Raw genomic sequence first — 127,758 nt, forward strand, 5'->3', positions numbered from 1 at the left:
GACTTCTACCCGACCGGGTGGATTTTATGTGCAATAATTCCACCCGGCCGGGTCCGTCTGACTGACGATTTTTAGCCCAGAATCGATTTTTCTGAGGAAAATAAAAAAGAGAAAGGCTAGGGCAACGAAAATTCATTTTCTCCAAGCCGCAAAAACACACACTCTCTCTCTAGGAAGCACTCTTGGAAGAAGATTGGAGATTCAAGCTTCAATTCCTCCACCAATTGTAATCCGTATCATGGTTTCCCTTGTTTTTCTTAGTTTCTTTTTGTTATCTACCTTGAACATGAGTAACTAAACCTTTTATGTAGAATTCTTGGTGAAGATGCATTGATTCATAGTTTTAATCCAATTAATTTCGTTTTTATCTTGCTCTTGTAATTGTTTGAATTATTCTTGTGCTTTTTCCTATCAATTGCTTGATCACCAATTGGGAGTGTTAGGATTTCTTAGAGTAATCGGGAGATGAAATATTTAATCTTGAAAGAAGAATAATTCACACCTTAATTCAATAAAACTCGGGAGAGTTGAGATTATGAGTGGGATCTTTAATCTAATCAAACCTTTGGGAGTTAGGTCTAAGATTTAGAAGGGGACTTCACTTATTACACCTAATCTACAGATTTCTCACCTCGGGAGGGGGTTTAATCTACAATTGTGATTGATTCAACAATTCTAGAGACTTTAAATGGTAAATTGGTTTTAATTGCGTTAAGCTATGAGTTGTGCATCGGATCCTTGAATTCTGCATATTTCTCCATCATCTACACAACGTGCTTTATCACTCTCTTGTTTATTTGTTCTATTTTATTCTCTGAATTTACATGCTTTTAGTAGTTGTTAGTTTCAAAACCAAATTTCCTGATTGTCTGGATAGTAGTTGAAATTTGTTCGTGGTACTTAGGTTTACACTTTATTGTCTCTGTGGGATACGATATACTCTTGCTTGCTATTTGCTACGATAACCCCGTACACTTGCGGGTATTAATTGGGTAAAATAAAGTTGAGTCAAGTTTTTGGCGCCGTTGCCGGGGACAATTTTGTGTTATATAGCTTGATATCGTGATAATAATCAAGATTACTACTTCAGACTTTACTGCTTTATTTTTAATTTTATTTTTTTTGTTGAGTTCTCACATTTGTGTTTCTTGTTCAGGTGTATGCACACACGTTCTAAAGGCTTGCCTCTAGAACCTTTCGATCCGGAGATCGAAGCAACAAACTGGAAGAGGAACGCCTATAGGAGGCTCACACAGAAAATTCAAGCTTCTTCGCCTAACCGCATAGGAGCATCTTCAGTTCAAAGGGACCTTTCACCCATCCGATCACCAGTTCAGGGCCATATTCTGTTTGCCCCCGTCTCTCCTAGTCTGATGGAGTACGAAGGGGGTAACAACGGTCCACCACCTCCTCCTCCCAATTATGATGAGCTTCTACGACAGCTGGAGGAGTTGCGTCAACAGGTCAATCGTGGACCACCTGTGCCTGTACAGAATCAATATGTATACCAAGGCCAGGCAAATCCAACCGTCCATAGCAACATCGGGGCCAATACTTTTGAGCTAAAAAGAGGACTGATTCAGATGGCGGAGAACATTGCTTTTAGGGGCAAATCCACAGATGACCCTAACAAGCATATCACCAAGTTCATTCAGATTTGCAACACAACAAAGATGAATGGAGTGACAGATGAGCAGGTTCGACTAAGGCTGTTTCCTTTCTCTTTAGAGGATTCAGCAAAGGATTGGTTGGAGAGTTTGGAGGCAGGATCAATTAGAACATGGGATGCTATGGTGGAAAAATTCTTGGAGAAATTCTATCCCCCTAGTGAAGCTATAAAGAGGCAACACGAGATCATTGCCTTTCAGATGACTCCTGCAGAGAACATAAGAGACGCATGGGGGAGGTTTAAAGCTTTGATGAAACGGTGTCCCAACCATGGGTTAACCCCAACAGTTCAAGTCATTACATTTTTCAAGGGATGCGTGCCTGAAGCACAACGGGAGTTGAACTTGAGCTCAGGCGGTAATTTTCTCAAGAAAGGAGTGAATGAAGCCATGGAAGTGATTGAGGAGCTCGCATCTAATGACGAAGGATGGAGCAACGAAAGGAGTAAGGTGCATAGGGTGGCTTCTACTACAAATCATGATCCTATGAGTGCCCTGTCCGACAAGTTGGATGCGTTGACCATGAAATTTGATTGCATGATAATGGGGAAACCGTCTCAAGATCCCCAAGGAAGTATGGAGGACGTGAACTATGTGAATCAAGGGGGCAACAACGGGTACTACAATAATTCACGGCCCAACTTTCATGGCGGAGGATATAATCAGTACGGGAACAAGGGGCATCCCAATCTCTCGTATGGGAACCCCAATAATGCTCTGCAACCACCCCCAGGGTTCACAGTCACTGATGGAGTGATTAATGATCCAAAGAAGATGACCACAGAAGACATACTCAAGTCTTTCATGCTACAGACCAACAAGCTCATGGAGCATAACAATCAAAGGATGGAGAAGGTTGAGACAGATGTGCAAAGTATGGCCACTCATCTGAAGAACATCGACACACAGATCAGCCAGATTTCCCAGACTGTGAGTACTATTACTCAACCGGGAAAATTCCCTTCGAACACCATCATAAATCCCAAAGGATGTATGGCCATCCATCTGAGGAATGGCAAGACGTATGAAGGTCCATCTCTGCCTGAGACCACGAAGGACACTATTCTTGAGCCTAAGGCTGCCGTGGCAGAGAAGGAAAATGAGGCTGAAAAGGAGAATACTGGCACCACTTCTGGAGTAAAGGTGCCATTCCCGCAGGTACTGAATCAGAAGAAGAAGAAAGATGAGCAGTTCACTCGATTTCTGGACATCTTCAGAAAGGTGCATGTGAACATTCCTTTGATCGAGGCACTGCTGCAGATGCCTAAGTACGCTAAGTTTCTGAAGGAGGTGATAGCCCAGAAGACCAGTTGGGGGCAGGTTGACACTATTAACCTAACTGAAAATTGTAGTGCTCTGCTGCAAAGGAAATTGCCTGCCAAGCTGAAGGACCCTGGAAGTTTCACTGTCGACTGCCTCATTGGGGGCTATAAAGTGGAGAATGCTCTCTGCGATCTAGGCGCGAGCATCAATCTAATGCCACTATCGGTGTTCAAGCAACTGAACATCGGTACTTTGAAGCCCACCTCAGCCACACTACAGATGGCAGACAGATCTGTCGCGTATCCAGAGGGCATCGTGGAAGACCTACTGATTAAGGTTGGGGAATTTATTTTTCCTGTCGACTTTATGGTCTTGGACATGGAAGAAGACAAGAGAGTCCCCCTACTGCTAGGACGTCCCTTTCTTGCCACTGCTGAGGCAAATATAAACGTGAAAAGGAGAGAGTTGACAATCTTCATGGGAGAAGAAAGTCAAACGTTTTCCCACAAACCGAGAACTATGGATGGAAGAACTGAGGTGTGCAAGGTGGTGCGTCTGAAGCACCAAGTGACTACTAAAGAAGGAGGATCGAGTGCAGTCAGAAAAGTGAAGCAGAAGGACTTTTATGAGCCTCACATGGAGATGATGGCTTCCACTGACTCGGAGCCATTAGCATGGATCGATGCAGACCATAGTCGCTCTTTACCGGTGCACGCGGTGATCACTACTGAACCCCCTAGGATGGGGGGTAAAATACTAACTACTGTCAAGGGAAGAAAGATAACTGCTCCAACACTGAAGGAGCCTATCCCGAGAGAGCCTGAAAAGTGGTGGCTCACCAAGACTTGGAACGATCTATTTCCTCATGGAGGAGGAGCCAAGCGATCACCTGGAGGCAACTCTGGGATGAAAGGGGATCTCGGTTGATATTTGAAGACGTCGGGCACACGACGATAAAAAGGTGCGCTGCATGGGAGGCAACCCATGAAAGGTATCTTTTATTGTTTTATGTATTTCTCTTAGTGTGTTTGCTCAGTAGGCATCACCTCTCCACCAACGTTTCAAACTTATTTCTTTGCGTAGCTTTGAATAAGTTTGGGGGGGTGATATGGTGGATGGTGAACCTATGAGCATGCTTATTGTTTTCATGTTATTTTTGGGTAGTTTTAAAATTTTTGCTTAGGATTTTAATTGACTTGGATGAAACTGAATGGGGTCGGAGCAATTTGAATTGAATTCAAGCATGTTTGTTGGATGAGTTGCTAATGATGCTTTATGTTAAAATGTTTGTGAAAACTTGTTGATATGACCAAGCATGCTTGTATGTCCTTATTGTGATTTGCCTAAAGTGAATTGCTCGTTGCATTGTCCTTTGCCATAACCCTGTGAGACTTGAGCCTATATATTTCTAAATGTGTGATTATCGCATTGTGTTATATGTTTCTAGAACTTGCTCGCGATCTTCCTTGAGTCTACATAGTGAGTATAGATTTAGGAAGTGACGTTAGGCCATCCGTTCTAGCCTTGTTTTTACTTTCACCCTAAAATAAAAATCATAATCCTTTGTTAGCCATATTTGAGCCTAATAGCCTTTTTCTTTGATAACTTGGGGTTGTATATATGCTTGAAAATAATTTTGGGGGAAAAGAACACTTTTGGATGATAAGAAGAATTTAAAGATGAAGTATTGACTTGAATATCGTTGGAAAAGTGGATGTATGCTTTTAGTTGTGAAAAAAAAAGAGTTGTAAAAAAAGAAGAATAATTTGGTAGTATAAGCTAGGCGAAGCCTAGAGGGGGTATAAGCTAGACGAAGTCTAGAAATGCGTAAGAAACCAAGTTTGGGGGAGAATTGGTAGATGAGAAGAGTCTATAAAGACTACTGAGGAGTTGAGTTGTTTAAAGAACGAAGTTATTATAGTTTCGAAAGGGATTATAAGTCACTTTGGCCAAATTTTCCTCACCTAACCAAAAAGCCTACATTACAACCTACAAATAAGACCTGTCAGATCCTTGATTTATAGTCACAAAATAGTAGAGGAGAGGTTAGATTTCGAGCAAGCCTATGGTAAACTATGCATGATTGATTGATTTGAGAGCTTGTATTTTACCTATACACTTTGAGAGTGGGAGAATTACACTACATATCTATCTTGTGAGGGCAAATTGACAAGGTTGCGTACGTGTTAGTAACTTGAAGCAATGATCAGTTGGTTTACATGCGTGTGAAGTTATTGATGCATGCTATTGTTTATTAACTGAGGCAATGATGAGATCCAACTTATGTGTACGAGTTTATATTTGATTGTTGTCTGCTTCTTGTTTGAGGACAAACAAGTGATTAAGTTTGGGGGAGTTGATAAACTCGTATTTTAACTGTTTTATTGGGCATTAAACGTGATGATAATTGGTGTTTAAATGCATATTACTTGAGTTTACGTCCATATTTCACTATAAAGGTGCTTTGATGAGTTTATCCAGTGTTTGAAGTTCAAATAGGTAAAAAGGAGTCAAAATGAGCCAAGCCGTGACTGGGGTCTGCTTCAAACGTTAATCTGCCTATCAATATGGGGTCCAAATCCTATTTTGAGAGTACCATTGTCTTCATCATCGAAAGAGCTTCGCGTGGGTACCTCACACGCCCCAATCGGAGTTCGGATGAGAGAGATATGACCGATCTACGAAAGCCGCGCGGACTGCCGGGAGCTACCCGGCCGGGTGGATTTTATGTGCAATAATTCCACCCGGCCGGGTGGCCAATTTTGTTCATAAAGAGTCCAGAGACTTCTACCCGACCGGGTGGATTTTATGTGCAATAATTCCACCCGGCCGGGTCCGTCTGACTGACGATTTTTAGCCCAGAATCGATTTTTCTGAGGAAAATAAAAAAGAGAAAGGCTAGGGCAACGAAAATTCATTTTCTCCAAGCCGCAAAAACACACACTCTCTCTCTAGGAAGCACTCTTGGAAGAAGATTGGAGATTCAAGCTTCAATTCCTCCACCAATTGTAATCCGTATCATGGTTTCCCTTGTTTTTCTTAGTTTCTTTTTGTTATCTACCTTGAACATGAGTAACTAAACCTTTTATGTAGAATTCTTGGTGAAGATGCATTGATTCATAGTTTTAATCCAATTAATTTCGTTTTTATCTTGCTCTTGTAATTGTTTGAATTATTCTTGTGCTTTTTCCTATCAATTGCTTGATCACCAATTGGGAGTGTTAGGATTTCTTAGAGTAATCGGGAGATGAAATATTTAATCTTGAAAGAAGAATAATTCACACCTTAATTCAATAAAACTCGGGAGAGTTGAGATTATGAGTGGGATCTTTAATCTAATCAAACCTTTGGGAGTTAGGTCTAAGATTTAGAAGGGGACTTCACTTATTACACCTAATCTACAGATTTCTCACCTCGGGAGGGGGTTTAATCTACAATTGTGATTGATTCAACAATTCTAGAGACTTTAAATGGTAAATTGGTTTTAATTGCGTTAAGCTATGAGTTGTGCATCGGATCCTTGAATTCTGCATATTTCTCCATCATCTACACAACGTGCTTTATCACTCTCTTGTTTATTTGTTCTATTTTATTCTCTGAATTTACATGCTTTTAGTAGTTGTTAGTTTCAAAACCAAATTTCCTGATTGTCTGGATAGTAGTTGAAATTTGTTCGTGGTACTTAGGTTTACACTTTATTGTCTCTGTGGGATACGATATACTCTTGCTTGCTATTTGCTACGATAACCCCGTACACTTGCGGGTATTAATTGGGTAAAATAAAGTTGAGTCAAGTTTTTGGCGCCGTTGCCGGGGACAATTTTGTGTTATATAGCTTGATATCGTGATAATAATCAAGATTACTACTTCAGACTTTACTGCTTTATTTTTAATTTTATTTTTTTTGTTGAGTTCTCACATTTGTGTTTCTTGTTCAGGTGTATGCACACACGTTCTAAAGGCTTGCCTCTAGAACCTTTCGATCCGGAGATCGAAGCAACAAACTGGAAGAGGAACGCCTATAGGAGACTCACACAGAAAATTCAAGCTTCTTCGCCTAACCGCATAGGAGCATCTTCAGTTCAAAGGGACCTTTCACCCATCCGATCACCAGTTCAGGGCCATATTCTGTTTGCCCCCGTCTCTCCTAGTCTGATGGAGTACGAAGGGGGTAACAACGGTCCACCACCTCCTCCTCCCAATTATGATGAGCTTCTACGACAGCTGGAGGAGTTGCGTCAACAGGTCAATCGTGGACCACCTGTGCCTGTACAGAATCAATATGTATACCAAGGCCAGGCAAATCCAACCGTCCATAGCAACATCGGGGCCAATACTTTTGAGCTAAAAAGAGGACTGATTCAGATGGCGGAGAACATTGCTTTTAGGGGCAAATCCACAGATGACCCTAACAAGCATATCACCAAGTTCATTCAGATTTGCAACACAACAAAGATGAATGGAGTGACAGATGAGCAGGTTCGACTAAGGCTGTTTCCTTTCTCTTTAGAGGATTCAGCAAAGGATTGGTTGGAGAGTTTGGAGGCAGGATCAATTAGAACATGGGATGCTATGGTGGAAAAATTCTTGGAGAAATTCTATCCCCCTAGTGAAGCTATAAAGAGGCAACACGAGATCATTGCCTTTCAGATGACTCCTGCAGAGAACATAAGAGACGCATGGGGGAGGTTTAAAGCTTTGATGAAACGGTGTCCCAACCATGGGTTAACCCCAACAGTTCAAGTCATTACATTTTTCAAGGGATGCGTGCCTGAAGCACAACGGGAGTTGAACTTGAGCTCAGGCGGTAATTTTCTCAAGAAAGGAGTGAATGAAGCCATGGAAGTGATTGAGGAGCTCGCATCTAATGACGAAGGATGGAGCAACGAAAGGAGTAAGGTGCATAGGGTGGCTTCTACTACAAATCATGATCCTATGAGTGCCCTGTCCGACAAGTTGGATGCGTTGACCATGAAATTTGATTGCATGATAATGGGGAAACCGTCTCAAGATCCCCAAGGAAGTATGGAGGACGTGAACTATGTGAATCAAGGGGGCAACAACGGGTACTACAATAATTCACGGCCCAACTTTCATGGCGGAGGATATAATCAGTACGGGAACAAGGGGCATCCCAATCTCTCGTATGGGAACCCCAATAATGCTCTGCAACCACCCCCAGGGTTCACAGTCACTGATGGAGTGATTAATGATCCAAAGAAGATGACCACAGAAGACATACTCAAGTCTTTCATGCTACAGACCAACAAGCTCATGGAGCATAACAATCAAAGGATGGAGAAGGTTGAGACAGATGTGCAAAGTATGGCCACTCATCTGAAGAACATCGACACACAGATCAGCCAGATTTCCCAGACTGTGAGTACTATTACTCAACCGGGAAAATTCCCTTCGAACACCATCATAAATCCCAAAGGATGTATGGCCATCCATCTGAGGAATGGCAAGACGTATGAAGGTCCATCTCTGCCTGAGACCACGAAGGACACTATTCTTGAGCCTAAGGCTGCCGTGGCAGAGAAGGAAAATGAGGCTGAAAAGGAGAATACTGGCACCACTTCTGGAGTAAAGGTGCCATTCCCGCAGGTACTGAATCAGAAGAAGAAGAAAGATGAGCAGTTCACTCGATTTCTGGACATCTTCAGAAAGGTGCATGTGAACATTCCTTTGATCGAGGCACTGCTGCAGATGCCTAAGTACGCTAAGTTTCTGAAGGAGGTGATAGCCCAGAAGACCAGTTGGGGGCAGGTTGACACTATTAACCTAACTGAAAATTGTAGTGCTCTGCTGCAAAGGAAATTGCCTGCCAAGCTGAAGGACCCTGGAAGTTTCACTGTCGACTGCCTCATTGGGGGCTATAAAGTGGAGAATGCTCTCTGCGATCTAGGCGCGAGCATCAATCTAATGCCACTATCGGTGTTCAAGCAACTGAACATCGGTACTTTGAAGCCCACCTCAGCCACACTACAGATGGCAGACAGATCTGTCGCGTATCCAGAGGGCATCGTGGAAGACCTACTGATTAAGGTTGGGGAATTTATTTTTCCTGTCGACTTTATGGTCTTGGACATGGAAGAAGACAAGAGAGTCCCCCTACTGCTAGGACGTCCCTTTCTTGCCACTGCTGAGGCAAATATAAACGTGAAAAGGAGAGAGTTGACAATCTTCATGGGAGAAGAAAGTCAAACGTTTTCCCACAAACCGAGAACTATGGATGGAAGAACTGAGGTGTGCAAGGTGGTGCGTCTGAAGCACCAAGTGACTACTAAAGAAGGAGGATCGAGTGCAGTCAGAAAAGTGAAGCAGAAGGACTTTTATGAGCCTCACATGGAGATGATGGCTTCCACTGACTCGGAGCCATTAGCATGGATCGATGCAGACCATAGTCGCTCTTTACCGGTGCACGCGGTGATCACTACTGAACCCCCTAGGATGGGGGGTAAAATACTAACTACTGTCAAGGGAAGAAAGATAACTGCTCCAACACTGAAGGAGCCTATCCCGAGAGAGCCTGAAAAGTGGTGGCTCACCAAGACTTGGAACGATCTATTTCCTCATGGAGGAGGAGCCAAGCGATCACCTGGAGGCAACTCTGGGATGAAAGGGGATCTCGGTTGATATTTGAAGACGTCGGGCACACGACGATAAAAAGGTGCGCTGCATGGGAGGCAACCCATGAAAGGTATCTTTTATTGTTTTATGTATTTCTCTTAGTGTGTTTGCTCAGTAGGCATCACCTCTCCACCAACGTTTCAAACTTATTTCTTTGCGTAGCTTTGAATAAGTTTGGGGGGGTGATATGGTGGATGGTGAACCTATGAGCATGCTTATTGTTTTCATGTTATTTTTGGGTAGTTTTAAAATTTTTGCTTAGGATTTTAATTGACTTGGATGAAACTGAATGGGGTCGGAGCAATTTGAATTGAATTCAAGCATGTTTGTTGGATGAGTTGCTAATGATGCTTTATGTTAAAATGTTTGTGAAAACTTGTTGATATGACCAAGCATGCTTGTATGTCCTTATTGTGATTTGCCTAAAGTGAATTGCTCGTTGCATTGTCCTTTGCCATAACCCTGTGAGACTTGAGCCTATATATTTCTAAATGTGTGATTATCGCATTGTGTTATATGTTTCTAGAACTTGCTCGCGATCTTCCTTGAGTCTACATAGTGAGTATAGATTTAGGAAGTGACGTTAGGCCATCCGTTCTAGCCTTGTTTTTACTTTCACCCTAAAATAAAAATCATAATCCTTTGTTAGCCATATTTGAGCCTAATAGCCTTTTTCTTTGATAACTTGGGGTTGTATATATGCTTGAAAATAATTTTGGGGGAAAAGAACACTTTTGGATGATAAGAAGAATTTAAAGATGAAGTATTGACTTGAATATCGTTGGAAAAGTGGATGTATGCTTTTAGTTGTGAAAAAAAAAGAGTTGTAAAAAAAGAAGAATAATTTGGTGGTATAAGCTAGGCGAAGCCTAGAGGGGGTATAAGCTAGACGAAGTCTAGAAATGCGTAAGAAACCAAGTTTGGGGGAGAATTGGTAGATGAGAAGAGTCTATAAAGACTACTGAGGAGTTGAGTTGTTTAAAGAACGAAGTTATTATAGTTTCGAAAGGGATTATAAGTCACTTTGGCCAAATTTTCCTCACCTAACCAAAAAGCCTACATTACAACCTACAAATAAGACCTGTCAGATCCTTGATTTATAGTCACAAAATAGTAGAGGAGAGGTTAGATTTCGAGCAAGCCTATGGTAAACTATGCATGATTGATTGATTTGAGAGCTTGTATTTTACCTATACACTTTGAGAGTGGGAGAATTACACTACATATCTATCTTGTGAGGGCAAATTGACAAGGTTGCGTACGTGTTAGTAACTTGAAGCAATGATCAGTTGGTTTACATGCGTGTGAAGTTATTGATGCATGCTATTGTTTATTAACTGAGGCAATGATGAGATCCAACTTATGTGTACGAGTTTATATTTGATTGTTGTCTGCTTCTTGTTTGAGGACAAACAAGTGATTAAGTTTGGGGGAGTTGATAAACTCGTATTTTAACTGTTTTATTGGGCATTAAACGTGATGATAATTGGTGTTTAAATGCATATTACTTGAGTTTACGTCCATATTTCACTATAAAGGTGCTTTGATGAGTTTATCCAGTGTTTGAAGTTCAAATAGGTAAAAAGGAGTCAAAATGAGCCAAGCCGTGACTGGGGTCTGCTTCAAACGTTAATCTGCCTATCAATATGGGGTCCAAATCCTATTTTGAGAGTACCATTGTCTTCATCATCGAAAGAGCTTCGCGTGGGTACCTCACACGCCCCAATCGGAGTTCGGATGAGAGAGATATGACCGATCTACGAAAGCCGCGCGGACTGCCGGGAGCTACCCGGCCGGGTGGATTTTATGTGCAATAATTCCACCCGGCCGGGTGGCCAATTTTGTTCATAAAGAGTCCAGAGACTTCTACCCGACCGGGTGGATTTTATGTGCAATAATTCCACCCGGCCGGGTCCGTCTGACTGACGATTTTTAGCCCAGAATCGATTTTTCTGAGGAAAATAAAAAGAGAAAGGCTAGGGCAACGAAAATTCATTTTCTCCAAGCCGCAAAAACACACACTCTCTCTCTAGGAATCACTCTTGGAAGAAGATTGGAGATTCAAGCTTCAATTCCTCCACCAATTGTAATCCGTATCATGGTTTCCCTTGTTTTTCTTAGTTTCTTTTTGTTATCTACCTTGAACATGAGTAACTAAACCTTTTATGTAGAATTCTTGGTGAAGATGCATTGATTCATAGTTTTAATCCAATTAATTTCGTTTTTATCTTGCTCTTGTAATTGTTTGAATTATTCTTGTGCTTTTTCCTATCAATTGCTTGATCACCAATTGGGAGTGTTAGGATTTCTTAGAGTAATCGGGAGATGAAATATTTAATCTTGAAAGAAGAATAATTCACACCTTAATTCAATAAAACTCGGGAGAGTTGAGATTATGAGTGGGATCTTTAATCTAATCAAACCTTTGGGAGTTAGGTCTAAGATTTAGAAGGGGACTTCACTTATTACACCTAATCTACAGATTTCTCACCTCGGGAGGGGGTTTAATCTACAATTGTGATTGATTCAACAATTCTAGAGACTTTAAATGGTAAATTGGTTTTAATTGCGTTAAGCTATGAGTTGTGCATCGGATCCTTGAATTCTGCATATTTCTCCATCATCTACACAACGTGCTTTATCACTCTCTTGTTTATTTGTTCTATTTTATTCTCTGAATTTACATGCTTTTAGTAGTTGTTAGTTTCAAAACCAAATTTCCTGATTGTCTGGATAGTAGTTGAAATTTGTTCGTGGTACTTAGGTTTACACTTTACTGTCTCTGTGGGATACGATATACTCTTGCTTGCTATTTGCTACGATAACCCCGTACACTTGCGGGTATTAATTGGGTAAAATAAAGTTGAGTCATCCGGCGTCCGGGCTACCCATGTTAGCTTCGGCGAGTTGGCTAGCCACTTCTTCGCCGGCGTCGGATAGGGATGCCGACCGTGACCGTTTGGAGGAGCCGCTAGAGGATGATGTTACGCCTCCCAGATACTTCAGGTGCGTCCTCGTTTCCTGCCAAACATTTAGGTACTTGAACGACTTACCGTTCATGGATTGGTAGGTGCTCAGCGCCGCAGTGATGATGTCGAACTCGCTCCGGCCGCTCCCGGCATTCCGCGACTCCTGGAGGAAATAGCCATTGAACTTGCCAATTTCGTCGTTGGCTCGGCCGATGCAGTTGCGCACCATACTCTCGTTGCGCTCGATCGTTCTCGGCGGCCGGTTTGCATTGTACCGCCGAGAGACGCGCCACCAAAAGTGATCGCCGGATTGGTTCGTGCCAACCACCGCATCTTCGGATATTTCCAAGTACGCCTTGAACAATCTATCCATCTCCGCCGGTGAGTACGGTGTGCGGACACCGACGCGAGATGGAGGAGTCAGAGTTTGGGAAGGGACGGGACGCCTAGGCTCCGGTGTCCACCCGTATCGCCCATCGGAGCCACCTTGGTCGTCGACCGGGTATGGCCGGTAGCCACCCGGAACGCACGAATCTTGGGTGAGATGAGGGGCCGAATAGTCCGTTTCCGGACTAGGAAACGGTTGTGAACCGAACCATTCGGGGTTCCAACCGTGGGAGCCGCTTGGGTTATCGTCGTGACCGGACATAGTGGTGTTGTAGGGTGTGAGAGAATGAAGATGAAAATGGATATGAGAGATTGGAGATGAGAATGGAGATGAGAGAATGATGATGAGAATTGTGTAGTTTGATGTGAATTTTTGGGAGTGAAATTAGGGGTATTTATAGATGAAAGTGTGTATTTTTGGGGTAAAAAAAATTAAAAAGTGGGAAAAAACGGTTATAAACGGATATAATTTTTTTGGGAAGTGAAATTTTTTTTTATCGGTTTTTTTAATTAAAAACCGATTTTTTTTAAAAAAATAATGTAAACACAACGGCTATGACGTTGACGAATGAGGGCGCGCCACGTCAGCTGCTCGCTGGCACGGCGCTGCTCGATGCATCGAGCAGCGTCGTGCCAGCGGCGCGGATCGCCGTGGCGACGGACGCCACCGTTGTGGATGCTCTTACACTAATGCAAAAGTATCTTGGAGAAAGCCAACAAAAAAACAAAACAGCCCAAAAGGAAAAAAAACCTTGTACTAAGGCCTTCAAGAAAAGGATCAACCGTCACCTAAGTTCTCTGTTGGAAAGGAAGAATTTGGGTGCCAACATCTTATCCACAATCTTAATCGCCAAATCAAATTTTCTTCTCAAGCTCCCAATCCGGCACAAAACCTTGGAAAATCATTTTATTCCCAATATCTCATATCGAACATGAAAAAAAAAAAGAACAGAGAAATCCACACCTTTTTATTGGCTTTGTGAAGAGGAGTGCCCAGCCAAGAGAGGAAGCATGTCATCGGATCCTTAGGCAAGCACATGGATAAATTCCATTGAGCACAACAGTAATACCATATACCACCCGGGATTCTACAGCTAAAAAAGACGTGCCCCAAAGTCTCCGGCTCTTCCTTGCAGAAAATACATCTATCATCCTCAATTCCTGTTATGCCCCATCTGATCAGTTTATCTTTAGTGTTGAAAAGAAATTCCGAGTCCTAGAATTGACATGTTTTAAATCTCATAAACCAAACACACTACTAATTTAATCTCGAGATACAATATTGCAAACTAAACACCCCCATAAGAGAGTTCAGCTTTTGACGAAAGATAAATTCCACCGCACGCTATTTTTATGGTGTTACATTTAAATTTATTATAAGGGTAAAATGAATTTACATTTAAGCTACAAAATAATCTAACTCACCAAAGTATTTATATCTATGTACTAGTATAATTTATCTTCTAAATCCTTTACTTCAATCTCATCTTTAATCTTATCTTAAACCCTGTTTAAATTGACTATCATGTCATGTTCATACTAATATCCCTGCAAAATGACTCGTTAATGCTTTTGCCAATTTGCGATTAAATTCACACCATTTAAGCTACAAAATAATCGAACTTACCAAAAATATGCATATTGTTATCTTCTAATTAACTTAACTTAACTTAACTTAACTTAACTTAACTCTCTTCCGTTTGACAATGACTATGATATTTATCCTAATATATATCCGTACAAAATGGCAATGCTATGATATTTATTCTAACTAATATATATCCGTAGAAAATGACAATGACTATCATATTTATCCGATTATCCGTATAAAAGGACATGAATTTATGGACATAGATTGCACAGCACACTTATATAGTGAATACTCCCTCCGTCCCCAATTAGAAGTCACTATTTGACCGGGTACAGGTTTTAGGGAAGTGTTTGAATATATGGTGTAATAAATAGAGTTAGGTAGTGGAATGTGAGACCTCTTAGACTTTTAGGATATTCATGTCTAAATATAATAAGTAGGAAAAATGACCCATCGGGCTGAAATGGAAATAGAGACTCTTAATCGTGGGAGGAGTTAATGTTCTCTTCGTCAAAAAGCAATGATAAAAAGCACACTTACGTGTTTTCTTTGTCTTCCTCACACAACTGTGAGAAGAGAAGCATGAGGATGACATTGAAGAAATCGACGCTTGTAAAGCCAATCGAGGAAACGCCGCGTGGCAGTTTGTGGCTGTCGAGTTTGGACTTAGTTATGCCCGACAACTTCCACACTCGCTACGTCTTATTTTACCGCTGCGACGGCTTCTTCGATGCGGCCGTGATGAAGGCCGCGCTGAGCCGGGTCCTGGTTGAGTTCTACCCCTTCGCTGGGAGGCTGAGGAGGGACGATCATCGCGGCCGCATCGAGATCAACTGCAACGGTAAAGGGGTCATGTTTACGGAGGCGGAGTGCGACGGCGCCGTCGATGATTTTTTCGGCGGTATCGCCCCCAGGCCTGACGTCAGCCTTGTCCCCAACGTCGATTACTCCGGGGGAATTTCGACGTTCCCCCTCCTTCTCGTGCAGGTGTGTCCCTAAAAAAGTCTCACACGTTTTACTACTCCATATTAGTAGTATTAAACGCTACAACTCTGATACAGCTAACTCGCTTTAAATGCGGTGGAGTGAGCATAGGTTTCGCAAACGAGCACCATCTAGCCGACGGGATCTCCGCCCAACATTTCAACAAGTCATGGGGTGAGATCGCTCGCGGCCTAACCCCCTCCCTCCCTCCCTTCTTCGACCGCCGCCTCCTCGCCTCCCGCGACCCCCCGCGGCGCCCACACTTCCCTCACATCGAGCACCACCCTCCTCCCTCTCTCAACACACCCCTCTCCCTCTCCGACACCACTTTCTCAATTTTCAACCTCACCCTCCACCAAATCAACTCCCTCAAACAAAAATGCAACCACAAGTCAAAGTTTACCACTTACGAAATTGTCACAGGACATGTGTGGCGCTGCGTGACCGCGGCTCGCGGGCTACCGGGGGACCAGGAGACCAAGCTGCAGCTCCCGGTGGACGCGCGCACGAGGCTGCGGCCGAACCTCCCACCGGGATACCTAGGCAACGCGATCTTCTACACCAGCGCATTCGCCCTTTGCGGCCAGCTGGTGTCGGAGCCCTTAGCGTTCGCGGTGGGGAGAGTGCACGACGCGATCGCGCGGATGGACGATGAGTATTTGAGGTCGGCCGTCGACTACATGGAGCTGCATCGCTCTGCCATCGTGCGCGATGCCGCCACTCTCAACTGCCCCAACGTCGGGATCACGAGCTGGCTGCGCCTTCCCTTCTACGAAGTGGATTTCGGATGGGGGAAGCCCGCGTTCGCCGGAGCCGGCGCAGCCACGTTTGAAGGGAAGTGCAATTTGTTTTCTGGTCCGGAAAATGAAGGAGGCATCTATGTTGCGATAACTTTAAGTGAAAAACATATCAAGAGCTTTGCAAAGCTTCTCTATGATGAGTGTGGCATCATTAGTAAAATTTGAGCACTAGGATTGGTTATGTAATAGGAGTAACACTCTTTTTTATTACTACTACAATAATATGGTGTGTGATGCATTTAGTTTATGCAATTTATGCTCCCTCTAATGAATAGATCGTTTGTTTTTTTGTCTGTTCGTTGATTTCATTACTTTTTGTCGTTGTTTCAGAAAACATAAGCAAAATATGGATGATTCAAAATGCATACTCAATCATCAATTTTTTTTATCAGCTTAAGCAATATACAATCCATAAACGTGTAAAGAGACCAGCCACAACCACCAAAAAATGATATGACAAACACACAGCCGATTCTTTTACTTTCTGCTTTCTTTTCTTTTAAAAATGTGTAGGAAATCACCAAATGTCATTCACGAGCTGCAAAGGGGGCACCGCATGAGGCCATTCTCATTGCAAACTGTGCACCGATTCGTCTGCTCCTTCTTCTCATCGTAAACTTTCCGGCTGCCTCCACAATTCACGCAGGCGATGAACCTCATATCACCGCAGACGTCGCACGGCTTGAGTGACCGGAACGGAAGCCCCTTGATCATCCTGACAAGCTCCCCGGCTTCGACGAGGTTCAAAGCCACCTCTGCCCCACCGATGTGTTTCCCTTTTATGAACACCTGCAGCAAAAGACAACGAAGCTGAGTTAATTGCTAAGACGTTTCATCTCCAATCAATAGGCCGATAGAGCAAGTTACTTTTGAATCACTAACTTTCCCAATTTTCCAACTATTGTAAACTAACTTCCAAATATGTATTTAAATTACTCAATCAACTATTGATTTTGCTAATGTTCTGTTTTGATCATACCTATATACTCATATAAGCATTAACATGAGGAGTAATACTAGAGACTTAAGCCGCTATTATTATTACTCCATATCAGGGTAGTGATAAAATGAAAACTCATATATTGTACAAACTTCAAATTATGATCTGAACGGTTAAAAAATATCAACATATAAATTAGTAGCAACAGAAAATGACAACACAATATCCACACAGCATCAACCGTTGACACTATGTTGACATTTTATATTGTTAACAGTCCAGATCATAGTTTGTATTTGATTATATATATTTTTCGAATTTATGGAGATAGTAGAGCCCTGTACCTGCGGCAAAGTAACGAGCTCGTCCTCTCCAAACAATTCCTGGAGCTCGTTCTTGTAGGCGACGTCCATGGAGACGTCGCGTTCGTCGAGATTGATGCGGAATCCGCGGAAGACCATCCGCACGCTCTGGCAGTCGTGGAAGGTCCGGCGGATTCCGCGCAGGCTGGTGAAGTAGATGACGACGCGGTCCTCAGTCCCGGGGAGGCGGATTGGGGAAAAGTCCCATAAATTAGGGGAATCCGGCGGGGAGGTCGGGGATTGCGAGGGCGAGAGCGTGGGCGATTCGAGGCTGGAGGAGGGGTGGCGTTTGGGGGATTCGAAGAAGGAGCACATTTTGCGGACTTTGCCCTTCAATTTGGAGGCGCTGAAGAAATTAATGGAGGTGTTGCGCTGGTAGGACCGGGGGTTGCGGTGCTTGTCCTCCGCGGCGGACGACGACGGCGTCAGGGTCGTCATGGAGCGATTGAAAACCAAGGAAGGGTTGGTTTTGATAGTCAGGTGGGAATGGGATGTCTTCCTCCCCCCATTTCCCTGATTTTTTAGATCAGACATGAAATTCTGCTTTTGGTGGTGGGGAATTGGGGGGTTTCAATCGGCGGGAGACGGCGGCGGAGGGGTGGGCGAAGGGAGGCGCGTGCGTGGTATAGGAAAAAGAAGGGGAAGGAAGGGAGGAATGGAATGGAATGGAATGGAATGGTATGGAATGGAAATATTGGTATGGATTTAAGGAGAGAGAGAAAAGAGGAGAATTGTCGTTGCAACCATAACGAATCTATTTATATGACACCGGAGATGGCGCCTAAATTTGAAGCTTTGAATTTTTATGTATACATTTTGACTAATTTTGCGGTGGTGAAGAGCTGTGTCTATAAATTGCATTGTGGAAATAATGCTATTTTATTTTGTAAAAAATGGTTAATTGATATATAGTATGTGCATAATATGTATGGTCTAATTATAATGTACAAACAGCCTCATTCTTGACTTCATTTTAGTTTATTGAATTTATTAGTTCTAACTCAATGCAGAAATCAAAGCCCAACAACAATCGTTAAAAATCGAAATCCATTTTCCTTTGCAATAAACAGACGGGGTGACAAGCCCAATTAGCTTGTTCGAAAAAATATGGATGTAATTAGGATATAGCCACAACAATAGTCTCATTTAATTTTCATTTACGGTGTCAATGTGTCATTATATTCCTTATTCTACACTCAAAATATATGATACATCCATTCATATTATCAAAATAATAGCTATGAAAAATATATACTTTGAAAAAGGGTGTCAATATCAAAATTTAAATAGTACTTGAGGAAGCTCGCGTCAATGTGATTGTACTAAACTAAGATCATTAAAAATGAATTAAGCTTTAGCTTGAAGTTACTAGACTTAATTTGACTTCATTGCACCCTAATGCTATGCTAATCTACATAGAAACATATTATACTCCCATAAAATTATTTTTTTATTTATTTTCAACTGAAATAATTTATAGAAGTTGAGAAATAATACCAGGAATTAACACTTAAAATAGCGATTTAGAAAATAATAATAAAATAAGATGAAATTATAAATAACTAATCTTCAACTTTTTCATGCTACATTTAGCTCTTTCAAATAAAATTGGACTACAGGTCCAAGTCATTATATCTTGCTCTAGTCCTATCTTGGGATACACATTCTACAACACTCTTCCTCTTGTTGATTCCTTCAAAATTTCCCAATAAATCCTCATGTTTTCCCCTTAATAAACGTGGCTTGAGTTTATTCACATCGGATTGTCGAACTGGTTTGAGGAAGAACTCTTCAGCTCCTTGCTCTAAGCAGCTGTTTATCCTTGCCGGAACATTCTCCGACGACATGATCACTACGGGGATATCCCTCAACGATGTCGATCCCTGAAAAAAAAAATTGGTCTGATTAATTCAGAATTAAGAAATTACTGAGATATTTTGTGTGAATTATTATAGACTAGCTAGTGATAAGATTGTCTTTTTTTAAACTCAAACTCAAAATTTAGCCCTTATTCGAGTTTTCTTAAATCATTTTATTATATTAATAAATTTTATCTTTTCCTATAATACAAGGACATATACCTTAATTTTCCTAAGAAGATCGTAGCCGGTCATTTCGGGCATGCAGTAATCAGTGATGATCAAATTTACTTCTACTTCCTGCACGTGATTAAAATAATAATGTAAGATCGAATTAAATGGTTTTAGTTAGTACTACTACAATATTATTTAAATAAAAATATTTGAATATATGCTGAAACATAAAATTTTAAAAATGTATAGTTACATGACTATTTGTGTCTGTGCTTGTATTGTCATCATCTAGCAATCCCAAATATTTCAAAGCTTTGATCCCAGAATCCACAGCAGTAACTGCATAACACCATAAGCAGAATATTTTTTAAAAATTTGAGAATATACTTACATTTATATATGAAAAACAATAAGTACTCCTACTACATTAAAATAAATTACCTTGATAAGATGAAGTCTTGAGAAGTCTCTCAATCAATTTCCTGTCAATGATGCTATCATCAACAGCTAATACATGGAACTGCGTCTCTGTATTCATCATCTCGTTTTGCTATGAATTTTGAATAAGAATAGAGAAATAAATTAAGATATATGAGTGTAGTGGATATGAATGTGATGAGGTTTCAATTTTCATTGTGTGTGTATATATATGAATGCGTAAATGTGAATTGGGATTTTGAAGATAGAAAAGGGAGATACCAAAAGATTTGGACAGTTTGGAAAGATCAGAAATCGTAGCAGATATTATTGAGAATCTCCAGGATTTTCTTGATTTTTGAATTGAAGAAGAAGCAAAGAACTTTCTCATTTTTATATTTTTATTGCTTTACTTGGAAGAATCAATCATTTTATTTTGAATTGTGTATTAAATAAACCAAGAAATTGGATAGCTGAGCCCTTTGAGAACAGTGGAGCCACTGTGGTCATGTGGTGATTGCCTCTTTTCTTAAGTAGACTCCTTATTAGTCCATTGGATACACACCTCTTGCCTTTCCTACAAATTATTTAACTATAATTAATAACTTATAAATTATTATGAGTGCTGTTAATTTTATAAATTACATAAAATTCAATTTGTCATTTTAACTTTTATTTAAAATTACAGGGGAAAAAAAATCAAAGTTTGAGTTCTAGTAATTTGTAAATGTACAACTGGAACAAACATATTAACATAGATTAATTAAATGAAAAATGTGCTTTAATATAAGGGAAAAACAGGAAATTGCTAGTAAAGAATATGACAACTAATTGTAACATGCAGATTTTGATTATATTATTTAGTTCAGACGTGACAATATAAAAATATGTGTCTAGCGAAATCTTTTCATGCTACATATAGTAGTATATGGAATGCTTTACAATAGGAACGTAACACGAATAAAATATTCTTTGAAAATAACCGACTCATACAGAAATAAGTCATAATGGAATATAACATTTTAAATATCTATCTATATATCGACAAATGTTATATACTACTACTATCCTAGTTGACAAACAATATTAATCTAGATATCTCAAAGTCATACTCCAACAATGCAACAATAATTTATACGGACTACGGAGTAGTACTACTTCATTGCAATATTGTAAAGATCAATCTAATTATTCACAAAAAAATCCTAATTCGAGGAAATATCTTTATACAGTAGTTAAAGAGAATATGATAATTGACAACAAATTAATGTGTGGTAACATGCATATTTGATTGTTTTATTTTGTTCAGACATAACAGTATAAAATATACTATGTCAAAGCGCAATCTTTTCATGCAAGAATCGAGAACATAATAATTTGAAAATATACAAAGTATCGCAACACGAATAAAATATTATGGGAAAATCTTCTCAGAGAATAAAATAAATAACTATACCATTAGGCTTTATTTATAGGGAATTGATTTCTAAAATTATAAGATTTGGTAGTATTTTTTACGGACTTAAATATGATTGAAAAAATTATGACCTAAGATCTGATGATAGTATGATTGAATAACCCATACACCATAGAAATTAGAATTGATCCGAAAGTGAGTTGGCCGTATGACTAGCCAAAACTTATCTAATTATTCTTCAAAGTGTTTAATACGGAGTGTAATTATTTCCAGATGTAAATGTAATACTCATCACGATTCCATGTTTGAAAATTAGTACTAATAAATATTTCTAATTAGTACTAATATTTTACTCTAATACATTAACATAAAACGTTCAGATGCAAAAATCTTTAAAATCGATAATCATCAATGAAATTTTTTGTTATTATTTCTTACTTGAGTCATATAAAAGTCAACTTTCAAAAGACACTCATTTAAGGGTATGATTCATATGTAGTAATAAATAAAAAATAAAAAATAGTGGAGTATTATTTAGATTATAAAGTTTGATTCATTAAATTTACAATATAAAGTATTCAATCCTATGAACATTCACAATAAGGCATCGTCGGCTGCCTAATCAATCGGCGGTCTAATCGGCGCCTATTGCGCGAACACCGCCAATCGGTAGCTCGCGATCGGCTCCTATTGCACGCGCGATTTTCCATTTTTAAAAATTTTATTTAACCTTTATATATTCTCCAATTTTACCCCTTTTTTTATTTCACCCTTCTCCATTCTCATTAAAATATTTTTCTCTCTAGCAGTGAATCCCGATGGAAGTCCCCCGCCCCCCATACCCCAGCTTCCCTTCGTACGCCGGCGGTCCCCTATACGTCGTCTTCCCTTTACTCCGGCGATCCCTACGTCGGTGGTAGTAGACCTTTCAACCCCGAGGTAGCAAATGCCTACTACTAGTTTTGCTACGAACGAGGGTATGGCCCGCACTTTGGGCGACGAACTTTATCGGCCAAGCATGGTTGGTACCACGCAAGATGAAGAGAGAAATGGAAACGAGTGAAGGCATTTGAACGAGGATGTGCGTCTGAGTTGCTTTTGTCTGTGTTTTTTTTACTTAATCGTAGCATGTTTTTTTACTTACTTAAATTAAGTATGTTTTGTTTTCTTTTATATTTGTTCCTTCAATTTTATTTTGTTATTTTAACTGATAAAAACCAATAATTAAAATGAATTATAGAAATACTCGTGGTGAATGGGGAAGGACCGCTATTATTGTATAAATTTAGGCCGAATAATAAAATGATGATGTGACAAAAGAAAATTGAAAATACATAAATGAGTGGAGTATCAAATTCTAGTTGGCGCAGAGCTGTGGTGATCTTGAGGTCACGGATTCAGAGCTGTGGTGATCTTGAGGTCACGGATTCAAATTCCGCCACTCGCTGAAGACTTTCGGTCTTAATTTGTAGATCAGATCAATATGATTAGTCGGATTCTATTAAATGTAGATTAAATACACTTATGGTTAAAAAATGAAAAAAAAGAGAGAGTAAAGTGTATAAAATTTTAAAGTTGAAAGTTTTAGGTTTTCAAAATAGTCGTGCAAAAAATTCATAAACGATAAAACAAAGAAAATTACTACTCCCTCTCTCCTCTCCCTCTCCCTCTCCCTCTCCCTCTCCCAGCCTCAAAGAATTGCGCGAATGGCGACCTCATTTCTCCCGCTCCTCCTCAGCCTCTCCTTCCTGATCGCCACCTCCTCCGCCCGCCCCTGCAAAACCCTCTTCTATTTCTCCGCCACTACCACAACCACCTATTACCCCTCCAATTCCCTAAATCTAAACCCTAACGACCCCAATTCCGCCCAAATCGCAAATTCCCAATACATAACCCTAATCTTCACCACCGCCTCTCCCCGCTTCCGAAGCCGTCACTTCGACCGATTCAATGAACTCTCCAGATCATTGCGGTCCGAATCCCCCGTCGAGCTATACTCCTCCGTCTCCAGCTCCGTCCGCGATCGCACCATGGACGTCCTGAGCGTCGTCGGGGCGCTGCTCTTCGGCGTCGGTTGCGGAGCCGTCACCGCCGCCGTCATGTTCTCACTGTGGAGCCTCTTCAATCCCCGCCACGCTGACATCGACGAGCTATCCTCGTCCTCCGACGATGATGACGACTACGATGACGTCGCCAAGATCGGTTACGTTGCAATTCCGGCGCAGGGTAAATTGATTGATGATGATCTGGCGAAGGAGGTGGTTTGATTGCTAGAATTCAGGTGTAGTGATTGTAACTGTTGTGAATTTGGGGAAACTTGTTTTTTTTTTCAATTTGGTAATTGTGAATTAAATCTTTGAGTTTGTTTCTACCATTGCCAATTAGTACTATATCTTTCTTTTTTCTAAATTATACTTCTAATGGGTTATTGGTTGAATGATGCTTGCTTTCGAACTGAATGATTGCAGAGCTTCTTGAGTTCATATGTTTTTTCTTGAAAAAAAATCAAATTATTTGTTGTAATTATTAGATTAATTAACTGTATCCATAAACTATCAGCGAATTCGACTGTTTCCCTATTCTTGCTATGTTCATTTTCGGAATTTACTGCAATTTAATTATTTAAGATTGTTATTGTTATTTTGAGAAACCCATTTGTGGTTGAAGACTCGAAATCAGAATTTTCGATGAATCTAAAAAATCATGAAATTTTGTGTGTTTATTTATTAATTAAATTTTAGAGTTACGGCAAAAAATTTTTTTACGCATATAGTAATTAGTAGGAGTACAAATTTGAAGTTCGAGTTCATTTTGAAATACTCCTTTTGGATTTGTATAAAAGAAAAACTGTCTCCCCAACCTTATTATAAGTATGATATTTTTCAATATTTATATTAAAGTCATTTTTTTTGTTTTTTTACTGTAAAATTAACAATTGGCTGTATATATGGATTATACATTTAATTTTCTCATTTGTTGTTATTGTTTTTAAAATTTGACAATTAGCCATATGAAATTTTTATCATGCATTTAATAAGATTATACATTTAATTTTCTATTCCTCGGTATGTGTAATATGATGGTTTATAAACTTTAATATAAAAAAAATATTGGATTGAGTCATTATCAAACAGATATAACCAAACACAAGTACAAATTCTAAAAATTTGCTCAGCATGAAACTCGATAGAATGTCTATAAGCACGTACATGATTATAACAATACGATGCAATTCAATTCTCGTCGGTAACTAATAAAAGTTTAATATTAATGATAATGGGTTATGCAAAATACTGGAGTACTGTACGAAAAACATGATAAAGGTGTGAAGATAGAAAGGTTCGATTAATTCATCAAGTTAGACCATCTTTAATGGTACACTAAAACCTAAAATGGGATATGTATTTAGCTCCAATAATACTAAAAAACTAATCCTATTTTTGGTTTTTGAGAAAAAAATACCTATTTTTAGATTTACACTAAACTATAACCTAAATTTTTTTCAAATTTTGTGAGTAACAAAAGACATAATATAGAGAATATTTTTTTTAATTTGAATTTAGTGTAAATGGTTGTAGATGCTATTAGACGGGGTGTTCGTATCGTATTTTTCGTGTGCACTTATAAATTATGTGACCTTTTATTATTAAAACGGCCTTTCGTAACGCCAGAAATGCGTCTAGGTTCAGTGAACGACAAAAAATTCACTTTTGTTGTGTGGTTTTGGTGATACTAACAAATCGCAATTAGGAGTCTTGTGGTAGGCACGTGACACACACTCTCTTCATCGCCACCACCACCACCACCACCAACCCCTAATTTCCTACGCACCATTCTTTTTTTGTTTCGCTTTCATATTCATCACCATCCACTCTCAATTCTCTATCTTCATTTCTGCTCTTTTCCTCAAAAAAAGTAGAAATTCTTTTGTCTCTGCTCTCTGCGTCACCGTGTTTCTAGTCGCTAGATGACGACCTCGTTTGCGGCTGCCGCTGCTGCCGTAGCCAAGGATTCCTCGATCCTGACTGTTCCGTCGAGCTTCAGCGGCTTGAAGAGCGCTTCCACCTCTCTTCTGCTCTGTAAACGCCCGCAGCTTTTCCGTTCCTCCGCCGCCGCTCAGCATCCCTCCTTAATCAGAGCTGTCTCCACGGTATTTTTTATTTTTAAATGTGTATTTGGTTATATATCTGTAATTTTTAATTCCTTCAATTCACTGATAGTAGAAAACTGGCTGCTAAATTCAAAGGCAAATACACGGCTATATGAGATGGAAAAAAAAATAATTAAAAACCGATTTCCAGTTTGTTCACGCTAAAGCTTGAGGATCTATCGAGTTTTAAGCTTCATGTTGTGTTGTTGACGTAATCGATTTCCAGTTTGTTCACATTTTTCTGTTGATTGTTGACTTAATCAAGAACCCTACCATGCCATGCCATCCCATCTTCACTGGCACAATCCAGGTCTCTGATGTACTCATATGTTCCAATAATTAGGATACATCATGCTGCACATATACCCAATTCCATGCTACTACCATAATTTTTCATTAGTATAGTAAGTTGTATTTAAAGCGAGTTAGCTTTTCATTAATAAGTTGTATTTCAAGTGAGTTGTTAAAAATCTGAGTACCCAACGGCAAAATTTTGGTTGAGCATAAAGTGCTATAATACGATTCTTTTTCAGCTAATTCATTCTTTTGATGATATTGCATTCTTTGCAGCCTGTAAAGCCAGATGCACCTGTCGAGCAGAAACGCAGTAAGGTCGAAATAATCAAAGAGCACAGTAACTTTATAAGATATCCTCTCAACGAGGAGTTGCTAACTGATGCTCCCAACATTAATGAGTCTGCCATTCAATTGATCAAGTTCCATGGAAGCTATCAACAGTACAATAGAGATGAACGTGGTGGGAGGTCTTACTCCTTCATGCTTCGTACTAAGAACCCTTGTGGAAAGGTTTCAAACCAACTTTACCTGGCCATGGATGATCTAGCCGATCAGTTTGGGATTGGAACACTTCGTTTGACCACTAGGCAAACCTTTCAACTTCATGGTGTTTTGAAGAAAGACCTGAAGACAGTAATGAGTACGATCATTAAAAGCATGGGTTCTACACTTGGTGCATGTGGTGATCTCAACCGAAACGTTCTTGCTCCAGCTGCCCCCATCCACCGAAAAGATTATTTGTTTGCCCAGGAAACTGCAGAAAATATTGCTGCACTCTTAACTCCTCAATCAGGTTTCTACTATGATATGTGGGTGGATGGAGAAAAAGTTATGTCTGCAGAACCTCCTGAAGTAGTGAAAGCTCGAAATGATAATTCCCATGGTACAAATTTTACTGATTCACCTGAGCCCATCTATGGAACTCAATTCCTACCGAGGAAGTTCAAAATTGCAGTAACTATACCAGGAGACAATTCTGTTGATCTATTTACAAATGATATTGGTGTGGTAGTTGTGTCTGATGCTAACGGCGAACCCCAGGGCTTTAACTTATATGTAAGTGAATTTCTATTTCATATTGCAATTGTTTAGTGGCATGCTATCTTTGAAACTTAACAGTGCTAATTCTGATACAATGATCATTGAAGGTTGGTGGTGGTATGGGGAGAACCCATAGAATGGAGAACACCTTCCCTAGGCTTGCAGAACCATTGGGTTATGTGCCAAAGGAGGATATATTATATGCTGTAAAGGCTATTGTGGTCACTCAAAGAGAAAATGGAAGAAGAGATGATCGTAGATATAGCAGAATGAAATATCTAATTAGCTCGTGGGGAATTGAGAAATTCAGGACTGTTGTTGAGGGGTACTATGGAAAGAAGTTTCAACCTTGCCATGAGTTGCCTAAATGGGAATTCGAAAGCTACTTGGGTTGGCATGAGCAGGTTAGTTTTATAGATAAAACTATGCTTGATACATTTTGTATTTTCCTAAGTTTTTCATTGATTTCTTTACGTCATAAGCTTATCTTTATCTTTGGTTTATTGTACAAATGCTTGTTTTTATAGGGAGATGGTGGATTATTTTGCGGCCTCCATGTTGATAGTGGTCGAATCAAAGGGGCAATGAAGACAACACTACGAGAAGTAATTGAGAAGTATAATTTGAATGTCCGCATCACCCCAAATCAGAACATCATTTTGTGCGACATTCGTCAAGCATGGAAGCGCCCAATCACTACTGTTCTAGCTCAGGGTGGTTTACTGGTGAGATGTTAGCTAAGAATATAGATATAATCTAGGCAGGAAGAGATTAAGAATGCTGCTTCTGAATGCAATATATCCTAGAGTTGATTGCATTTGATTAAAGAAATACATCTTGGTCATTTAATTATGTCAAGTCCTTTTGAATAAATCCTGTTCTTTATATTTCAAGACGCTAATTTGATCCATATCTTTGAATAGCAACCAAGGTATGTGGATCCTCTCAATGTGACAGCAATGGCATGCCCAGCTATGCCACTTTGTCCGTTGGCAATCGCAGAAGCTGAGCGTGGAATACCCGACATCCTTAAGCGAGTTCGAGCTGTGTTTGAGAAGGTATAACTTTTTATTTCTTGAAACATAAATACTAGAAAGATTTCATTTTCTGTTTTTGAGATGCTCCGTGATACTTGCTGATGGCAACTCTTGTCGTATTTTTGAAGGTTGGCCTGAAGTATAAGGAGTCTGTGGTTATAAGGATAACTGGCTGCCCCAATGGTTGTGCAAGACCTTACATGGCTGAACTCGGCTTGGTTGGTGATGGTCCAAATAGTTATCAGGTAAGGTCGAATGCCTGCTTTGAAATTTTACGATGCTAGTGATCTTTATTGTTGATTTAGTGCTTATACACGACGTCACAGTTTTGGCTTGGAGGGACACCCAACCAAACCACACTTGCCACAGTTTTCAAGGAGAAGGTTAAGATCCATGATCTTGAGAAAGTTCTAGAACCCTTGTTTTATCACTGGAAGCGAAAGCGGCTTGCCAAAGAATCATTTGGAGAATTCACAAACCGCATGGTACGAAATTGATTCGGATAAAGCTATGTATACAGCAATAAGCACAAAACTAAAAGGCATCTGTGAATTCTTGCACAGGGCAAAGAGAAGATGCTGGAGCTGGTGGACAAATGGGAAGGAATACCACAAGGGCCATCGCAGTATAACTTGAAGCTTTTCGCTGACAAGGAGACGTATGAAAAAGTGGATGCGATAGCGAAACTTCAAGACAAGAGTGCTCAGCAGTTGGCGATGGAGATAATCCGCAACTTTGTGGCCTCGAACCAAAACGGTAAGATCGAGTGAGATGCCAAGGAATCAATCAAGTTCATTTTTCTTCTGCGCATTGCGAGTGTTGTTGCAACTTTCTTTCTTTTATTGTGTCCAACATTAGAGGCTGTTGTTCTAGAGTTGAGGTTGGGATTAGTTTGTGGTTGTGTATTGGGAGAAATAATCCATGGTGGATCACGCAACTTCCAAATTCTGTTCAGATGAGAAGTTGTGAGATCACTTTCAATGAAAGTTGAACTTGCTTCCTTCCTTTCTCTAGCAGGCTTTTTGTGGGCCGTAGACTGTTGTTTAGGGTCGGCCATTTGGATTTTGGCATAATACTAGTACAACTTATCCGAAATTCGAATTTTAAATCATTTGGAAATTTAAAATCTGGGTCCACAAACACAAATTTCAGAAAGTCAGAAAACCCGAAATGTTATTTTTAATTAAATATAATACTATCATTGAAAATAATTATATGTATTCTTCTCCTGTTCTTCTCCTGTCCGTGATATAATATTTCGTTTTGACTCTGTGCGTGTTTTTTGAAATATGAAGGAATATGAGATTGCAAACTTGAGACATTATATCACAGACAAAGAAATTATTAAAAATAATTCAAAATTTTATGTTTTTAGGAATCAATTTGAGCCGAAAATAAGAATTTTGAAAAAAAAAATTGTGATCGAATACTATATAACCTAGGGTCCTAATGCTTATAACACCATAATCCAAAACTAAGACTAAATCTACACCCTTAGATTTTGAAATGAGTGGATGAGATTAAAGCACAAATTTCAATAAATAGTAGACAAAATATCAACAAAAGGATAATATCGTCATTATGTTATCATATAATAATTTTCGTGGGTGTTTTTATATATCAACATAGTGTATTACAAATATCAACAATAACATGAGAATATCAACACAAGTACAAGAAAATATCAACACAGTTTTATTGATATTTTATCTACACTATATTGAGATTTTGCATACACTATATTGAGATTTTTTGCATTTGTTGATAAAATTTGCTTATCAACATTTACGAAAATTGAAATATAATTTATCAAATTTCATCCTAACATCGACGGAACATATGCAATTGAGATCTCGTTGGAATCCTTATAAAATTATCTTTAATTTGATATATTTTTTGCTAAAAAATAATTTAAATCAAGAAAGTTACATAAATTTAAAGTTTTAAGATGATTTTGATCAGGGAGAATTGATATTAATACTCTTTAAATTTATTTAATAATTTTTTTAATTTAAAATATAATGTCACGACAAAATAAAACAATACAGTACCTAGTACATAATCAAGGCTATCAATATTCGTAGCGGTTTTTAATCTCTACAACCCAACAACAACATTATGCTCAACCCCCAAATTCAAATTATTACATTATATTACAAGTAGAAATTTGAAGGTTTTTTGTTGCTTAGTACACACATAGGATACTCACATAAAGTAAGAAATATAGCGTTGAGCACAAGAGGAAGAGGGGATTTAGACACCTGATGGAGGTTTAAACAGATTTTTCTCCTTCAAGCTTTCAACGGTTTCTTTGATTCCTTCTTTGAACGGAGTGAACTCGACGCCTAGAGATTTCGCTTTTTCATTGGAGACCTGGTACGTTGGTGCAAACGGCTTGTCGTCCGCACACCTGCAAGAGGCCCCACCCGAAAACAATCAAAAATCAAGAAATTCACACTGGAAATTTTGTTGAGCTAAGAATCACTGAAGGTACATATTTTGAACAAATTTATTAAAACTATGCAAGTTTAGAAGTAGTATGTATATACCAACCAAAAGAAGGCCGATCCAGAACTTCATTTTACAAGGGCATTTGGTCATATATAAACAATCAGTTGCAAGCCTCATCAAGGCTGGGACAGGAACTTCCAAATTCCAATGATCATTTTAGTTGTTTCTACATCACACTTAAGTGGAGTACAATCTCAATAAGAATTAAACAAGTTAATCACATTAGAAATTTGACATTTTTACGAGGAAGTTTCACATAAAATGTACTCCACTCCAATAGAGATAATAACCAAAAGGACTTACTTTTCAGGAAGTTTATAAGTAGGGTAGAGTTCGCGTAGTATTTTGACAATTTCTGAGAAGTGTGCAACATTCTCCACTAAACAATATCTTCCACTTGCTGAAGGATTCTCAAACGCCAAAATATGTGCATGAGCAACATCTTTGACATTTACCCATGCAAGAGTAGAATTTGGGTATGTTTCTGCACCTGCATATTGCACGACAGAGCATTACTGTGCCAAGGTGAAATTCTAAAGCTACCGACTCACGAAAGCCAACACCATGTCAAGAGGCTAAGCTTGTGAATTATTGTTGCAAGTGCACTCTCAGCATCGATGCTCGCATAAAGATATATGAAAAATATACGAAATGTGGAAGATATCTATAACAAACCCAAGAAATGTTGCAAGATTGAAAAAGCAAACATAGTTTTACATCGGTGCTTGTCTAGAAAGCAGTTGCAGAAATTTGCAGGAGCTTACCGTTTATCAAGTTCAATATATTTGCAGAGCTTTCGTTTAGTGTTGGCTGCAATAACGGACCAATCACCATTCCTGGGTTTATGGCAACCATTTCAATACCTTTCTCTTTGACGAACTTCCAAGCAGCATCCTCAGCCAATGTCTTTGAAAGAACATACCACAGCTAGCAGAAGCAAAGTTGATGAACACAGGAAAAAAGTGACATTTAGCATGCTTTGTAAATGAAAGGAAAAGGGCGGATAATGGCTATTACATAGTATCTCTCAAGTAGAACAACTGGAACATTACCTGCATCTGTTCACAATACTCTGGTGAAGACCACCACGTCTCATCAACTACCGCTTCAGGTATGAGAGGCTTCCCATTGTATGCAACTGCAGCTATAGAGGATGTCAAAACAATCCTTTTCACAGACGGCACTTTGGCACATGACCCAAGAACATTCAGTGTTCCCTTCACTGCAGGATCAATCAATTCCGCCTGATGGAAATCAAAGCTGATGTGATCAACAAGATATTTCTAAACTTCATAAAGATCAACGAATGAACCATCAGCAGCCTACAAATTCTCGTATCCAATAATATGCCTACAAAAAATCTAGGTAGAATGTTTAACTCATAAAATTTCTTCAGGGGGGAGAAACCTGTGGATCGGTGACGTCATTGAAGAAAGGAGATGCAGTATGGAAAACACCTTCACAGCCATCAACTACAGAGTCGAAGGACCCTTCTTCCAGTAGATCTGCTTTCACCAAGTGAAGTCTCTCCTTGGCTCCATCAAGTGCAAGCAAGTGCTGAGTCTTCTTTGCATTATCTGTTCCATTTCTTGAATGTCAGATGGCATTGATACAAATCATAGCTTATCAGTGAGGAACAGAAAATGTTATCTTATCTCCATCCTCAAATTTAAAATCACAATATGGAAGTGAGCTAACTATATTAATATGTAAAGAAGATTAGAAGAATGTGGTCGTACACATGCAATTTCTCTTTTAGTTACTCTAGTAATATTTTATCGCAATCCTAATCTTTTTTAATTATGTAGCAAAAGTGGAAAAGATCAGCAGATGAAGTCGATGCCACCACAGCATAAGACTAAAAGCAATCCATCAAAGTGAAAAAATGATACAGGTTTAGACTTTAGATGATGAAAAGGAACTCATAATTTAGAGCTAGTAAAATTATTTTAAACCAATAAATATTTTACAATTACTATAAATAGGACCAGTAAATAACTAGTCATAATTCACTTTGCTTTTCTGGTATACCTTAATATTCACAATTAAAATAACTAAATGCAATTTTATACTACACTTTAATAGGAGTACAGTAAAGTGTTACTTCATTAAACCTAACCAAAGTAAAATCATTTCAATTCAATAGTAAACGGTAGTTTGATCAATGCTATGTATTGCCAATTAAGTTAAGAGTTATGCTTTATTTTTTCGATTTTTACTTTCAAGATTTATTTTATATTTTTAAAAACAAAAATATATTTTATAAGTTAAGATAACACTTTTTAATTACTGCTAATGTAATTAAATTTATTGCGATTTTAATAATTTAATTTGATTAAAATGGAGTTATAAATATAAAAAGTAAGACACGAAATAAATTCTATGCATGTATGTGTGCGTGGATATAATAAAAAAATATTATACTAGTAGTAGACAGTAGTTATAACAAGGGGTCAACAAAGAGTCGAGTTATTTCTATAACACAGATGGAGTATAGTGCAGCCCAGTGATGAGGCAAGCTAGAAAGTGCCGATTTATTATTTCCACTACGATGGATGCCCCAAATATGGTGCGCAATGCTCTACAAAGATCAGTGCACTGCACGTTTTTAGGTTTAGCCATAAAACGATGGAAAACTCAACAATCAGCTTCAAATGGAGACTCAACTGAATGCGATAGAGAAATAAACATCACATAACATCAATTCAAATCGGTAGGAAATCAAATAGAGCCCTAAATTCATCGATCAAACGGCATAATGCGGCAGATCAAAAACAAAATTAAAACAAAAAAAAAACAGCTCAAAATCGTGAGAGAGGGAAAGGAAACTGACTGGGGTTACGAACGGATGCCTTGACGGTATAGCCTTTCTGGAGCAGGAATTTGACGAGCCATGTGGCGACGTAGCCCGATGCTCCGGTTACTGCAACGCTGCTCATTTCTCCCAATTAAACTCTGTCAAACTCTACTTGCTTATATAGGTGTTGTTTCACTTTAGCTTAATTTAAATGGAATAATTTTAAATTATATGGTGATTATTAATGTGGTGGCTAATTGAAACGACAAAATAATAGTACTATTGTGATTGTGACTTAGTAATTAATTGGACTACTCCATTTGTTCGTATATCTAAACATAATAAAGTTATGTTTAATTTTTAGGCATGAAATGAAAAAGGAACCTAATCCAGAAAAATGAGGTGTCTTTTTTCAAGAGGTGGAGTGGATACTCACGCAAATAAAGAGAGGTAGCTTAGCCACAGATATTATAAAATGTGTCGGTAATCAACTTCTCAATTTCGAAAGTTGTTGGCTTTTATTATGTGGGGCAAATATCATTTAGGCGCATTTAAATTTATTAATAAAAGTTATTAGCTGCACATAATAATCAATTGTTTTTGTCTGGCTAATTCAACCGACAAAATAATTTTCATCGATGGACCACATTTATGTCACATTGAAATTGCTACCACAAAGCATAATCTAGTACTTATATCAAATATCGATTCTCTTCACTTTGCTGTTTGCTCTAAGTCAACTTAAAAATCTAGACTTGCCGCAAATAAATGGTAAGAGTGTCATTGATTCACAGTGGATTTATAAGTAGATGTAAGAACTGAATAGTAATAGATCCATCATTGTCGATAATTCGATATCTTCAATTAAAAAAGGCTATTATCCGCAATGATGTGGATGTCCCCGCGAACTTCCAAAAAACGCTTCATGTCACGTCATAAGAACCTCCCACTGCACTGTCACGTCGTAAGGACATCCCACTGCATAATGACGGGCATCCCCAAGGACATTCCGACGGACCTCCACAATAAAAAAAATCACAAATTCACCAAATTAAACAATTTACGGAATTATAATTTCAACACGAATACAGACGGAGAAAGTGCAATGATAATTTCAATAAATAAAAAAAAATAAAAAAAGTACATTTCAACAAAAAAAATTAAACAAATTGCATTATAAATATCAACATGCACCCCTCCGCGTCCATAGCTCTTCAATTATATCGTTCTGGAGTCGAATATGGGCTTATTGTTGGCGCATGTCGGCAAATGCACGGACCTGATCGGCCTCTCCATGGGGTATCCTCATACGTACATTGGCGGTGGCCACGCCGTGGCTTGAGCTGGCAGCATCAACATCATCATTGGCACAATCAGTCAGTGTTGGACCTTCATCTTCGACAATCATGTTGTGCATGATAATACATGCGTACATGACATCAGCCATGCTGTCAATATACCACATCGGTGATGGACCCTTCACTGCCGCCCATCGAGCCTGGAGCACACCAAATGCCCGCTCCACGTCCTAGCGCACTGCCTCCTGACGTCCCGCAAAATAGACCTTCTTTTCGTCTGATGGACATCTGATCGTCTTCACAAAGACGAGCCACATAGGGTATATCTCATCCGCCAAATAATAGTCCATATTGTGCTGGTTGCCGTTGGCGACGAAACTGACGGTCGGACCAACGCCCATGCACTGCTCGTTGAAAAGGGGCGACGACTGGAGGACGTTGATGTCGTTGTTCGACCCGACTACTCCAAAATATGCATGCCAAATCCACAGCCGGTAGTCAGCTACCGCTTCAAGGATCATCATAGGATTCTTGCCTTTGAAGCCGATAGTGTACACCCCTTTTCAGGCGGCGGGGCAGTTCTTCCACTCCCAATGCATACAATCTATGCTGCCCAACATTCCCAGAAACCCGTGCTGACTCCCGTGCATATCCATCAGAGCCTGACAGTCTTCGGGGGTAGGCTTCCGAAGGTACATATCCCCGAATATCTCCCTAACACCCTCACAAAAATACTTCAGACAATCGCGGGCAGTCGACTCGCCGATGTGGAGGTACTCGTCGAACATGTCGGTCGCGCCTCCGTACGCCAGCTGCCTGATTGCGGCAATGCACTTCTGTATCGGCGTGTGACCGGGTTTAACAACCGCATCCTCCCTGAACCTGAAATACTCGTATCGACGCTCTAAAGCGCTCATGATACGCATAAACAGAGGACGATGCATCCTAAAACGTCGCCGGAATATGTTATCCCCAAACCGCGGCTCCCGAGTGAAGTAGTCCTCATATAACCGACGGTGTGCAACAATGTGGTCCCAGGGTACTATAGCTCGACGATGGATGTGGCGAGGTACCGCCGGCTGCTGCAAGACTGCTTGTATCAGGCGATTTATCTCCCTAAACGTAACGGCCCGCACCTCTTCGTTAATTCGTCGGCGTATGTCATTAGCACCCCCACCACTACCACTACCACCACCACTAGCCATTTTGGATAGAAACGTAGAGAGAGAGAGACTCGTTAAAACAAGTGGCGCGAATGAAATGAAGTTCAACGAGCCGTATCTATAGAGTTTTATAAAAAATAAAATAAAAATAAAAAGCGGGACGTCCGCCGGGGCACCGCAATGACAGACGTCACGACGGACGTCGCCGGAAAGCCGCGGATGTGAGGTGTCCGCAGCTGACGTCCGCATCCGCCCCTCCCACGCCTAATGGCGGACGTCCCGCGCGAATATCCGACACGCCTGTAGGACGTCCGCCGGGAAATCCGCCATTGCGGATGCTCAATATAGAGAGGCATTTAAAGAAAGACAAAAAACATACTCCACAAAATGTCAACCAACCTAGTCATAGGTTTTACATGATCATTTCACTCATGTTGTAAATTTGTAATCACTTTGAAATAAAGCACATTCATAATGTGGTGCATGACTGAATAGTCTAAATTTCATGTAAAATTTTCAATAATTAGTTTTAGCTAATCTCATAAAAATTTAATAACTTTAGTTTATATATATAGTCATTTGGTTATTACCTTATGTATATCTAAATATTATTTGCATAGATTTAGGTGAAGCACACGTCTAATTACTGTTAATAGTATAATTCAATTGTGTATGTTGCAAACTTGGAAACATATCACAGTTGTATTTTATTTTCTTCTTTGAATGACATAACTACTAGTATTATTTTAATTATGAGGCAAGACCAATGCTTATTAGTACAAAATAGTACTACACAGAAATATAATTCATTATATTCTTTAATATTGGTCACACTTAAGCATTCGGTATACTGAAAATAAAGTAAACATATAAAGTTTTTGTACCATAATCATTTTCGAGATCATTAAGTAGATATTATCAGCTTACTTTTCACAAACTAATTACTAACGTGTTAAATTGTTAAATTACGAAATACTTAAGTAATGCATAAAAATTGTACTAACATATATGCTCGATTCGACAAATTTATGTTATTACAAATCTACCACAAAATCTACAATATAAAATATCATTTTATTTACTACTAATATATACTCATCAACTGCATATAAAAAGCATATAAGTGACAAAACAACTTTATTCTTAAATAAAAGAAATTGAGATCTTACAATACTTAAAGAACTTTAAAAAGAAGCTTTAAAGATTCTTTTGCAATATAAGGTCTCTTATTAACTGTTTGATATTCCTTTAGGGATGCTTCACTCTAATTGAATCATAGTAGTATTCTTTTTTTTATAAACATGAATATTTTTAATTTCATATTTTATTTTTACAGCATTGTTTTTTATTTTTTCTCCATTTAATTAACTAAATATAGGAGTAATTTTTTTTTAAAATCATGTGCTGAAAAAGTGCCTCACTTGACACGGGAAATATGGATCATGTAGTACAAACTACAGTATTGTCATTCTAATTTCTAAATCCAATTCGAGTTAATTTAATAGTAGTAATATAAATATTCAAGTGGGTGTAAAATATTGTTCTAGTCCAAATTTGTAATATGGAGTATATACATAGGTTGAATATATCAATTAATTAAGAAGTACTACTTCTTTGTCTCTCATTATTCAGTGCACGTATTATGATAGTTGAATATCTGGTTATAATTTAAATACTAGTACTATCGTAACAAGTTTGTCGCATTACTCATTGCACGTATTACAATTGTACAATTTAATTCATTCTATACAAAATGACACGTTTTTATCACGTAAAGAATAAACATTTGGATTGAACACAGTTCACTAGATAACTATGTCTATATACAGAGAAAAGTCTTCCCTGCCATCTGCAAGTAAAACATTTTAATGTAGAATTTTTTAATACTACTCCCTCTGTCCCGAAAAAATACGAATATTTAGCCTAATACGAGTTTTAATGTATAATTGAAAAAATAAGAAAAAGATAGAGAACAAAGTTTTTGAAGTATTGTTAGTGAAGAATGAATCATATCTCATTAGACAGAGGAGTTTCTAAAATTAGAAAATTCAGAGACAAACTTAAAAGAAAATAGTTCATAGTGAAAGAGTATTAATTTTATAAATTGTACTCAATAAATTAAATATAAACATACTTAATAGGAGTAGTAATTTACAGACTCATAAATTCAAATTTAGGTAATTTAAGAGAAAATAAAAATATTCCCAATAGTAGTATTTAGAAGGGCTATTTGTATGTAAATACATGAACTTTCAACCTTTTCTAGTTTTCTCATAAATTTTAATTTTTGAATATAAATGCATGAACTTTAGTTTTTTCTGATTTTTTCCCAAAATAAAAAATCAAAACTGATATGGTAATGTTTAAAATTTTTTTTAAACTCCTATATAATGGATGAAATTACAAATAAACTCCTATACTATAGACATGAGGAAATTACAACTGATGTCAAGAAATTACAAATAAACTCCTATACTATAGACATGAGGAAATTACAACTGATGTCAAGAGGGCTCGAACTCGACACCTCATACAATAATGTCTAAGTTCCTTGCCGCTAGGTCAAAGGCTTTGGACAGACTCATGTAGCAATGTGGCAATCAAAACTATGTCGTTTTGATTTAATAAGTTTTACAAAATAAAAATAAATTTCATACCATCATCTTCCCCAGTTATTTCTATTCCTTTCTTTTTCCCTTTGACTGTTCATTCTTTCTTCCTTTCTCACCCAGCAGTCATAAACTCATCGGCGGAGATGAAGCCGCCTCCGTTCCTGTCCAGTTGGCAGAACCTCTGGTATAGTGAAACTATCTCCTGCTGGGAAACTACACTTACACATAATTATCAATACTTGGTAACTTAAATAACACAAGAACAATGCACATTCACAATTCTGGTCAATTCTGGTCAATTCTTTTTCTTTTTCTTGATCGTAACCACGGTCAACCTTTCCCGACTTAATATAAAAACCAACGGAAAATCGAACAAGCTAAATAGGGAATTGAGAAAGGCAGCAACTTTAGGGAATCAAAGTGAAGTAAAATTTTGAGGAATTTTGAAAGAGAAAGGTGAAAAAATGGAATTGAGCGGACGAAGGAGAATTGCAGGTGTTGCTGCAGTGCTCTTGGACCTCTTCAATGTCGTACTGGGTGAGCATGGATGAGCTGTTGCCCATGATAAATAAGTGAGGAAGATGATGACATGTAATTTATTTTTATTTTGTAAAACTTATTAAATCAAAACGACGTAGTTTTGATTGCTACACTGCCACCTCAGTTTTGATTTTTTATTTTGGAGAAAAATAAAATAAAAAAAACTAAAATTCATGCCTTTGTATTCAAAAATTAAAATTTAGAGAAAAAATGAAAAAAAATTAAAGTTGAAGTATTTACAGGCAAATAATCCTATTTTGAAACACAAAACCTGACACTGTTCTCAACAAGAACTGCGCCACCACCTTCCACTTCCACTTCACTCTCTCTCACTCCAAATCCAAACTGTAGAGAGAGAAACAGAGTTTCAGTTTCCACCGCCGCAATGCCAATCTCCACCACTCTCACCCTCACCCCACCCCTCCCGCGCCTCCTCTCCCTGCACCACCCCACCCCCTTTCTCTCCCCTCCCTCTCTCTCCTTCACTCCCCAAACCCCCATCCTCCTCTCCCTATCCCTAACCCACCGCCCCCTATCCACCAATGCCTCCGCCGCCAACACCGAAATCACCTCCAAATTCTCTGGCGGCGGAGGCCACGGCAACAATAACAACAACAACAACGGCGGCGGCGGCGGAGGAGGCGGCGGCGGCGGAAATGAAGGGGGCGACGATAGGAACAAGAGGAGCAACAAAGAGGAAGCTCTAATGGCGCTAGCGGAGGCCGGGAGGAGTTTGGAGAGCTTGCCCAAGGATTTGAAAGCTGCCGTGGAAGAAGGCAGGATTCCGGCGTCGATTTTGCTGAGGTATTTCGATCTCGAAAAGTCTAGCTTCCTTTCTTGGCTTATGAAGTTCGGAGGGTTTAAGGAGAGGTTGTTGGCTGACGATCTCTTCATGGCTAAACTCGCCATGGAATGCGGCGTTGGAGTTTTCACCAAGGTTGTTTAATCCACCAATTCGTTTCACCATTACCTTAATTTAATTTGATTTTTTGTAGCTTCTTTTTATTTATAGGGTTAATTGAACGTAAATACACGAATTATAGCGAAAGTTTGTTGTTTTAACTAACTAGATAATGTTGGCAGAAAAATACAAGAATTTTGTAAGTTTTGAAAGTCGACATGAGTCTATGTTTTGCTGGTCAATAACTCAAATTCTTAGAGTATGATGGGCAATCCGAAGGTGCTATTGGAAAGTTCTCGATGGTAGCCTTCGAATGGTAGCCATAAAGTTGGGATTTGGCCACTGAAAGTGGTTTGAAAATGACCAGAGAGTTACTTTCATGAAACTCTACAATACATCTTTGCTACTTATTAGTATGAAATTTGGATTCTTGTTCCTGTGTCAATAGAAAGCTGTCGGTGAGAGTCTTCACAATTTGACAACAGAAAATGAAGTTATCGGCCAGCTAAAATTGGACTCATGCTGAATTCCAAAACTTACTAACTTGTGTTTTTTCCACCAAGATTATGTACTTGGTTAAATACTGGAATTTGGCTATAGTATGATAAACCCCTGTTTCTGTTGTGTGCCCTTTTCAATCATAAAAATTTAGTGCAAGAGAATATAGGAGTAAAATTTATGATTTTCTAAACTATCTCATGGTGATGGCTTTGCTTATGTCAGCTTAATGCTTTGTTTCTGATTGTTTATACCCATCATTTTGTAATTCCTCATTTTCTGTTGTTCATTTTCCTTTCCGTATTCTGGTTGTTGAAGTGCCAATACCATATTAATGAAACTGGCAATTAGCAATGGTTTGTGGTTTGCATATCCCTTTGAGCTTACATGATTTTAAATGGTTTGAAAATTTTGAAAATGATATTCTTCTTCATTGTAAGTGTGGTCTTTCGAAGACCTGTCTTGGTTTCTTTGCTGCTCGTGGACCTTTTCTGGAGAATCTATTGTTTGATGATATAATTACATGTGCATGGAGGTTTTCTGATGACAAGGTTGTATTAGCTCAAGAATTTTTTCTTAGCTCTGTTTGACATTTTCATTTGTTTCTGTTTTCCAGACTGCTGCGGAATACGAGCGTCGTAGAGAGAACTTTTTCAATGAGATAGAGATTGTTGTTGCTGATGTGGTATGGAAGCTTCTTCTATGAGTACACTTTCCCTTCGAGTTTCACATGCTATTTGTGATGTGTATTCTCTACTGATTTCTTTCTAAGATTTAACATGATCTTCATATATTCCTTTACCCGTGACTTGCCTGAGTTACTTGAATGTTGGACGGGTCATTAGGTGTGATTGGGAGGAGTTTCTTAGGAATGATTTCTTTACAAACTTCCTAAACTCATAAATGGTTCACTTGATCTTCTATCTGCAGTGATATACTACCTCTTCAAATGGTGCCTCACTGGAGAAACATCTGTCTTTTTAGTATAACATTGTTCTTGTTTTGCAATCTTACATGTATAGTTTTAAATGGTACATATATAGTTTTAAATGGGGTAGTGATATTAGACATGTTTAAATACTTGTATGTTTGACCTTACCTATACATCAGTAAATATGCAAATGGAATCAAAACTGACTTCTAGTTTATATCAAATGCACCCAAATGGGGTCAATTCCTAGAACTAAAACAAATTGTGTGTTATAACTTTTATCGACATTTCTTAGTCTCAATCTTTGTACAGCTCTTGTGTGACATTTTTGTTTCTGGCTCAGATGATGGCAATAATAGCTGATTTTATGCTCGTCTACCTTCCGGCTCCTACTATTTCTCTTCGACCTCCTATTTCGCTCAATGCTGGTCGCCTTGCTAAGTTCCTTCATGGTTGTCCAGACAATGCCTTTCAGGTGAGTTTGATGAATTGCTTATTACTTCACTATGACATGAGATATATAAACTTTAGTGTCGAAATCATGGTTTTTTAACATCTTATGCAGCTTGCTTTACCTGGAAGCTCATTTTCATTGCTGCAAAGAATAGGTGCAATAGCGGTATGATATCTATCTTAGGTTCCTTTTATTAGGAAAAAGAAAAGAGAACTGAAGTTGCTCGACTTGAAACCTAATATCTTTTGATTCTCTTCTCACAGCGTAATGGAGCGAAGCTGTTTGCTGTGGGCACCACTTCATCTCTGGTAATTTTCATTGTAGAGATCTTCGTTGTAGATACCTTGATGAACAAAACCCTGAACCTATGCTCATTTGTTCGGTGCTTAGCCCAAAAACCGTATATATACTGGGACTCAATATCGATTTTGCTATTGTTTTGTCCTTCATTCACGACTAAGAAGCTTCGTGGTTGTGAATTGTAGAGTTACTCGTATTTGTTGACTCTACGATGTGTGTATGTCTGCAATGTATGAAACAGAACTTGATTATTTCTTGATGACTAGGTTGGTACGGTTGTGACTAATGCGTTCATAAACGCCCGTAAGGCTGTTGATCAGTCAGCCGGAGATGAGCTGGAAAATGTTCCCATACTATCAACTAGCGTCGCCTATGGTGTCTATATGGCTGTATCTAGCAATCTCCGGTACGTAGCTCATCATAATCTGTTTCTAGTGGTCTCTCTATTTTTTATTTCAACCTTCCTCGCGTCTTCAACAGATATCAAGTTTTGGCGGGTGTAGTCGAACAACGGGTACTGGAGCCCTTGCTTCATCAACACAAGTTATTACTCAGTGCCCTTTGCTTTGCTGTGAGAACCGGAAACACGTATCTGGGTTCATTACTGTAAGTTTTTTCCTAAACCGTAAACCCCAAACCATCCTCTCGGCTCTCAACTTATTCGCAATCTCTTGAATCGATCTGCAGGTGGGTCGATTATGCTCGTCTTATAGGCATCCAAAAGGCTCAAGATTTAGAATGATAAGATTGCGGATGAAAAGTGGTCAATGTGAGACATCTTTGTTAACACTTGGTAAGAGTATGTAGTTTGATTGAGAGTAGGTTTAATGCCCTTTTTATTTGATAATTTGTTTGAGATATGAATTGCTTTTAAATTTTAATTTTCTATTCATTTTGGGCTGAGTTAGCCTTGCAATGGGTTATGCAAAATGTAAATGTGTGAGATCATACATATGTGATAGTATGAGTTTAATTGCATTTTTAATCTAATATGAGTTTAATTACATTTTTAATCTGATATGAGTTTAATACTTAGTAATAGTTGAACAACAAAATATATTTCGGAAAGGTTGACTTAATTAGGAAAATGAGATGGAATGTTCAAAGCATGCCTCCCGTTGACTGCACTACACATATACTAATACAACTACAAGTGTAGTAATATTAAAACCCAAAATTTTAAATGATTTACGCAGTCGAATTAGTCAGGATTGGTATACCTAATTACTGATCAATTTTAGGTGACATGTCACAATAAATCGAAATAAATTAAACATTTTTCTAGAGTTTGCAATGACCGAATCATATGATGTTTCCACAATAGAATTAATTCTCAGGTAGTACACAAATTTTTATACTCATGCCTCCAACCTTATTTTAGTTTCTAGTATATGCTTTTATTTAGATTTTTAGTTTATATAGTTTTGTTCATTTTGTTATAATAGGAATTTATTTATATGTAATCATCTCTAAAATCCTGACAAAATCCTTTAGTTTGACATATATTACTATATTGGATTTCATAATTTGTACATAGAAATTACTAATTAGAATGCACGTCTCATTTGACTAAGTATATACTTATATAATTGCAAATCTTTAATTTCTTTATCAGAAATTTTAAAAAAAAAAGTCAAAATCATCTCACTGACATGTTCCATTCAACCAAGAAATATAGAACATGAAAATTGTAAGATTCCATGGATCCAAAGTCTAATTAAAAAATCTCCTGTCAATTTACACTGTATTGGACCCCATTTTCTTTTCCTGTCAATAATAACTTGGAATCATATTTTACAAGAAATTTGATTGTGAAATATTCTATTTCATGTCCTTAAATACTTATATATTAAGTTAAAGAAATCCCTACAACGTGCCTAATTCTTGCACTTTAAATGAAGTGGGATTGGACAATATTGTTTATTTTTATTTATAATTTTCTTCTACTTTATCATGTTATGTGGATTTAGGGCATCCGCAATGGGCGGACGATGGCACGCCCGATGGCGCGCATCGTCCGCACCCATTGCGGGTGCTCGCCATAGGGCGCGGACGATAGTCGCGCCCTATACTTCGGTCGCGGATGATAGCGCGGACGATGACCATCGTCCGCCCAATTGCGGCTGTCGCGGACGATGGCCATCGTCCGCCCCATTGTAGAGGTCGCGGACGATCAACCTCGGACTATGGCACGCGGTTTCGTTTTTTTATAAATACCGTTCATTTGTAACATTTCATTTCACTCGATTTCATTTTCGAAACTTACATTTACATAATTACTACGAAATGGATTCAAGCCCCAATAGTCCTACGTTTAGCGCAGGGGCGCATTGGCCGGGTACAGAACTCGGCGATTATCGTTCGTTCGACACCAACACCCATTACGATCCCGATTTCAGTACGGAATCGTATGGGTTGTCTGACATGGAGCCGTCTCCGCACCACCCGATCCTGACCCCCGCCGCTTCCGCTTCCGCCCCAGCCAGAAAGAAGCGGAACCGGCAGCGGGCGCAGAAGTTGCCGTCTCCCGGTGATTGCGATGAGTACGCCCCCGGCCGTACGAACTACAACGACGACGAAACTCTCACTTTGGTCCGGTGTTGGGTAGATATATCGTAAGATCCGATATTCGCGAACAACCAGCGACAGATCGCGTACTGGGAACGCATCGCGGACCTCTATAATTCGGTCAAGCCGCCGACCGCGTACAAGCGCAAGCGTGAGCAACTCCGCAAGCACTGGGATCAAGTCAAGAAGCAAGTGAACTTGTACGCGGCGGAGTTCGAGAAGTTCACGCGGTCACAGGGGAGCGGCGGGAGCTTGAGCGACGTGTGCGCTAAAGCGCTGTTGTCGTACCGGTCGATGTACGACGACTTCAAGCATGAGGCCATCTGGGCGCTCTTGAGGGACAAGCAGAAGTTCCAAGGTGGAATTCTGCACACTGGTGCGCCGAAGAGGACGAAGACCACTGAAGCTGGTGATTACACGAGCAGCGGCAGCGACAATCATCCGGTTGACCTCAACCGGACGTACGTGGATGAAGGGAGTTCCGGCACACCGGTGTCCGTCCGGCGTCCTCCCGGCGTCAAGGCTGCGAAGGCCAAGGGGAAGGCGACCGCGACCTCATCGTCGACCGCTGCAACCCAAGCTCCGGTCCCGGTAGAGCTCCCGACCCAGACGGCCACCGCGTTCGAGTCGTTAGCAACAACGTCGATGGCAAGGACAATGTTGCAGACGCACAAGGCCCTCAAGAAGTGTACCGACCCCGACGAAGCCGAATATCTCCGGGCGTTACTCGATGAACTGCGTCGGAAGTTGGGAATTGGTCCGACTTAGTTTTTTTTTATTAGTTCAATGATGTAACTTTTTTTATTAAAATTTCGCCGTTTGTTATTTAGACCGTTTTTTATTTACTCGTTACTTGTTATTTGAAAACAGTTAAATTAATTAAACAAAACAATAAAATGATGATGTGGAGCGCCATAGGGCGCCCCACTGCAGGTGGGGAGGTAGGAGGATAAAACTACTGACGTGACGCGCCATATGGCGCGCCTTAGGGCGCCCCATTGCTAACAAATTACTTAATATCGACGAAATGATGTGGAGTAGTGATGTGATGTGTATAATTTTAGTTACTTTTATAATGACAAATTCAAAAAGATGTGCCTCACCAAGTAGATTACTTTTATTTTACTCCATTTAAGTATTTATCATTACATTTGAGTATATATGTGTGACATCATATCATAAACAAATATAACAAGAGATAGTAGTAGCATTTTTTTAACAATAGCCTAGTTGTGGATTGATAAGTTATAAATAATCCACAATCTAGTATTTGAGTGGGTGTTCTATATCAAAAGTCTCGCATTCGAATTCTACCTATATCTCTATAGAAGTACGAGTTCCCACGGAATCATAAAAGTGGAAAAACAAAATGGTCAAATACATCCCATGAGTGGTCCATGACCATGACGATCAAGTAGTAGTCCCCAAGTATTTTTAGGAATGATCAAATAATACACTGGAATGGATAATATTGTTATGATACACAATAATACAAGGACAAAATGAGCCATCCATACTAATGATATTTGGAAATATATAGACCACAAATAATGGAATCACAGTCACAGGTTGATTTGTAGGAATATATATCATCATATCGACTGTGGGTTGGTTGGGTCATGCAAAAGTTGATTCTAATTGTGATATACACCTCTTCCATTTTCTACCAAACAAAACACTTTTATAAGTAAAGTAAAAAAGATTAATGGTGGGCATTAAAAGTCATCGGTATTAGGTGAGAAACTACTCCTCAATTAAAATCATATCAAGAAATTCAATGGCCATATTGATTCCCATTCTTGACTGCAACGTTATCGGCCATATGTTACCATGTGATAGTCGAGTTGAAAAAACACCACATTAGATATTTGTGTTATTTTAAATTAAAATCTTAACTTTGATCTCATGATATAATCAATATTACAGAAAATACATGAATCAATTTTCTTTAAAAATACATAATTTCTTTTATTATTTCTTGAAATATTCTGAATTCAAATTTCGTTCGAATCAAAGCTGACTTTATACTGTGATATACACGACTTTAAGCATTTAGTTACACAGTGAAATTATTAAAACCCAAATAAATGTAAAACAAGTAAATATATGATGCTCAAAATCATTTAGTTACTTCATCCGTCTGCCATTAAATGTTCTATTTTTCATTTTTTCTTCATTCGTCAATAAATGTCTTATTTTACCATTTTTAGCAAACAAGCTCATATTTCACTAACTCATCTTACTCATAGTTTATTAAAATCAATATATTCAAATAATTTTTTAAAATCTTAGCCAATAAAAATGAGACATTTATTATCGGATAGATGGAGTATAACTAATGCATATCATGGTCTAACACTTGAGCATCCACATTTGACTTTGTAGCATTAAATTTACAACACTCTGAAGTCTAAACTAAAAAATCAGCATACAATTAAATTTCATGTTAATTAATACCAGACCTAAGTATTTACCAAATTGCTGTACCATACTAATTACTAACCCTATATATATATATATAGATAGATAGATAGGGATGTATTCATTTCCTTTTTGTATCTTTTGTTCTTTGTTCTTTTTAATCTCAGCCCCACAATTTTTGTCATCCGACGGTTAGATTGGTGTCACGTGTCATTTAATAATGCAGATTTTCAGTTGAATAATTCTCACCGACTAATAATGCATCATTATAGTGTAGTAATGCAGATCATCTGGACCATTGATGAATGAGATCTAACGGCCCATATTAAAAAAAATAAATGATCTAAGGGATGAATAGGAGAATAACGCTATATATTAATATGGCCCACTCTCCCCGTTGTCTGATTTTCCTTCCCCAAGCAGATTGAACATATTTGCCCAATCTCAGCTATGTACTTTCCTTTGTCCTTTTTTCTTTCATCAATTCTTTCCAAAAACACAACAAACTCAACACCAAATCAATCCATGATCTGCCCTCATGCTAGCTGATCATCACACTCACGCACATGTTGTCCACACTCCTCCTCTACGCAATCCTATCCTCATCATGCCACGCCGCCTGCGATTCTTGCAGCCATATGCATCAATACATAGCACAGCCAGACCAAATCTTCGAGCAGAGGAGCACCAGATTCTGGCACTTCAACGAGCAGTCCGCCTCTTGGGGGGAGCTGCGGCTCCCCTACGACCTGGTTTCTTGTATCGATGGCGACTGCAGAGTCGTCGCCTCAATTCAAGAAGCCGGTGATGGAAGCCAGAGGACTCCTCTTCGCCATCAGTCTCTCCCTCTGAGGAGGAGAGTCTCGTTGACTAGGATGTCCGAGGCGTCCGTGTGGGTGACAGGAGAGAGCGGCTCGATATACGAGAGGTTTTGGAACGGCCTCCGTTGGGTGATCGCGCCGCATGACCTGCCCGTCCCCGCGGTTTCCGTGTTTTTGGTTAACCAGAGTATCCTTGCCCTGTCTGAGGCTGGCTCCTTGTATCAAGTAAAACATGCCCGTCTGTCTATCTATCTATCTATCTATCCATCTGGTTCGTTCACTTTGATTATAATGAAAAATAAAAGAATAAGAAAATTCTCACTATCCGTATCTATAAAAAAGAATTTCATATTCCTCGTTTTATGTGAAATTCTTTTTTATACATACAGAGGTGGGAATTTTCTTATTCCTCGTTTTTCATTACAACCAGAGTGAACGGACACATATGGTCAAGAATTACTTGACCGAGTGCATGTTTTGGTTTGGTTGATCGACACAGATGCAGCTGAGTGAAGACGTACAACCATTCTGGGTCGAGTTTGATCACTCCGTGCACGGTGGGGTTGCCTCGGGGGTGGTCACAGATGACAAAGAGTGAGTCATATGGGGCCATGTTTAGAATTGGTTTTAGTCCAATATTTTGGAATTTGTATTGATTATGTTCTTTTCTTTTGCTCAGGAGGGTGTACTTGTGCACGAGAAGTGGACTGCTTCTCGAGCTTGTTGGGGTTGATCCCCCGAGGTGAGGAGCTAGATAGCTCGACTCCGAGGGATTATGGTTACCAGACATGTTATATTTGTATCATTGTGTGATTAGGTGGGAGAGCCACGGGCGGCCTCCAGGGGCAAATGTGTCAGCAGTGAGCGATGGCGCTAGGGTTAGACCCAGGCTTCTCCTGATCGTGAGTGCTGCAGGGGATCTGTACGAGTACGATAGTGTATCAAAGCCTCCGTGGAGGAAGCACGTGCACAGGCAGGGTGCCACCGGGGATGCTCATACTTCCCTGGTGTCGTCGTCCCCTGCCTGTGTTGTGCCTGGGCTAGTTGGAGCCCGCTCCGTGTCTCTCTTCTTGTTGAGTAAGGTAAAATCTTGAGTAATATACTGTACTACTAGTGATGTTTGTGATGATGGTTCAAACACGGGATAACGTTTCGGGTGGATACAGAAGGAGGGGTTGATCGAGCGGAGGCTGCACCAGAGGAAGTGGAAATGGGTGGTTCATGGCAATCCCAACGGCCATCTACTGACCTCCATCACCTGCACCACTCAAGATGACTCGAACCCGTTGCTGCTTCTCACAACTGCAGACGGCTTCATGTTCCAATATCAAATCCACAAGAACGAAGGTAGGTCGGGGAGTTTCATCGCATCAATTGTTACCAACATTATGCTAAGAAACTTGAAAATTTTGCAGAAAATGAAGAGAAATGGATAAACCATAAGCATCCCCCCAATGCAAGAGTTGCCAGAGGCATCTCAGGGGTGGAGCTGCAAGCCGGGAGGACTATCTTCCCGTTGGATGATGGAAGGCTTGCAGAGCTCCATCTCTCAGGCTTCGGAGGCGAGGATTTAGGCCCCAACGCTCAAATCAGTAGCCGGAAAAAATCCCTAGTCAAGTATGTATGGTCACTGCTTGATGCCCCCGAGAGTGAAGGATGGAACGGGGAATACTGCACTGAACAACGCGGACCATCCAACTGCATCATAGGCACCAAGGAGGAGACGAGCGAGTCATCAATCTCACGGTGGCGAAAGGACTTTAGGACACAAGAGAGTTACCTAACACCAGATGGTGATGCATCAGACAAAGACTACGGTGTCGTTAGTGAGAGATTGGACAAGAAGTTGTTTCGTCTCCGGTTAATGCAGGGAGGGAAGTCATTTTTCCTGATAACAGAGAGCTACATGACATTTGAGTATCTGGACACTGAGAGTGGCTGGTTCTGGCTGAGGCATGAGTATGCGACAGGGATCCACAGCGCGGTTGGGAACTACAACGGGAGCTTGTTTGTGGTGGATGAGCAGGGGAGCTTGCTGATTAGAGAGAGAAGCAGCAGTGATTTAGCTTGGATCAACTGCACTGCCATGAGGAAAGGTAGGCAGGTGGTTGGTGGCCCACCGTGGGATGGGATCCCAGGCCAGCCGGTTAGGGCTAAGATCGAAGATGCAGTCTTCTTTGTCAGCACGACCGGGAGGCTCTTGCAGTTCACTGTAAGTCAGTAGTCCTAAACATGTAGTAAAACTTATCCTCTCCATCCCAAGTGGCTTGTTTCAGAAAAGAAACATTCTTTATTTTACGTGTCCAAAAGTAACGAGCCACTTACAATGGAACGGATAGAGTACTACATCTGACATACGTTTGAACTGTTTCAAATTATGTGTGTAGATAGCACTGAGAAAGTTCAAATGGAGAGACTGCAAGAATCCACCGGGCGTCAAGATTGCGAACATAGTCGATCAAGAGGGTTTCAGAGAGAATGTGGTGTTCGTCGTGGGCAGGAACGGGCGGCTATATCAATACAACAAGGTGACACAAGTGTGGCACCAGCACTACCAGTCACAGCACTTGGTTCTCTCAACGTCACCAGGGACTGCAGCGAGGCCCTCATCGGGGTCACTTAGGGGGTCGCTCTTCATGTTGTCGGAGGGTGGTGGGCTGGTGGAGTATCAGTGGAGTCCCACGGACGGATGGAACTGGATCGAGCATGGGACTCCACATACTAGTGTCACACTCGTAGGGGCGCCCGGGCCTTGCTTCGGTGGGACTCAGCTTTTCTTGATAGGATCAAATGGGAATGTGTATCTGAGGTATTTCAACCAACAAGAGTGGAAATGGAGGCACTGTGGTTTCCCTTTTCTGCCAAACAAAGGCGATCAAAACAAAGGGGAAGGTGAAATCGTTGAATGTGTGGAAAATGATTTTGCAGATAGCTTTCACAAGAACGAAGATAAATTACATGGCCTGGACAAATTTTGTGACCCTAGGGTTAGATGCTATACACATTATATTTGTATGATCTTCGAATTTATTTTTTTCTTTTCCCTATGTTTTCTTGACCATCACCATTTATGTGGGCAGCTATCATCGACAAGACCAATTCCATTTTCTGAAGATTCAGTCATTTTCGAGTTGCAGGATGGCCAAGTGAGTTGTTTAATTCATACTCTTGTTATCTATCTGTCTATCTAATTCGTACATTCCGTGGCAGTTGGGAGAAATGAGACAGACAGATAACAAAAACTGGATTTGGTCACGCACAATAGGAACTCCAACAAGCTTATGCATACAACCACACACACAAAGATTCACAGATGTACATTACCAATACAAAGTTCATCAACTGAGAGATTTGCAGTTTTATATGCAACAGATGAAAATTACTACGCTCCATAACGAATTGGTGTTGTATTATTGCCTTGTGTAAGAGGGCTATTATGGTTGAATTTCGATTCATGATTTAATTTTAGTGACATGATGGTGTTACAAGACAGGCAACAAATACCAACAAAAAAAAGTAAACTGAATACACTGATAGGAACCAATAAGAACACAACATTGGAACATTCTTCAAATAGAGTACCACCAACTTATAAAAATAGCAAGCCAGGATGAGCAATCTGAAGAAGCCTAACGTCATAAAAAAGAAGTGTCAATGAACAAAAAACTGCCAGCAGAAACAGCAATCGTACACAATTGTGAGTTAAACAAAGATTCACATTGGTATCTTCACTCTAGAGCAAAGCCCCAAAAGCTCTCACATGCCGCCATGATCAGAATCTCCTCCTTGGACTCCTGGACCGATGGCCCCGAGGTGATCTTTACATGATTCCAATAAAGAGATTAATCAAAATACAGTAACAGTTAGATAGACAATTCAGGTCATTTTGATAATGTGGTTATTCCCACTTCGGTTAAACAAGCAATTCAAAATTATTGGAGCCAATAATAGTAGGTCACTCAAAAATAGACATGAAGAGAGGTATCTAACTGATTAAAAGTGGAGAAAGATTTTTCAATGAACGAGTTATTACAAACCCCAGATGATAACTAGAATATTTAGCATGCTCCATCTTACCTTCATCAAAATTACAATGATTTATTTTGTCCGTTAATGTAAAAAGTGAAACATCCACATTACCAATATTAGTTTTTCCCAAGCGCTACACATTATCTCAGGCTCCTAAAGTATATGGAAGAATTATAATGTTCAATACTGATATTTCCTTTCCTAGTCCTATATCCTGATGAGCAACAGTTATAAGAGGGAACAGAGGAACTAATATTGTCATTTGAGAATTTGAGAACACATACCTCCTCCTGATGTTCCTTCTTCTGAATGGACCTTTGCTGAACGCCCAGTCAACATTCATGATCTGGGTTAGGAGTTCAGCTCCATCCATCTCGCTTATGGCTCTCTGTGCCTCCTCAAACTTCTCAAATTCAATTAGAGCATAGCCCTAAAAAACACCATATAAAAGCATTTAGTTGACAATGGATATACGAGCAAATAGTGCAGGGACAGATGAATGGATTAGTGTCGAAGAAATGCGAGGGTGCCATGCAGAAAAAGAAACATGCTCACTAATCCTTTCTCAAAGAAACAAATATGCTGTTTAGGAAACTCAGATTGAACAATAATCTTTCTTTGAGCCCTTCTATACAGTATGTCAGTTAGAAGGATCAAAATGCTCAGCTAATTTTGGGTTCAACAACAACAAAATGTAAAAAGTGGATGAACAAGATTTTCAGACAAACACTGTTACATAAAATATGCCATAGGATTTCTCTATAACGTGTCAACATAATTAAAATGTAACCGGGACCTATCACAATAAATTGTAATCCAATTTGTAAGAGAAAACAAGATTTATATACCTTGACAAAACCCGTACGACGATCAAGATTCAAGTGTAAATTCTTTATCTCTCCAAAATCACCAAACGCATTTTGTAGATCGTCCTCTTGAGCCTCTTCATGAACTCCAGTAACCAGAATAATCCATCCTTCAATAGCTACAAAAGTGCAACCATAACTGAAACTCAACATGTATTCCAATATCCACTTGAAGTTTGTACAACAAAGGAAAAATGGTGCCATTTTAATCAAATGCCTCCACTTTGAAATTGTAACAGAAAACAGTTTAAAACACTTGAGCAAACTATGTCCTACTTCTAAAGCTGACTTCTTCAACACTATGAGTGCAAGGGAAAATGTAAACACTACCTGTACCACAACACACGGGAGATTATCTAGCTCATTTTTACCAAACCTTCAGTAAGAACTACTCCCGACTCTCATATTTCCGTAAACAGCATCCCATAACTTGAGTACAGAAATGGGTCCAAAATAACCTAACAGGTCTTTCATTTTTTTTCGCTTTCTTGGTAATTAGGTATTTCAAATGTTTATTACTATAACAACAATTCAACAATATCCGCACAAAGATATGACCACAACGGTTCGAGTCAGGTAAATTCAAACAAAGAGAAAGGCAAAAAACGAATTAATTCAAATAGAATTAGGGTTTAGGACACTCACATCGTTCGGGGCCAGGGCCGCCTTCTGAATCGAGCGAATCGAAGGGGGCAGACATGCGAGCATTGCGGTCAGCTTCAGCAGCGGCCTCGTCGCGAAACCCGCGGCCCTTGGTCTTCTTCGGAGCGGAGCCGCCGCCGGTGATGGCGGACTTCAGGCGAGGAGCGGTGGCTCGGTTGGGGGAGCCGTCGCCTACGTCCTCGTCCATAAGATCGTCCTCCTCCGGCTCGAAATCGAGGGCCTCCGCTTCCGCATTCGCCATTGACGAGGATATTTTTGCTAGGTTTAGATTTGGGGGATTTTGCAGAAAAAACGAGAGTTGTGCAAATGAGTAGGGAAAGTGGGCTGCCATTGCATATGTAAACCACTTATTAAATGTACTCACTTATAAAATCTTTTTTAGTAAAAGATCTTTTTCTAATCTCACACACTTTTAATAATAACTCATCCACAGAAATTAGTTTTACTTTTAATACAAAATTAATAAAATAAATAAAAGTAGATAGAATATTATTATTGAAAATGTGTTCTATATCATTAAAGAAAAATAATTGGGCAAAAATTATACTCCTAGTATTCAAAGAATAAGATTTTATAAAAGTTATTTTGCGACGTTTATTTTAAAATGCTCCGCCATTTTTGTAATTACTGCATACTCCATGTACTCTATCATTTTTTATTACTCATTTATACGATGTCCTACAATTCTTTTATGATTACATTTATCTATCTGATATACTACATCCGTCCTCAAAGAATATGCACTTTGAGTTTGACACGAGTTTTAATATAAAATTAGTAAAAAGAAAGGTAGAGAGATGTAGAGAGAAAAAGTAATTAAAATATTGTTAATGGGAAATGCATCCCACCTCAATAGAAAGAAAAAAGTTTCCAAAATTGGAATATGCATATTCGTGTGAGACGGACTAAAAAGAAAAGAATGCATATTCTTGTGGGACGGATAGAGTATAATTTATAAAATGTCAACTAACTTGATTTTGTCCCATTATTTATAGCGTTTATTAAAAAATGCAGGTAATTATAATTTCTTAAGTATGTTAGTGAAATTTTGTCCAAGTATATGATTATTTGAATAGTAGTGATAAAATGCAAACTCATATATTGTACAAACTTCAAACTTTTCAACACAATGTAAAATTTCAAGACTTTGATGTCAGCACAATATCAACACAATGTCAACACAATGTCCACACGGTGTTAACCGTTGACACTGTGTTGATATTTTCTGTTGCAGTTCAGATCATAGTTTGGAGTTTGTACAATATTTAGAGTTTGTATTTGATCACATACCTATTTGAATATTTGCGATTTTGCAACTACTAATTAACTTTTGAATACACCATTGGAACAACCTTATAATCTTGTCCATTATTTTTTGGCTAACAATCAATAACATTACATCAATATTTTATCGCTCATGTAAGAGCTTAACTCAATTATAAATAGACGAAGAAACACAACTTAATTTAATCCTAGGTTATATTTAGGAGTCTTATCATGCCTAAAAAGGCCAAAATGCTGCTCAGTCTTTGCCCCAGTCTTGTCATTCTCATCAAACATCGCAAACAAGTAAGTCTCCAACGACCCCCTCTTCTTCGGCGTCCCCCCGCCGACATGTCCGATCAAATTCCGGTAGTACGTCTCCGCATTCGCCACCGTCTCCACGCTTCCTCCGCCCCCCGACGGCCACCCACTCTCCGACACCACCACCCCGACGCCGTTCCCCCCGGCCTTCTCGATCGCGTAGTAAACGCCATCAACCATCGCGTCGAAGAGGTTCCGATACTCGAAGCCATTATCGAAAACCTCAACTCGTTGAGCAGTAAACAAAGCGAAGTCGAGCTTCACAGTGGAGGGGTTTTCGAAGTGGGCAAAGTAAGGGTATATATTCACTAGAAGCGGAGATCCGATCGACGCCAGGAACTTCACCACCGGAGGCATGAAATTGTCGTCGATGAAGGCGGATTTCGACGGCGGGGAGGTGTCCTTCAACACGGCGGAATACGTCGCCGTGGAGACCTTGATTTGGTTTTCTAGTTGGAATCTTGTGAGGGCTCTGTGGATGTTCTCCATGGCGCGGAGGAGTTGAGGGACGAATTCTCGGGTTTCGGATTTGGCGGGATCTATTTCGTTGCCCACGGCGATGTAGCGGATTTTGGTGGCCGGAAAGTAGGGGCGGACGTGGGTTTCGACCCATTGGGTGGCGTCGGATTGGAGGGAGGGGAGGTCGACGTTAGGGACGTCGAGGATGAGCTCGATGTCGGACTCGCTGAGGGCGGCGAGGGTGTCCGCGTTGGGGTCGTAGATTCGCATTCTCTTGATTCCGTTGGCCTTGTAGAGCTCGACGACGTCTCGCTCCGATGGTAGGTTGTTGCCGAGTCGCCCGTTGCATACTCCGACATGACCTATACGTTTTTAGTTAGATTTCAAAAAGTAGTAGTAATATTTAATTTATAATAACCCCAAGTCTCAACCTATTAAATGGAAAACAAAGTCTTGCTAATTAACTAAGTCGTCTTTATTGATACAAGGGAGAGTTGCATGCAACTTTAATTTTGTTTGAAAATGCAATAAATACTTATTAGTGAAAAAATTGTATGAATATAAACCTGGGAGCTGACACATCACTGCAGACATAGCTCCAATCAAGATGAACAAACAAATAAATATTCGAGACATTATTGAGTGTAGCTAATTCAAGAAACTAAGAAACCTGATATTTGAGCTGAGTAATGCTTGTGATTTGCTAGTATATATAGTTTTAAACATGATATGAATTTGTGGAATGTGATTGAATGAGTACAATAGACTAAGTCATTTTTCCACAATACAGACAATGTCATTTACTGCAAAATAAAATTGTGGAATGTGATTGAATGGGTACAAAAGTCTAATTCGTTTTTCCACAATATAGACAACGTTATTTATTGCAACATGTATTATCGACGTATAGGTTGGGGCTATATTAATATTAATTTGAAAAGGATAGATATCTAAACACAAAAACTAGAATACACTACAAAATCCAAGTCCTGTACGATTTAGTCAGGATTTTAGTAAATTAATTAATTTTATTTATCATCCATTGCGATGGAATTTTCGTTAAGTTAAATTGGTTATGCACATTTTTCCAAAATTTTGTAAGTTATTCCATTTTCTCAATTTGATTCCGAGATAGGTGCATGCATATCATTATCAAAGAAAAGCCATCGTTTTTCATTTAATTTTTATATTTTATATTATAGGATTTTTAGTCGGCTAGATTAATGTTCATCATAAATAACAATTCTCAATCAATATTATAATGGTTATGTATACTAGATTTTCTTTTTTCCTAAATGTTGATACTTTTTCTACGAACTAGCTAGTAATTAATTATAGGTACGTTTTATTATAAATATCTCAAATTATTGTTAATATCATTAAAATCTTGAACTAAGCCCTAAGACCATTTCGGACACCAGAATGTTGATTTGGCGCTAAATACCACCGAACCTTTCGTTAATCTAGAAATTATACATAAATAAATGTTATACAGTTAATTTGATTTTACTCTATATCTTAAATTTTTATTACCATCATTATTTATAATAAAGAGAATCAAAAGCTTCCTTTATTTTTCATTTGAGATTATAAAGAAAATGAACAAATCGGCCATTGGATATAATTTACAAAATTAATTATAATGACAGTAAGAACTTTAATGCTATAAAAATCAAAATAAAATGTACAGTATAAACAAATCAAATCAATGACGGTGCTCAGAGATGGCGTTTATGCAATTGCAACGTATAAGAGGGTTCTATAAATGAAAATTTGCAATTAATCCTTTATTACAAAAACATATTCTCCTCAATAAGTCAATATCAACTTCATAATTCACATGTAGATTCATATTGCAACGTATAAGAGGGTTCTATAAATGAAAATTTGCAATTAATCCTTTATTACCAAAACATATTAATTCTCCTCAATAAGTCAATATCAACTTCATAATTCACATGTAGATTCATATGCATTTGTCAAGTGTAAACAAAATAGACTTAATTGATACTTTTATCTATGACAAAATAATAGGACCCAAATTCTTGACTTATTATGACCGTGGCGGTCTTAACCTAACGTGTTTGGACTTTTTGATGCCGGTGATTTAACTCCATTCGTTGACCTCACTGACTTATTGAGTCAATACTTTTATTCCAATTCTCATAAATAACTATGGTTATATTTCATATCAATGTCTCGTGATAATAATATTATAAGGTGAAGCAAATGAAGGGAGAATAAGATGCTAGGATTTTATTCCCAATCACATCAAAGGAAAGTTACACAGCCATGCAATACAGGTAAAAAGAGTAATATAAATATATATTTTTCATCAAATTAGAGAACAAAACATACTTGGAGGTGAATTTTTTCCACAAGATTATTTAAAAAGACACATCATATGAACAAATATCTTATTAGAGGATGGTGTCCGGACTTTCATTTTCTACCAGGAAAACTGTGTAACGAGTTAGTCAAAGTTAGAAAGTTGTCTAGGAATTATCAAAGAATCAATACCACCTCCAGAACCATACAAAGGTGAACTTCATCTCGCTTCTTTTACCCTCTTTTGCATGTGGGTGGGATAGTTCTCGCCTTTTGGTGGTTGTGTTGCTAGTTGCCTCTTCTCGTTGCTTTGCTAGTGGAAGGTGTATTGGTCTTAGTTTTGCCAGGCGCTTCTCTTTTGTCTTGATTCTTGGCTAGATATTTGTCTTGTTGTTTAGATATCATTGTGTTGGTAATCTTGTAGCTCGTTTTTAGTTGTGTTAAACTTTGTACTACTTTTAATGCTCACCATCCTTTGTGGTTTGAAACTTTTATCCAACAAAAACAATACAAACAAATATCTTTGCCATACTATTGCACAAAAATGTACTCCGTGGCTCTAAGATTCTCTTTCCAGTGAAAAAAATTTCAACAAGGCATAATCTAAAAAAACAAAAAAAAACAGAGCTTATGCACATGGAGCTTTTGAATATGACAAAGACATACACTCAAGCAGAATGAAACACAAATTATTAGCTACACTCAACCTTGTTCCTGTGCTACCAACGATCTACCCTCTTTCCTTTCACGAATTCCTGAGTCAAGCAACACACTGTTAGCATGCTGGTTCGAACCAAAGGTTGAACACGGTGAATAAACAAGAACATGGACTCGTTCTTTCTCCATCCAGAAACATCCATTTCCTCGTATCCGGTTTATACATTGTAGAGCCTCACTTGGACTAGCCATCAAAATTTCAGATCCAGTCCATCAGCCATCACTGTTGAGTGAATCAAGTTATGTCAAAAGCATTCTGGGACTTTGGTAAGAACCCAGCACGAGATTGTATGCCCTTCCGGTGATCCTTAATCCGAACATTTTGATTCCATCTGGAGGAGTCCCTTTATGATTGCCAATGGTAGTGGCTTCTCTCGGCCCCTCTAGCTGAGTTTCCGTATGATCTTCCAGCCTCTTGCCATTGTCTCCTAGAATTACTCCTCTCGAATGTGTGGCTTTGGAAATCTGAGAAATTTTTCGAGCTGTTATTTCCATTGCGGGCATTTCGCATCTCCTCTCCCAGATCATAATGTGAGCGCTGCAAGTGGAATGCGTTAAGCCATGGCAATGAATTCAAGATAATAGTGGGAACCCAAAACAAGTTCAGTACTGAGAGCCAACAGGGTTTCGATATACAGGGTGGTGACTGCCCATTTAGAACAACTATACTAGTGCTTAACAGATAGCTATGCCAGTAAATTTAACACCTAACTACTTCTTTTGAAGACCTTAGCATTCAAATAAATCGTGGAAACTGATAAAATATGCGGGCAGCGGTCAGTTGAGATATTAAAAATCAATACCTTTGTAGGGTCTGAAAGTACCGCATATGCCTCTCCAATTATTTTGAAGAGTCTGTCTGCATCTTTATGAACCTCCTCTGCTATTTCCTTCCATATGGGGTCATCTGAATTGTCATTTCTTGCCAAAGAGTGGCCAGCCTACACCAGTAGACAATATAATTAATCATCTTCCCAGAAAACAGTAAAGAAAACAAAAAGAAGGGATATTGAAACCTTGTCGGGGTGATATTTTAACGCAGCTTTGCGATAAGCCTTCTTAATTTCGGATGCAGGAGCAGAAGGGTCAACCCCGCTGGAATTGAAGAAGAGATCAGTCAATTTATTGAATAAGATGCTTATATTCATTTGTACAAAAGATGCAAGTATAAAGTTGCGCTTCTCAGCACCTCAATTGTACATTATAATACCAGAAATCTGATATGATTTCATTCCACAAAAGCGCAGGTGCATAAAAAAGTTTAATGGAAGTTAGAGAGTACAAAGTGACAAGGGTTCCCAAACAAAACAAAAATGAGCTAAAGAACCCCACTACAGAGCCTAAGGGTAAAGAAACTCTTGACATTTCTATGGTTCGAAACCAACCAAGCAAAACTCAGTTTTGGTCAGTAATAACTAATAACAAGAATCAATAAGCACCACAGGCAGAGTTAAATTGTCACTGCAAGAAAGTAGAATATATGCTGCTAAACAATGAATATATATCTTCTATAATCTAAAACCACAAAACAAATACTCCCTCCATCCCCAAAGAATATGCACTTTGGGTTCGGCCCGGGTTTTAATACGAAATTGGTAAAGTAAGAGAGAGGTAGAGAGGAAAAGTAATTAAAGTGTTGTTAGTGGAGAATGGGTCCCACCTCTTAGAGAGAAAAGAATTTCTAAAATTGAAAAGTGCATATTCTTGTGGGACGGACTAAAAAGGAAAGAGTGCATATTCTTCTGGGACGGAGGGAGTAAATAAGTACTAGATAAGAATGAGAACTTACAGAATGAGGTACATATTGAGTGGAGTCTCATTCCTCGTGAACTCTTCCATTTCTAAAAGTTTCAGTCTAGCTTGTCTAAGCTCATTCGCAAGATCAGCTTTATCAGATTTAACAGATGGATTCATCTTCTTGTCTACTTCTTCAGATAGTAGATGTATAAGATTTTGCAGATCAGCAACTGCTTGCCCATAATCTCTAATCATTTCATATATTGCAGCTCGCCTAGAGATGGCCTACTCATTTTACAAAAATATTATCATAAGGTAACTAACAAAATTTAGAAACATTCATAATGGTTAATCAAAATTGAAACTCGAAACTCTTCGAAATGCTGTGTCAATAAGCAGTAGCAAAATGTTATACTACAAGTTACTTCTCCTGAAGTAATGAGTTCACTGGTACCAAATTATGCATTAACACTTTGATATAACATAAAAGCACTGCCAGAATGCTTATCAATATAGATACAGTTGCATAATATGGAAGTGCTTTATTACATCAGTTTTTTCAGCTAAAAGGACTATTCTGATGTAAAAACTTGTACGGATTGTAATTTACCTAATTAGGCATGTGACTCAAACCAAAATAGATGTGCCTTCCCTAGTAGATTTTACAATTGGGACCACAAAATATTTATGAATGAATATAATTCCTACATTACACAGGGGCAATCAAATGGACAATATTAATGACAGACAAATTTGAACTCATCATCAATAATTTAAATGCGAACCTTGTAATAATTTCTATCTAGGGCAATGGCTAGACAGCAGTCTGCAATGGCATCTAAAGGTTGGCCCATTGATCGATATGCAGCAGCACGGTTACAAAAACATATAGCCGTGAAAGGACGTGATTCAACGGAGCATGATATTGCAGCAGTGTAATGCTCAACCGCTTCTGAATGCTTTCCTGATTTGTATGCATCATTTCCTGCAGCCTAAACAGAAAAAAATTAATCTAATGGATAGAAACGAATTTCATATACATGCAGAGAGGACAAGGAAATAGAAAAAGGTTCAGGGTCCAGCAAGACACATGGCAGAGGCAGACTTGACTAATTATCTTATTCGTATCATAGTGAGTTTAACATCAGGTTTATATAAAAGACAAAAAATCTATAGTTTCTGGGAGACAAAAGAACATGACACCATAAAGTTCATAGCAGGAATGCTATCACCCAGATCCTAGTAAAATGTGGTCAACATGCACTTAACCTGTTAAAGTGCTGGAGATGTAACATTTTTTAATTCTATGGTAAGCAATAACTAAGCAACCTCATGAGATTCTGACTTGTGATTTTTGTAGTAAGTTAATCTAATAATATTATGGAGTAATAGTTTCTTTCTTATATCAATTTGCTCTTTTTTGACAAAAACCCTTGTGGTTCCAGTTAATAGATCCATTAACATGAACAAGAAACTGATACAGTTTTAGTGTAAATCTAGAAAAATTCACAATAGTTCAAGTTTGGCAGCTTATAGAAGGTAGTGGTTTCTCTTTTATTTTTTCTTATTATGCTTTCTTTACAGAAAGGGAATAAACAAGATTCCGTAGTATGGTGAGATAGAAACAAATCACACTCATATCATATACATAAATTGCGCGTCTTGTCGAAAATTGTTTACGGAAAAAATCAAGAACTACTCACCTTATGGTGTACCAGCTCACGTATAGTTCCAGCCAGTGGAATCATGGACTCCAAGGTTCTACTGCCACTTCAAAGAGTAAAGTTGGTAGAATAGTTATAATCAAACATAGTCATGTGCATAAGCAATCCTATAGCATATTGTACAAATTAAAAGAATACCGTTCGATAAGAGACAATTGTTCATCTTGCTTCTTCAGGAATGTGAGGGCTTCCTCCAATCTCCCTAAGTAGAAATAAGATTTCACAATAAGAGACGAGCACCAGGCCCTGAAAGGAGCCCTCTTCGAGTCAAAACCATGCGTGTTCACGAAGTGGCTTTCGAAAGCAGGTACCAGAAAGTTGGACTCCACAGAACCAAGAAGTTGCTCACAAAACCGTATCAACTCTTCATAATTCTTCAGCTGTTGGAATATGAGAAAAGCAATTTAGAGATATGACAAACAAAGGTCTTTTAGGTATATGTACCAGTTTCTTTTAAACATGGATACATACCATAAGAAGAACATCCACTTTCATTTGAAGCAATTTCTCAGAATAAGAGCTTATCATCAAACCATCAGAAATAATGTTAACAGCACAGGCTATGTCACTATTACTTCTTCGTCCCAGAAGTTCTGCAGCCTTGACCATGCAGTCTGTAACTTTCTGAAAGTGAATTGCACAAACAAACTTAGATCCTTGTGCATAATATGATCTGCACAATCAATAGTACACACTGGAGCTAAATTATGCTACCACAAGTAATGTGGGATCCGGTGAGAACTGGATATGACTTGATAAATGAGAGTTGTAATAAAAAAAACTAAACAAAATATTGCCACAACATTGGTCAAGAAGTTCCAACACAATTTATCCAATCATTCTAGACTGTGGAAATCAAGATAGTAAGTTGTGAGTCGCAATATATTCACAAATGAACATAAAGAGATTGCTAGAAGCTCCTAAAACACTATAAGTCTTATCAAATATTTGAACACCCTCAGATATTCAAGTTCAACCCTGCACTTTATGAAAAACAAAATCAGCAAAACACACAAACACCTTCCTGTTACAGATTTATATTAGCTTAATAGTCAACGACTTCAGCACAAATGAAGAATATATCTAGCTTAATAGTGAAGCCAGGAGAACAAAAAACTTGGTTCTGAAATTAAGCCAGCAAATGGCTGAAAAGGTTCCAATATCAAAAGATGGTCGCAACACTGCCTCACACAATCATAATTACTCCCACAGTCCACAAAACTTGTCACTTTCCACTTATAGTAGTAGGGCCCACACAATTCACCACCTATTTAAAGTGGGACCCTTATTCCACTCAGACATGACAAACCATAAACCATATTACTAAAACCCCTGCCGTCCACAATGAAGCAAATATTTTGTGGAAGGAGGGAGAATAATTTTAAGTTTAAATACCTTTGCCTTCTCAAGACCCTCAGAAGCTTCCACTAAAAGCTTTCTGTCTGCACAGACATCAGGTCCTGCTTGCAAACACTTTGTAAAATGCACAGTTGCATTTTCAACATCCCCCAGGGTAAGGTAACAGCTGAATAGTCAAAAACACAAGTCACGCAAAGAGAAATATTGGTCATTGTGATTGAAGCATAGAAATAGTGCATGCCTCCTCAACAAATTAACAGTTCCTTAAGAAACTATAAGGCATTGAATTTTTATTATCATGTTTGCCCTTATTTGTGAAATAACTTGTACAGAACATATATTTAACAAGGACTTTGAAACATTGATGATGAAAGTACATTTAGATACTGTTATAACAAAACCTATGATCCAACGAGAAATGTAGAGAAAACTTAAATGAACACGGTATATTACAACTCTAGGGAATCACTTTTCAGCTATAACTTATAAGTAACTCAAATAAACTATGCTTCAAGATCTATGAATGAGATAAAACAAGATTTCTATGTTGCTGGGATTTACTGTCTTGTTGACATAACCTAAGTTAGCCAAAAGAATGAATAAGAAAAGAGTATAAAATCTTTCATCAATGTTTTATACTAAATCTCTTGTTTTTAGTAATTTTTTTGGGGGGGAGGGGGTTTATGGGTTCAACTGAATACTGGTTTAGCCCATAGATGCATATATTTACTTTTGCTCCCTTAGTGGCAGACTAAACATTCTGAAATAAAAACAGAACATGATACACATTGCATATTTAAGATGGTACAATCACACAGACAGTGCCTCAAAGGAAAGAAGGGACAAAGAAGAATTAAGAGTACTTTATTACCTTGCAGCTCGAGCCTGCACCTTCAGGAAACTTGGATCTAATTCAGTAGCTCTCCTACAATCTTCTAGTGCGTCTCTCAGTCTTCCAAGTGACATACGTGTCGCTGCACGATTGCTGTAGCACAGCATTAGAGCCCTAAGACAGCTCCTAGATGTTTCATTTTGGGAAATACAATTAACTCCTTGAGTGTAATAGTCCTCAGCTTTTGAGAAGTCCCCTTTTGCATAGGCTTGATTACCCCTAGCACAAAAAAAAACAGAAGGAAGAACATGGATCAATAATTTTAGATAACTCTTGAAGGTAAAAAAAATGTCATCATGTGAATTGAGATGAAAGGATGGCTGTCACACGCCATCAAATTGCAATACCATAGAAATTTCAGCAAATGGGAATAACTATCCGTACCTTAGCCGCCACTTTTCACAGGATTCTTGTGCTGCAATGGTAGCAGCTGTAGAATTGTCTTGTTTTGTTGCCAGTTCCAGAACTTGCTCAAACTTATTGCTTTTCTGTTTCAACAGAGTAGAGAAACTATCTTTCTGGCCTTGCTCGTGTAATGAGAATGAAGACCCAGGTACTTGAAATGGGGGTAGGTGGGATGTCCCGTGCAAAACTTTGGCACTTGGTGTGGAGCTAAATGAATCAAGAGAATGTTTGCTTCGGGTCTTCTTCTTTGGGATACGCATTGACTGTGAAGAATCCTTGAAAGAAGCAGAAGATGCAGCAAAAGTGAAACCACCTGAGAAGATATCCGGTGAACGTTTGCTATGTTCAAACTGAGTCCCTCCATCACTGTCTTGTCTCTCAATTTTATAACTGGAGCTCACTTCAGTGTCTGCTGTAGAGTAAAAGGAGTCAGTGCTATAATCTAACTCATCAGCAGCAGACTTAAAACTTTCAGTCTCTGCCCCTGAAATAGCATCTTCATGACTGTCAACACTAATAGCATCATTCCCACGAGACGCAGATTGTCTATCTTGCCCTTCATTGTCTTTTATATAACATTCATTTATATGCATTCTTTCTGTTGCCGAAACCAGTACTTCATCAGCAATATCACACGAAACATTTGGATATGAATCTACCGAAGAATTGTTTTCACCATGACAAGAGGACTCCTCTGATGCCACAGAAGTCTCTCTTGAATATGTGTTACTAGCCAATGTTTCTTCATATGGAGAGAAGTCCATAGGCGAATATTGCTCAGAAGATTCAGTACTCTGATGCATTGTTTCTTGAAAGACAAAATCACTAGGGAACTTCAGTGGAACCTGTGCAGGAGTCTTGGATTTGCCCTCCTTTTTTCTTAATGCAGTGTCCTTAACCGGTTCTCTCTTTGCATCTAATTTCCTACTCATACCAAATAATGAGTGCGCTCTAGGATCCGGTGTCTTGAACTCCACATTTTGTGCCTGCATATTATCCAGTTTGCTAGAAGAACCAAAACCAAGTGGCATGTTACCTCCGTCCACAGGTGGCATCTCTGGGACACCGCCAAGTGGTGTGTGATGAATGCCACTGGATGAGAACATCGGCAACGATGTTGTACTCCTTTCATTCTTAAACTTCAGATTAGTACCACTATTCTCGCTCTTCGGTTCAGCCTGAAAACTGAATCTTGAACCAAACAACCCCGAACTGTTGTTTGAACCTACATTGCCTAAATTCCAAGCAGGCACATCATCCATATTTTCCACATCACTTGTTTTAGTCTTAAGATGATTTGAACTATCTCTACCTGCATTAGTCATATTCAAGCCCACCAGATGATCGGCATTTCCACTGAACTCAAACACGAACGCATTCTCGCCTCTAGAGCTACCATCGTCAGCCTTCACATTCATAGAATCTGACAAAGGATCTTCAATTTTAAAGCTTTTCATCTTCTCCATGAGCAACACATCCGCACTGCCACCTAAAGACGTCCTATCACTTCTGTCGTAGGTACTATTCGTGGATCCATCTTCCACATTCAGTTTCTTCATCTTAGTGGGAAGCTCCTCCATAATTCCACCGCTTAATTTACTAAAACGTTCGCTTTCAATACACAGCCTTCTCATATCCTCAGGCAATTCAGAAACCACACTCTCATCAATGCCACGGAAGCTCTGATCCCTGCAACTCGAATGCACATTACCACTTTCCTCATTCGTACTATTTGAATACCCCATTTCACTATCAATTCTCATCCTCCTCATTTCCTCCAAATTATTATTCACAAAACCATCATTCGACCTAAAAACATGTCCGTGACCCGCATTTTGCTGATTATGTTCAAAATTGGGTTTAGCTCCGCTAAAGCCAGGATCTTCCTGGCCCACGCCCAACTGCGATACGGATCGGAACAAATTGGGGCGGTTACCGGTCATAGGTTTCCGGAGCTTGGTCATTCGCGGAGGCCGCAAAGGACCGCCGGCGGGCTTCGGCGAAGAGCTAAACCCGAAACCGGGATCCATTTCAATCCAAAATCCCGGTAGAATCTAAACCTATTATCGCCGACGATACAATTGGATAACTCGAAATGCGGATAGAAAAATCTGACCGTTGGAACAGGGCGGCGGTGGCGCTTCGGCGTCAACGGTGGCTGGTGTCATAGGTCATCTAATCGGACGGCTATAGATGATCGGCGAATAGCGGTCGTCCGATTGAGGAAGAAACTGGAGGAATTTGGGGGAAAATCAAATAGTGAGAGGCTAACTTGATGATTATTTAGGGATCAAAGAAGAGTTGATAAGAAAAGCAATTTTTCTGTATAATCATTTGTTTTTGTTAATCTTCCACTGTTTAATTTGAGGAAATGGAGATATGTGGTAATTAAAATCACGTAATGTGCTTATTATTATAATTGTACTCATTTTTTTTATTATTCTAAACTCAATTTTAAATTTGAAAATCTAAAAAATTGTTACTAGTACTACAATTTAGAATAATTGTACGAGCACGTAATGTTCTTGATCTTTGAGGATATGACCTTTATTTAACTGCGGTAAATATACGGCCAACATATTAAAACAAGGTAATTGTCATTTAAATTAAGAAATCAAATTAACTTCTAACCAAATTCACACGGATGGTATGTTAATGCAGTGAGGTAGCTTTCTTTCCTGTTGAATTTTTAAAAGATTTTGAAAATCAACATGACAATATTTTGTAAATTGTAATTTAAATTTTGTTGTATCCACAATATCAATATCTAAATGGTAGTAATAGTAGTAGTAGTAGTAAACTGGAGTAGTAATTAGTAAATCAGTCATTGATTAGTGACCAATTGTTTTTCAATTAACTCAATGGGTGTGATTGGGCTATAAATAGTTGGGCCTCGACTATACTTTCGGCCCAAAGCCCTCAAAACAACGTTTTATACACCGACTTCATTTTAATTTGGTCCATATATTCATATTAATACTCAATCGATTCTAACTAAATGAGAAATATTAGTATGGTATACACTTGCATATGAAGTTGCGAGATTAATTAATTCTAATTCTAATCTCACATTGATAAATGAGTCTATGTCAATCTAACAATTATGAAGTTGTGAGATACTCCCTCTGTCCACGAATAGGAGTCCCGTTTTTCCAGTTTAGTTCGTCTGCAAATAGGAGCTCCGGTTCACTTTTACCATAAATAGTAATAGGGTCTCACCTTCCACTAACTCATTCCACTCACATTTCATTTAAAACTAATATATACAAGTGGGACCCCTATTCCACTAACTTTTTTCCACCCACTTTTCTTAATATTTCTTAAAACCCGTGCCGCCCATAGATGGGACTCCTAATGGCGGATAGAGGGAGTACTTCACAGTTACATTTAATAATTATATGCACTGTGCACACACGGTGAATGGTAAAGTCCACACGTGCGTGCTGCCGCCTTCTGTCACTTGCCTTACCTCTTTTCGCCAGCTTGGATCTTGGTAATTTGTCTTTCGAGCCTTATTGTTGGGCTTGGGCTTGATTTGGGCCAAGTTGTATTAATTTTTGTTTGACAAATGCACATATGATTGTATAGGTACGTTTCATGACTAATTATCGACATGAACACATATACAGGTGCATCCCTATTTCAAACGTCAATCGATATTGCCAGCAAGTTCCCACAACTATACCAGCCATGATAATCTGACATGAATGTGTTGACCATTCATGCTCCTCACTTAATGGACTACACCTATAAATAGGGTTGTCATTTCATTGCACCAATATACACATTTTTGTACAACACGACATATAAAAAGATTTATTCATCCTTATAGTGGAAACAACAACAATATTATATCAAGTTCAATTCAAACTCATTGTTTGTTTGTCATCCCATATTTTGCCTAAAAAAATATGTGCCAATTATAATAAACTAATTTACTTCGAATCAAGAAGTTCAAAAGTTTATTAAATGAGAAAACTTTTGGATTATATTGGTGATTTCTAAGCAATTAAAAAATGATGAATAAAATGCGCATCCAGGGAATCGAACCCTGGTCAGTACCGTGGGAGGGTACTATGATACCACTACACCAGATGCGCTTGTTGGCTTTTGTTGATATGGTAACATATTATAGGGATGGTATTATATTCGAACAATGTTTTGAATAATTGTTGGTAATGGTGATTATGCTTGTTTATAAAAAGAATAATATGTTGTGATTTATTAGATGAATGACTCGTTAAAAACAACTTGGAGGAATTACAGATTACAAAGCACGTAATTTGAATTTCTTTTCAGCCTTATAGGTACGATGAAATAAAAGAACTAAAAGAGTAAAGTACTATTTCATCTCATGATCTCATCCAACAATACAATTAGCTTCATTTTATTTACCTTTTTCACATTTTCTTTTCTTTACGAGTCTAAAATAGTAATTGGCTGCATTTAATAAAAAATCGGGTTCTTGTTAAAAGGACAAATGATAGATGGAGAGTTAATGAAATAAATGAAATCGAGCTATAGTAACTATCACGCATAGGCTTCAATAATTGTTTAATAAATACTAGTACTATATACTTTTCAACTGATAGCTACCCTTCTTTCAATTTGATAAATTCATCATCATATTCTACAATATATATCTAAATATTTGTTGGCATCCAAATCTTTTGCTGATGTACAAAGTTTAGGCAAATCAATATATACACTACTATAAAGTACTAATATATACATGAGTTTCGGGCTTCTAATTGATTAGGTTATAACCGAATTAGTAAGTGGACCCATAAAAACCAACCGAAACTAATCATATTTCCAAATTTGAAACCGATTTCTTGAAATAAACTTGACAAAACCATCATCCGATTTGGACATATGCCATGATTTATTTATTTTTGGAATTAATTCCATGAAATAAAACAAAAAATAGTGCCGCTCCCGAGCCGGAAGGGACTAGCTTATAGGAATGGACAACTTAGAGTGGTTGGAATATTTTTACAGAAAATGTACTCCTATATTTTTAAAAAATTACGAATTGTTTGAAAAGTTTAATAGTACTGTATTGCATGTTTCATATGGAGATGCAGCGATGATCCAATGATTTACTTTTAGCATCTGTTGTTGGAATCTAATTGCTTTTTAGTTTTTATTCATGCATGTAGATGTATATAGGTTTCTTACACATATTCTCTAGGTTTTCACATTTTTTCTTCAAATAAAATACGCCCTTAAAATATACGAAGAACTATATACAGATTGAAAATCTTTTAGAAAAATTAGGTCATTGTGACAAGTTTCAATAAAATTATATATATTTGGTGAGAAGCTAGGCCATTAAAGATTGAATTTAGCATTAATCATACTATGATTTATATCGTACACATTATTATTATTATTATTATCATCAAGTAAGATGAGATATTGATTTATATATATGTCGGAAATTGTTTAGTCGTAGCCATGATATTGATTTGGTACTAAAAAAATTGTGGTCAAAACTATAGAAATGGCTAGTGAAGTCAAGACTGAACTTTCAACTTAATTTTGTGACATTTTATTTTATAGTTAATTATTCGAGCTACTTATTTGCATACGTATAATATGACAAAGCTCTCTGTCAAGGCATATAACATTTGATGCATAGTCCCAACTAATTAATCATTATGAAAAGTAACTGATTCTGGTCTTACTTGATTCTTTTTCACTTTCTTGGTGCTACGAATGAGTGACATTTTTGGTTTTATGTTTGTCCCTTATTAATATGGCAGAGATTTTGTTTGTCATGGCAGCATGTGTAAAGTGGCAAATACATGACAGAGTGTCAACTAATTTATGTTTAGAATGAATAGAATATGTGTGATCGAAGTAAATGATTATAGCTAATTGTGATTTAAGAAAGGAAAAAAATTTAATTTTGATCAATCAAAGATAATCAAGTAAGAAAGGAGTATTATTCATTTCCTTGAAGTTTATATAGAGAGTTGGATGTAATAGAATTGATTACCCAGACACAATAGTATACACTTTTTCAAGTCTTTTATTTTATGCATTACTATTTTCATTTTTGCATTCTACTATCATGGTATCAAAGCCATTAACGATCTACAAATAATGACTAGTTCATTCATTATAATACCTAAATTATGAACCTATACAATTTCAAATTGAAGTGACCCATGGATATAAGCAAAACTATCAGCAAACTGAAATTCTCTTTGATGTGAGTCAAATTCGTCAATAAAAAATCGATGAGTTCCTTGATAGAAGGTTAAACTATCTATGAAATTGCAAAAGCTCATTGAAAAGAGCTAAAATTTCAATGAAAAATGAAGAAGCTCCATTACACAATCATAAACTATCAATAAAAATTGATTACCTAATATATTTGGCAATTCATTAACTGCAAAGTACTTATAATTATTTATAGAGGGCTGAAGTTCAACTATTTGATCCGTTTAACTAACCAAAAAACTATTCGATCTGTTTTATTTCACTAATTAAAACAAATTTCATTATATATCAAATCCTTTTCTTCCCTCGTAAATTCCCACTATGGTGACATGAATATTTGTACTCCCTTATATAAGCTATACCTTCATAGTTTTTCAATGCGCACAACTCTTGTCGAAGAAAATCGATCAAGTGAAGATTCAAAATCAAGAATCTAATTCATTCTTATTATTCAATTTTAATGATCAACCTCTTTCTTTTTTCTTTATTATTTCGTTATACATTTTCAGGTCAGAAATGGGGTGTTGGTCTCAAAATTAAGACAAACTCGATGGCCGAAGTTAGCCCTTCCGACGAGCAACAATCGCCAGCAGCCGGAGAGAAATCTCCGAGAAAAAGAGCAAAGCCGTCGAAAATGTTGCATACTACAAACTCTTTTCCTTTGCAGACGCCACCGATTGGGCATTGATGGTGATCGGAGTAATAACATCCGTGGCGAGCGGTTTGGCTTTGCCGGTCATGACTTTCCTCTACGGAGAATTAGCCAACGCGTTCGACCACAACGTTGGTAACCAAGCCGTTGTCCATGAAGTCTCCAAGGTACTATAAAATCTCTTTGGTTGCAAATTTATCACAAGAAAATGAGAAACAAATTTATCATGCCATAGTGTTTTCGGCCGACCCTAAGGGAAAATTAGGCCCCGATGCTCGAAACATTGTTAAGTGATATGATATGATTGAATTTGTGTAGGTGGCCTTAAGGTTCTTTTATCTTGCCTTGGGGTCAGGAGTAGCTGCTTTTTCACGTAAGTATTGAAAACAATTAGCTCATATAGTATATATTTGAAATATAACACAATATAAGCAATTAATATATTTCTACATTTATTTTTGTTTTGTCAAATATTGGCAGAGGTGTCTTGCTGGATGATCACAGGAGAAAGGCAGGCTGCTCGGATTCCAAACTTATACTGAGGTATAAGTTTTATTTAATCAATTACACATCATTAATATATGTCGGAGAAATTTGATTTATGTTCCGCTTGACATGATTCAATTAGGGCTAAATTGTTAGATGGATTACTATATTTTAATTTGATTTATGTTCCATCGGAACAAATGACGTGGCAAGTTCAATCTCGTTGTTTTTTATTATTGAACTCGCCACTTCACTTTTTGGTCTCACTTTGTCAATAGTCATTGTCACGCCAGTTTTGATTTGGTCGGAGTTTGAATTAATGAGAACATCTTACGTGCATTGGTGTTTATGTAGATATTTCAATTCTCAATTATGGGGGGAAATCTCATAGTACTATAAATTAAAACTGGTTGATTTACATATAATTAATCTTGTTTGGTTAAACATTCTTTTATGTGGACAACTTTTAGCATTTAGTATGACATAAAGCATGTTTTTCCTTGAGAATTTCTTAAAGCTAAACAAAGAAATTGCGCTACACAAAACATGATAGTAGTAGTTTAATTGAATTGAATCCGATCCAAATTGAAGGATTTGGTCTGAATCGATGTGATGCAGAAGTTGTACGAGGAAGCGACTCAAGTTGCGAGTGATGGTGTAGGAAATATTAGAACCGTAGCTTCATTTTGCGCGGAGGAGAAGGTGATGGAGCTTCACGGGCAAAAATGCAAGCAGCCGGTGAAACTAGGGACGAAGCACGGGAGCTTTCCATGTGGCGAGACAAGGGGGACGAGACGGGATGCAGGTGGTCTAATGTTTCAAGAGTCGGGGTACAGATTATCAGCTCCGAAACCACATATACATTCGAACTAGTAGATTGGATACTTAGGTTTCTATCTTTGTCAATTGACAACATTTGGTTAATCACATTTGCATAGGTCGGTCCCCATACTAATAATCTTTAAACACTTGTAGGGATGATGATGAGTAGAGGCACGGTCACGGTCATGGATAACATCAAAACCAGGACTATATATCTGTTATACAACTGCACAACCTACCATGTAAATCTAATTCTTCAACTCTGCCCAAAATTCACCCACAAATCAACATCATTAAAACTCACCTCCTGCGAGATGCAACTATACCACAGTATGGGCGTCATGCGTCGTTCTCAATTGCAAAATTTGTCCATCATCATATGTAAATGTTCCCACAATTCTAATTCACTACTACTACTACTACTACTTTAATTGTATTTAAATTAAAATCACAATTCTTCTTTAATAAACTAATGTACTATACGGCATTATAAATCTTTAAACTACATAATCATGAATCAAACTAGGAGATAACTTAAATAAAGATCACACTAATCGGATGCTATATTATTGTAATCTCTTTTTTTTGGCAATTATTCACATCATATATATATAGACTTAGAGAAAGCTATACAAGGTAAAATATAATCACCGTAATTATCTCAATCAAATCTCCCTAAAATCTCGGCCTATAATCTCCTCCTAATACCTGTAAGATACTCCATATCTTCTTTCAACACTATAAACCTAAGTTTTTATTAAGAAATAAACTTAGGAGCAGATGGATACCCAAACTCTCTATCTTCCTAAAGAAATGATCGAAGAAATACTATCAAATCTTCCCGTTAAACCACTCTTGAGATTCAGGTGCGTTTCGAAATCATGGTGCTGTTTAATCGGCAGCAACCAATTCATCAAAACCCATCTCCAGAAATCAAAACCAAGTCATGAGCGTTGGCAAAGCATCTTCATGTCCGATTCCAAAAACCCTAACCATCGGTTAAACCGATGCCCTCGTGATGATCTGATTCCCATAGATGATCCGATTAACCATCATCTCATCCCCGGCAGTAAATTTGTGGGTCATATCAATGGGTTGGTGTGTATTCGCAATTTACCAGCTTTATTCTTTTTGTGGAACCCAACCACTAGAATCTCCATCCAATTAACCAAACCAGACTGTGAGCTTGAATGTATCGTGAAATCAGGGTTTGGTTGGGATCCCCAAAGTGATGCATACAAGGTGTTCGCTGTTTTGTCTAAAAAGAAAACAAGGATGAGTAAGATTTACAGCAGCAAAACAAATTCATGGAAAACAGTAGAGCAGCACGGGAGTCTTGATTTGGTTGATGTGGATGGGGAGTTTTCTTGTGGGAGGATCTGCTGGCTTGAGAGAAATGGATGGATTGAAACATTCGACTTGAGGAGTGAGGTGTTTGGGAGGATAGAGCTTCACTGGAAACAAATGGCTGGCGATCACCTCTGGTTGAAGTCGTGGATTCAATACGACCTTTGTGTGGTGTACTATGATTCAGACAAGAAAATGAAGAAAGTTTGGCTGCTATTGCCTCTACATGGAGAGAAGCAGGCTTGGTTTGAATTGGATACGCGCGGTGCTTGCATTCCTTATTCTAATTCGAAGACTTGTTACTGTGTTGAGAGTTTAGTGCCACCAGTTTCTCAGAAGAGTGCTTGAAGAATATGGTTATGGTATTAGTTAGTTTTATGCTTTCTACGTTTTGTTTTGTTTTTTGGTTAATTATAAATTTTACGAACTAAGTTTGTTGATTTAAGTTTGTTTACATGAACAAACTTATCTTGATGATTTAAGTTTGTTTACCTTGGTGGTTTATTTCCATAATTTACTTGATTAGTTAGGGTTTTGGTGATTTAAGTTTGTTTACATGAACAAACTTATCTTGGTGATTTATTTCCATATTTTATCTGATTAGTTGGTGTTTTATTTTGATGTTAATTACTTGTTTATGTCATCTTGTTACTATTAATTTTGTGATTGGGGACCATTACTCGATTTATTTCCATATTTAATACTCTAATGATCTGATTTGTTTATGATATGCTGCTTGATAAATGATAGACTCATTGTGGTTCTTAACTGATTTTATGATTTTGGTCCAAAACATTATCTTTTGAATTATTCGGTTCGGTCTTTCACAAATAAAAACGGGTCACATTTGTCCAAATTTGACGGAACCGGTGAATATGGACTTACCTGATTTTGACCATATGAATTAAAAATGACAAGGGGCAATGGGCTGAGGAGTTGCTGGGGAAGTCCTGAAAGGGACAGCAGACGGTTGGAGGGGCGATGAAAACATAGGAGGGCCAGGGGGAGTGCTCAAATGAGGAGGGGGCATCCCATTAACCGGAGACGGCAAATTAGGGGTCTTGATCGACGGAGGAGGTATCTGATTCGGCTGTATCAGCACCGGGGGAGGTGGACCACCGAATCCTCCTCGATGCATCTAAATTAGAGGGTGAAACAGTAGACGAGTAACCGCCGCCGCCGCTAGAAGAAGAAGACTGCTGCTGTCTATTGGCCATTAGGAATTAGGATTCACTGTTTTCCCATCCGATTCTGAAAAATGAATTATAGATCTAGGTAACCTTCAATTAAGCCTATGAATTATGGATCAGATCGACCGAGTGGCGGAGAGAATCGGTGTGTGGAAGTTTCTCCGGTGAAATAAATCGTCGAATTTGACGGCAAAACCCAGCCGATCTTCCTTCAGCTCGACGGCAACGGATTAAGCCTGATTTCACTGTAACATAGAGCAAAGGAGGTGGATCGGACGAAAATGAATGATCGCAATTACATTTACATTTGCATTATTATCATTTTTAAATTAATTAAAAATGATTAATTAGGTTAAATCGAGTAAATAATTTAAAAGATAATGTTTAAGATCAAAATCGTAAAATCGCGGATCAAAATGGGCCTTTAGTCTAAATGATAATGTCATCCTTATCTCCATAATTTAATTGAAGAGTTTATAATTTGATTTTGAGAGATATATTTTATTTAAATAATATATGATTTGGTTTTATTTTGATTTATTTCGGGACATCTTTATGATTAAATTTATTTCTATTAGTACGAGATATCCTCCAAATCTTAGTAGAAATGTACCGGCATGCAATTCATAAGAAATCAGGCAATAATTTGAACGCATTTGCGAGAATGTTTGCGCTTTATGCATAGCGAATATATTCACTATATAATTTTAGAGCAAGTTATTTGGTATTTTTGTTTAGTTAGTGTGAATATTTTCTAAAAAAGTGAAATGACTTAATTTTAATGGAATGATTAAAAATGAAGCATGATTCAACACTAGTGTCACGATGGGAGTGTAAAATATTTTCATTATTGCTTTTATCAAATAATATATTTATAATTATAATAGGACTGAAAAATTGTGTTATTATTAAGTTGTCTTGACAACCCATTAAGATTTAAGAACACTAAATATTAAGAAAACCATCAATCCAAACACGATACCAACTTGCTACATTGAAATACGAAAATAATCCACATTCAACATACCCTGACATCACGTGATAGCCATACGACACGGCATGAAAGGATATGAAGTAGCGACATATTGACAAGATGGTTATTAGTGGCGGATTCAGTATTTTCTATTTGGGATTTGATAAATAATTATAATGATTCGAAACTTCAAATTCTAATCTATCCTTTTTCCCAATCCCTTATATTGTACTCCCTCCGTCTCATGTTACTCGCACTTTTCATTTTTAAATTTGGGATTAATTTTTTAGTATAATTAAATTAGAATTTTAAATGTAATAAGACATCACTTAATAAATGAACTCTTAACTTAAACTAACATATTAATTAAATACATTAATTCTAACTTAAACTATAAATAGTGTAAGTAGTTTGAGATAAGTTGAAATGAAACAGTGCAAGTAACATGAGACGGAGGGATTAGTATAATTTGTTTCTCAATTAAATTTATGATTTTATTTTTATTGGAGTATTAAAAACATCATGAAAATATGTATTCGAAGAAAATCGATTAGATAAAAAATAATATGGCACATGCACCAAAAGATAATTGCATTATTATCTGTACATATATAAAGGGGAATTTTGGGAAAAATAACCGAAATGCTATTATGAATATTATAATAAATTAGAATAAAAAAATTTATAAATAAATACTTTCGGTTACTCATCCATTTGGTTGTACAATTAATGAATTAATTGAGGAATGATAAGAGTCAATAGAATCAAAGGGAATTTACAGAGAATTTTAAGAAAGATAACGGAAATGAAGAGTCTTAATCAAATCTCTATAAAAGGAACAAAAAAATGATGAAGTAATGAGAGAGAGAATCAATTAGAACATGTGTTTTAGTATGCAGGTAGAGATGCTGAGAATTGTGGATATCTAGCTCAGAAAATTGTGTGATATTTGTGGGGAAGAAGTGAGAACACAAGCAGAGCCGTGAAGACTTTCCTTTTACAATATTTCTTAAGGAATTATTCTCAAGGTACTAGGAATTCACACCAACATTACCAAGGCAGACGAACGTCCAAGCTACCCGCGCCCGCCCCCGTGCCTGCGCCTGTGCCCGCGCCCCCCGCTCGTGCTAGTGCTTGCGCTTGTCGATGCCTCAGCAGTATCATCAACATCACTGGACACAGCTGGTCTATCTGGCGTCCTGAGCATTTCTCTGAATAAGGGCACAGCTGGTGTATTTGGCGTCCTGAGCATTTCTCTGAAAAAGGACTCCAGAGGAATAGCTACGTCACCCTTTTCCATAGTGATTTCGTGTCCCAGCATATCTCGGAGCACCGACCCCTGGCTAGGTAAAGGCAAGGCTTCTGCATGCATTTCACCACGGACAGCAACTGGAGCAGAAGAACTAGAACCCGCAACAATAGACGACGCTTTCTGGGGTACTGCAATAGGATACACACACATAAATATATTAAAGTGCCGATATTCACAACCATCACTGCTATGAGCAAGCTATTTGACAAGTCTGTGATCCATTTTTATTATAGTGGTGTCAAGAATGTGGTATTTCCTAAATACTAAAGACCAGGCAACATAAACTATTAAAATAAAAAACCAAGTATCTACCAGCATGGGTTGGGGTGCAGCTTATGATTGCCAAATAAATAAGGATAGAAAAGAGACACGCTTATACCAATTAGCAGCTGCATCATTGTCTGACTGAAATTAATTTGCAGGAAACAGAAACTATTAGTGGAGTATCATTTATAATACAGGTAGAACCTGAATCCTACAGCCTACAACAATCATTTTACCTCATCCTAAACTACAGGCTCTTCCTAAATTCCTAATACCAAAAGCACTTATTAGTTCATAACTTATCAAAAGAAACAGACCCAATACAACTAAAATGCTAGAAGACAACCCACAAAAAAAGAGAAAAGTCTGCACATATGATACCTTGGATATTCTGTTTCATCCTTATCTTTAGTAAAACTGAGTTTAATACTGTGCGAGCATAAACAAGCTGGATTGTTGCAAGACTGAAACGAAATAACAACAAACCAGAATAATTATGTATTCGCATGTTCAATATGAAATGAAATAAATATATCTTGATACCTTGTGACCTTATCCCAAAGAGAGGGTAAAGTGTACTCATTGGGCTCCCCAGAGGCAACCCCATAGAAAAGCTTTAGGCTCTCGTACGAGTGGAAATTCCTGTTCCTGATGGTGTCAACTTCCTCTGATAGCCAGGAAGCTACGTTCTCGATTATGGCCTCAGCGATGTAAGATGCCTGCACCTCCCCAGGGGCAAGCATGGCGGATTTGCTCGAATGGTTTGTTTTGCATATCTTGAAATCGAAAGATAGAGCTCCCCAGTTGTACTTCTTTAATACGCCTATCATTTTGTTCGGCAAAATGGGGCTTATGTTTGCACCTATCCCTGCATTCACCAATACGTCGAGATGCAAGGCCGTGATCTTCCCGTCTGATTTGAACCCCACACTGTATGTTATTTTCATAGGATGCCTTCCTCCAGCTATTATCATGTCAGTCTTTCGACCTACATACATCCGTACAGGACGCTGTAGTTTGTAAGCTGCAAGGGCACATGCTGTCGAAATCTGAAAATTCACACACAAAAAGTGGACAGTGAGTTAAGATATAAACCACAGATTGAAGATCAAAATAATGAACCAATCATATACTCACAGGCATTGCTTTAATTGACTTTCCACCAAGGCCGCCACCAACTCTTCTTGTGTGAACTCGGACATTATGCCCGGGAACACCGAGGCATTGTGCAATGACTCTGAGCAAACTCGGGGGACTGGCTCGAAGTGTAAACAGCCATACAGTTGTCCTCATCTGGAACTGCCAGAGTCGTTTGTGTCTCCATGTAAAAATAATACTGTGAACCGAGTCTTATATGAAAATGTCAATTCAAATGTCAAAAACCAATAAGAAAACAACATTATCGAACTTAACAGCCAGATTTACAAAGTGTGTGCAACGGACCAGAGTGAAAGGACGTTCAAATCATTTTTTCAATACATTTCTGTCTACAATAAGACGAAGAGACTATTTTCTTCCTTATTTACTACAGAAATAAACAATCATATTATCACTAGATTTATTCCTTTTTCTACTTTGCAAAAATAGGCGATCAACGTATCTCAGTGGAGAGAATCTTTGTGATCAGCTTCAGCCATTCCTTTTGCAAAATCATCAACCATTTGTGGATAGAGAAAAGGAGGAACGTAGTAGAAACTTGAACGTTCCACAGCCTCTTCAACAGTCAAAATTGGTGGATCTAAGCCTTCTGTATCATAATCAACTACAGCATTTTTTGCAGCCAAATTGGCATTCTTCTGCGTGTCTGCAACATGAGACATCATTGTTTTTAGTTGTAACGAAAAGAGAAGTTTATCACAGTTAGTTGATTCAAGGAAGAGAGGAATAACCACATGAGCTATGATATCACCGCAACACTTAGCGATATCTTCTGAAAACAAAGGTTCACTGAATATGCTCAGACATCCTACATTCTCGCCTTCTTTTAGGGATATCTTTTGCAGTAATAACATTGGGTGCTTGAGCTAGTCGCGGATGATTCTTGAATGAAATGCCTTTGACTCGAGCTAGTGGCTTGGTGCTACAAATAAGTGCTCCATACAAACAGTTAGTGGGTGAAAGGATGTCATCCACGAAAACGGCCTCACCTACACATTGTATTAACAGTAAGGCAGAGTTTCTCAAATATTTTGGAGGAAACAGGGGGTCAAGTTTAAGATAAAGCAATATAAACAAAAGCGGTAAGAACACAACGAACCAGAAGCTTGGATTGCAGCACCCAATTTAGGCATCGGTTCACCCACTGGATGATACTCTGTACTAGATCCCACAACCTGTTTTGCAGATGATAGCAATGGCTGGTTTCCTGTATCAGCCCCTTCCAGCAACGAATCGTTCTGTTTCTCGTTAGATAAACCACCAGATATTGCAGAACCGACACTTGAGAAACTGTTAAGAAACTCGAAAAGGAAACCAACAGCTAAGCTTGACCTGTATGCAGCATGAGAAGTGCCTTCTTCAGATACAACATCACCTTTCAGCAGTTTGGTTGCTTCATCCAAAACTTCAAGGCTGAGATACTCCTCGACTTTCCTTGCCCTCGTTGCGTGTTTTGTTCCATAAGCACCGAAAGCCAGTTGGATATTATTCACTAGACTTCCATTTGTATCAGGAGATATAAGGCTGCATTCAAATAGGGCAACGCGTTGCCAAGAGACCATGGTGCAGCACGGTAGGTCTCAAACAACAATCTTGAACTAGTTTGAACTGAGCCATTGATCCTTTTCGGGTCCAGAAAAGGTATGTGAACAGTCAAAAGGACAGTTGGAGTCCAATGGCAGTCTGCTCAGGAACTCCTCTATTGTAATCTTTTAGTGTTTATGACCGGACATTATGCTCACACTTGCTCCCACAACAAGAAGCAATGTAACAATATCTGAAGGAAAATACTTCCTTTGCGCCATAATCAGATTTCCACCGAACCAGCAGAGTTCCTGACAAAGCCGGCTGCTACCTTTTCCATATGGTCAGCAATTTTGCTGAACACAAGTTCTCCATTTTCACTATCTTCTCTCAGATAAAATACAACTTTTGAAATTGACAGAGCAGCTCCTAGTTCGATTCCTGATACGTCCCTTTTAATCACTGAAAGTTCGGGGATGTACCTCCGATCAATGTATCTCTCGTACACCTCCGTTTCATTGTGATAGCCATTCGCAGTGTTGCCAATGACTAGTTGAGGCTCACGCCCTTGCCAACCATATCAGAATGCAACAAATTGTGAAACCCCTCAAGAGATGCAGGGCTATACCATGAGTTCTTTTTAGAATTCAAAAGCCTTGTCGACCTGCATTCACCTCCCATATATGAACAGGCATGATACTTTCGATTATACAATGGTAAACTACTAACTTTCTTTTCATTCTTATCTCCCTTTCTCCAAAAATAGTTGATTCCCAAATCTTCTAAATCGACATCTGCAGCAAAACTCTTGCAGGCATCGGCAATTATGTAACCGTGCACCTGCTAAGGTTCCCTGATATAGCCTTCTCGGCCTCAGAAGCGGTTATCTTGGAGAATCAATTCGAAGGCTCAGCCAGTTCTGAATCCTCAGCATTCGCGAGTGCTGATAACAGTAACATGCACATTCCCGGAGTGCAAAAGCCGCATTGAGAGGCATGAAATCCGGCAAACCTTTGATGGATTGGATGAAATCCGTTTTTCGCATTTCCAAGGCCTTCACTTGTGGTGATTGAGCAGCCATTTATGCAGCAAACAAGCGTGAGACACGAACTCACGGTGAAAGTTTTGACCTTTTAGAGCGTGGAGTCGTATTTCGACACCGCAACAACACAAGCTCCACAACCACCTGAAGAGCTCCCATTTTGTCAATTATAGACCACAACACAGCACTTCAAACACACACACACTCTCTTTTCAAGTAGTCAACACCAAAATTTTGGAAAAAAAAAAGATCCAAACTTTCTGATTAGCATTTAGTAATTCTGTCTTAACATCCAAACATTCTCAACAGATTGAAGAAAACTTTACAGAAAATGAAAGCAATTTCTTCAAGATTAACCAAAATCAAGAGACAATTTCAATGCTAAGACCATTGTACAGGAAAACCACTTAAAGTTAAAACAGTAATACTATATCAGCAAGAATGAATTCACCTTTTTTATCAGTAAAGCTCAAAGGAAAGAAAGAAAAGATCCACCACCACCTAAACACTCACATGCTCTCTCTCTAGTTTTTTAGTAGAAGATAAGCATTAACACATTAGCCATAAAAAAAGTGAGATTTTGGTTTCCCACATAGAGTTACAATTACAACTATTAGCCATAAAGGAAAGATTGGATTTTGAAAGAGCCCTCCTATCAAGAATCACAAATTCAACACACACACACGCAACCAAGCTTAGCACTCTTGAAAGGGGTGCTGGATCGGAGAAAGTCGGGACGGGTTGATCCCCGGCAGCTCAAACCTCCGGCCTTTCACCTCAAAGGCCAAGTGATGGGGTACGGACTAAACAAGCCCAACAGCAATGACGGCCCATCAGCCCGAAGCCCAAGGAAGAGTATGAGTTCGGCATGACCAAAGAGTTCGGATGAGTTCGGCATTACCAAAGAGTTCGGCCTCAGCCTACAGCTCGATAAAAGCCAACCAATCAAGCTCTGCTCTCAGGTCGGCATCAAGCTCTACTCTCAGATCGGCAACCAAAGCAGTTCGGTCTCAGTATTCGACCGAACAAGGAGTTAGTGGACCCATGCAGGATTTCCACAACTTCCAACACACCCACTACCACGTGGCGTCAACTCAGGCCACGATCTTAGGCCATGACCTACACGACATCCACGACCTAGAGTGATGATGTAAGCCACGATCTTAGTTCAATGTATAAATAGAACTTAGATCTGGTAGAAAAGGGTTAGAATCTCTCTAGAGAAATAATCATATAGCAAGTCTGTGTTGTAAGCTGTAATTCGCAGATCAAGCAATACAAACCTGCCCCCATTTCTCCCCGTGGACGTAGATTTACCTCTGTAAATCGAACCACGTAAAATTCTCTGTGTCGTAATTTATTTTTACGAGCATTTATCATCATCAAAAATTCGCCGATTCATCACTGGCGCCGTCTGTGGGAAACAGAGAACCAAATTTGTGATAAAGCGAATTTTTGACCATTTTTTCAACCCAAAAAATGCATACCAGATCGCAGAGTACCCGTATTCCTGCCCGTGAGAACCAGGAGGAAGCCAATCCATCCCATAGGTCTGGAAAACAGCCTAGGGATAAATCCACCACCAGTTCTCATGGCGGAGGAACAAGCCGCTCCAAAAGCCGTCACACCGAGTCTTCCCAGCAGCCCGATTTGAACGGGGCTGTCAAGCTGTTTTTGGCTGAAAAGCAGGAGGAATTCTTAACCTTCCTGCAGAGAAGCCAAAAGCAGCCGGAGGCGAAAACGGCGGATTCTCCCTCTCCCTCCATACGAGACAGTCACTACCGCAGTAGTGTCATGTCTTCCAGGAGAAAGAATCCTCGGTACCGGAATCACAGGCGAACTCCATCTCCTCCATACCGAAGAAATGTCGGGTTCGCCATGTACGGAGCATTGAGGACTCCGTTCTCGGACGATATTACCCGAACTCCCCTTCCACAGAACTACCGAACTCCGTCGATGACTTATGACGGGTCGGTGAATCCTCATGACTTCCTGGGACGCTATCAGTATAACATGGCGAACCAGGGTCTCAATGAGGTCCACATGTGCAAGCTGTTTCCCGAGCTGCTAATCGGGAACGCAAGAAGGTGGTTCGATAGCCTCCCTCAAGGCAGCATTAGATCCTACCGAGATCTAATGGATGCTTTCCACAGGAGGTTCTTTCAGAAAGCGGAAGCCAGAAGCACTTCGGCTCAGCTGCTTTCTATACGTCAAGGTCGCGACGAAAAGATCAGCGATTTTATGACGAGATTCCACAAGGAATGCCTACAAGTAGATAATCTCAATGATCTACTTGTCATTTCGGCATTCCAAAATGGAATCCTGCCCGGAGCTCTCTACAGAAAGCTCGTGGAGTGCGGTCCGCTAACAGCTCAAGAGATGTGGGACATTGCGGACAAGTTTTCTCGTGCCGATGAGGCAGACCGTCGAAAACGGTCTTTAGACAGCTCATCCAGAGAAGACAAAAAGAAGCCCGGTCATAGCGATCAGAGGCATCCTCGCCGAACACCTTCTCCACTAAAGGAGAGATAGCGGTCATCCGAGGTGATCGAAAAAGAGCAAGTGTGTTCGCAGATTGCGCTTAAAAGTGCCGAGCAATCAGTTCGGCACCATCAAGCATAGCAATCACAGCAGCCGGAATCAGAGGCCGGCGAAATGGCCGAAGTCACACCGGAGCCGAACTCGATGGTGTACGGCACTGAAGCCGTGATTCGGTTGAGATCGGCATATCCAGTCCCCGAACTCAATTTCTCCTCAGAAATGAATGGTGATGGACTGAGAGCCGAACTAGATCTTGCCGAAGAAAGAAGAGAATTGGCCTGCCTAAAAGCAGCCAAGTACAAGGAGCAAGTAGCCCGGTATTACAACCAAAGGGTGAAGAAGCTGCAATTTCAAGTGGGAGATCTCGTCTTGAGAAACAACGAAGTAAGCCGAGCAGAAAAGCTGGGCGAACTCGAGCCCACATAGGAAGGTCCATATCGGGTGTCAGAAGTCCTCGGCAAAGGGTCTTAAAAATTGACTCACGCGTCAGGAGCACAAGTACCCCGAACATGGTACGTTTCCAACCTCAAGAAGTTCCATTTGTAAGAGACAGTCCGGTCAGTCAGTCTTATGTGTTTTCTTTGTTTTTTACTTGTTCTTGTCTCTACGTGCGTTGTGTCTGTCTATGTGAGTGTCGTCTCTTACAAATAAAACTGAGGTATCTCGTTCTTCAAAGGCTGATCCCCTTTTTAGAACATACAAGCCAACGATTGTGCGTCAAAGCTTCTAAAGAGGATACAAGACCACAATTCAGCTTAAACAAGCAGTTCGTCTGAAACGAGCTGCAACAAGCCCACGATTGTGTGTCAAAGCTTCTAAAGAGGATACAAGACCACAATTCTGCTTAAGAATCAAGCACTTCGTCTGAAACGAACTGCAACAAAAGTCCGATTCTCGCGATAAAACTTGCCTGAATTAGGACAAGGGAAAGTCCAATCCACGCGATAAAACTCGCCGAATTAGGACGACCAAGTTCGGTCAAAGCAGTTTACCTCATAAGACCGAGGACGACCATGTCTAGTCAAAGAGGTTTACTGCATAAGACCACTTCGGTTAACTGGGAAAGTCCGATCCACGCGATAAAACTCGCCGAATTAGGACAAGGGAAAGTTCGATCCCGGCGACGAAAATCGCCAAATTAGAACACAAAGACGAGTCCGGTCAAAGATGTTTATTTCATCAGACCAAAGACGAGTCCGGTCAAAGATGTTTATTTCATCAGACCAAAGACGAGTCCGGTCAAAGATGTTTATTTCATCAGACCAAAGACGAGTCCGGTCAAAGATGTTTATTTCATCAGACCAAAGACGAGTCCGGTCAAAGATGTTTATTTCATCAGACCAAAGACGAGTCCGGTCAAAGATGTTTATTTCATCAGACCAAAGACGAGTCCGGTCAAAGATGTTTATTTCATCAGACCAAAGACGAGTCCGGTCAAAGATGTTTATTTCATCAGACCAAAGACGAGTCCGGTCAAAGATGTTTATTTCATCAGACCAAAGACGAGTCCGGTCAAAGATGTTTATTTCATCAGACCAAAGACGAGTCCGGTCAAAGATGTTTATTTCATCAGACCAAAGACGAGTCCGGTCAAAGATGTTTATTTCATCAGACCAAAGACAAGTCCGGTCAAAGAAGTTTACTTCATAAGACCGAGGACAAGTACGATGAAATTTTTTCGCTAAGCTGTAAATACACAGTGTTAGAAGCGAAAACAAAAACAAAATTTCATTTTCAAATCTTGTTCGGCACACAACTCCGCTACCCTACAAGATGGCGTTACGCTATTACAAAGGACTATTCTACTGTCCAGGGTTGCTAAAGTTGAGCCATCTATTCACAAAATCCTCGTGAAGCTGAGTTCGGGCGTTCCAGGCAGCTGCAGAATAAGCAGGTCGACGAGATGCTCTAATCGACCTGCCACCTCTTCTCTGAGCCCGGGAAGCCCTAGCACCTCGGCGGCGAAGAGTCTCTTCACGAAGCATTTGTTGATCTTGCTCACTCATAATCACAGCTCCTCTACGAACTTCAGCCTGTTCTCGTCTTGACGTTTCCGGCTGTTCCAGAGTTCGTTGCTGACTTGGAGTACGGTTTTGAGCAAGTGAATCAAAGGTTTGATCTGGAGTGCGAGCATCTGTTGGCACGATATGCCGAAGGAATCTTTCTATGGAGGGGCGCCGAGAAAGAACAATGTTGTACCGAGAAGCCCAGCGCCGCAATGATGTCACGACTTGTTGGCAAGCCGAGCTCTCCAGCGCATTGTTCCTCCGGAGTACATTATATTCCTCCCACAGTTCGTCAACTCGACTCTGAACATCTGATATGGTCATTCCCCCGCGCACACGGATGTAATCCTCGTACGCAGTCCTCTCAGCAATGGTCGTATTCAGCTCGGCCTCCAGATCATTCTTATCGGACTCTAAGTCCTTATTATCGGCATCCAGCTTCACCAAACGAGCCAGAAGCTCGTCATTCTTCGTCTGATCGGCTATAGCTCTTTTCTCAGCTTCGTCTAAAGCCGAAGAGTACAGCCGCTTCCAGTGAAGTACCTCCAGCTCCTTGAGAGTTAAGAATACAAAGCAGCTACGTCAGTTCGGCATTTCAGCTTACCGAGCAGGTAGTAAACCACAACAGGAGTAAGAGAGTACGAAAGGCTATACGAAGACACAAGAGCAGAAAGAAGAATTTTTTCATTCATAAGAAAAAAATTTTTCTATACAAGGAGGGCTTCAAGGCCATTTTACATAAAGGAAGAAACTAAACTAAGAGAAGGGAGACGAAATCATACTTCGCTAGCTTCGTCTCCACCTTCTCGGTGAGGTTCAGCTTCCTTCTCATCTGCTTCAGCTTCAGCCTCTGCCTCCTTGCTCTCCTCAGCCTGCTCGGCGCCACCGTAGCCGATCTGCTGCGTCTCCTGATCGGCTTCCTTCTCCGGATGCCCGGCTCGCTCGACTTCGGCCTCCCGCTCCAGCGGCTCGGCCTCACCCTCTCCGTTGTAAGTCGAAGCGGGTGAAACGGGTCCCACGGAGGCAAAGATAGCCTCCAGGTTCTCGTCCCGATCAGCTCGACAACTCCGGACTCGGTCTGCAGAAAGCAGGACCGAGGATGAAGCGAGCTCCTCAAGGAGCGGCAGATTCTGAAGCCGAGCTGCTATCTCTCGGCTGTACAGAGGCAGCACGACATCGGCCCCCTGCTCGCCCTTATCGGCAATTAGCCTTACCAGGCTACCGACAAAGGCCGAGAACTGGCTGCTCAAAAAGAGTTTCTCCGTGTAAACACGGAGAGCCTCCCCTTGGGCAACCACGGCAGCAGCATCGCTCCGCTTCGCCTGCTCTCGCTGGATGACGAGCTGGTTTTTGGCAAACTGAGCTTCATCCTGGGCCGAAATCCTAGCAGCTCTGGCCTTCTCAAATTTAGCCTCAGCCTGTTCGGCCCGATGACAAGCAGCCGCCAACTTCCTCTGCATCTCGGCATAGTCATTGGACGCTTTGGAGAGTTCGACGGCGACGAGCTTGGAGAGCATATCGTTCCTCTGAAAATGGATAAGGAAAAAAGTCAACAGAGGGCACCAAAAATACAGGACGGAAGCCAGGCCAAAGAATCAAGAAGACAATTCACCTCGGCGAAGTCCGTGGGCCATAAAAATGGCTCACAGATATGCTCCGAAGGAGGCGCCAAGACCACGTCTTTCTCTGGCGCTCTCGGGGGCTTCTGGGTCCTCCCCTTCCTACTTGCCGAAGTCGACTCCGGCTTCTTTGGACCCGAAGAGGTCTTTTGCCTCTTCGGATTCTTCTCGGCATCAGGCGCCGAGCTGGTAGCCTTCTCTTTCTCCGGCTCCTCAAGCTCGGAGGACTTTCGGATAGCCTTATTCAGCATGAACACTGCCAAAAAGCAAGAAAACAAGGTTAGTTTTCTTCGTTAAAGCAGTAGAGCATAAAGATAAAGAGAAATCCTCACCCTCGGCCTCTTCGTCCGAAGACGAGATATTGAACACGAGGTCGCCCTTGACGAGCTCAGTTTCCGAATACTGTTTCCTAATCATAGGAATCTTATTGAGCTCGCCCTCGAGCTCGGCCAACGGTTCTAACCGAGGATGGGGAATCACGGACTTCGGCCTTCTCCAAGGAAAGCCCGGAGCCGAAGTCCTATTATAAAAAAAGAAACGGTTTTGCCATTTCGGCCACTTGGTTTTGCAGAAGGCCCTAAAAGGCTGTAAGGGGATCAAGTAAAACCAAGATCCCTTCCTTTTAAACTGGAAAAAATTAAGGATTGCCCTCAGAGACAGATCCTTATCTAGCCTACGCAGTTCGGCAGCAAAAGCCGATAAGTGCCTCCAAGAGTTCGGAGTCACCTGACCTAAAGGGAGTTGAAAAAAATCAAGAAGCTCTACAAAAGGTGGGGGAAGAGGAAAACGAAGCCCGCATTCTAAGCAGGCTTCGTAAACGGTGGCATAACCCTCCGGCGGGTCGTTAGCCCTATGATCATCGTCGGGAACCACCGCCTTCCCCCCAGGTAAAAAATATTTCTCGTGAAGGGATATCACAGTATCCTTACTCAAGATACTGTGAAAATACTCTACGGTCTTCTCCCCGGATTCTTTCCGGCTAGAAGACCCCTTATCCCCTTTCCTACCGCTACCCGACACCGAAGAAGAAGAAGAAGACATTTTTCTTACTTTTTGAAAGTGAAGAAAGTCTGAAGAAGCTCTTGAAAGCGGAAGAAAATTTCTCGAGAAAGAGAGAGTATAGAAGACGCAACAGCAAAGGTGTTCAAATGAGGAAGAAAGAGCATATTTATCAGATTCGGCGAAGATTTCAAAATCGTCGCACCGTTTCGAATCCCACCTTTTCAGGATTCAACGGCCGGATTTTACTGTCGCATTTAATGCAGTCACATGCAAGGCACGTCCCCTGACGTCAGCCTCCCCCGTACCTTTATCCAGAATGCCGAAGTGACTCGCTTCGCCGAAGTGATTCACTTCGTCTTTCGGGGGGGGGTAGTGATGGGGTACGGACTAAACAAGCCCAACAGCAATGACGGCCCATCAGCCCGAAGCCCAAGGAAGAGTATGAGTTCGGCATGACCAAAGAGTTCGGATGAGTTCGGCATTACCAAAGAGTTCGGCCTCAGCCTACAGCTCGGTAAAAGCCAACCAATCAAGCTCTGCTCTCAGGTCGGCATCAAGCTCTACTCTCAGATCGGCAACCAAAGCAGTTCGGTCTCAGTATTCGACCGAACAAGGAGTTAGTGGACCCATGCAGGATTTCCACAACTTCCAACACACCCACTACCACGTGGCGTCAACTCAGGCCACGATCTTAGGCCATGACCTACACGACATCCACGACCTAGAGTGATGATGTAAGCCACGATCTTAGTTCAATGTATAAATAGAACTTAGATCTGGTAGAAAAGGGTTAGAATCTCTCTAGAGAAATAATCATATAGCAAGTCTGTGTTGTAAGCTGTAATTCGCAGATCAAGCAATACAAACCTGCCCCCATTTCTCCCCGTGGACGTAGATTTACCTCTGTAAATCGAACCACGTAAAATTCTCTGTGTCGTAATTTATTTTTACGAGCATTTATCATCATCAAAAATTCGCCGATTCATCACCAAGCAATCTTCGACAAAATTACTTTAGTTTAATCCTTCCCTAGCAAGGTAATATGCTGCGACTAGTTTTAATACTAAGAGATTTGCAAGAGAAGGGTAATATTAACGAAACGCTATTGAGTATTGAGAGAATATAAACCAATCGATTTCAGAAGAATAAAACACAAGGAAGATGATAAATTATTGAGCTTAGGACATGTTCATTTTGTCCTAATTTCAGTTCTAACATTTCAAAGATTTAATTCTTTGAAGAATTGAAGCAGAATTGTAGGCATATATAATTTTCGGCCCTATTACAAGAATTGATGTCAAATATGGCCCAAATAGTAGAGGTGGAAGCGGAGTTTGACCTAATTACATTTTAAAATGACAAAAATAACCCCTCATCCCCAAATTTCACCTGGGAAATGAAATTATTTGCTTTCCCACAAACACAATGTTCTAAAATTGGTTGGAGTAAAAAAAGTGATAGAAAGGAAAATTGATTGGAGTATAAAATTTTCAATTTTAGAGGATAAATCAAAAATAAAAATAGATTCTATTTTTAAAGAATGAGATAGAAGTAAAGTAAATAAAATTATGAAATTGATGTCTTGAATTTAATTTCAACTACATTACCAAAATTATACTAGTACTATTTTAATTTAGAATTAATTTTAATATATATTTAAAATATTTAAGTACTTAGTAGACATCTTCTGTCGATTCTTATACACCTTATACAACCAAAATATATTTTTTAAAAATTTGCATTTTCTTGAATTACAATTAAATCTTAATATTAGTAGCTTTTCATTAATGTGATTGATTTGTATTTTACTTTTTAAATTTGGAGTCATAATTTTAGTATTTTATATTACGGTTTAGCCATAATAAAGTAGGATGAGAATAATAAAAATTCAAATTCAATTTATTTTAGTGTGATTTTGTTGCAGGGCCTGTGAAATAGAAACTGCACGTCAAATATGGCCCAGATTGTCACTTTGTAAAAAAAATCAAATGGAGTACCAATTTTATCTTCCTTTTCTTTATCATATTTGGGCATTTGGCTCATAATTTTTTTCAAAGGCAACTTACATTACCAACTCAATATTTCGGCACCAAATATTGATAAAGTTATAGATTTGGTAAAATTCTAAAAAATTACGTATAAAATTAATTAATATTTTAAAGAAATATTTAGATGAATAAAATCTAAAGAAATATTGATCAAGTGATAGAAACAAGCTTGATAAATGACAATCTAAGTCTAATCATTACTTACCTTCGATGGGTGGAGTATAGTATTTCTATAAAGCAAACTATAAAATACTCTAAATAGTTTTAAAATATTAAATACATTAGTTAGGAACGTGTTACTATTATTTTAGCGAAATTCAACTGTAACGTTCTAAAATTAAGAATTTAGTGGAGCTAAAAATTTGGAAAGTGAAAAGTTAAAACAAAATTATGAGATTCTTAAATCAAAATCGTAAACTCAATTGTTGGTATCTTTAAATCACAATGTTTTCCAATTTTAATTTCTTTCATGATAAACTAAATTGAGTTAGGAAGTCTAATATTTTTACAAATAAATAGAGAAATATTAAAAAATAAATTTAAAATATTAAAGCTATTCCAAAAGTTAAGAGTTTAATTAGAAAACTAGAAATTTGGAATGTCAAGTAAATTGAGCTAAGGTATTTAAATAAAAAGATATTTAATATTTATTTTTTAAAATGTTAAGTGGACAAGTTAGGAACATGTAATTATTTTCAAATAGAATTTGGCTGTAAAATTCTAAAAAATAAGAATTTAATAATATTAAAATTGAAAAATAAAGTATTATAATTAAATAAAGTCAGAAATAGCCAGGATATGGTTTGTTTAGTATGGGATAATAATTATAGGATAAATAATTAAATATTTAGCTTTAAATATAAAATAAAAAGAGTTAGAAATATGTGATTTTTTTTATCAAGGTTCAACTATAGCGTTCCAAAACTTAATAATTTAATGAAATAAAAATTTTAAAAGATAAAGATATAACATGAAAGTTTATTGACATATTTAAAATAAAATTGTATATTCAATTAGGATTACACTAACATATCTCAAATTTTAATTTGTTACCTCTGTGAATCGAGCTTGAACTCTGATATTTTATAATAAGAAAAAGTTAAAATATTAACTATATAACTTTAAAATACTATATTAAATAGATGAGTTATGAACATATGGTTATTTTTTTATCGATGTTCGATTGTAACGTTTCAAAAGTTGAGAATTTATAGAAATTAATATTTTGGAAAGTAACATATTCAAATTAGAACTACGAAAATTTTAAAAAAATAAACTGTACGCTCAATTAGTAGTATTAAGTTTTAGTTTGTCGCATATTATAGTAAATTGAACTAAGAAATACTTCATAAAAAAAGAGAGAAAATATTAAATACTATATATTTATAATACTAAAGAAATACTTCATAAGAACACATTTTTGATTGAGGTTCAACGTGATATTGTAAAAATTAATAAGTTGAAGAAATGAAAATTTTGAAAGTAAAGAGTTAAAATTAAAATTTTTAAAATCAAACAGTAAACTCCATTAGTATTAATATATTTCAATTTTAGTTTGCTGCATGATATAGTAGTGAATTGAGCTAGGGCCTATAATATTTTATAAAGTAAAAGATAAAATATTAACATATAGCTTTAAATTAGTATGGAAGAGGTGGATTAAGAACATGTGATTATTTTTTTTATTGGGGTACAATTGCAAAATTTAGAATTTAAAGAAACTAAAGTATTGAAACGTAAAGAATTACTATCAAGAGTATGAAATTCTTAAACATAAAATTCATAATCTCAATTAGTATTAATATACTTATATTAAATTTTAATTTGTTACATGTTGTATTGAATTGGGTTATGAATAACAAAAATAGAAATATTAACTATATGTCTTAAGATAATTTGATAGATGTGTTAAGAACGTGTGATAATTTTTTTAATTGAGGTTTAACGTAATATTCTAAAAATTATGAATTTACAGAAAAGAAGAATGCAAAGAATTAAATCAAAATTATAAAATTCTTAAAATTAAAATTGTAAACTTCATTAATAATAATATATAATATGTATCAAATTAAGTAGGAGAATATCAACATATTTTAGTAGAAATATCTAGATATTTTAGTAAAATTTCCTAGAATGTTAGAAAATTATCTAGATTTTTATGGAGAAAAAAATGTAGACATAAAATATTAAAGAATTAAGTAGAGAATTCTAGAATACGTAAGGAGTGCTTATAAATAGGGGTGGGTTGTAACATTTTGTACAAGTTAAGAAGTTGAGAAAGTTTGAGAATAAAGAGTTGATTTTGGAGTCTAGTAATGTAAATCATGACTGAGGTAAAGAAAAGGAAAAGCTTATATGTTTTACTTTGTTAAAAAAAAATTGTATTATAATTTGTTTATTTAAGTAGCTTAATTGTCTTGCTGCTCCAACATATATCTTATATTCCAACATACTATGCATGTATTTGTGAATATGCAAATTGTTTTTATCAACCACCTATCAAGACAATTAAGCTACTTAAGTAAGCAAATTATAAAGCAGATTTTTTTTAACAAATGAAAACAATAAAAGCTTTTCCTTTTTTTTTATCTCGGTCATTATTTGCTTCATTAGACTCAGCCAGTTCATTCAGTAAGCTATTGATGCACTTTTTATTAGCACTAAATCTACTTGCAAGTATATAAGGCATAAATAGTATTGCTAAGGTCAGTACCGGAATATCGAACACATGGAATATATTTGCAACTGGCTATCACGTACTAAGCGTCATATATTATCTAGAGAAACAAGAGTTTTGGTTAACTAAACAAAAATAAATAAAACAAATAAAATAAAGCAAGAAATTAGGCAAAGAGTAGAATTCCAAGAATAGTGGTTTCACAATTATGATTACACGAAACACAGTTGTGATACCTAGCACAGTTCATACTTCACTATAACAAGTCACATAAGTTTTGTCCATGCGGCACTAGCGTAGATTACATACACTAGGGGTGTCAATCATAGATTTGTAACTCTCAAAAGCTCATAAGACCCTCATGATGTCCTCACTTTCAATTAACAGTGTCGTTAAGGAAGATAATTGTAGTGTCAACTAAGTCATTCTAACTCGTCAACCTCCTCTCACGATTATGTAGCAAGTCAATTGATGTGAATCAAATTTACATTGTTATTCCTATAACTTTACATGATTTATATAGTTTGATGCTTGCAAAAGTGTGTTTTATGGTGTAGGAAGAGGAGTAAATGGTGAAACAAAGAATGAAGCTCGGAGGGTGAAAAGCTGGGCAGAAAGTTCTCAAAAATGGTCACCCGGCCGGGTGAATTTTGTGCCCAATAATCCACCCGGCCGGGCAGATGAGCGAAGGCAGTTTATATTGCAGTTTCTTTTCCCAAGGTGGGGACGGTTCTGACTGAAAAAAAAAGACGAAAAAGAATTGGGGAGAGAGAGAAAAAAACGGCTGAAGAAAGGGGACAATTGAGGAGCCACACAGGTGGCAGTTGAAAAAGGTAGTAGAGGAAAGTTTAATTGGGAGTTTTTAATGCCCAAATAGGGGGACAACTTGGGGCGAATTGGGGAGGAAGAGAGGAAGATTGGAGGCGCAACCATTCAATTTCCATCATTCCGGAGGAGATTTGCTACCATCTACACATCAATTTCATAAGTTCTTCTTGTTTATTGATTGTTGATGTGTAACTAAATTCCTACGTTGCTCCTAGTTTGTGAAAGATGTGAATTACTTTAGGATTCTATGGATTAATGTTTTTTTATGATCTTTTCTACGGTGCTATTTACTTTGAATGATAATTCCGGCCTGATTTATTATTCAATCTTATCTTTTAGCCAATGTCTCTTTAACTTGGTTAAAAGGTGGAAACGTAGATAAAGAGTTTGAGATTTGTATCGTGTTCAGCATATGAATCTTGGATAAGTTGATTTACATGTCGTTACAATAATTGTTGTACATTTACTATGCGTCTGTAGGAATGTTCAATTGATTTTGTAAATGAATTATGTACGTTGGAACTTAGAAGTTGGATTAGAGCTTACTATGCGTCTGTAGGAGTGATAATCTGATGAGTACGAATTTGATCTTAGTGTTCAGCAAGGTTAAATTCAAGCATCTACGAACATGTTCAGTGCAAGTAGAATGAACGAGTTTTTTACAACTTTCATTAGATTAATCGTTAATCCATAGGTTAATTGGTCTGTTAAGTTAATTCACATCTGGAGCATATTAGGAGCAACGTTCTTTATCTCTTGAGTTTCTCCATTTTCGTACCTTAGTTTGTATTTTTTAGTTTATTAATTTTGTCAATTCTTGTTAAATAACCTACGCCTCCATGTGGTTCGACACTCGAAGTACTACAGTCGACTCTGTACTCTTGCAGATAGATTGTAATATTAGAGCTATTTTATTAAACTTGTGTGTTAATAATCCATTAATATAAAAGCTCGAAAATTACACATCAAGTTTTGGCGCCGTTGCCGGGGAGGCAACTGGTTATTTAATTTAGGATTCTTTTTGTTTTTATTTTTGTATAGTTTTCTAACATTTTATTTTTTGTTTCAGAGTTGTAGCTAGAAGACTAAGTCGAGCCAACGACTTTAAACAAAGGCGCTAGTTGGGAGGCAACCCAATGAGTTTTTAGTTTTTTTTTTCTCTTAATAAATCGAGGGTTTTGTTTGCTCAATTCTTTCCTTCGATGTATTTTTTATGAATTGAGTATTTTTCTTTTTTGCTGTTTGAATCTTTTGTTTGTGTAGGAGCAATATGGAGATAGGACTTATATTGGAGCTTATGATGAAGCACACCCACAAAGGAATATACACCCACCCTCCCACCCGAATGCACTATGGACATCATGCCAAGTTTGGGGGAGTATTCTATCCCTTTACTTTTTATGTTCTTCTTTGCATGCATTGAGGATAATGACGCATTCAAGTTTGGGGGGTTGTTTGAGTTTGAATGATTTTTATGCATGTTTCTTGGGTGTATTGTATGATAAGAGTGTTTTGAATCATGTAATTGACGGGTGCATGCTAGATCTTCGGCTTTCTGGTTGGGAATTCCTGCTTGATTTTACTTGATCTTTAAAACTTAGGATGGATGGAATTTGTGCATGAATTTATTTGAAAAAGCATGTTGTGATTACAGCCGATTTCTTGAGTTGAGGAGAGTATGAAAATTACATGTCTTGTGGATATTATCTTGGATTGATTTGCTTTATCGAGTGAACCGCTTGTATTCATTTGTGTCAATGATTTGGGAGGATAAAGCACTAGGATGAACTCCATGGCCAAATGATCACATGCCTAGTCCTACAAATGATCCCCTAGAAGCCACCTTGAGCTTAATTCCCTATTATTTGTGTAAACACTTAGCCAATCACTTAGCCACTTAAATAAGCCTCATTTTAGCCTCATCAATGGACCTTGCTACTATTTGGGTGCTAAAAACAAGTTTGAGCTTTGGTGATTTGAGTTTTGAGTGTTGGGTGGTGAAATGTAAAGAGTAGACATATTTAGACTTGATGTAATGTATAGGTGAAAAGAATGAAGTTCTTAGAGAAAAAAAAAATAAAAAGAAAGAAAAAGACGACCTCCAAATTTGCAAAAGTCGAGGTCTTATATAAAAAAAAAGTTTGTGAAATAAAGTTAGAGCTTCTATTTGTTGCAATATGTAATCTTGTCTAGAATTGATCTCAAGTTTGGGGGATTGAGAGTTTGGTTGTAAATCTTTGTTGTTTGATCTTTGGAAGGTAGTTGTAGGAGGGAAGAATTTGGCACTCAAATGTGTAGCCTTTGAGCTCACTATCCATATTTATCCCACCTCATCCCTAGCCATATTACAACCTTGAATTAAGACTTTGGACCTTATTGTTGATGCTTGTGAATGTTGTGTAAATAACTTGGTAGAGTTGATGAAGTTTGATTTGAAATCCGCGAGTCTAAGTGGTAAGTAATGCTTGACGAGTCAATGATGACGGTTTGAGTTGTATGATCACATGCTTAGACTTACTTTGAAATGCACCTTGACTTGAAGTTCTAGGTTGATGAGTGATGGTTCATGAGAGTGGGAAATCTTGATTGGAATTGTTGGGGGTTTAGACTGTGTCATTCATGTCTCTACGTGATTCACTTTTTGAAAACTTTTGAAAAAACTTTTGTGAGTTGAGCTTCAAAGTGTTGTGTTTTATATGATCTTGCCCGAGGACGAGCAAGTAAATAAGTTTGGGGGTATTTGATGTGAATCAAATTTACATTGTTATTCCTATAACTTTACATGATTTATATAGTTTGATGCTTGCAAAAGTGTGTTTTATGGTGTAGGAAGAGGAGTAAATGGTGAAACAAAGAATGAAGCTCGGAGGGTGAAAAGCTGGGCAGAAAGTTCTCAAAAATGGTCACCCAGCCGGGTGAATTTTGTGCCCAATAATCCACCCGGCCGGGCAGATGAGCGAAGGCAGTTTATATTGCAGTTTCTTTTCCCAAGGTGGGGACGGTTCTGACTAAAAAAAAAAGACGAAAAAGAATTGGGGAGAGAGAGAAAAAAACGGCTGAAGAAAGGGGACAATTGAGGAGCCACACAGGTGGCAGTTGAAAAAGGTAGTAGAGGAAAGTTTAATTGGGAGTTTTTAATGCCCAAATAGGGGGACAACTTGGGGCGAATTGGGGAGGAAGAGAGGAAGATTGGAGGCGCAACCATTCAATTTCCATCATTCCGGAGGAGATTTGCTACCATCTACACATCAATTTCATAAGTTCTTCTTGTTTATTGATTGTTGATGTGTAACTAAATTCCTACGTTGCTCCTAGTTTGTGAAAGATGTGAATTACTTTAGGATTCTATGGATTAATGTTTTTCTATGATCTTTTCTACGGTGCTATTTACTTTGAATGATAATTCCGGCCTGATTTATTATTCAATCTTATCTTTTAGCCAATGTCTCTTTAACTTGGTTAAAAGGTGGAAACGTAGATAAAGAGTTTGAGATTTGTATCGTGTTCAGCATATGAATCTTGGATAAGTTGATTTACATGTCGTTACAATAATTGTTGTACATTTACTATGCATCTGTAGGAATGTTCAATTGATTTTGTAAATGAATTATGTACGTTGGAACTTAGAAGTTGGATTAGAGCTTACTATGCGTCTGTAGGAGTGATAATCTGATGAGTACGAATTTGATCTTAGTGTTCAGCAAGGTTAAATTCAAGCATCTACGAACATGTTCAGTGCAAGTAGAATGAACGAGTTTTTTACAACTTTCATTAGATTAATCGTTAATCCATAGGTTAATTGGTCCGTTAAGTTAATTCACATCTGGAGCATATTAGGAGCAACGTTCTTTATCTCTTGAGTTTCTCCATTTTCGTACCTTAGTTTGTATTTTTTAGTTTATTAATTTTGTCAATTCTTGTTAAATAACCTACGCATCCCTGTGGTTCGACACTCGAAGTACTACAGTCGACTCTGTACTCTTGCAGATAGATTGTAATATTAGAGCTATTTTATTAAACTTGTGTGTTAATAATCCATTAATATAAAAGCTCGAAAATTACACATCATCAATAGATCATCACATAATGCGTCACTCAAATGTGAAGCAACTATCCAGAACCTAGAATAGAAACGAAGTAATGAACAAAACGGATGCCAAAAACCGGAATTATATAAACCAATAAAAGCTACTAACACATCCAAAGAAGTCTTATAGTTTAGCTACTCATAGAGAAATAGGAGAAACTACAAATTAAAGTACAAAACATTAAAAAAAACTAAGGATGAATTGTTGTGCAATCTGTAGTCTTCTCTTGTCTTGCTCCAATCTCCAAGAATGGTGATGGAATGATGGATGGAGGAATTAGGGTTGGAGAGGAGCCATGAAGGCTCCCCTTTTGGGGCTATGAATTGGTTAATATTATGAATTAGATTATGAAGTATATATAGGCTTGAAAATGATTTAAACTTGGTAGAAAGTTTCCTCCAAGCAATAGCAAATATGAAATTTTCGTGGCTCATAGGTTAATGAAAAGATTTGGTTTCACAAGTAATGCCTTCTTTCCTTCCTTGAATTTCCGTCTAAAATTCTGCACTTGACAGCTTTGCGCGATTTTAGTAGAAGGGTCATAACTTTCTCCACATAACTCTTTCCATTACAGAATAAGCCTTTCATATTATATTTTTATTTTTTTAATTACCTCCTCTCTTGAATAGCTCTCATGGTTTATAATAAAGGAGTATTTATTTTTGTTAAAGGTAAATAAGTTAGATAATTTAAAATTATGATTTTGATGGCTTTTGAATTAAAAATAAATAAATAAGCCTTTAATTCCAACTACATTACCACATAAACATTTAAATCTAAAATTAATTTTTATTTCATAGACTCTCAATTTAATTTTGATACTCCATAAAATAAATATTTCAAAACGAAGTATTCAGTAGTCATCTACATTTAGTTCGTATACACATTAAACGCGATCCCAAAAATTGTTAATGACTTTTTGTTGGGACTATTTGTTTTCATTTTTCCACTTTTCACTTTATCGAATGGTACAATTAAATATTAATGTTTATAATTTTTCATTTTAACTAATGTGGTTGATTTACTTTTTACTTTTTAAATATGAAATAATAAATTATATCTTTATGAAACGGAGGGAGTATAATAGTATTCAATATAAGGTCTACTTATCATTTACTTTCTTCATTCATGAAAAATAGTCTCATTTTCTATTTTTTTGATATCCATAAAAAATAGTCTCATTTCATAAATATAAATTTTTATTCTCATCTTATTTTACCCACATTTTCTCTTCTATTACTTTACCAATTGCGCATAAAACCCGTGTCATTTACAAATTTGTCTATTTTTTGTGGATGGAGGTAGTATATACAAGTGGGGACCTATACACCGCTAACTTTTTCCATCCACTTTTTTTAGCATTTCTTAAAATCCATATCATAAAAAATATTAAGACTCCTATTCGGGAATGTGGGACTCTCATACATTTGATTTCGCTTAGGTTTGTGTGCTTTGCATTTAATGGGTTTTTATTCTTTTTAGTTCGTAACCAGTGGATGTTTTGTCATGTGCTTTTTGTTATTGCTTGTGACTTCTCTATGTTGGAGATAATGTAAGGTAACTTTTTAAAGAATGAAGTTGACACACAACTTCATAATGTGTGTTACCTTACCCTATATAAGTTGGTTTTTCTTTGTAGGATATTCGTTATTTTCTTTATGTTGATTTAATTTATTTTATTGCTATTTATATGTTGAAGTGCTTGTGTATTGTCGCTGTGTTGCTTGCCATATTTTTGGCTTGAGCATTTTATACATGTAAAAAACATCACTAATTTCATTATAAGTTTGGGATAAAATTGACATGGGGAATTAAAGGAAGATAAAAATAACAATCTAGGTGTCACCAATAGTTAATTTCATAATGCAAGGAAGTTAGCATATTAAAAGAACACCTTACACCTAAAGTGAGACATTGCTCTATTGGGTTGAATAAAGCATATACATGCAATCCCCAAAATGAGACCAAAGTTGATACATCGAACACAAGAAAGGGACACCAGTTGGTTCTCATGACAGAATGGTGAGATCAACCGTGCAGTTAGACGAAGATCTTCGCATCCTGAGCAGTTTCTGTGACACCGATAACAAAGAATCTGATGGCGCAGGTGACTTGATTTCTTTTATTTGGAAAACAAACTTTTCTAGCTTGCTTGCGTATTTTAACAGAATCTCAATCAGTGGGAATATGCTGTATCCCTCAGACCAAGTAACCTCAATTGTCCTCAACCGAAGAAGAAGGACTGCTCATGAGGGAGAATTGCCTCAAACTTGAGCGACTCGGTGTCATCTTTGAGGTGTTTTCAATGACTAATCTCTCCAACTGAGGGAAGATCTCAAGAGTCACTACTACTTGTTTGTAACAACATTTAAGTTCTAGGGATTTGACATTCGGAAAAGCTGAGCGCGTACATTTCATTTTCATAGCATCAACCACCTGATATAACAATACATTTGATTATATTCACAACAAAATAGAGGCACTTCAAAGTTCAAAGGGATGCTGCAGGAATTCCCTCAAAACCTAGCTGCATTGCTGCAATTGGTTATAAGCTAATGACTTATAGAGCAAAACCTACTTGGCCAAACATAAAGAAGCCAAAAAAATAAAACTGCTGGCACCAGACAAGTTGGCCAACAAGTGTGCTCTTGAGATTCGTTAATATCTCTATCATGTAATTGTTCTGATCTCCACACACATATTATTCCTCACTGCTCATCTAATATAAATGTAAGTCATAAAAGGAAACACAAAGAAACCAACCTTGGTGCAACAGTCTGATAACGTGACGTTTTCTGCATGTTGAACGCTTGGAAGAATTTGACTCAATGGGTTCGAAAACCTGGTCAGCATAATATGGCAAAACAACAGCAAACCAAAAACTGCACGTGTCAAAGATGAGACATCCGTCAGTGAATACTTCTTATATGGAACTCCTTTAATTTCTAATGTTTCAAGATTCGGGGTACAGATTCTCAGCTCTGAAACCACAAGAAAATCTTCACGGGCCAAAATGAACTTTTGAATATACAGCTCTTTCAAACTAGTAGATTGGATACTCAAGTTTCCACCTTTGTCAACATAACTCAAGTAAAAGACTTTCAACTGAGGAGTACCAGACAACATTTGGTTAATCACATCTGTAGTAATAATCTTTAAACACTCGAGTTGATTCCACTGCGCATTTCCACAAAACTCCAAGTTACAAGATCGGAGTGTTAACACTTTTAGGGATGAGCATGAGTAGAGGCATGATCGGACATGGTAAACTTCACTACTATTAAAACCAGCTAAGGCTGTTGTAGAATTGCCCCGCATATGTAAATGTAATTCTTCTACTCCATTTCTCTGGGCAAAATTCACCCACAAATCAACATCGCAAGCTTATGACACGAATCAAACCTGAATTTCAAAACCTTATTCCCATTCCAGCATAATAAAGCCCGATTAATAAAATTCCGAAGCTTACTATCTTCACCAAACAACATATCACGATTATCGAAATTGAGAAAGGGGGCAGTGGTCCAAAAGTCCCTCCAGCGTTTGGATAGAACAGATGTCCTAACCACATCCGTCATTGGCAACCTCCAAAATATGTCAAATATTAACACATCGGGCAACTCTCGTAGTAGGTCCTCATGATTACATCTCTTTGGGCTTTCCATCTCTTAATCGGCAAAATATCAAAACCCTGAGGTTTAATCAAGCTCAAATTACTTGGAAGCAATAACACATTCAATCAAAGCTCGATGCCATAAAACCACAAAACCAAATCAAACTCGAAATTTACCGATGTATATTCAAATCAATAACTCATGCTATCACATTCACAATCGACAAAATCAAAACCTACAAAACATAATTAAACTCAAAATATTAGTCCGTATTTCACCTTTTGTCAAATTTTAGATTCTCACTTTTGTCTGTGTTATGGTGGACGATTAATTTAATTTTATATTTGTCTAAAGTTTTTTTAAAAATAAGCACTCATCTCATTTCATGTAATTGATTCATTTTCATATTTTTAAAAAATTCTAAAATAATTGAATCATTTTTATTTTTAATAAAAAATAATATTTTCTTTATTTATTCTCTCTTCATCTTTCTAACTTTATTTTATCTTACTTTAGTCATCATTCACTTAAAACACAATTCTTATTCACTATCCACTTAAAATAAAATTCTTAATTTCCATAACAATTTTTTTTATTAATAGAGAACGAATGGAGGAATAAATGATTGGAGTATTGTTTATGAAAAAAAAGTTCTACCTTATTACAAAGGAATTTCTTTTACAAATGAAAATGGACTATTTTTTATTAGCAGAAGAAAATATAGATATAGTGTCGTTTTTATGAAAGAGATAAGAGTATATAAATATATGCTAAATTTGACCCACGTTCTCAGACTCCTATTCTAAGTCAAACTTTCCTTATAAGTAATTTATATCCATAATTTTTGGCAATCGGTTGAGAAACCGCATCATTTAATGCAGAAGATTGTGGCGCCGATTTATTTTCACTAGAGTTGACCTCCATATTTGACATATCCTCGGACGTTAGAGAAATTTCCACCATGAATACGATCGATTTTACACATGCAACAAGTACTTTAGTTTTTATCATAGTTAATCCATCAATAAACTTTTCATTTTGACATTTTCTCCATCCACTAATAAACTTTTTATTTATTGTTTTGTTACTTTTGCTAATGTACCTCATATTAAACTAACTCTATGGCGCTCATATTTCATTATAAAACTTATATACTACTATAAAAATAGGACATGTTGGGGTTACCGCAACGGAAGAGTGCGAAAGCAAACGAATCTTTACGTATCTATTTTGGTGGTTATGAGATTAATACTATTTTCGTGTAAAACACATAGATATATGAATATATCACTTAAATTCACATAGAATACATTAATTAAATGTGATATGAAGAATACCTCGAAATCCTCCAAATGATTGATGTGTCTCGTGCCTTCTCCACGTGTCGTGTCAGTACTCTACCACAAATCTTCTAACATATGCCCCAAACTCACAATTGTCTGTTTGCGTGGGCAAATCTTAAATAATCGCATAGAACTAGATGGATATAGAAGACAAGAACATTGATGTAGTGAAGAAGAAGAAGGCAAGAAGTCTCTCAATTCATGAGAGAGATAGAGCTCTCTCTCATGATGGAGGCTAGGGTTTCATGTGTGAATAATGATAGTGTTATTTGTGTTATCTTCTATTTATAGAATCATGTTAATGGACTAGGTCAGGGATATAGGGAAGAATGGACTTGGGCTAACCCATTGGACATGAACTAATTAAATTAATTAACCCATATATATATATATATATATATATATATATATATACAAATGAAATACTCCCTCCGTCCCCAAAAAATTAGAATATTTGGGACGACACATGAATTAATGCATGACTGGTAAAATAAGAAAGATAGGGAGAATGGTAGTACCAATAGTGTTAGTGGATAGCGAGACCCATACCATTATTAGTGTTTGATGTTGGGCATAGTGTTATAAGTTTTAAATAAATTTATGTATATGGGTAATGAATTTGGGAGAACTTTCCATAAATGAAATGAGATATTTTTATGGGATTGAGTGTCCTTTTTATGGGACGGATGGATTATTATTTTGGACCATAATAGAAAATAATATTGACCTCATGTCCATTCCCAACTAATTCTCAAATTATTTATCTCTCATTAGTCATCTCTATCTCGTAGATCCATAATGATCTTGTCGAGTTGTTTATGACGTTGTTGACATTAAAAATATTTAACAATTGTTAATACTCTCCCCCATCTGTGAAAAATATTCTAATTAGTGGACGACGCGAGTTTTAATTCGTAATAGGTAAAATATGAGAGAAAGATATATATAAATTAGACTTATTTTTAGTATGAGACTAACTTTGGTGGACGGAAGAAAATGGAAAGATGGTTTTTTATGGACGAAATAAGTACTATTAATTTGGACCCCGCAATATCAAAAACCTGCGTCCACCGCTGTTAATATCCATTTATTGATTTTTTTTGGTCTGTTATGGTCTACTATCTTATTTCCAAGAGTTTGTCCAGTTCGAGATGTATATGTGAATATATACGTTTACCTATTATTATTCTTTGAACAAATCCAAACTGGCCGGGTTTGAATAATAAACTTTTCTTGAACACCTATTGGGGATATGATCAAACTACATTCCGTCACACGATTCAAATGCAATAATAAGCATGATATCATACTATTAGTTATTAATCACCACTACTCAAGATATCAAGAATATTAGATTGAAAAATTTGCATCTACTGATTAATCAAAATAGTATATAATTGACATACACAAGAATATTAGATTGCAAAAATTTGCATCTACTGATTAATCAAAATAGTATATAATTAACGATATATGTCATATGTTATATACAAATTTACGAAATACTAGTATTAAACCCTCTACTAAAGTTGTAAGCTCATCCAAAAGAAGCCCAAATCCCCTCAGGCCTCTACTAAAGTTGAAAGGTCATCCAAATGAAGCCCACATCCAAAGAAATATCCAAACATATATTTTATTATCAAAATGAATGAAATCCAAACAAAATTGCAGTTACCAAGATTAATTAATTAAATACTGCTCTACTCGTTCACAAATATGGTCATAATTGTGGACGGGTATGATTTTAATAAAAATTAGTAAAGTAAAAAATAGTGAGAAAAATAAATAAAACATAAGAAATTTTTTTATTTTTTTTAAAAATAAGACTATTTTCAGTAGAAAATTCAAAATGATACTCTCTTTGTCCATCATTTAAAGAGTAATTTTGACTCGGCACGAGTTTTAAGAAATTGTTTGACATGATAAAAAAAAAGTAAAGAGAGAAAGTAAGTGAAACGCGAGACCTATTTAAAATATTAGTTTTATATTGAATTGCGAGTGTAAAAAGTTTGTAGTATGTGGAGTCCGTATACTAAAAATTAAATAAAGTAAATGATTTTATAAATCATGGACAAACCAAAATGACAAAAAAAATCTTTAAATGGTGAACGAATGGAGTAATATAAGACTATTTTTCATAAAAATGGAATAATATAGAACACGAATTAACTTTTCTCATTCATAGTCTATTTCTTAAAATTCGAGCCATTTAATCTCGAGCTTTTTTCAATTGATAAAAATACAATGTCTTAAAAAAAACACAATAACTTTGCAGAGTCACATACAAAAAAGAGTAATTCACGATATCTTCTTATTATCCTCATCCTCAGCTAATCTCTTTCTCTTGGCATAATTGTTGACATGAAAGTCAGCGAACAACGCCAAAAGCGAGGCATTAAAAACCGCATTGAGGCACCACACCCGGATCCCCTCGCAACCCGGCCCGGCCCCGAAGTGGATCCGGAGCATCCAAACCGACACCGCGAAGCTGAAGACGAACTGCAGGATCTGCAGGTCCGTCACCACACGCTTCCACCGCGGCCTTATCCCAATCGCGCAGAGCAGGTAGTACCCGTACATGAGCACGTGCACCGCCGCGTTGGTCACGAGCGCCACGGGGAACAGCGACTGCCGCTCCGACACCCATGCGCGGCACACCACCACCACGGCCGCGTGGTGGTACACGTGGAGGAGCGTCAGGCGCCTCCTCCCGCGGGCGCCGCTGAGGAGGATGAGGAGCGTGTCGAAGAGCTCGGCGATTTTGGAGAAGTAGAAGACGTGGGCCCAGAAGAAGGTTGGGCCACGTGGCGGGGTGTGGTTGGCTGGGAAGCAGATGGGCCAGGTCGGGGTGGGGGACTGGTGGATGGAGGAGAGGGTGCAGGCGACGGCCATGAGGAGGGAGAGGAGGCAGAGGAGAAGGCTGTGGAAGGCGGTGATGAGGCGGAGGAAGGGGGGTGGGGGGAGGGGGTGGAGGGAGAGGAGGAGGGTGAGGGTGAGGTAGGTGGCCACGGTGGCGAAGAGGAAGAGAGGAGTGGAGCCAGGGGATTGGATGGGGATCCATTCATATTGGCTGATGGTGGGGTGGTCGACCAGCCAGTAGTGGGCGGTGGCGTAGAGAGTGGACATCACGCGCCGCTGTGGAGAGGGGAGGTGTGGGGATTGGGTAAGGCTATTTGTGGTCGGCCTATCAAAATGAAGCTCTATCTCTATTATTCACTTTTTATTTCATAAATCTATACTCTATTATTGGGGTTATATGATTGGGCTTTTATAGTTTTATTAATCAGCCCAAATTCTTAGAAGCCTACAAGTCAAAGCTCACCTGCTTAATTGGAAGTGTTTCACTATAGGACTGGCTATAGGAGTAACATATTCCTTACGTCCCACACTTTTTCCTTTTTATAATGTCTCCTTCTAAATGATACTCGTATAGTATTTTTTAAAATAGAAATATTATTAATTTTATTTTTTTATTTTATTATTTCTCCACTTAATTCATGTTATAAACTTTTGTGATAAATAAAAAATACTCCACCTAAAATACGACAAAGGAAATACTGCTGATTTCTCTTAGACATGACAATTGGAAAATATTTAGTGAGTTAAGTGATGTCATATGCACAAAGATTAAATAATAAATATTTTACAAATTAAGCGGTGTGATAATAAAATAAGTAGACTAATAAATAAACAATTTAATATGTAGAAAATAATTTAGGAATATAAAAAATATAAATTTTTTCTATAAAAGAAAATCAATTATAATGAGATGACTCTAAGAGCATCCACAACCGTGCTCTTGCCAGCGGCACGGTTGTGGGCACGACCCCACTTTTTCTGCCTGCTCTCTGGCAAGAGCACAACACCCACAGCTGTGCTCTTTCGCAAGGACGAGCACAATTAATTTAAAATTCAATTACACAAAAACATTTTCATAATACTAAAATTCATTAAAAAATCACAATAAATATTACAAATTACAAATAAAATAAAAAATACATAATTAAAATCCTAAAAATTAAAAATTACATAATTAAAATCATAAAAATTAAAATTACATAATTAAACAATCTATCCATCTCCGCCGGTGAGTACGGTGTGCGGACACCGGCGCGAGATGGAGGAGTCGGAGTTTGGGAAGGGACGGGAGGCCTAGGCTCCGGTGTCCACCCGTATCGCCCATCGGAGGCACCTTGCTCGTCGACCGGGTATGGCCGGTAGCCACCCGGAACGCCCGAATCTTGGGTGAGAATAGTCCGTTTCCGGATTAGGAAACGGTTGTGAACCGAACCATTAGGGGTTCCAACCGTGGGAGCCCGTAGGGTTATCGTCTTGGCCGGACATAGTGATGTTGTAAGGTATGAAAGAATGAAGATGAAAATGGATATGAGAGATTGAAGATGAAAATGGATATGAGAGAATGAAGATGAGAATTGTGTAGTTTGACGTGAATTTTTTGGAGTGAAATTGGGGGTATTTATATATGAAAGTGTGTATTTTTGGGGTAAAAAAATGAAAAAAAAAATTAAAAAGTGGAAAAAAATGGTTATAAACGGATATATTTTTTTTGGGAAGTGAATATTTTTTTTTCGATTTTTTTAATTAAAAACCGATTTTTTAATTAAAAAAAATATTTAAACACAACGGCTATGCCGTTGACGAATCCCAGCGCGCCACGTCAGATGCTCGCTGGCACGGCGCTGCTCGATGCATCGAGCAGCGTCGTGCCAGAGGCGGGAGCGCAGCGGCGGCGGGTAGCGTCTGTGCCAGCGGCGCGGACGGCCGTGGCGACGGACGCCACCGTTGTGGATGCTCTAATAGGATTACTATTTGACATCTATAATGGGATTTAGAGCATCCAAAACCGTGCTCTTGCCAGTGGCACGGTTGTGGCCCCGGTCCCACTTTTTCTGCCTGCTCTCTGGCAAGAGCACAACACCCACAGCTGTGCTCTTCCGCAAAGACGAGCACAATTAATTTAAAATTAAATTAAACAAAAACATTTCCATAATACTAAAATTCATTAAAAAACCACAATAAATATTACAAATTATAAATAAAATAAAAAAGACATAATTAAAATCCTAAAAATTAAAAATTACATAATTAAAATACTAAAAATTAAAAATTACATAATTAAACTCCTAAAAATTAAAAATTACATAATTATTGGCTAACTTGGGAGGCACCTTGGTCGTCGATAGGGTATGGCCGGTAGCCACCCGGAACGGCCGAATCTTGGGTTTGAGGAGGGGCCGAATATTCCGTTTCCGGACTAGGAAACGGTTGTCCACCAAACCATTCGGGGTTCCAACCGTGAGAGGGAGGGTGGTCATCGCCTTGGCCGGACATTGTTATGTTCTAGGGTATGAGAGAATGAATATGAAAATGGATATGAGAGAATGAAGATGAGAATGGATATTGGAGAATGAAGATGAGAATTGTGTAGTTTGATGTGAATTTTTGGGTGTGAAAGTGAGGGTATTTATAGATGAAAGTGTGTATTTTGGGGGGGGGGAAATAAAAAAATAAAATGGTGTAAAAAACGGTAATAAACGGATATTTTTTTTGGAAGTGATTTTTTTTTTAAATTTTTATCGGTTTTTTTAATTAAAACCGATTTAAAAAAAAAAAAACATTTAAAGGCAACGGCTATGCCGTTGCCCAATCGCCCAACGCCACGTGTCTTGCTCGCTGGCGCGGCGCGAGCGCAGCGGCGGCGAGACACCACCGTGCCAGCGGCGCGGACGGACGCCGGCTCTTCCGCCACCGTTGTGGATGCTCTTACAATGAAACGAAAGCAGTATTGCAAGATTATTCATATCTAAATAGAATACTTTTAGCTAGGTCAATCGGGTGCGGACTAATCGGGTTGTGAATTCTTTCGGGTTGTAAAAGTTCAACCATAACCCTAAAAGCTCGGGTTTCGGGCTAACCCAGCGGGTTAATCGGGTTGCTACCGATAAGATTAACATCCGATCAATCCAATAAATAATGATGAAAATTAGTTATATTCATAAAATGTAAAATATTTAATTATAATAAATTTAAGATGTATGGTCAAACTCAATCATAAACATGATCAAATACTAATATTTGAGATATTTCCTGAAATTTTAATGCATGTTTTAGAAATTTAACTATTTTTTAAAGTGAATTTTAAGTTTTTAATTTATTTATCAATTATTATATTAATAAAAATTCAATATATAATTTGTATATTTAATATACAATTGAAAGCTATTTTTTTAGTTATCTATACTATAAAATTAATCAATGAAGTGTCGAATTAGAAGTAAAAAAATAGAATAATAGAAAATTTATTGGGTTTTCGGGTTAGTCCTTCGGGTTTTCGGGTCTAGTCCTAACGGGTCGCGGGTTAATCGGGTGCCGGCTAATCAGGTTTTAATTTTATCGGGCAAGAAATTTCCAGCACCAACCCTATAAATTTAGCGGGCTATTCGGGCCAGCCCACGAGTTGCGGGCTACATTGACATCCCTACTTTTAGCTATAAGAGTTGTTCAACATATTGAAACTTTTTAATATAAAAAATGTATGTAAACAGCAAAATATAGTAAGTTAAAAAAAGAAAAAAAGAAATAAAACTGTACATCATATTATGATGCATTGCACAAAATAGAAATAGAAAATTCTAAATTACAATGGTCTAATAATAAAGTGATTAATGATCGAATTTCTACCCATTTATCTATAAATAAATATTTGTAAAAATACGCATTGGTGGCGAGGCAATAATTGTTTTCCTTTTTCTTAAATTCCACTCACACATTTTCTCTCTCACACACTTCACCTTTTTTCCTGACTGGGCTTTTTGCGCTCGGCGTTCTCTTCTCTCTTAAATTTTAATGTCTCAAGCTGTGGGCTCGCTTTCTCTGTCTTCCGACATCGGTTCGAGCAGACGCCATTTTCTCATCCGCCGGCCCTCGGACTCTTCCATGAGGTGCTCGATGCTCCCCTTCTCAACATGACTCATAATCAGGTCCCTCACTTTTCAATCATGATTTTCATTTTTTCTCTATAAATCACAATAAATCGTGCTGTCGATTGACACTCTTAATCACTGTGATTAACTTGTTTTGGGGATTTTGAGCTGCCTCGGGAATCACTGTGAGCTAGGGTTTTACGTTTACCTCGAACATTTGCTGGAATGTGCATACTTCGAAGAATTATAATATTGCGAACTGTTTTTAGGTTAATGTAAGTAACATATTTGTTTATGCTCGGAATCTGATGGTTGCTATTGAAATCGATTTCGTGTCTGGTGTTCTTGTTTGGTTGCTTTGCGCCGCCGGCTGATTCTCTTTAGTTTTGGAATGAGTGAGAAAATTTGGATTGTTCTATTAAACAAAGATGAGTTTGGTAGGTTGAGCTGAGATGTGGAAAAGTGTATATAGGCCGATAGTTTAAGAAACAAAATTTCATGCTTGCGAGATCTGTAATTTAGCTTAGCCATTGGATTTGGGTGAAGCTTGTGCTTCTTCGTCATATGCAGTTTAAGCATGGCTTTTGCATTTTCATTATTAGTTATTAAGGTTATTTCAATTGTAATACGTTACAGATAATCACATAGTAAACCAGTTTGAACGTTGCAAATGAACTAATGACCAGTTTGCTTTTGGCATTGGTTTTAAAAGAGAGAGCTGAAGGGCACTAGAAATGAAACTTTTTTTAAGCATATGAATGGTAAGCCTTTTTTTGCAATGTATGCTGAAGGTGTTTGCTTCATCTTTTTTTTGGATAGTATACTAGCTGTTGAGTAATTACTGATTTTCTAAAGTGTGTTTGATATTAAAGTATGTGAAGCTTTTTTTTTGTGTTGTTCTGAGAAACACTGTTACATGCAAGTGACCTCACTAGTTTACACAACTGGTACTTGAATATGATTACCATGTGTTTCGAAACAAACTTTTTTCAAGATCTTCCCTGTAATTCAGAAGCAGCATGGTTCAATACTTCAATGGAGGATATTATTAATACATTTATGGATTATCTTTAGGACTTATAAAATAATACTATATGTTTTGTATTTCAGGTGTTGGTTTTTGGATCATTTACTGAAGATGAGATCAGATCCATGCAGTGCCAGCCTCAAAAGAATGATACACAGATAATATTTGGTTCTTTGGATTTGGAAACTTTAAGATCCGTAGGAATTTTCAGTACAAAATTGACTGAGTTTCATTCACCTAATGGATCTGACCGTTCAGTACCTGATAATGCACCAAAAAAAACGTTGCGTAGCGACAGTGTAAGTATTCCAGTGTCAGAAGCTGCTGTGTTGGAAGAGAATGGGCGTGCATCAGTAGTTTCTGATAGTGCACACAATTTTTCTATAAAGTCAACCACCGAGCTGCCTGGTATCAATGGACATGCATCACGAGGTTCCTCAGAAAATGCTGTTTTACACGATTCGGGAAATGTCATTAAGCATGTAAACTCCACATGGAGCACTTACAAGGTTTCAAATTGGCCAAATCCTGTTCGTAAGAGTTTTTTGCCTCGAGGTTTAGTCAACTTGGGGAACCTTTGCTTTCTCAATGCCACTCTGCAGGCTCTACTGTCATGCACTCCATTTCTGGAGCTGCTGCATGAGCTAAGAAATCGTGATATACCAGAGGTACCTGCTGAATCAGCTTTTATTGCATATTAAACTAATTTGTCTTGTAATCCAGCTCACAAGAGTTCCATTTCTTCTGAACATTGTAGATTGGTTATCCAACATTGCGTGCATTTGTTGATTTCATTTCTGACTTCGACATGCTCACTGACTCAGTTGAAAAGAGGATTGAGAATAATACTCTTCAAACTGGAATACCATTTCGGCCTATCATGTTTGACTCCATATTGAAGAGTTTCACTCCTGATATTCCTGATAACTTATCTGGCAGGCCTAGGTTTGTGCATTGTGCTTCTTTATCCTTTTCCGTCTTACTCTGTTTGCCATGTTTTCGTAGTCTCTTATATTGCAGTTATTATTTGACATCTATTATGGTGCACTAGGGATGCTTTTAAGGAAGTTTTCTCTTTCCCTGCACTGGATCGTTGTCATGGGGATAAACTAAAGTACTATAAGTGCCCTCGTTTAGGAAGCATCTGGGTCCTACTTTGTTGACATTTTTAGGTGCAGACATTTGTTCCAGTGGTAGTTGGCAGAGCCTCTAAATGTTTGCTTGTGCAAGCACATAATTATTATTACCATGGGTCCGTGCGAAGTAGAGAAATTAGTTTTCATTTTTCTATTTTTCCTATAAAGATGCTCACAATCAATATCAAACGCAAGTAGTGTAACCCAGTTGAGATCCACATGTGATAGTACCATATTACTGCAGCTTTCTACTTAGGAAATTGATGTTAGGACCAATGGTATGATCTATGATGACACTAAAACTTATAGTTGGAATTTGAATTTTTTAAGGTTATACTAATTCTATTAAACTGCAAATTTGGATCTTCCATGTTTGTATTATGTATATATATTGGCATACTGCATTGAATTATATCTTACCTAAAACATCATTGGTAGGTAAAAGAATAAACTGTTTTCTCAAGCATATTTTTTTTACTCTAGCATGTATCTATTTGTCAGTCCATCTTGCACTGAGATATGATTAGAGTTTCTTATAATCTTTGGGTTCTGCTTGACTTTCAGACAAGAAGACGCGCAGGAATTCCTAAGTTTTGTCATGCATCAGATGCATGATGAATTGCTTAAACTTGATGGGCAAGTTCCAAACGGAAATGGAAAAACTGCATCTTTAGTCTCTTCGACTGATGATGAAAGTGAGGATGACAGCTGGGAGACTGTTGGTTCAAGGAATAAAACTACAATAACAAGAACCCAGAGTTTTCTACCCTCAAAGTTGAGTTCCATTTTCGGTGGTCAATTAAAAAGTGTGGTGAAGGCAGAAGGTGGGTCCAGTTTTTGAGTTCCCAACTCAATGAATCTGCATGGATATATATATTTCTTACATCATCGTTAATCCTTCCCAGTTAGTTTTCATTCTCAACTATAATGCTTTTCCATGAACTTTAGTAATCACTAATCAGCTGTACTTGCTACTTTGAGCAAATAATAGGCTGGATAATCAGCTGTACAGTAAATGTTGTTTGACTGGTCAAATTCTTGAAACAGTAACACCCATAAGAATCATCATGCCAGGTAAGATAAATATTTAATCGGTTTGAACCTCCAGACGTCATGCTTCATAGTTGGTGGATGAAATCATCAAAATGACAACCATGCCCTTGAAAGGACAAAAAGTAGTGGGCTTTTTTCTAGAAGTTCAATTAAGGGAAAGTACTGCATGCATTTTAATTTTTAAAAGAGTTTTTACTGTGTTTTCATGTGCAATACAATATTAAAAGATTGATTCTTCTGTGCTCATCAACATAAAACACTTGACTTTCATCCACCCTGACCTCATCTCATGTTTACATTCATACTGACTGCTATCATTTGTATATAATCTCATTGAGTATCTTGTATTTAGCAGGGAACAAGGCCTCTGCTACCATACAGCCATTTATCCTGCTCCACCTTAATATTTGTCCCGAGTCTATCTGTACAGTAGATGATGCACTTAAACTGTTTTCTGAACCAGAAACACTTGAAGGGTATAGAATATCAGCAGCTGGAAAGGTATACCCTACGTTATTATTAATATTTATATAGGCATTCAAATAGTTTGATATGGGCATCCCTGCTTTTTTCTTTCCCCTTCTTTCCATTCTATCTCATATCCTTGGGCACTTTAAACTTCCTCTGCATAATTTTTTTTTATCATACACAATAGAACAACCTCAAATCTAGCAATAAGTTGTTTAAAAATATGAATGGCTGGATTGCAACTTCTCTGCTATCTCCTGTGGTGTCGGGATTAGTTATTCAATTTCTCAATTAAGAAATCATGTTTATGATGAAATTTCCTACTAAGATCATTGTTTCCAATTTGACTCTGTCTCAGAGGCTGGGTAGGATTGTAAAAACATATGCATCCAAATGCCAGACCGAAAGTACAATTAGAAGTTCCTGCAATTATTAGTTTCTTGCATGCAGATTACACCTGCAATAGCTGTACTATAAGTTCTCTCATTTTGACTGTGATATTCAGGCTGAGGTGGTTACTGCCAGCAAATCAGTTAAGATTTTGGAGCTTTCCGAAATTATGGTATTACATTTGATGCGCTTTAGCTACGGAAGCCAAGGAAGCACCAAATTGCACAAAACAGTGCGTTTTCCTTTGGAGCTGCTTGTTGGCCATGAATTGCTTGCATCTTCAACTGAGGTGATGCTTGCCTCTCCTTTTGATATTTTCTCTCAACTCACAATATATATTATATAGTATATATACAAATGTATAGGGGTAGATTGTAAAATCATGTAGAAACTTCCTCCCTCTAGTTATCAAGGAATCATGCTTCTTTATATACGATAGTACTTATTTTGTGATAATGCTTTTTTTATATATTGTTTCATTTTGTGACAACTCACTAAATGAATGATGAGAACTTTTCCTAGGGTAGGAACTAGGAACTAATATGGATCATTGATCTTGGTATGAACAAAAAATGTCATGAAAGAAAGAATTATTGTGATACATAAAAAGCATCATCATCCCTATAGAGAGAGAGAGAGACAAGATCAAATGACAGTGCTGTTTTACATGAGAAATGAGAAAACATGTTCGAACTACAAACACATGAATGCATGAACAAATAAATGTAACATATATTTGTTCATCGGCTATTCATAGATTTTTTGCGTTTGTGCTTGTGTTTATTCTAACTGATCTCATCCCTATATATATATATATACACACTTGGCACTTCTCCATTAGACTTTTTAGCATTATACGATTGACCTTATCATAGCCTTCTATTATTTGTTTCCCTTCCTTCCATAGAAGGATTCAATTTCAACTTTGACTTAATCCCATGTTATTATAGTTTATGCTTTAAACCAGTTACGAAAATTTCTGCCGATGAATTTGGAGGAATATTTGTAAGGTTCCATATTTGCTAATACCTACCATCTATTTTTTCTGTTAGCATGAACTGCTGATGAGTTGAGATTCAGTAAAAAAAATCAGATGGGCCTAATCACAAAGAAAGACATGTGAATGTTGCCCTGATGAACTTTCTCAATCCATAGTTCCAATTGTGGAACATCAATTAAGTCTTTTAGGAAGGATAATAATGTGCATTTTCCTATGGGATGATTTATTTTGAAAATGTGTTTAAAACAGTTTGAGCTTTTGCTATGACACTTGACAGTTACTGCAAAATGAAACTTAAGGTGAAAATGTCAGTTCTTCTTTGTCTCTTTCATCAGTAGATATAATATTGGTACTAGGCGACTGGATGTTTTACTGTAGAAGAAGTCATGTAAAGCCTTTGAATTAATACTGCAGGAGTGTTTATTTACATTAACCATCTCTGATCTATTGATCCTTTGTTGCTTTGATGCTCCTAAACTCTATTAGACCTTGTTCATGACTTGTCGCATTGATCATTGTATATGATGCTAATATACATTGTTGATTGAAAATCTTCCCCGAACTGGTCGATGTAGGCTAAAAGATATGAACTGGTAGCTACGATCACTCATCATGGAAGGGATCCTTCAAAGGGACACTACACTGCAGACGCACTTCACCCTAATGGTACATGGCTGCGCTATGATGATGCCTCCGTCACACCCATTCCTAAAAGCAAGGTGCTGCACGACCAGGCGTATGTTCTCTTCTACAAACAAGTGTAGCTACTATGTATCCAATTGTACATGTACCCTATTAGGTTGCGCGAGTATAGAATCTGGAGATATTGATCACAATAGCTAGTGAACGGAGAAACAAAATAGTCTGGCATTATTTCAATAATTAAGAAGCATGTGATTCGGCTCGAACCAGTGAGTAGGCGATTGTGCTGAAATTGGGGTGAACGGAAACTACTTATTGAGAAGATAACTATCCAACTGCACTATTTTTTAGCTAATTTTCCTACTTATTTGCTAAGATGTGTACGATTAAATGCAGTAGTTATTGCAGGGTTTTCAGTTTTCACAGTAGTTGGCTTTTAAGCTTTAAGTTAAGAGCATCAGCAGTGGCGGACGTCACCGCGGAATTCCCACCGGCGTGCGGGAATTCCGTGGCGGACGTCCGTCATTGTGCGTGGCATACACGGATACGGAATTCCGTTGAGGAAAAAGTCCTATTTTGCTATTTTCGTCCGTCCACAATAAGAGTTCTATTTTACTTTTACCATGAATGATAAATAGGCTCCACATTCTACTAACTTATTTAACTCACATTTTATTATAAAACTAATATATAAGCCTCCACATTCTACTAATTTATTTAACTCACATTTTATTATAAAATTAATATATAAGCGAGATTCACATTCCACTGACTTATTCAACCACTGTCCTTTATACTCCCTCCGTCTCACAAGAGCATGCACTATTTTCATTTTTAATCCGTCCTATAAGAATATATACACTTTTTAATTTTAAAACTCTTCTCTATGATGAGGTGAGACTCATTCTCCACTACCAATACTTTATTTACTTGATCTTTCCACCTCTCTTTTACTTTACCAATTTTGTATTAAACTCGTACAGAATCTAAAGTGCATATTCTTTAGAGACGGAGAGAGTATTTCTTAAAACTCGTGCCAAAACCAAATAGAACTTCTATTGTGGGACGGGGAGAGTATATTTTAATTTTATTCAGAAAAAATACTAAGTAAAGTTTGAGGAGCAATAATTGATTCACATTGGGGCCAATGATAAAATAAAATCATCATCCTCTACATAATGAAGGTTCCTACTCAAGAGCTACATAATTATGTTACAATGCCATCAAATTATTTTTAACTGTACATATTTCCAGCTCTCCGCGAGCAGCGAAAAGAATTCATAGTTTGCCTTTTTCAATCCACTGAAGAACTGGTTCCACCACTTTCGTCATCTTCGCTAAAACTTGATGGCATCTCTGTTGCAGACCTAAAAAGATACAAATATGTTGCAGCATTAGATAAAAAGAGTGAAGATGAGAAAATGGCAAGCAAATGGATGCTAAGTTGCTAACAACTCCCCCCCCTCTCTGAACACACAGAGAGCAGAAAACAGAAAGACTAAATGTCCAAATATGACAACCTTTGTAGAAACTGCTCGCAATATCACATCCTAAAATTTTTTGAAATTTATGTGGTCATTATAATTGGTGTATAAGTGAAGAGAATAATCTGAGAAGTGACAACACTTAGTTTGGAAGTATATAACATTGTGTCTGAATACCAGTAGCATTGGCCATATAAATATTGCCAAAGTTGGGCATTATTAGTCCATTTGTCCAATGAGAATTCTTAATTTGGCTGATTAGACTCAAAAAATAAATAAGAATACTTGTGTGTGCATGATGTATTTTTTGGAACATAAATCAGTACAATATATTAAGGCTCTTTCCTAGGAAGTTAACAGTGACATCCCAGAAAACAAGGCTGGACAAGATTATATGTGAGTGTTGCTAAAATAATAGGATTAAGTGACTACCTAGATGCTTGGATTTTTAAGTGTAGATCAAAGAACGGTAGACTTAAGTTAATATGCATCTTTGATGCCAAATGTCCAGATATAACAAGCAAAAGCACCAATATTAACTCTAAAAAATTAATATATTGATCAAATCTAACCTTATGACTTGATAGTTCTGTGGTGTTGTATCTACCATCAATGTTGCTTTTGGGGGTTGTTGATGTGGAAATTCTTCCCTTAATCTTTTTATACCCTACAAATAAGTATATACAAAGAGAAAAGTACGTCAATAACTATCACCTATTTACTGTATGCATACTAGCACAGATACAGGCATGTAAATTACAATAAGATCATTCTTGATGGGGACCATCATTTGATGTTCATTCATCATCCTCCGTTTGGCATATATTCTATCATCCTGCATGAAACATCGTGAATGCACTAAGTATCAGAACCAGAGAACGATTGGAAAAAACTAAATTTGCAAGAAGAAAGAAAGTTATACAGTAATACTATAAGAGAAAAAACAAACCTTAATAACTTCTCTGCGGAGCCCTTTGTCTACAGAATCGTGGTAACCATTTCTTCTTGCGGTCAAGTCAGAATTCTCATTTTCAGTATTTTCTCCAAAGGCAACCCTTGCACTCACATGATTATATTTTTGAGACCAAGACTCTGCTCGTTTCTCTCTCACTTTGCCATCAAAAGCTTGCATATTTGGATATCTTGGAACTATATCCATTGTTGTAACTTCAAAACCAGGTCTTCGCCTTGAACCATACTCATCTCTACTCCCAATGCCTGGTCTATCTCCGACGGTTCCTTCTGTAAATTCCACTGAAGAGTTACTCCTCGGATAATAGGAACCACTGTTGGAGAAAGATGTCTTTATTCTGGAATTTCGGTAAATGTGGCTCTCCGGAATATCAGAGCCACTCCTAGTTTTGACATTCATTCCATCAATGTCAGAGTTCAACGAAGCCATTCTGGATGTGTATTCAGATCCCTGTATGGAATTTGATGAGAATAAAACTAGATCATATCAGATGCACTATCCACTGAAAAGTTAGTGTAAGAAATAAATAGAAATGGAAACATTACAAGGATGTTGGTGTGAGCTCTATGCAAATAGAAATTCATTAATCAGTTATATGACTTTTCTGCCTAGCCAGAAAACAGAGGAAGAGAGCTGATTACTGTGAATGTTAATGAGATAAACAATGAAAGAGTAACAGCTAGCTTTTTTTAGTAAAACTGATGTTTCAATCAACCTGGTTTACCATCAGATCTACTTAATGGGTAAATTATAAAAATAAACTTTAAGATGGAGACCAGAGATGTCTTCTTTGAAAAATTCATAAAATACTAGTGGGTCATGCATGCACGATTACATGCTGGTATACTCCTGTTTTGCCTTCATGTTTCAAGCAGTGGCAAAAAGAATGCATTATTCGGAGCTCTTACAACATTAGTGGAGACTCGTGTATAACCTTCTAGATTGTACAATTACTTGACCAATAAGCTGTAGTACACATTCCTTGAGTGACATTCATGTGGCATGAGCAAGAGATGAAGAACTAAATTTAATTATAAGAAACCTATCTCACCTTGCAAAACTTGGAATTCTGGCCAACATTCATGAGATCTGGTACGCCACAGACATCTTCTCCAGTGTGGTAATTTCCTGATAGAAGGCAAAGTGAAAAATGAGCAACTTAATCTGTGAATCTCTAGAGTGCAAATGCAAATTCAGTTTTTCAAAAAAATCTCAAAAAAAGAGACAGTTGAAAATATACATATGGGCTCAAGCTTGAAAGCCATAATTGTTGAAATGCAGTTTGTAACAACTAACAAGAATCATAAGCCTAAACTCATTGAGACTGAGGGTGGGTGCAATTGAGCAAGAAATTATAAAAATTATAAGCATGAGTCACGAAATTCACAAATGACACCAAGAGACTTTGAAATGGATAATACAAAATATCACTATTTTAACTCACCATCAAGCGGCTCCTGCATTGAGGATTCAAATGCACCAGGAGGAAGTGGATCAAATTCAACACCAAGAGGAGGACCATCCTCTCGATAATTATTTCCCAGCTGCCTCTTGACTGCAGTTATAGCAGGATTTTCCAGTCGTCCCTTCACTTTTAAGTAACCTGATGGGCCAGGCCTAGTTTTTACACCCTTCATATCAGATGGAAATTTTGGTATTAGGTACCTAGAAGTAGCAGCGTCAGAGGGATCCACGTTTTGGTAATTAGGAGGGACATTCCGCAATGAACTACTACTTCCTGAAGAATCATCGTTTGTACGATTGTAGTTTCCGGCATGGTGACTCTCATGCTCATACGTAAGGTCTGCAGCAGAGAATTCTTTTGAATTCAATCTTCCACTTTCTACTTCCCTGATATCAAGATTCTTACCATCCCCCTGTTTTGTGCTACCACATGAGTCTTGCCTATGCCCGCTGCCACGGTCTTGAATAACTCCGCTTGACCGATCTTGTTTTAAAGTAGCATGGTTTTCTCCATTGATTGATTTCTTATCCTTTAACCTCCTATGGCAAAACCATCCAGAAACTTGCTTCTCTGTCAAACCTATGGACTCCGCAAGTTGTATTTTCATCGACTCTGAAGGATATTTATGCTCTGGTAAAACAAAACAACACTTCAACTAACAATAATGTAAAGGAAATCTTAATAGATAAACAGCAGGACGGGATATATCAGGTATTAAGAGAACCAACATACCATTGTAAAAGTTTTCTAATGCTTGAACCTGAGCTTGTGTCTTCACGATCCTTTTCTTGTTCTTCTCTGAAAGAGATTTATCATCTTCATGCTGCATCTCACATGATCCTGGAAAACATTAAGAATCAAAAGCAAATATAGTAAGTATTGAGTACTAAGGGATTATCAGCAGCAAACATGCATTCAATTCCTGTATCCATTCGCAACTTTCTAAGGTGCATGTACGATAAAAAGATCGATAGAAAAGAGTTTATTATGCCACTTCATTTTAATATCAATTGTGGGAATATTTAGATTTTCAGTCGCTGGCTTTTTTTTGGATCTACTCCACAGTCACTTCAACGAGGAAGATGCATGCTTGATATTTCATAATTCACACAAAGGAAAACATAGTACCAACACATGCATAGATCTTATACTTACATGAAAGCACAATCATTTTCACCATCTATAAAAGATTGTGTTTCATTAATCTCAGCTTTTTACATCATATTTACATAGATAGAAAGCATTTATGTGCCTCAAAGGAGCAATAAGGTAACCACACATTTGGAGTCAAGATTAAATAACCATAGGATGACGACAATTATTTGTACCTGCTTTGCGTCCAACTAAAATGATTTTCTATTGTAGTATATGTTTAAAGTTCAATGCCTGTGGATGAATGAATCCTAAAATGTTGGTATCTGCTATCTTCAGGCTCATGATATCTCTTAACAAGCTGAGCTATAACATTTCAGTGGCAATATGAAGAATTGTGTTGCTCACCATACATGGAAATTGCTAGTGAAGGGATATACACAGTATCAGAGCAGTAGGCTATTAATATTCAAACCATCACGAATATTAGTACTACAACTTTTGTCTTGTCCAGTTGGATAGTGGAGCACATTGTGAAGAAGGTATAGATCTATGAATACTCAATAGACAATAACAAGCATCCATTGCACTGGGTCCGTAATATGCTTTCTTTTTTAACATAACTTCCATGCATCGCCATCATTCCGCTTAAATTCATCAAGTATTAGTTCATCTTTTTATCGACAAATCTCAAGCCAATAAACACCCGAAGTCAGAAAGTAATTACAAATTTGAATCATCTTAACAATTAGCAGCTTCAACCAGGAAAAGCAACAATACAATGATGGAATAGCAAAGTTCACACAGCTCTTGAATACAATAACATCTACGCAGTATTAAAAGACATAGACAAACATGAACACATAATCAAAACTGAAAAACAAAAATCAAACCAAATTCCAACTAAATCAATTTTTACAACAACAGAACGAGTAGTCAATCACGATCTGCTAGGTCAATTAAACTAAAAAAAACTCAAGCCATACCTTCTCTCATGATTCCCGGCGCGCAACTATTCCTCAATTTCCCCTTTCCAATTAGGTTTAAACTTGGCACCCCTTTCTCTGTGTCGAACCATCAAATTTCCATCCCCCACACAACTTGGCGGAGAATTCAAGGAATTACAGGCAGAGAAAGAAAGCGAATCTCGACGGATTACATGAGATGTCAAGGCATGTATATCCGTAAAGAGAGAGAAAAAAGTGGTGGGAGAGAGAAGGAGAATGGGGCCATCCGTAAAGCCGTGCGTTATCCGTCTCTTAACTGTCTCATCTCTTAACTATTCATGAGCTCCACTGTACTTTTCACTCCATCTCTTAACTAAAAGATAGAACCTGCAACCCTCCATCTCTTAACCATCTCTTAATTTACTATTCATTCAATTTCATTTTTTATTTTTATTTCCAACAAATTCAATTAATAAAAACACACTTCATTAAATAAAATAAAATTACAACATAAAATAAAATTACAACTTAAAATTCAAAAAAACAAAAAAAAACACATAATTAAAATCCTAAAAAAATAAAAGGTACATAATTTAAAATATAATTTTATAGAAATTTAAAAAAAACTACTCCACCAGCGAATCATCCCCTGAAGGCGATGGCGGTGCACTGAAGCCACGTGAAGGCGGAATACCAATTTGTCTTGCCAAATACTCAATTCCGGCAAGATGAGCTTGGTATTGGGGAGGCGTCATGCGAGAAGTGTCCCCCATCGTGGCGGTCAAGTACATGGACATTAGGGTGTCCGAGGCCACCACCGAGCTCGAGCCCGCCTGGCTTGATTCGCTTCGGCCCCTCCTCCCTCTAGCCGCCTTCGCCGCCTTGGTCCCTTGCTGCCGACGGCGCCCACGGGAGGACCCATCGGCATCCTCTGTCGTGCCCTCAACCTCCTGTGAGGAAACGTCTTGTGCAGCGCTGCCCGAACCGCCCCCACTAGACGAGTATTGGCCACTCGCCGTTTGCTTCATGCGCTTCGAGGTCGAGGTCGAGCCCGAGCTGTACCGCACACCGCCGGCCCACCTTTCCTCGTCTTTGACGGCCTCCCAGACATCGACATGTCTGAATTCTTTGTCGGTGTCCTCGAAAGTAGACTCGCAAAGCCGATCTCAGAATGTCGGCTCTCGTGGCTCCGCTTTGGTAATGAGCCGCCTCGTTCTTGTAGATGCCGCAGAATTTTTTGACCTCTCTATCAACTCGGTCAAAGTGAGCGCAGAGCATCTTCAATGTGCGGCGGCGGGACCCCTTCGGCTTAATCTCGTTGTAAGCCTCGGTGACCTTTTCCCAGAAACACTTCCGGGTTTGTTGATTCCCGACGATGGGATCGTACGAGACGCTGATTCAGGCGTTGTATACAGCCATCGTGTCCTTGTGGCTGTACGGATGCCGGCCTACATCCTCCTCCTCCTCCTCGGTCGCCTCCGCCTCTTCCTCCACCGCCCTGGAGCTTCCACCGCCTCGTCCTCCTTCCGGAGTGGGTTCATCTGGATAATCCTCCCTAATTTGGGATAATCCCTGCGAACTCCTCGGGGCGGAGGGATTAGCGTATGCATCAACATGGGGTGGTTGGTACCCCGCCGGCGTCGACGAGCCATGGGTGGCCGGCGTCGACGAACCGGAGCCGGAACCACCCAAGACATTGTACATGCCCCCAGTCGCCAAACGCGTTGATGTCAAACCTGCCGGAGCCGCCACCGCCATAGTTGCCGTCGCCGGACATTTTGTGATGACAATTGGAGAGGAAATGGATATGCTTTGGAAAGAATAAATGTCTATTTGTGTGTAAAATGAGGATGGAATATGAATATTTATAGAGTAAAAAAAAAAGAAAAACGATCGAAAAACGGTAATATTACCGTTTTCGATTTTAAATTTTTTTTATTAAATTCGAATTTTCTTTAAAAAAAATGAATTATTGCGTCAGCGTGACGAAGCTCACTCGCGGGCCGGCGAGTGGGCGTCACGCATGGCGCCGGAGCGCGCCACGTCGCGCGAGCGCGTGTCGAGACCGCCCGCGATCCGTCTCGGTGGGACAGGCGTCTCGGCACGACCGGGACGAGACGGGACGCTGCAACGCGTCTCGCCGCCGTCTCGTCTCGGCTCGGCTGAGAAAGAGATGGATGGAGATGAACAAATTTTTATTTTCTGGGCTTTTTTAATTGTTTGGATTAATTGTTGCAATCCTTCATTATTAAATTTGATTATTTTGTTTCATGAATAAATTTCATCGGTCTCAATAAACAGGTAAAACCATAACTTTCCTCCCTTGATTATTACTGTATTAAAACAAAATAGCCTTTTTAACTTTTTAATTGCAGCCATATATTGCTGCTTATTCCATAAAATCTTCATAAAAATTAATGTAACAATGCAAATCTTCAAAGTATTGGTAGTAATTTGATTTTCTTTCTGCACAATTTTAGGTTTGTGTTTCATAGATTATTTAGTCAAGTGAGGTCAATTATTGAAGTCTCTATTCAATCAGCCGTGTATTCTGCACATATAAGTGTATCAAAATTGTTCAAAAAAAATGAACATACGATGAAGTTTTCATAAAAAGTGAGTAACAGTATAATTTATTTTGTTACTAACAAATATGAATATATCTAATTTTATGCATTAATGTTCCCCGGCTTATTGATGTCGTACACGAAATCCTTTATGTTGGTACACTACACAATTTTAACTTTTCACAAACAATTCACCAAATTCTACTTATTCCGAAATAGAAAAGGATGTGTTCTGAAAAAAGAAAAGGATTTAAGAGATAATCACTTCAATCATAAAGTTGGTTGATTGAAGATATCGTCACGCCAAATTAGGATTATGATGGTTAATAATAAAGAACAATGTCATTTTCTTACGCCATACATTAAAGTAATTTATTTCATTTATTATATTATCTGATTATTAATTAATAAAATAGTAGTAGTATTTTGGGCAAATTACAGAGTTATTTGCTTGTCACGATCTGTTCGTAAAATCATCTCATTCATTGATATATGAATTTCGATATTTGTTTGATTTTAGTTAGACAAGAAAAAAATTTATAATTATGAAAAAAAAGTATTAATACATACTAACAATTTTATAGTACTCTGATTCTTAATCATTTTTTGGTCATAATTTTTTCAGTTTTAGGATTTTTATATATTCCATCCGTTTATTATTAGTTCATCCGATTCAAAATAAAATGAGGATCATATGATAAGATATGAGTTTAATGCGTTTGTGGATATAAGATATATTGCAAAAATAGTCAAAAATGCAAATACGATAAGGAAAGTTTAGGTATTTAAAATAATTTGAATTAATTTATACAATTATACCATTAACAATCAATATTTATTATTATTTTTATTATTATTGTTATATAAAAATAATTAAGAAAAAATGATATAATTTTAAATTATGACTCGTAATTAATTATAATAATAAATAAAATTAGAATAATTTGATTACATATGTTATGTATTATACTCATTGTTATAATTATTGCTAAGCTATTTTAATTAATACGTAGTATCTTATTAAGATAATTATAGTGTAATTATTTAAATTATGAATCTGAATAATAAAATATTATTAATAACTATTGTTATTATGCTAGAACTCATTAGGAAAGTTGTTATGTAATTTTAAATCTATGGATATATTCAATTATGGAGTAATAATGATAGATAATTTTAAAACTTATAATAGTAATCTTATTTATTATTATTATTATGCCCTTAATTAATAAATTAGTAAAAAATATCTTAACATAATTTTTATAAATGGAATCATATGATTTCGTGAATATTATTATTGATTACAACATTTTATTAATATTAATTATTTGATAAATTAAGAAAACATTATTTTAATTAATATGTCAATTATATAATTTGGTTATTATATCGATCATATATTTGAATCAGTATATGATTAGAATAAATTTAAAATCAAAATATTTTCAAATATAGGATAATTGTAATTTAAGATGTATTTGTATTTTTTTTAATTATTAGCGACAAAGCACTCACGCATTTTTAGAGCATCCACAATAGTAATAGGCCAGTCATAGGCTAGTCACAAACTCCTCCTGCCACATCATCAGGACTAAAACTCCTTCTGTCACATCACCAGGATAAACAACTGGACAAGCAATAGACTAGCAATAGACTAGCAATAGGCTAGCCACGATAAATAAAATTATAAAAAACAAATAATTAACAATCACACAAATACGGAATTAAATTTACGGCAAAATTCAATAATAATATTTAAATTTTAAAAAAATACATTAATTAAAAAAAATCTAACGACGTGCAGTACTCCGCGCCCACAACTCTTCAATTAAATCCTTTTAGAGTCGAATATGAGTATCCACTTGGCGCATGTCGGCATGTGCCTTGAGGCAGCCGACTTCATCGTGAGGTACCCCCCTTCGTACGTTGGGGGCGGCCACACCGTGGCTTGGGCCGGCTTCATTAGCATCGTCATTGGCCCAACTAGTCAGTTGTACACCTTCATCTTCGACCATCATGTTGTGCAGGATAATACAGGCGTACATTATATCAGCAATGCAGTCGACATGCCACAAACGCGTTGGACCCCTAATTGCCACCCATCGAGACTGGAGCACACCAAATGCGCGCTCCACGTCCTTGCGCGCCGACTCCATCTCATCTGATGCTCATCTAATCGTCTTCACAAAGACGGACCACCTAGGGTATATCTCATCTGCCAAGTAGTAGCTCATATCATGCTGGTTCCCGTAGGAGATAAAACTGATTAGGGGTGGCAAATCGTGCGTGTCGGGTCGTTATCGTGTCGACACGATAACGACACGAACACGATAACAACAAACACGAACACGACCTGTTAAGAAAACCCCAAACACGAACACTAACACGACCCGCTACCCTCAGGCACGAACACGAAACGAACCCATCAACGACACGAACCACTTCGGGTCGACACGACACGATAACAACACGTATTGGAAAGTGATTAAATATTTAAATGAGATATGACCATATGAGACTATGACTGTCAATTTAATAAATATTTAAAAATGAAAATAATAAGAATTAATAATATTAAAATATTATTTGTTAACGGATAACACGAACCCGACACGAACACGACATGAACACGTATTGTTAACGGATAACACGAACCCGACACGAACACGACACGAAATTTTCGTGTCCTTAATGGGTCGACCCGATAAGGACACGAACCCAATAAGCTCTGACCCAACCCCATTAATTTCGTGCCGGTTCGTGTCGTGTTATCGTGTCGTGTCAAAAATTGCCAGCCCTAAAACTGATGGCCGGACCGACGCCCTGGCACTGCTCGTTGAAAAGGGGCGACGAGTTGAGGACGTTGATGTCGTTGTTCGACCCGGCTACCCCAAAATATGCATGTCAAATCCACAGCCGTTAATCAGCTACGACCTCGAGGATCATCGTGGGATTCTTTCCCTTGTAGCCGGTCGTGTAGAACCCTTTCCAGGCAGTGGGGCAGTTATTTCACTCCCAATGCATACAATCTATGCTGCCCAACATCCCGGGGAACCCATGCTTCTCCCCGCGCATCTGCATCAGATCCTGGCACTCTTCAGGGGTAGGACTTCGAAGATACTGATCACGGAATATTTCAATGACGCCCTGACAGAAATACTCCAGACAATCCAGGGCAGTCGTCTCACCGATGTGGAGGTACTCGTCCCACATGTCTGCCGCGCCTCCGTAGGCCAA

At 38.0% G+C, this 127,758-nt stretch overlaps 16 protein-coding genes, 1 long non-coding RNA gene, 1 other non-coding gene and 1 pseudogene across 23 annotated transcripts; 7 read left to right on the plus strand and 12 right to left on the minus strand.

The window, feature by feature from the left end:
- Window positions 1-13,708: 13,708 nt before the first annotated feature.
- Window positions 13,709-15,149, minus strand: LOC121747590. The gene is made up of 3 exons (XR_006039228.1): window positions 15,051-15,149; window positions 13,884-14,080; window positions 13,709-13,812 (listed from the first exon to the last, which is right to left on the minus strand). It is a non-coding gene; the product is annotated as an uncharacterized LOC121747590 (long non-coding RNA).
- Window positions 15,021-16,588, plus strand: LOC121747587 (rosmarinate synthase-like). The gene is made up of 2 exons (XM_042141660.1): window positions 15,021-15,497; window positions 15,572-16,588. The coding sequence occupies exons 1-2, from the start codon at window positions 15,093-15,095 to the stop codon at window positions 16,457-16,459; spliced, it is 1,293 nt and encodes a 430-aa protein (XP_041997594.1). The 5' UTR covers window positions 15,021-15,092; the 3' UTR covers window positions 16,460-16,588.
- Window positions 16,589-16,655: 67 nt separating this feature from the next.
- LOC121747588 (uncharacterized protein At5g39865-like) lies at window positions 16,656-18,275 on the minus strand. Its single transcript, XM_042141661.1, has 2 exons — window positions 17,579-18,275; window positions 16,656-17,083 (listed from the first exon to the last, which is right to left on the minus strand). Exons 1-2 carry the CDS (start codon window positions 18,128-18,130, stop codon window positions 16,826-16,828), a joined length of 810 nt encoding a protein of 269 aa, XP_041997595.1. The 5' UTR covers window positions 18,131-18,275; the 3' UTR covers window positions 16,656-16,825.
- Window positions 18,276-19,209: 934 nt separating this feature from the next.
- Window positions 19,210-20,301, minus strand: LOC121748726 (two-component response regulator ARR8-like). The gene is made up of 4 exons (XM_042143212.1): window positions 20,071-20,301; window positions 19,883-19,968; window positions 19,678-19,755; window positions 19,210-19,479 (listed from the first exon to the last, which is right to left on the minus strand). Exons 1-4 carry the CDS (start codon window positions 20,168-20,170, stop codon window positions 19,210-19,212), a joined length of 534 nt encoding a protein of 177 aa, XP_041999146.1. The 5' UTR covers window positions 20,171-20,301.
- Window positions 20,302-23,169: 2,868 nt separating this feature from the next.
- On the plus strand, window positions 23,170-23,730 carry LOC121749056. Its single transcript, XM_042143674.1, has one exon. The coding sequence runs from the start codon at window positions 23,170-23,172 to the stop codon at window positions 23,728-23,730; it is 561 nt and encodes a 186-aa protein (XP_041999608.1).
- Window positions 23,731-25,168: 1,438 nt separating this feature from the next.
- Window positions 25,169-28,992, plus strand: LOC121748724 (sulfite reductase 1 [ferredoxin], chloroplastic-like). The gene is made up of 8 exons (XM_042143210.1): window positions 25,169-25,613; window positions 26,184-26,966; window positions 27,059-27,355; window positions 27,479-27,676; window positions 27,875-28,009; window positions 28,117-28,233; window positions 28,315-28,473; window positions 28,552-28,992. Exons 1-8 carry the CDS (start codon window positions 25,431-25,433, stop codon window positions 28,756-28,758), a joined length of 2,079 nt encoding a protein of 692 aa, XP_041999144.1. The 5' UTR covers window positions 25,169-25,430; the 3' UTR covers window positions 28,759-28,992.
- Window positions 28,993-29,977: 985 nt separating this feature from the next.
- LOC121748725 (phenylacetaldehyde reductase-like) lies at window positions 29,978-33,492 on the minus strand. Of its 2 annotated transcripts, XR_006039518.1 has the most exons (7): window positions 33,333-33,492; window positions 31,907-32,076; window positions 31,552-31,743; window positions 31,264-31,426; window positions 30,803-30,989; window positions 30,538-30,675; window positions 30,353-30,398 (listed from the first exon to the last, which is right to left on the minus strand). XR_006039518.1 is itself a non-coding variant. In XM_042143211.1 (6 exons), the coding sequence occupies exons 1-6, from the start codon at window positions 33,436-33,438 to the stop codon at window positions 30,242-30,244; spliced, it is 975 nt and encodes a 324-aa protein (XP_041999145.1). In that variant the 5' UTR covers window positions 33,439-33,492; the 3' UTR covers window positions 29,978-30,241. The 2 variants fall into 2 exon arrangements, 1 of the variants encoding a protein (XP_041999145.1); XM_042143211.1 differs by lacking the exon at window positions 30,538-30,675 and having other exon boundaries at window positions 29,978-30,398.
- Window positions 33,493-39,190: 5,698 nt separating this feature from the next.
- LOC121746596 (protein RETICULATA-RELATED 4, chloroplastic-like) lies at window positions 39,191-43,006 on the plus strand. Its single transcript, XM_042140488.1, has 8 exons — window positions 39,191-39,846; window positions 40,925-40,993; window positions 41,583-41,714; window positions 41,805-41,858; window positions 41,957-42,001; window positions 42,260-42,399; window positions 42,474-42,599; window positions 42,681-43,006. Exons 1-8 carry the CDS (start codon window positions 39,295-39,297, stop codon window positions 42,733-42,735), a joined length of 1,173 nt encoding a protein of 390 aa, XP_041996422.1. The 5' UTR covers window positions 39,191-39,294; the 3' UTR covers window positions 42,736-43,006.
- Window positions 43,007-47,400: 4,394 nt separating this feature from the next.
- Window positions 47,401-51,275, plus strand: LOC121748350. 2 transcript variants are annotated; one of them, XM_042142651.1, is made up of 9 exons: window positions 47,401-48,028; window positions 48,303-48,397; window positions 48,483-48,545; window positions 48,621-48,885; window positions 48,970-49,150; window positions 49,219-50,015; window positions 50,191-50,790; window positions 50,884-50,949; window positions 51,014-51,275. In XM_042142651.1, the coding sequence occupies exons 1-9, from the start codon at window positions 47,549-47,551 to the stop codon at window positions 51,227-51,229; spliced, it is 2,763 nt and encodes a 920-aa protein (XP_041998585.1). In that variant the 5' UTR covers window positions 47,401-47,548; the 3' UTR covers window positions 51,230-51,275. The 2 variants fall into 2 exon arrangements, with proteins under 2 accessions (XP_041998585.1, XP_041998586.1); XM_042142652.1 differs by having other exon boundaries at window positions 47,903-48,041.
- Window positions 51,276-51,304: 29 nt separating this feature from the next.
- Window positions 51,305-53,702, minus strand: LOC121748351 (RNA-binding protein Y14A-like). The gene is made up of 4 exons (XM_042142653.1): window positions 53,344-53,702; window positions 52,681-52,817; window positions 52,117-52,262; window positions 51,305-51,621 (listed from the first exon to the last, which is right to left on the minus strand). Exons 1-4 carry the CDS (start codon window positions 53,690-53,692, stop codon window positions 51,576-51,578), a joined length of 678 nt encoding a protein of 225 aa, XP_041998587.1. The 5' UTR covers window positions 53,693-53,702; the 3' UTR covers window positions 51,305-51,575.
- Window positions 53,703-54,703: 1,001 nt separating this feature from the next.
- LOC121746603 (glucan endo-1,3-beta-glucosidase-like) lies at window positions 54,704-56,104 on the minus strand. Its single transcript, XM_042140498.1, has 2 exons — window positions 55,971-56,104; window positions 54,704-55,766 (listed from the first exon to the last, which is right to left on the minus strand). The coding sequence occupies exons 1-2, from the start codon at window positions 56,038-56,040 to the stop codon at window positions 54,823-54,825; spliced, it is 1,014 nt and encodes a 337-aa protein (XP_041996432.1). The 5' UTR covers window positions 56,041-56,104; the 3' UTR covers window positions 54,704-54,822.
- A 2,175-nt stretch (window positions 56,105-58,279) lies between these two features.
- LOC121748339 lies at window positions 58,280-66,920 on the minus strand. The gene is made up of 11 exons (XM_042142630.1): window positions 64,546-66,920; window positions 64,141-64,380; window positions 63,306-63,435; window positions 62,382-62,534; window positions 62,049-62,290; window positions 61,890-61,956; window positions 60,972-61,178; window positions 60,239-60,471; window positions 59,466-59,544; window positions 59,253-59,390; window positions 58,280-58,987 (listed from the first exon to the last, which is right to left on the minus strand). The coding sequence occupies exons 1-11, from the start codon at window positions 66,594-66,596 to the stop codon at window positions 58,796-58,798; spliced, it is 3,732 nt and encodes a 1,243-aa protein (XP_041998564.1). The 5' UTR covers window positions 66,597-66,920; the 3' UTR covers window positions 58,280-58,795.
- Window positions 66,921-68,595: 1,675 nt separating this feature from the next.
- TRNAG-CCC lies at window positions 68,596-68,666 on the minus strand. Its single transcript has one exon. It is a non-coding gene; the product is annotated as a tRNA-Gly (tRNA).
- Window positions 68,667-73,429: 4,763 nt separating this feature from the next.
- LOC121747370 (F-box/kelch-repeat protein At3g23880-like) lies at window positions 73,430-74,614 on the plus strand. Its single transcript, XM_042141405.1, has one exon. It carries the CDS (start codon window positions 73,538-73,540, stop codon window positions 74,450-74,452), a length of 915 nt encoding a protein of 304 aa, XP_041997339.1. The 5' UTR covers window positions 73,430-73,537; the 3' UTR covers window positions 74,453-74,614.
- Window positions 74,615-76,997: 2,383 nt separating this feature from the next.
- On the minus strand, window positions 76,998-81,958 carry LOC121749057 (annotated as a pseudogene).
- An 18,275-nt stretch (window positions 81,959-100,233) lies between these two features.
- Window positions 100,234-103,566, minus strand: LOC121747570. 2 transcript variants are annotated; one of them, XM_042141639.1, is made up of 4 exons: window positions 103,328-103,566; window positions 101,493-102,067; window positions 101,140-101,258; window positions 100,234-100,812 (listed from the first exon to the last, which is right to left on the minus strand). In XM_042141639.1, the coding sequence occupies exons 2-4, from the start codon at window positions 101,692-101,694 to the stop codon at window positions 100,591-100,593; spliced, it is 543 nt and encodes a 180-aa protein (XP_041997573.1). In that variant the 5' UTR covers window positions 101,695-102,067; window positions 103,328-103,566; the 3' UTR covers window positions 100,234-100,590. The 2 variants fall into 2 exon arrangements, with proteins under 2 accessions (XP_041997573.1, XP_041997572.1); XM_042141638.1 differs by having other exon boundaries at window positions 101,140-102,067.
- Window positions 103,567-105,489: 1,923 nt separating this feature from the next.
- Window positions 105,490-106,792, minus strand: LOC121746987 (elongation of fatty acids protein 3-like). The gene has a single exon (XM_042140959.1). The coding sequence runs from the start codon at window positions 106,457-106,459 to the stop codon at window positions 105,632-105,634; it is 828 nt and encodes a 275-aa protein (XP_041996893.1). The 5' UTR covers window positions 106,460-106,792; the 3' UTR covers window positions 105,490-105,631.
- A 3,306-nt stretch (window positions 106,793-110,098) lies between these two features.
- Window positions 110,099-116,348, plus strand: LOC121749760 (ubiquitin carboxyl-terminal hydrolase 24-like). Of its 3 annotated transcripts, XM_042144387.1 has the most exons (8): window positions 110,099-110,334; window positions 110,914-111,038; window positions 111,388-111,972; window positions 112,062-112,249; window positions 113,005-113,264; window positions 113,849-113,994; window positions 114,467-114,640; window positions 115,927-116,348. In XM_042144387.1, the coding sequence occupies exons 2-8, from the start codon at window positions 111,036-111,038 to the stop codon at window positions 116,113-116,115; spliced, it is 1,545 nt and encodes a 514-aa protein (XP_042000321.1). In that variant the 5' UTR covers window positions 110,099-110,334; window positions 110,914-111,035; the 3' UTR covers window positions 116,116-116,348. The 3 variants fall into 3 exon arrangements, with proteins under 3 accessions (XP_042000321.1, XP_042000320.1, XP_042000322.1); XM_042144386.1 differs by lacking the exon at window positions 110,914-111,038; XM_042144388.1 differs by lacking the exons at window positions 110,099-110,334; window positions 110,914-111,038 and adding an exon at window positions 110,406-110,552.
- A 758-nt stretch (window positions 116,349-117,106) lies between these two features.
- Window positions 117,107-122,231, minus strand: LOC121746873 (homeobox-DDT domain protein RLT2-like). The gene is made up of 8 exons (XM_042140824.1): window positions 121,994-122,231; window positions 120,648-120,755; window positions 119,895-120,545; window positions 119,502-119,578; window positions 118,427-118,900; window positions 118,238-118,312; window positions 118,050-118,144; window positions 117,107-117,360 (listed from the first exon to the last, which is right to left on the minus strand). Exons 1-8 carry the CDS (start codon window positions 122,001-122,003, stop codon window positions 117,288-117,290), a joined length of 1,563 nt encoding a protein of 520 aa, XP_041996758.1. The 5' UTR covers window positions 122,004-122,231; the 3' UTR covers window positions 117,107-117,287.
- Window positions 122,232-127,758: the final 5,527 nt, after the last annotated feature.

Source organism: Salvia splendens, chromosome 9 (genome assembly GCF_004379255.2).
Source record: "Salvia splendens isolate huo1 chromosome 9, SspV2, whole genome shotgun sequence".
Taxonomy (NCBI): domain Eukaryota; kingdom Viridiplantae; phylum Streptophyta; class Magnoliopsida; order Lamiales; family Lamiaceae; genus Salvia; species Salvia splendens.

Bases quoted from the DNA above. Each gene is read 5' to 3' on its own strand.
- LOC121748339 (XM_042142630.1), bottom strand. From the start codon at position 66,596: ATGGATCCCGGTTTCGGGTTTAGCTCTTCGCCGAAGCCCGCCGGCGGT. The intron at 64,381-64,545 runs GTACGGATAGTT...TTTTTGTGCTAG, and splicing joins TGTGAAAAGTGGCGGCTAAG to GGGTAATCAAGCCTATGCAA. The intron at 63,436-64,140 runs GTAATAAAGTAC...TTGACTATTCAG, and splicing joins GTGCAGGCTCGAGCTGCAAG to CTGTTACCTTACCCTGGGGG.
- LOC121749056 (XM_042143674.1), top strand. From the start codon at position 23,170: ATGGCGACCTCATTTCTCCCGCTCCTCCTCAGCCTCTCCTTCCTGATC.
- LOC121747570 (XM_042141638.1), bottom strand. From the start codon at position 101,694: ATGCGGGGCAATTCTACAACAGCCTTAGCTGGTTTTAATAGTAGTGAA. The intron at 100,813-101,139 runs GTTGGTTTCTTT...TTGTTATATCAG, and splicing joins TATCAGACTGTTGCACCAAG to GTGGTTGATGCTATGAAAAT.
- LOC121746603 (XM_042140498.1), bottom strand. From the start codon at position 56,040: ATGTCTCGAATATTTATTTGTTTGTTCATCTTGATTGGAGCTATGTCT. The intron at 55,767-55,970 runs GTTTATATTCAT...AAAAACGTATAG, and splicing joins AGTGATGTGTCAGCTCCCAG to GTCATGTCGGAGTATGCAAC.
- LOC121748726 (XM_042143212.1), bottom strand. From the start codon at position 20,170: ATGATGAATACAGAGACGCAGTTCCATGTATTAGCTGTTGATGATAGC. The intron at 19,969-20,070 runs GTAATTTATTTT...GGTGTTATGCAG, and splicing joins CAAGACTTCATCTTATCAAG to TTACTGCTGTGGATTCTGGG. The intron at 19,756-19,882 runs GTAACTATACAT...AATCACGTGCAG, and splicing joins GCACAGACACAAATAGTCAT to GAAGTAGAAGTAAATTTGAT.
- LOC121747370 (XM_042141405.1), top strand. From the start codon at position 73,538: ATGGATACCCAAACTCTCTATCTTCCTAAAGAAATGATCGAAGAAATA.
- LOC121749760 (XM_042144386.1), top strand. The intron at 112,250-113,004 runs GTTTGTGCATTG...CTTGACTTTCAG, and splicing joins AACTTATCTGGCAGGCCTAG to ACAAGAAGACGCGCAGGAAT. The intron at 113,995-114,466 runs GTATACCCTACG...TGTGATATTCAG, and splicing joins GAATATCAGCAGCTGGAAAG to GCTGAGGTGGTTACTGCCAG.
- LOC121746873 (XM_042140824.1), bottom strand. The intron at 120,546-120,647 runs GTATGTTGGTTC...TTGTTTTACCAG, and splicing joins ATTAGAAAACTTTTACAATG to AGCATAAATATCCTTCAGAG. The intron at 117,361-118,049 runs GTTAGATTTGAT...GTATCTTTTTAG, and splicing joins CAGAACTATCAAGTCATAAG to GTCTGCAACAGAGATGCCAT.
- LOC121747588 (XM_042141661.1), bottom strand. From the start codon at position 18,130: ATGTCTGATCTAAAAAATCAGGGAAATGGGGGGAGGAAGACATCCCAT. The intron at 17,084-17,578 runs GTACAGGGCTCT...CTTTTGCTGCAG, and splicing joins AGCTCGTTACTTTGCCGCAG to GTGTTCATAAAAGGGAAACA.
- LOC121746596 (XM_042140488.1), top strand. From the start codon at position 39,295: ATGCCAATCTCCACCACTCTCACCCTCACCCCACCCCTCCCGCGCCTC. The intron at 41,715-41,804 runs GTGAGTTTGATG...CATCTTATGCAG, and splicing joins GTCCAGACAATGCCTTTCAG to CTTGCTTTACCTGGAAGCTC. The intron at 41,859-41,956 runs GTATGATATCTA...CTCTTCTCACAG, and splicing joins AAAGAATAGGTGCAATAGCG to CGTAATGGAGCGAAGCTGTT.
- LOC121746987 (XM_042140959.1), bottom strand. From the start codon at position 106,459: ATGTCCACTCTCTACGCCACCGCCCACTACTGGCTGGTCGACCACCCC.
- LOC121748724 (XM_042143210.1), top strand. From the start codon at position 25,431: ATGACGACCTCGTTTGCGGCTGCCGCTGCTGCCGTAGCCAAGGATTCC. The intron at 28,234-28,314 runs GTAAGGTCGAAT...ACGACGTCACAG, and splicing joins ATGGTCCAAATAGTTATCAG to TTTTGGCTTGGAGGGACACC. The intron at 28,474-28,551 runs GTACGAAATTGA...ATTCTTGCACAG, and splicing joins GAGAATTCACAAACCGCATG to GGCAAAGAGAAGATGCTGGA.
- LOC121747587 (XM_042141660.1), top strand. From the start codon at position 15,093: ATGAGGATGACATTGAAGAAATCGACGCTTGTAAAGCCAATCGAGGAA. The intron at 15,498-15,571 runs GTGTGTCCCTAA...ACTCTGATACAG, and splicing joins TCCCCCTCCTTCTCGTGCAG to CTAACTCGCTTTAAATGCGG.
- LOC121748350 (XM_042142651.1), top strand. From the start codon at position 47,549: ATGTTGTCCACACTCCTCCTCTACGCAATCCTATCCTCATCATGCCAC. The intron at 50,016-50,190 runs GTAAGTCAGTAG...TTATGTGTGTAG, and splicing joins GGAGGCTCTTGCAGTTCACT to ATAGCACTGAGAAAGTTCAA. The intron at 50,791-50,883 runs GTTAGATGCTAT...TTATGTGGGCAG, and splicing joins ACAAATTTTGTGACCCTAGG to CTATCATCGACAAGACCAAT.
- LOC121748351 (XM_042142653.1), bottom strand. From the start codon at position 53,692: ATGGCAGCCCACTTTCCCTACTCATTTGCACAACTCTCGTTTTTTCTG. The intron at 52,818-53,343 runs GTGAGTGTCCTA...GCACTTTTGTAG, and splicing joins CGGCCCTGGCCCCGAACGAT to CTATTGAAGGATGGATTATT. The intron at 52,263-52,680 runs GTATATAAATCT...GGTGTTTTTTAG, and splicing joins GTCGTACGGGTTTTGTCAAG to GGCTATGCTCTAATTGAATT.
- LOC121748725 (XM_042143211.1), bottom strand. From the start codon at position 33,438: ATGAGCAGCGTTGCAGTAACCGGAGCATCGGGCTACGTCGCCACATGG. The intron at 32,077-33,332 runs GTCAGTTTCCTT...GAAATGGAACAG, and splicing joins GGCATCCGTTCGTAACCCCA to ATAATGCAAAGAAGACTCAG. The intron at 30,990-31,263 runs GTAAGCTCCTGC...TGCAATATGCAG, and splicing joins TATATTGAACTTGATAAACG to GTGCAGAAACATACCCAAAT.